At 39.5% G+C, this 121,896-nt stretch overlaps 1 protein-coding gene across 2 annotated transcripts; it reads right to left on the reverse strand.

Annotated features, from left to right (window-relative positions):
• Positions 1-50,535: 50,535 nt before the first annotated feature.
• Positions 50,536-106,067, reverse strand: TRAPPC8 (trafficking protein particle complex subunit 8). Of its 2 annotated transcripts, XM_075084947.1 has the most exons (30): positions 105,679-106,067; positions 98,926-99,120; positions 96,214-96,297; positions 93,179-93,268; positions 91,699-91,873; positions 91,158-91,311; positions 90,049-90,133; positions 88,349-88,596; positions 86,695-86,810; positions 85,188-85,338; positions 83,781-83,881; positions 82,168-82,273; positions 80,481-80,612; positions 78,205-78,429; positions 77,005-77,113; positions 76,075-76,269; positions 75,763-75,890; positions 74,632-74,706; positions 73,801-73,927; positions 72,680-72,837; positions 71,416-71,858; positions 68,163-68,310; positions 66,794-66,890; positions 65,884-65,952; positions 65,728-65,768; positions 63,817-64,002; positions 63,161-63,262; positions 55,249-55,394; positions 53,622-53,711; positions 50,536-51,577 (listed from the first exon to the last, which is right to left on the reverse strand). In XM_075084947.1, the coding sequence occupies exons 1-30, from the start codon at positions 105,833-105,835 to the stop codon at positions 51,343-51,345; spliced, it is 4,368 nt and encodes a 1,455-aa protein (XP_074941048.1). In that variant the 5' UTR covers positions 105,836-106,067; the 3' UTR covers positions 50,536-51,342. The 2 variants fall into 2 exon arrangements, with proteins under 2 accessions (XP_074941048.1, XP_074941049.1); XM_075084948.1 differs by lacking the exon at positions 96,214-96,297.
• Between the last annotated feature and the right edge of the window lie 15,829 nt (positions 106,068-121,896).

Raw genomic sequence — 121,896 nt, forward strand, 5'->3', positions numbered from 1 at the left:
AGCAAAATTTTTTCTAAATCATTGGAAAAAATGAAATCTGCTTAGCCAGTAGCAGAGCTATGGATAGATCCTGCTTATGATGCTTTTTTCTTTTCCTTCTGTTACTTTTCAGGTACTTCCAGGTAACCATTTTAGAAACCTAATGCATTCTATATTGATTTTTTTTTTTAATCAAGCTAGTGTTCTTCCTAGCAAAATCTCTACACATATCGCAGATTATGCTACTAAAGAACCAAGCCCCTATTAATGAAACAGTGCACTGAGCAAGAAATAAATACAAAGAAATAAATGTAAAAACCCTTGCAAAATTCTGACCAACTTCAACCAACATATATTTCTGTTGGAGTGTTTTCTTTTGTTTTCCACAAACATTAAAGCACTACAATGTCTGAAACAAATTCTTAGGAGAAGAAGCATATGAGCTGCTTCCTCAGACGGTTATTTCTATAGCTACAGCAGTTTACTTCAGCATATTCATTTACCTGCTTGCAGTAGGTCAGTGACAGACCTGGCCTATAAATGACTTACGCAAAGAGCATTTTGAATTGCCAGTTTAATTACTAAATTTTCATTTTATGTCGTAAGATAACTATGCCCAATTAAGAATAGAAACAATGCTGCGTGAATTATATATGTAACCAGCACAACATGGACTGCACTTCCACTGTACATTGACCAAGAAGTATCAACTGAAGAATTCTCCAAGCTAATTTCAAGTAGGCATTTTATCCAAATATCTTGTAGTCTCCTAGCAAGAAGGAGAAAAAAATATCAAGTTTTCTTTTCTAATTATTTGCACTTTGCTGTATCACAAAATGCTAAAAATTAAGGTTAAAAATATGCTGTTTATTCTACTGTTATTTCATTGGGATGCATCAAATTATGATGTTACTTGTTCATTTGAGCATTGTAATTAATGGCAGAAACCATTTTTTTGATACTGAGGCCTAAAATGATTTCTCTTGGGGACATTATTTTCTCCTGTTCCTCTTAAGAGAAAAGGCAAATTACAGTTAAATTATTAAATAAATAACGCTAAATCTTAATCATGGAGCACATGAAAACACTTTCTGTTCTAATCAAGTGGTAGTCCATTAATGGCTGATCCATTAATGTCCATTAATGACATGATCATTGAAGGAATTTTGCTTGAGGAAGAGTATTTTCCCATTTTATACACACAGTGCTTTACATCATACAAGAGGTGTACGATAACAATATATAAGGATATATGAATCTACAAGAAAAACAAAGCAATGAGCCTTTTAACAAAAGCATTCCCTCAGAGGTCTGATGGAGCTGGAAGAAGAAAGGGCATGTTTTAACTAGAAGAACAGTATATATAAAAGCTAAAACTGAAGCTGATTGAGTAATCTGTCATTTCTGGAAGTGAGATGAAACAATAGGAAAGCAAATAAAAGCTCAAGATTGTCTGGGAGTTGCTTCATTGCTACGGCTGAGACATCTGCTGACTGACACCAAATTTATTCAGCAGATAAAGGAAGATATGTAATTACAATATTAGCAGAATGTAAAACATTAGAAAAAAAACCCCAAACTTTTATAATTAATTTTTCAATTCATCAGCATTGCAATAATAGTATGGAAAATGCTAAATGCAGCTATGGCGCCAGCTCTAGTAAAAGTTAGTAGACACACTCAGACTTTTTGCTGTTGATACAAAGGGGTGCTTACGTATATCCTTGTAAAGCGATACACAGAAATAGAAACTACTATTGCACAACCAGCCAGGAAGGCTCCCCTGGAGAGCGACTGCACATACAAGGATATCAATCTGATAGTCTATGGAAAATTGGATGGAATGAAAATGTGAAGACAGCTGGAAAGCAGCCAGGTGTTGCATCATCTCTTGCACAGAGTACATGTTGAAAAGGCAGGCTTAGACTTTGGAAAGAAGAGGTCTGTCCTTCAGCTGCGCACAGTGCTCTGTGTGCACACTTCGCAAATATGCAGGGTCATACTCACAACGTACCCCCAACCCTGTCTCCCCTTCCTTCCTCCCATCTGGTCAAATGTCCATACCCAGCCAACCACGCAGCCCCAAGACAAGAAAAGTTTGGAAGTTAGGACGCAAGAGTGAAACATCACAGGAAAAACCAGTGAGGGACAACAAGGCACCTCCCCAGTGCTTTGCAGTGCCTGCCATGGCTCAGGCCCCCCAACACCAAAACTCATACGCATGACATAGATGCAGCCCTGAAATGCCTCAAAAAAATCTTCTGCAATCTGTTCGTTGTTACATTGTGTGTGTTGTTTGATCTCTGTGGACTCCTAAAGGCAAACTAATAGCACTTAGATTTGTTTTTAATTATCAACTTTTATCACATAGAAATAGTTGGGTTTATTAAAGTGATTTGAGCTCAAAGACATTTTGGTTTAGGGAGTGCTAGACATGTTATCACCCCTTCCTTGCCTGGCACCTGCCTGGGCTAGCAAGGTGAATTAATGGTTCAATGCATATTTGTCTGGCCTTCTACATAGCTTGCTTCTGTCAAAAAAACAAAACAAAACAAAACAAAACAAAACAAAACAAACAAACAAAAAAAACCAAAAAGACCAGCCTATTTAGCAGCACAACAACTTCCTTCCAGGTGGCTTTGTGTGTGAATGACTGGGAATGTAAACACACAGAGCAGTAAAATTCACTGAACTTGATCAGGGAAAGGGTAGGGGTAGGGGAAGAAAAAAAGGCCTGGTTTGGGTTTAAGAGTATAGAAGATTGGTTTCCAGCTCCCTGGCACTCCAGCAGCGTATTATGAAAAAGGTGTGGAGATGAGATGAACTGAGACTCCCCACTCTAGGGCAGACCTAGTGAAAATGCTGACACTTTGGTAAATTGTGCTTACATTTATACTTAACACAGAATCAAGTTGATAGACTTCCAGGAGATCCTCCTTACAGACAGGCATTAGGAGACCTGACACTGGCCCTCATTTCAGCTGATTGAGGGACACTCTGAAACTACAAGAAAGGCTCCATGTTACCAAAAGGTGCTTTAGGTACCTTTCTTATTTTCCTTTTGACACTTTCTAAATTTTGAAGTCCTGCACTTCCTATCATCCATATTGCGAGAGCAACTTTTTATTCAGAAAATTTCAGAAAATTAGAAAAATTTTTCAGAAAACATCAGAACAAGATCATCAAAATAACAACTATTTCATCTCTCTTCACTGTTAAGCCAGAGTCCCATTTCCTTAATTGCTGTTCCTTTCAGTAGCAAAGACAGGGTAGAGGAACAGCTGAGGAATCAGTCTCTCTTCCTCTGAAGATCCTAATTTCAAAGCTTGCGAACTGCTTTTTCTCCAGATTAGAATAATTTAGGTTGGAAAAAACCTTTGAGATCATCAAGTCCAGCCATACATTCACTTTAAAAATGAAAGTTTGAAATACTAGCTACTCAATAGAAAAAAACCCAAGGCATGGGTAGTTCATGTGTCTGAAAGCACCAGAAGTTTATTTTTCAACACATCATAATGTTTCAATCTTGTTTGTGATATACCAAACCTAATCTGTGCTCTCACTGAGTTATCAGGAAGCCTTATAGCAGTTCTCATTCAGGTGCTTCCTGTCCCACTTCTCTGGCAGCTGACTTTAATGATCAGGACATGCCAGAGTTCAAGTGCATGGTTCTCGTAACTCAGCAGGACAGTCATCTGATGACCAAGTCCCAAAGGGCAGGGGAGAGTGAAGCACCTGGATATCACCATGTGCTCAAACAAGGCACTTCATTTTGTGATAAAACATGAACAGATTTCAAATCAGGTTTCCATTTGAGTTGACCCTATCCTAAACAGTCTTTGAAACTTTATTTAAAGTTTCCAAATATACAAACCTTATTGTCATTAAAATTAAAGTTTTCTTGCAAAAATACATTCTTTGGTTCCATAGAAAATTTCCAATAATCTCTATTTTTAGAAGTTTTATTTATTGCCTGATGAAATAAACAGACTGAACAGTCTAAAACACAAGGTTACGAACACAGGGAGCTGAACATATAGAAAAATCTCAGATCCACTACAAAAAATGCAGACGTATCTATATGCAGCTATAGCTCTATTCAAAGGTCAAAACACACAAACATACCTTACTAAATTAAATACCTCTCTAACCTCTACTACTCTGAGCACCAATTTCACCATTCACATAAACCCACTAACTTCATTGATTCATTAATACTGAACTCATTAATAGGGGAAACTTTGAATCCTATCCCTACCTTTTCTCAAACGGCAGGCAGGCAGGCAGAGAGTTTATGAGGAACAAAACACAATCCCCTTCTGCTCCTCTGAAGGATAAAAATAATATTTTTTCCTCACAGCAGGGGTCTGTGTACCTATCAGAAAGGTGTCCAGCCTTCAATACGCACAGAGGACATGCACTTACAACTGTTTTTATGTTTCAGTTTGTAACTGGAATCCTAGTTTATGTTGCAGCGAAGAAAAAACTGGAACATATAGCAACCTACTCCTCTGCTCCACAATGTATTGGCTAGGAGAATAAAAACAACAGGATAGGGTTTATAGTGCAAGGGTTTACAGTACAAGCCTGTAATACATAAATTCTTACTCCAGAACTAATGAACGCTGATGTAATTATGCAGCAGTCATTAGACTAGGTAAACTCTCTTAACATGCACAGTTCAAAATAACATATTTAAACCTGCCAAGAACTATATTATTGCAGAATAATAATCTTTAGCCTAGGGGGATGCTTGCACATAGTTCTCTATTTTTCAGTTTCCTTATGAATTTTTTAAAATGAAGTAACTTAGGTCTTAAAAGTAGATTGCTCAATGAACAGAGGTTCCTATACTAGTACTTGTAGAATGTAAATAACTCATTAAGAATATTTGCTAAAGAATAAAACTAGGCACAGGGTTTCAACCAATCTGGAAGGAAAGGGAACACAACCCTGCCTTGTGGATGTCTGACTTGACTGAAGACCCTGGTTAGGAGACCTGGGTCAGCTTTGTTGAGGTCCAAGACTCCCTCTGTGAGCTGACTGCAGTTTCTGTGGTGAAGCGCTTGAGTCCGTTGCATCCAGTCCTGTCTGTGAGAAACCTGCAAGAAGTCTTTATATGCTTCAAGACAGAGAAACTGTAATTCAGTTTTAACCAAGTTGTGTTCTAGAGTTTCTATCATTTATTTTGTGAACTGATTTGTGCCATAGTCAGACTTTCCAGTTTTTGTCAGCATAGAGTTGGCAGTGCATCATGTGCATCCACAGACACACACAGACATTAGGAAATTAAGAGGGAACCATTTACAGTTTGTGCATTTAAAAAAGACTGCATAATGTGCACAATGTTTGAAAATACAAGCAAAAATTAACATTTTCATTTCCAAAGTGGTTAAGATATAGGCCTTTCTGAAGAATGCTCAGGCAACAAGAATATCGTTCAATCCTAAACCACCAAATGGCAGACATCTTGCATCAAAGAAAGAGGTAAAACTACCTAAAAGGGGGAAGGCTCCATGGGTCAGCCAGCAGTCCAAAGTTGTGATCTCATTAGGATACATTATTAAAAAATTAAAAAGGAAATACAATTGATTTAGAGGTTGGCATCAGCTTCAGAATGAATAAAAAAGATAAGCAAAGGTGCTTTGAGCAAGGGAATAGTACTTCATAAAAGACAACATATACCACCATTGTTTCATGTGAACTGGGAAAAAAAATGTTTATTTTATTTATCCCTTGAATTAAACAGAGATACTCTTTCTTTTGCCTGTTAAAGACTCTCTGGATTGAAACGCTTTTTCTCAGTGAGGAAGTCAGGAATTTCATCATGCACAAGATAGTGTTAGCTGCTACTGAATATGCTCGTCCTCTTAGTGAAACATGAAACTCAGACTCAACAGATTTTGAGGGCTGGCAAAGGAATGCTTTGCAGAAATTTGCAGGAATGCAGGCATAAATTAAATAATAGTATTAGGCCAGATTTTCAAAGTGAAAAGATTGCCTCCTTCAATTTGTAGATACTAATTGAATTAGGTCTGTCAGCTCTAAATCATTGCTTCTGTCTGAAAGAGACTCTAAAAATGATGCTTTGTGGGCCCACACTTAGAGATTAAGAGGTAAGTGACACTCTGGAATGCTATTTATATCTATATAAAATCAAAGAAAATTGAACGTAAAAACTATCATACTAGAAATCTATATCTGTTATTAAAAAGTTTTAAAGGGCTGAAAGGCTCTACAAAATGTGCAGAATCAAATTTCAAACTGGCACTTTCAGACATGACAAGAAGGGTACCATGTTCACTCTGATGGCAGTGCTGGCAGCAAACAAGATGCAAAAGGCACTGTTGGAAAGAGACTCAGGTATCCTGAGAACAACCCATCACAGCTCTGTTCATAATTTTGAATATCTCCTCAAAAAGGCATTCTTCACCTTCATTTCTCCTGCTTTGCTTTGCTTTGCCTATTAACCTTAAATAACTTTGCAGTATGGCACACAAAACATAATAAAAAGAGTTCCAATCCCAGAGAATTTACAGTAGGTCATACAGTGGAACAGTGACATCACCTAAAGCATTTACAGATTACAAGAAGAAAAAAACATTAAAAGTTTATTGCAGTCACTAAATCAGGACTTCAGAACACTTGGAAAATAATTTTGTATAGGTAACTAAATGATACAGAAAGCAAATGTGCTTATTACGAAGTTCTACAATCATTCTGCATAGCTAGAACAAGACCAAATTATTTATGATTGGGAAATAAATCCATTGCTGATCTTGAAAAGCCCTAGCAAGAACAAACTCAGCCTTGTGTTGAGCACAGACAATGCATGGTTCACTGCAGGCACATTAAAACCTAATACAGTCCAAAGACATAGCTGGTGGAAGCTGTATTACTTGCTAATAGTAGGTGCCCTTGGGACAAGGAAGGTTCCAAGTGATCACATAATTTACTGTTATTTTTTCCCTGCCACAATAACCAAAGAACTACTTGACCTAGATTCAGATAATCTAGGCACGCTATAAAGAAGCATATTACTCTATTGTTGAATAAATGAAGTAAATAACCAGCTGTGATCGTTAGTTTATCATTTGCAAGCCACCAGCAAAGTAAGCTGAATGTGCAAAAACTCAAGGTAATGTAACAACACAAAATACTGTGAATTCCTGCAGAAATTTTATTCTGCAATTACTGTTCCTCCAGGACAGCTCAAATCAAAATGAAGCAAGGGGAAATACAGTATGTACATGTTTAGAGCTGAGATGATTAAGGCACAGAAGAAGGTGGCTGACAAAGATGCCTTTTACACAGACAGCAGAAGTATCATTAGAACGTAATGTCACAGTATCTATTAACAGGTAAACAAGGAAAATATTTTCAGGGGATCTTCTGCTGACCTTTACATTTGTAACAGCAGCAAGTCCATGCTGCCTCACTGCCCATCAAAAACTCCAGTACCAGAGCAGAAAGTGTATCTTCAGAGAAAAACATCAAATAACAAAAACTAATTAGAATGTGTAACTAAAATTAAGAGGGGCACCACTCCTGAAAACTGTGATTAAAGCACTCACGACAACCAGAAGACATGATTCCTGAACTATTTCTACATCACACATCACATTACTTTTGTTTTCAATAGCAATTCTTTCAATAGCTCTAAAACCCAAAGCAATATGCAAGAACAGAGACCAGTGTGGGCCCAACAGTACAGAGCAGATCATGGCAGGCCAATACGATTGATAGCTCTCAGAACAGCTGAAGTTCTCTTGTTTTGGCTGGTTATAACTGCTACTCTTATTCACTGGCTTCATACTGTAGTTTTGCTTAAGAGGAGAGGGGAAAGGAGGTCTCCAGCAAATGAGACAGCATCTTCATTACACAGTTCTGACCTAGTTAACTGACTATTATTGCCATGGCTTCATATTTATCCAGTGTCACTGCTAGAGCATTTATAATTTTGTTCTACTTGTTTCAATGACCAAAACAGTAACAAGACTCTTTATTTTATATAAATCTCTAGATGTTCTCAAGTACCCTATTTCCCATCTCATGTGTAAGGCAGAAAAGGGCAGTCGGATTTTCTATTTTCCATTTAGTTATTTGCTACAATACCTTTGGGAAGTAGCTATTTTCCTCATTATGGTTTAAATAAGAGCCCTATTTAAGAGCCCTTATTTGCTTTTCAGAATCCTTGCCAAGACAAAACCCAGTAATGACTGACTTGAAATACACTTTACTTCCACTATGTAAATTCAACGGAACCCTACATCAAAATAAGTACCAGGTTTGTGGCCCATAGGAGAATCTGAGAGAAGGCGGTTTTCCCCTTCAATGAGAATCTAGTAATAAAGTCTGGTTTCAGGCTCAGGTGCTGCCATAGGAACCTCGTTGAGGGCCATGAAGTTCAGTGAGAGGAACTTATGTCTGAAAAGAGGACAAAATACCAGAGGTGACAATAAGAAATAGGTAGAAATAAGGTGCCTTGTTACCCTGTGGGAACCTACTGCTTTGGTTTCCTTTCTTCTTGTAGGTAGGATAAATACAGCAGAAATTTCTTATTCTCCCCCTGAGCTGCAGGCTTTCTGAAGTTATTCTGGTACTGTCACAGCACCCTCTAAGAAGCACTTTAAGAGATCTGTCAGTCTAATGGAACATCCTCATCTAAGATTTCTACAGAAATATCTCTGGTGTTTAATGTTAATTGCCAAATGAAAAAAGATACCTAGTCTGAGAACATCCTACAAGGAACCAGTTAATAACACAGATGCTGCTTTCTTCATGAAAACGTTACATCTCTTGTACTTTACATCTTACAATACCCAGTTACACCTGACTCTGATATGCACATGACCCACATACATCCTCACAGAATGTGACAAAACATTTCTTAGAAATTAAGAGCTTAAATAGATAAGGAAATCTCTTCTCTGACTTCATACTGCCAGTCTCTCATGAGGAGAAAGTTGCACCACTTCAAACCTACATCCTAGGCTGCAAAAGTGAGACAGGATGTTAGTGATCAAGCCCACCAGATCAGCTAGCTAACTAGCAAGGAGAGAGGCTAACGACTAAAGGGAAAGACCACATTGCCAAGCAGCAGTGGTGATACTGGAATGACAGGCTCTGGAATGGGCCACACTTGCCAGGTCTGAGCCAACAAGCCCCTGCCTGTGACACTGCAGTGTGAGCATCCGCTCTGATAATGCCACCACAAAGACCGCCGCCTCATGTTGACGGTCTCTTTGCAGACTGATGCTACAGGATGTTACATTTCTCCGAGGCAGTGGTGATAAACCTGATTAAGGTATTGATTACCCTGATTAAGATACATACACCCCCTTTCTGATACTGAGGGTACCTACGTAACTGCTTCAGACTAGATGCTGAAGTGTCACTTAGCTAAACCAAGGTAATATGAATTCACTCCTAATCACACAGTCTACTACTAAGACAGTTAGTATCATCCAAACCTGGCCCCATGATTTTTGTGGCCTATGAGCTTACCAACTGTGCCAGGTTTATAAACCATGGCTCCTTAGCAGTTCTTCTACAATATTTTGCTGCAGGATATGTAGATGCTCCAACAGTTTGTCCAGTTATGGCATGCCCTTTCTCAGACTGAAGACCTGCCATGGAAAATTAGCTTGTGAAAAAGGAGAGAGTGAGGAGACCAATCAACCAAATTACTACACCATGAAGACTGAGCATATTACTGAGCAATATTTCTACTCAAGACCAAGAGAAGGTAATCCGTTATGCAGTAGTGTTGCTAAAATATTTTTATAGTAGGAGTCAAAGTCAGAAGTATATGTAACTATCATTTTCTCTAAATATTAAGAGAAAAAGTAGTTGTGTGATGTGTCACTGACTTAGAAGAAAACCCTTTAAAGGGGAGCAATGGAGAAGCCTTCCCAGAGAACATGCTTTAATTACTTCTATCAGTAAAGTCATCCATAGCGAGACTCGACTCTGGTACCAGAATGCCTAAATTTTTTCATGTCACAAGAGCCCTTCCTTATCAGATTGTTCCCAAGAAGAAAAGCATGATGTAGACATAGCAGGAAATCCAAAGAGGCTGTTCAGGTGTCACCAAAATAATCCCTGCAGCTGCTGCTATCTGGCCCTTTCAGAACAGTGATTTAAGGAGCCACAGCTAGGATCTGAAGTGCTGGGGAGTGATCCATGAACACCAAGAGGCTGAACAGGCTAAGAGGACAGTGAGAACAGGCCTGGCTGTGAATTTCACCTTCTCTCCAGACGTTGGTGCCTGTCTCAAGGCTGTGTTTTGCCCACGTGGAGCTCAAAGCCCAGATGTCTCTCCTGGGTAGGCACTACAACCGACGTACTGCATATTTAAGACTCCACGGGAAAAAGGTGAAGGTGAAGGAGCCTGCCTTCTGCACACCTGCCGCACAGCTACAGGCAGGGTCACACTGCAATGTGCAGCTTAGGACCTGGGGACTTCTTGTCTTAACAGGACTCAGGTCAACATCTCCCATTTCTGAGGGAAGGACTAAAACCGCTGGGTTACAGCAAGGTAGAAGAAGGGTTACTCTGCTGAAGTTGAACCACAAGCAGGAAAGGAGAAGCTATGACCCACGGAGCAAGGAGCCTGGCTGTGTAACTAAGTGGTTGAGATATTTGCCTGAAAGAGATGAGGATGTAAGTTCAGCCTTTTTCGCACCTAATTCTTCTTCCCCTACCCTGATAACCATGCTATCTTCTTTATTTTTTCTTTCTATTTAGTTTATGTATTTCTAATTAAATTCAGTGCCACTCTGGGGTCTGTATAGATGGAAGATATTGTGTCAGACACCCTGACCCTAATAACAATCTAAATAAATATGATGAACAGAATGGATACAGCAAACACTACACGGCTCCCATATACAGAAGGGCATCACTATAAGCCCAGTATTGTTATTGCCAGTAATGATAACAGAAAGAGGTGGTTTTGCTTTTAAAAGTCCACCTCTCCTCCACCTATCTCAATATTCCCAAATCATTCTTGCTAAAGAGAACCTAAATTGCCTTCCCCTCAGGGACCAGGCATGATCTTCCAGCTGACTATAATGCCAACCAAGTTGCTGTATCACTTCTGCTATGAAAACAAGAGAAAACAGATTGTAACTTAGAATTACCTGGTCCATGGTTTCCCCCAAGCTCAACAGATTATAATAATCAGATTTCTCCAGTCCTGAGCAGTTCAAATGGAACAGGATGCAGAGGAAAAAGCCTACAGTCTTCCCACTCCATCCAGCTGAAGCAGTGGTAGACCAGACCGTGTCATGCCTCTTCCCCCCACCCACGGCACTAACATTTCCCAGAACCCTGAGCCAAGGAATAAGAAAATAAAAGGCACACAGGATCAACACCAAACAGTAACCTTAATAATATGGCTATGTATTTCATTACTAATTATGTTTCATTATTAGATTGCCATGTTTGAACCACCTGCATTTGTTCACTGTTAACTATATACTTCAGTGCCAGAAGGCTTCCTGGATATTGCTGTGCCATTTCACACACCACTGTGGCGTGCTTCATACTACACACTGTTTCCTGCTGTTATCAAAGAGTTTGCTTAAGTAAAACTGCAAAAATATTAGTAGCTTCTTGTCAAGGGCCAAGTGATGTGTGAAAAAATGACTTCTTACCACCCTGAAAGCGTAGCATCCTAGCTGCGTGTCAGGTCTTGCTGCTATGGCCCTTTACAAATATTTAGCTATTTTGTTATTAATTAATATTTATTTATTCAAATTTTTTCACATTTACGCTTAGAATAGATTTCCTTCATAAGATTTTATGTAACAGCACCTTCTGCTCCACTGTCACTTCTTTCCCATTGCACGTATATCTTTGCACTGCTTTTTCAGGAAATCTTCTGTCATACTACAGCTGAACTAGCCAGACTAACATCTCTTTTCTTGTTGCTACTATGGCTTAGGCAGAAGGTCATGTCAAGGCAATAAAAAACTACTTTACTTTCTTTTCATTTACAATATGGGAGTGGGTAACTCATCCAGTGTAGCCATTTTTCTGACTCATTGCTCTCTCTAGTCTGACACAATGCATGCCCTGGAGTTACAAAGCATCCAAGGTTTTATTTACACCTTTACATTTGATCTTTTATGCTAATTCTTTGATATCATGAATTATTTTAATATCCTGAAGGGGTTTCTTTGCATCAATATTTTCACCCTCCTACCCCGTGAATCAAGCCAGGCTTGCGTTTCTTATGGGAGTGACAAGTTTTTACTTTCCATGGGAGTTTCTAAAGTACTCTCCCAGGGCTCTGCTCCCTGTTTTCTAACAATCTTGGTCACTGAACCCAGTTACAGGGCGGAGGGGTTGGAACATTTGAATGAAACCACACTTACTCTTGAATGTAGCTTTATTATTTTTTAATTTTGTTTGAGACATTGTGTAATCCTATTCTGTTTCTCAGCAATTCAGTTTTGGAAGGTGAGGGCAGCTAAGAGTCCTTCAGATTTGCAATGCTTGACCATTATCCCAGCATATTAAGACATTAAGTAAGCTTGGCAAGTCTATACCAAACTTAGATTAAAATAATTTGTGTTCAAAGTCTGTAAAATGAACTATTTATTCAACAACATTTTCTTTCAAAAACAACTACAGTTAAACAGAATTCAAATCAACACAAACAGCCAGTTAGCATCAATTCCAGCGAGGTTTTACTGTTTATCCTCTGAAACAATACATGGATTTAGAAAAAGTACAGAGGTTTTTATCTGAAACCCTTACTCCTTTTGCCGCACTTCAGGCACTACAATAAGAATGTGGGGGAGACAGGACTTTTGTAAGGTGGATTTCAAACCTCTGTCATCAGGCTGTATAAGCCTGGATATATTAGCCTGGATTTTCAAAGATTTTGTGTTTCTTTGTCTCCAGCAGTTACTGTAATGAATTAAAAATAACAAAAAACCCCAAACCCACCCATGTCCTATTCTATGAATAAGCAAACACAGAATTTAAAGAGTATTTTATACCAATAATATTAAATATTCTTTTTTTGGACTATCCTTCTCTGAGGTGTATAATTCATGCTATCATTATGATTAATGGATTTTTGGTGATTCTGTGTGTATGAATTATTAATTTCCCTTAAGTAGAGGGTTTGATGTTCTTTTTGTAGAGCCCAGCAGTGACTACCACATTTATAAAAACTGCTGCCTATTCCTGAGCATCATCTACTGTCACATATCCTACTTCATGTTTTGTTAAACATAGAGATCTCAAGAAGGTTCCTTCCCTTCTCTTTAATGCCTTGAGAACAAAGATATAAGTAAAAGCAGAACATTTGATCTAAACCAGGAGAATCAGAGCAAGGGTTGGTCATAACTCCAGCATTGGGGAACATCTGAATCTCCCAATATCTGAAAGAGCATCTTCAAACTCAAAGGGTGAGATTCAGCCTTTTTTATCTCTTAGCAGGATAAGCCCACTTATGGGAGTAAGAGCTAAAGAGCTGGTGTTTCAGCTCCCACTACACTCAGTGGAGATCACCACTGACGTCAATCATTAGATCTCTACTGCCTGCCAGAGGAGCTTATGTACCCAGCATGCATGTAGTCAATTCATTTGTTTTCATTTGGAGCTGCATCCCAACTTTGAGCATGAGCCCTCCTCTTCTGCTAGACCTGGAGAAGAGTTAACACTCTTCAGAACTGGCAGAGAGGATCTGTTTTCATCTTGGTTTCATCCTACCACAATTTCCGTTCTTGACGCAAATCCTATAGCAGAATGTTAAATCCTGACACAGGTCAATAACTAAGTTTTATGTGCAACAAGCTGGGGAACTCCACAGACCCACAGGTTCACAAGTTCTTGCAAAGGGAATTGAGCATTTCAGCCACTGTTTAATCAGAAGACCTGAATAGGGTTTATACAAACTGTGCCTTAGATAAAAAGATGAAGCTGGTAGCCTAGTAGTAGTGTATTTGAATAGTTCTTTACAAGACACTTGGAAGAAACAAGAGCTCTCTTAGCTTTTCTACACTATTAATCTTTAAAGTTATTATTGGAGAAATGCTATTGCCATGTTTAAGTGCTCTGGGATCTCACTAGGAGTCTTTGGAACTAAAGCATAGTCCCAGTTTAAACTGATAGCAAGAGTGCTGCCAGGCCTAGAAGTATACCAGACACACAGCTTCTTTGGCTCTCCTGCATAAACACAGTGAAAGCTGGATTACACTGTCACACCTGTAAAATGACTGCTTATGAATTTCAATTATAATAAGGTGAATTCCAGTGATAATAAGGATGTGCAAATAAGCAGTATCCATTTTAGGCAAGTTGCATTACGTTTTGGCAATCTATTACGTTTTGGAAACAGAGTCCCTGCTACAGCTGAATGCTGCATGCGGATGGACGGACAAAGCTCACTAACTTTTCTGTGATCTTCTGGCTTCTCTGAGCAGGTACAGACTCAAAGCTGTAAGCAGATAATGTTAGGATAAATACAGGAATCTCTGTGCTGTATCTGTTTACCAGAGAATCCTCTTGCTCAGAAGCAACCTTTCCAGGCCGGAGATGTAGGGAAAAGCCTTGGTCCCACTGCAGTGAATATTATACTATTATACTGACATTGGCAAGTCCAGAACCTCTACCTCCTATTTAGCTGTTGGAAAACAGCACAAAGTTATTTTTCTGCTTATGACAGTCGGGGTCACAATATATAGTTGCTTGGCAAATCTCAAGTAATTATCTAAAGGTTGTATGTCTGACATGAGGCTGGATTTCTGAAGGAAAAAGAAAAGTGTAGTTTGGACTTCAAAAGTCTTGGTTATTAGCAAGAATTTGCAATTAGGATTTGCCAAAAAGCATATATGCCATGCATGAATCCTGATCGTTACCAATAAGAAGTGTTCCTGACAGCCCTAATACTTATTTACTGTATTCATATATTCAAATTGATAGGCAAAAGGCAAAGCCTGACTTTTCAGTTTCAGATAACATAGACACTACCAGTGTCATTCAGCTATAAGCAATCATAGGCAACAGAAAATCTGCCAGATTTGTTTTTGTTGTTACCCAATGGCAAGAGACACCACACACACAATATCACCACAACACGTTTATTGATGATCTCCCCCATTCATTCCAACATTCCTTTGTAAACAGCAAAAACCTTTCTGTTTGGGGAGATATATATTAAGGCTGACCAAGTAATTCCTGATGTCATATTTATCCCTGCATGTAACTCAGAAGAATTACAAGTCTAGTCATGTAATACCCTCTTATAAGCTACAATTCATTATAACGCAGAAACCCTCAGTACAGCTGTTTACATAATAGCTGGTTAGAACATTATCTTTTTACTAAAAAAAAAATCTAGTTTAAAAAGTGTTTCTTGTTTAATCAAAAGGGAACGTATCACTTTGGTCGGCTCTGACAGCAATCCTTCTTATGCAAGCCAGAAGTACCTCTCAGCTTGGAGAAGTATGTCAAGCAAAGAGACAAAAGCTCTTAGCATGAAATTTGCTCACTCTGCCACTCCCTGCCCTGCCCCCCACCCCAGTCTCTCACACCCCTTCTTAGGGTCTCACACATTCATACCACCTTGGCTTCTCTGGAGGGGAAGATGTGCTCCAGCCCTGTGCTGCAGCTGAGACTATGTGTCTCTGAACGTGTCCCCATATCAATAACTTTGTAGCTGAGATAGCAGAGTGGAAAAAACAGTTTCCTTTCCACAGTTCAGTCCTTTCAGAAAGGTGGAATGTTGCAGTTTCCCAGGTCTCGCCTGCTATTCTTCTGTGTCTCATCATCTGCCCTGCAGCCCTATTGCCAGGGCACCTAGGCTGTCTCTATTTTATCAGTGTCCCAGAGGAGGGGTGATCCAACACATCACATATTTCTTTCAAAGAGCTAACATAAAGAACCTAAGCTGGTCAGCCCAAACGAGCTTCCAGCTTGCATGCAGCAAGCCATCAGCCTGCAACCCACTCCTCCTCCTCAAAGGCTCTGCTGTGCTGCTTCTAGCACATGACACATTCACACACGCAATTAGGGGCAGGAAGAAGAGGTGGGTGAAGGATCCTAGGGAAAGAAGGTGGCCAACAGCATGCTGCTTCTGGCAGGCCAACACTTCTAAGCCATTTCCACACACACCTGTGCATGCTTGAGAGGCACTGGGGTAAGACAAGGTTGTGAAGTGAGTCACAGAATTAGGGTCAGTGGGTAGATGGATGTGAGCTGTTGTGGTGTGTCTGCTACAGACAGCCTGATTAGGAAGAAGTAGTATATAAGGCCTTCTTCAGACAACTGTAAGGAGTCTCACATTTGCAGAACCTGGTCCTCATGGAGGACTTTAACCACCCCAGTGTCTGCTGGAGGGTCAATACAGCAGGGCACATGCAATCCAGGAGGCTTCTGACAGGAATTGATTGAAACTCCCTGGCAAAGAGGATCAAGGAACCAGCAAGAAGATATAGTCTGCTAGACCGCACGCTTAAAAACAAGGAGGAACTGATCAGGGATGTGAAGGTCTGTACAACTTTGGCTTCAGTGACTGTAAGATGGTGGAGTTCAGGTTTCTGAGAGAAGGGAACAAGGCAAATAGTAAGGCAAATAGCAAGATCATAACCTTGAACTTGGATGATATACAGTGCTGGGATAGATGGGAGAGAAAAGGGGTCCAGAATCACCTCCTTCAAATTAATTTTCTGAGTAGCAGGAAATGCAGGTTGAATGTACAAGGAGCTCCTGACTAAACTAAAATGATAGGCACACAGTAGGTGGAAGCAGAGACTAGTGACCCAGGAGGAATATAGACACACTGTCTGAACATGCAGAAAAGGTGTTAGGAAAGCCAAGACCCATCTGGAGCTGAATCTGACATGGGACCTGAAAGGCAACAAGAAAGGCTTCTGCAAGTACTTCAGCAACAAAAGGAAGACCAGGGAAACTGTGGCCCCACTGCTTGGTGAGGCAGGGATCTGGTGTCATTGGACGTGGAGAAGACCAAGGTACTCAATGCCTTATTTGCTTTGGTATTTCCTAGTAAGACCTGCCTTCAGCAGTCTCAGGTCCCTGGGAGATCAGCGGAAGAGTCTGGAGCTGGGAAAACTTGCCCTCTATGGAGGAAGATCAGGTTGAGGAACATTGACACAAACTGGACATACCCAAGCCTATGGGCCTTGATCAGACACAACCATGAATGCTGAGGGAGCTGGCAGGTGTTACTGAGAGGTCACACTCTATCTTTGAAAGGTCGTGGTGGTCAGAGAAGGTTTCTGAGGACTGGAAGAAAGAGAATGTCACTCCCATCTTCAAGAAAGACAAGAAGGAGGATCTGGGGAACTGCACCTTGATCCCTAGGAAAGTTATGGAGCAAAGAATTCTGGAAACCCTTTCCAAGCATAGTAACCACAAGAAGATAATTGGGAGCAGTCAACATGAATTTATAAAGAGGAAATAATGCCTGACCGACTTGATAGTCTTTTACAATGAAATTACTAGCTTGGTGAACAAGGGGAAGGCAGGGGATATTGTTTACTTTGACTTTAGCAAGGCTTTCCACACTCTGCCATAACAACCACCTCATGGACAAACTGAGGAAGTACAGGCTGGAAAAGTGGACTGTAGAGTCGACTGAACACTGGCTGAACTAGTGGACTGAAAGGTTTGCAATCAGCAGCATGAAGGCCAGCTGGAGACCAGCCACTAACAGAGTACTCCATGGGTCAATACTGGGGCCAATACTGCTTAATTTCTGACCTGGGCGCTGGGGCAGAGTGGACCCTCAGTAAGACTGCAGAGGATGCAAAACTGAGAGAAGTTGATGCACCAGAGGGTCATGCTGCCATTTAGAGGGACCTCAGCGGGCTGGAGAAGCAAGCTGACAGGAACCTTATGAAGTTGAGCAAATGGAAATGTCAGCTCCTGCCCCGGGGATAGGGCACCAAGCTGAATGTCAGCCAGCAATATGCCCTTGTGGCAAAGAAGGCCAACAGCTTCCTGGGCTGCAACGTGGCAGAGGGTCGTCAGCAGGTCAAGGCAGGTGATTCTTCCCCTCTACTCAGCACTGCTGAGGCCACAGCTGGAGTGCTGAGTCCAGTTCTGGGCTCCCCAGTATGTGACAGACACATGCTGGAACAGGGGCAATGAAAGACCAGGAAGGTGATTAACATGTTTGAGCAGCTGGCATATAGGGGAAGGCTGAGGGACTTGGGACTGCTCAGCTTGGAGAAAAGGCGGCTCAGCGGGATCTTATCAAAGTGTATAAATACACTGGGAGGGAGATAGGCTTTTCTCAGTGAAAATGTAGGACGCCCTGTTTAAACAGAAGGAAAAAAACTTTTTATCATAAGGGTGTTCAAACACTAGCACAGGTTGCTCAGAGAGCTTACGGAGTTTCCATCATTTAAGATATTCAAAACTGGGCCAGACACAGACCTGGGGAACCTGCTTTAGGTGATCCTACTTTAGCAGCTACTTTGAACCAGCTGATCTGCAAAGGTCCCTTCCCACCTCAACCACCCTGTGATACAGTGAATTGTTTGGCGCTAGCATGCAACTCACAGCAAACCCTTTACCAGAAAGAACAGTAAAATCCCTTTCTTTGCTCATCTTCTGTATACAAATGCATAAAGGGTCCAGTACTTGGAGAAAGCTAAGGAATGTAAAAAAGCTGCAAACAGGCCTCATGCGCTCTCCAAGTACAATTGCATGGCAAGAAGGACATAAGGTATACCATCCTCACCTGCCAAAAGAAACATTTGGATCCCACTTTTGGCTCCAAACTTTAGATAAACTGGGTGCTACTAACTTAGTTATTGAATTATGGCAAACTGTTCACAGAACATAAGTCTTTTGCTCCACGCTACAAGATCTTCTACAGTAACTGAAATTCCTCATACAAATTAGGCAAAGGCCCTCTTAGGTGAACCTGACTCTCATCCACCCAGGAAACTGCCTCAAGCAAGAAGCCAAAGGCTGTGCTGGGAAGGAAGAGGAGGAATGATAATATTTTCTCTATTTCTTCCATCATTGTGAAATCCCATGCATGAAGAAATTCTCCAATTATATAAAAATAGTACAGTTTCACAAAAAAATAAATCTTGTTTAGAGGTTTTTCCAGGAAAAAAAAAAAAAAAAGAAGCAGTTTTGTTAATTTTTTCTTCAGAACTAAGTACTCTAGCTGATAAGTGGGGGAAACCAGTGTTGAATTTGTCCCTCTGTTTTTCCTTTGCTTCTTTGGTACATCTACCTCACTAAGCAGAATGTTTAGCTCAGATTTGTTTTGTTTGGGGATATCTACAACTTATAAAATTAGGCCCATAAAAATTATTCTAGCTCATTAGTTGCAGATAAGCATTAGGCACTCTCCTGTGGGAACGAAAATCAGAATACCTGTACGTGGACAAAAGTCCCACTAAAACTGGATGGTAAAAAATTGCCTTCCAGTATCAGTGCTAACATGCCAAGTTCCCAAAATTTTGCTTTTGGTATTTATATAGTCTTATGAATATACTTATTGCAATTCTTCAGCAGCAAAGAATATTTCTAGTTTTATCTGATCTTACACTTGTACCTTAAACCACACTGCACTCTTTCTATATATGAGATATGCACTAAGTTAGGCAGTATATTCCCTTGTAATTGCAACAACCTAAGACTGCAACCTAGGCAAATCTTAAGAAGTCATCAGGAGAAAGAACAGAGAATAATGTTTTATAGCTTCCAAAAAAGTTTTGTAACATTTTTTGCATAAATTAAGAAAATTTCAACTATATAGCAGGCTCTGACTTATCTTGACTAACAACCTCAGAAAGGATTAGATATATTTGGAAATTTTTTATATGTATGCTATGAGACCAGTATTTGCTCAGCCAGCTAAGTTCTTTCCCACATACTCAACTAAACCCTGTGTGTGATGCAGTGATCACTTTATTCTAGGTAGAAGATCACCACTCACCCCATTCCACATGCAAAACCTTACAGCTGGGTTTGTCTGTTTTTGTAGAAAGAGTGCTAACTTCTGTTTGTTCAGTGTGGATCTCGTGCATGGGATGACGAAGGATGACCAGCCCTAGTTTTGCCCTTTCTGCTAGATGCTTTTGTAGCCCATTTTTAAAAGTGTCTGGTAAGGGAGACTCCATGGTCTCCTGTGGCAGTGTTGGTGTCCTACCAGGCTCAGAAATATGTTACTGTTAGAAAGGTTTTTCCTAACATCTTCCTGACCTGTCCAGGATGCCTACCCAAAATAAAATTATCCTCTTCTTCTTTGCCTTGAAATAATAGCTAAAATGCTGTTATATCCCTGTCCCACCTCTGGACAGGGTTCTACCTCTGAACTAAACAACCTCTATTCCAATATTTTTCATTCCTTCATTTTAGGTGGTGTTTCCTCAAGGTCCCCTTCATTTTATTGCACCCTGGACTTTGCTGTTCAGTCAGTCTTCTCAAAGTTGTGTCCATGACATCTGCAATCCATGGGCACAGACGTGTGGCTTCTCCCTCTCTGCTCACCCAACTGGACCACTCAAGCAACCAGGACAACATACAGGGTCTCGACCTCAACAAAGAGCTTTCTGGGGCACAAACACACAAAGCTCTGGTATCAGTCACCTATCATCTCACCACAAAATACAGAATATAGTTTCCATCAATCTTCTTTATTTCTCTAACCCACCAATAATTTCAGTGCGGCAGCTTCAAGACTCCCTTTTATTGCTAAATTTATTGCATCTCTGTCACCCACCAGAATGATTTGGCATTTCAAGAAAGAAATTTGCGCAAATTGCTCTGAAAGTAATAGGATATAATTCACCTTTGAGCCATCATGATATTACATGGAGAAGTGGTGTACTAGACTCCAGGTCTTTCTTCCTGCACCACCCTCTAAGAGAGATCTTCTTTCAAGAGAAATTTCACATTGTATTTAACAGTTTGCTTACACATATGCTTGGCATAGCTGTGAAATTTCCCACTTCAAGAAGATCTTTCAATTTTCCAGGATTTCCTCAAAAACCAAGAGGTAGTGGTTATCCACAGAGCTGTTTGTGTCCTTCCTGGGAAAAAAAAATGATGAAAAGGTATCATAGGAAACACAATTAATTTTTATAGCTCTCACACCATCCGGGCATACAGAATCACACACATAGAAGAAAGAATTTCAGTCTGTAATGGAAACACTTTCAGGACATTTTTGAAAAATATCGCTGAACATGGGCAAAAGAGTGGGTTTTTACCAATTACTTTACAAACACTGGGTGGATTTCTGAAGCACGTACTCATATTCTTCCTGATCTGAACCACCAACAAAAGCAAAGTCAGAATGCAGGAAATGCTGTGCCTTCTTGTTATCATCCATTTTGAAAATAACCAGACATGCACAAAGCTTTTGAAGATGCCAGGGAGCAGGAGCTGCCATCTCTATAGGTGAAAAATTCTAGTTTTGAGTTAGTCACCTTCAGTCAGCTCTTTTCACTTTACAGTTTTCGCACTTCAGCCATTCATTTGCTTTATGCACTGTAAAATCCTTTTTATACTGGCACTGCTCCTTAACCGGGCACAAATTCAGAAAAACTTCTGCTTGCTTTTTTATACTGTTTATGATAACTGTAATCTCTCTGCAGTCACTGGTGGCTTTGGAAATGGTTAGTTTTATAGATTTTCCACTCTTTCATCAAATGTTTTTTCCCCTATGTCTAACCGAGATCATTAAAAGACACAGTGGGTTATAAATGCTAGTACCTCATGCACTGATCAAATCGCCACCCCTCGCAGCAGTTACACTGGTAACGGATAAACACGGTGCAGCGCTCAGAGAACAGGCAGAACAGGTGCCTACAGCCCCACCAAACAGGCCCATTTTCTCTGATCAGCAAGGCATTTTAAAGCATTTTTTTAAATCTGTGTCTAAACAAGCAGTTAACTCACAGGCCTTGTTAGGTTGTTTTTTCCTTCTGTATCCATCATGTTGCCAGAGTTACTCTGTGCCAATACTAATGGTGAGACAAAACTCAACTCTGCAGTTGGCAGTGTCTTCCGTTCTCTACCCAAATTAAACATAAAGGGTATGCCAACATCCAAATCACTCCGTTTACTAACTATGCACACACTACAGCTTAGCTGCCTGGGCTTACTGCTGGCCTGCCAGGGCTGGGGAAGATCCTGAAGTGCAAGAGGTGGGCAGTACCACAGGGAAACCTAACCATTCTCAGCAGGGATCTGGTACAGTCTCTGTACAATCACAAAAGGCATCATTTGAAGACGCAGAAAGCACAAATTAATTATGAAGCAAACTCAGCTCAGTGGTCCACAACCTCAAACTAGCAAATCAGTTCACAAACAACAGTTGTCTCTAGAAACTTCATTGTTCTGGCATTTTGCCCACAGAAAATAATGGTAGACGTAAAATACTGAGAAATAGAGAAGAGGCTGGGAGTGGAGTTACAATAAAGTTCCTTCTTAGTGTACAGAGTTTTTCTATACCTTTGATCTTTACTGTACCATTTCTAGTACTGCTGTGTAGTTCTGGGAGTGCGGAGACCAGAACCACAAATAATGCCAATACATTGGGGAAATGGACGGTGAAATAATGAAGTTTTCTATTTTGTTATCCAGTCTTTATCTTGTAATTCCTAAAATTCTTTTTCTTTTCATTTTGATTGCTGCTAAGCACTGAACAGTTGTTAAAGAGAACTTTGATCATTAGGACAGAACTGATGAACTAATGAACTCATCATTAGGACTACCAAACTTCTCTCTTAGCTGTGATAGCTAGCTAGGGGGCCCTTAATGCACTTGTGTAATTGCTTACTTCTTAGTTCACCCTCAAAGTTAAATCTGACTTATAGTTTACCAAGTCCCTCTGTACCATAATACCCATCCACACCTCTTCAGAGCCAGGTTTATTCTCACCATTTACCATTTCAAAATTAAATTACAAAAGGTTTATTTTGTCTGTCTCCTCTTCCAGTCCCCTCCCAGGACTAACCTATTTACAGAGGGTGTGGAAATAGCCTGTCCTCCCCAACTACCAGTCAAGCTTCCGCTCCCAGGAACCTGTCCTGTACTTCACTGGTTAGTTCAGTACCAGTATTTTATCAGAAATATCTGTCACAGTCTAAGGCTACATCTGCCTCCTTTGTATCACCACCAGAAACATATTATACAACCTCTTCCACAGAGGGAAAGATGTGGATTTATTTCCAAGAAGTGGGGTCCCAACTGCCACCCATGCACTGCCATCACCAGGCTGGTAGCAAGACCTGACATTGCTTTTTTACTTTCTGTACATTAAACTGCAAGCTAGTTTTAGGTGGTTACAATTTATTAAGACCACTGTCCACGACACGTCTCTCTAAATCAAACTTCAAAACTTACAACAAACACTCAATAGTTCAACCCCAGCAAAGCCTCTCTTTTAAAACCGTCCTTTAAAATCATCCTTTCCTACCCTGCTAAGTAATTTTTCACCAGAGAACATCTTTTTTTATCCTTGTGATTTTTCCTCATTTTGTTGGTGTTTTCTTAGAAAAGGTGTTCTTCATGCATGCTTTCACAACTGTCTTTGCTGACCAGGAAATATCCTGCCCCATCTGTAGCTGAGTCACAACTGCTCCTGTTGGAGCAGGTCCAGAGGAGGGCCACAAAAAGGATCAGAGAGATGGAGTACCTCTCCTATGAAGAAAGGCTGAGATAGGTGGGGTTGTTCAGCCTGGGGAAGAGAAGGCTTCAACCTTGTTGCAGCTCTTCAGTACTTAAAGGGGGCTTATAAGAAAGATGGGGACAAACTTTTTAGTAGGGCCTGTTGCAACAGGGCAAGGGGTAACAGTTTTAAAATAAAAGTGGGTAAACTCAGACTAGATATAAGGAAGAAATTTTTTTTATGATAGGAGTAGCGAAGCACAGGAACTGGTTGCCCAGAGAGGTGGTAGATGCCCCATCTTTGGAAACATCCAAGGCCAGGTTGGACAAGGCTCTGAGCAACCTGATCTAGTTGAAGATGTCCCTGCTCACTGCAGGGAGGTTGGACTAGATGACCTTCAAAGGTCTCTTCCAACCCAAACTATTCTATGGTTCTAAAATACATTGTTTGACACCAAAGGCTTAAGACATTCAACTCCGACAGAGCTTCCAGATCTCCATGGCATCAGGCTTAGAGGCATTTGCTGCCTGAAGACTCCTTACTATATGGAGACTAATTCTCTGTGACTTAAGGGAGCATTTCTTATGTCTGATATGATATTTTTGTTAGTCCTGAGGTCTTTCAGGATGCTGGGAAAGCTACTTCAAGGTTTTTCTCATAAGTGACAGTTTCTGGAGCTCTAAGAGGTTCTTGAGGCTTCAGTGATTCCAGGCACAGTGCCCTAGGGAAACACTACAGGGCACTAAAGGGAACCACATAATACTTTTTCAGCAAAACTAATCCCATTTGCATTATATATCCTCCCAGGTGTTTCTGTATCTATTCTTGAAGAATTATTTACTCAGTTTTGAGGGCGGAGGATGATGGTGAGGCAAAGGAGAGAATACCCTAACATTGGTTTTTGTCTCCTCAACAGATGTCCTCAGCCATCTCAGCCAATTCTCCTTTACAGAGTGGTTGCCTTCCATACTCTGTCTAACAAGCAGGTTCTGTGCCAAAATGTATCACTTGCAATTCCCAATCCTAAAAGAAAAAACTGCTCGCAGAACATCCTTGTTGCATCCAAGCCTGGCTGAGGCCATGCGCACCCTACATGGGGCACACAAAGTCTTTGAATCCCACCGCCTGGTAGTTACACACCTTTTCAGAGCTCTCATAAAATCTGCCCAAATGTGCAAGTAGTTGTGAACAACTGCCACATTTCTCATTCTCACCCAACAGATCTTGCTTTTCTGCATAGAAAAAGGTTAGTACATACTGCTCTGAAAAGGGACATTATACCTTAACCATACGACACATTGAAGCAAAAACCAAGGGAGACACAATTGCCAGCACCCACACTTTGCTGGTCTTTGTCTTTATCAGATAGTATAAAATATATGCATTACTGGCCCATACAGATCTTGCCTTGTTCCAAGGGTATAAACACTGTGACAACACCAACCTTAGTGAACTAAAAATGGTTGGATTTGCCATATTCCCACAGCATCTCATAACTTCTGGAAAATATGGGAATCAAACTAGCTCAGAATTACTTAGCAGCATCACTGTTAAACAGTCTTGGTATACAGTGCACGTCCAAATCCTTCTGGTTGTTCACAGGGCAGCAACCACTTGTTCCAAAGCAAAGATAACAGAGATGCCTCCATAAGCCACTAGTACTGGCAAAGGCTGTATCTCGCAGTGCTACAGTGTCCATATTCAAAGAAGTATGTATTTCCTGACTACCAGTGAAAAAGTGAAGCTGGACTGCACAAAAATATCAAAACCAATTAGCTATTACTGTATGAGAGTAAAACTACTCTCCCTGGTGTTTAACTTCATCAGAACTCGTCTGAACTGAAGTTAGATTTGTCATTCACAAAAAGCAAGTTGGAAACTTACAGCTGAGATGTGTTTGATAGCTAAGAAACACTTTTTGTTCCAGGACAAAGTCTAACCAGTTTATGAGGTGGTGAAGAAATGAGGAGCAAATTCATCTCTTGCACCTTCACTAATCAAATCTCAACTTTGCTAACAAATATTCAGAGACTCAAAGAAACAATCTTCTAAGCGGTCAGAAGCAGCAATACATTTAAAAATAAATATATTCAAAGCCACTGCAAAAACAATAAATTAAATAGGCCCTTCTACCAATCTCAGGAGCTCTAAACTCATGCAGTTTAGCCCTCAAGAATCATTTAAATTTTATATATCATGGGATTTTAAGAGAGTAAATTCTAGGTTTTCATTCTTTGCCTAATGTTTTGAGAGATTAAGAAATAATGCATTCAAGCTTTTGGCATTAGCTCAATGGACAGTAGCCTACGTAAATTCAATCTGCAGTTTTCCTGTAATTCCCTGAATGCCAGAACTGACATTCCGATCACAGCAATTCGGCAACACAGAACAAACAATTTACGAACGGGGAAGATATGTAACATGAGTATCTGTCCAAAAGCTCCACAGCTCCCATATCTACACCACAGATATAATGCATCTTGTGATGGAGCAGTGAACGTCTCCTGACACCTCTACAGCAGGAGCACCTGTAGAGCTGCCACCAGGCAGGTGACAGTGGACGGAGAGCCAGTGCGGTGAGTAAGAGTGCTCTGGGCCAGGGACACCCCCGCAGCTTGGGGCTCCTCTCCTCCACTCCCATTGCCTGTATACACTTGATAAGTGCTGTGACAGCCACAGCCCTGTCCCAAAGTATTCCGCATTTGGACATCCCACCCCTCCACAAAGCCAATTAGCAGATGCGCTGCTTGAGCTGAGGAGCTGGCCGTTCATTCACAGGTTTGCGGGGCATTAATAGGACAGGAGGAGAAGGGGAGGGAGGTACTCAGGGAGAGCCGGTCCCCACACCGTAGAGCCCCTCACAAGCACCTGATCCCTGTGAATGCTGGTGCCCAAGGCAAGTTCCCCTCCCGGCCCCTGCTCCCCACGCTGGGGAGCCGTGCAGACCCCACCGAGGCACCCCGCCGCCGCCTCCCGCCCTGTGGCCGCCGAGCAGCAACGCATGCTTCCCCAGCCCCACGGCTGCCCACGGGTCCCCTCTTTTCCCCCCATGCACCCTCTGACCTCAGCAAGGTGAGGCCCGGCTGCAGCGCTACCGCCAAGTGAGGCGGCACACACAGTCCTCTGAACTGCTGTGGGAGAGGGAGAAAGCAACATCCAGCAGCAGCAGCTCCAGCAAGAGCTGACCAATTACAGCTGCCTGAGGTCCCAGCTTATCCCAAACTGCCCCGACATCCACATGATGTGACACACGCAGCAGAGAGCTACAGCTGTTCCTGTCTCACTGGGAAAAATCTCGACCCTGGACTCCACAGCACTGGGGCAAAACAAAACAAAACCAAACCTTTTTTTCTTCACCATAAAAATTGGTGTGTTCTCAGTACTTCTTAAAAGCCCATCCCTCAAAATCTTTTGCATGAAGAGGCAGCCTATCTGATTATAACAACCAAGGCATAGGAGGATCAAATCAAAGGCTTCTCTCCCTTCTCTATTTTCCCTCCATTGAGATACGCATTTATATTAATTTATTCTGGTTCCTACAAAACAAGAAGTCACTTAGACTGTTGATGTTATGAGCATAATTATGGGGTGGTATAAAATTCCCAGACAAAAGCACATCTCCCAGAAAAGTTAAGTATTTTTTTCAAAGCTAATACACACCTGAAAACTTGTCCAGCTCTATCAACTGGCTTCCAAAAAATCATCACCCTCTGAATTTCACCTTGCAGATATCCAAGCACTCTTTAGCAGCTGATCACAAAATACTACCACGCTAAACAGTTCATTTCTATACCTCCACACTAGTTGTTACCAGAGCCTTTCCAGATTGCCTGATCTCCAAGACTGTCTCCTTATCTTAGTAACCCTTAGTACTTGCTACTACCACAGAGAGCCATGTAGCTTCATCCTCAACCTCTGCAGCTGCAGGAGTCACTACTTGCCTCTCCATACCTGCCTTCAGTAAGCAGAAGGTGAAACCTGGCTGCTCAAGCTGTATTTGAATAGCTGTTCATCATCCCTTCATGAAATGAAAGAGGACTGGTTGGAAATAACTGTGCGGCAATAGTCCATCTTTGCTACCATAATGAGTTTACCCATGGTTACTTAACACTGGTCTGTGAGGCATTAGGAGGAGGCAATGAAGAACATGATCCCGTGGGTGTCTTTCTCAGCATTAGGATCCACATCAGTTTAAAGCTGATGCAAAGCAGTGCAGCTGCAGTGCTGCTCCATCTCTCTGGGCAGCAAGCTGATTCAGAGAATGCCAGCCACTGAAAAACCTGAAAAAGCAACTAGATCATGTCCCTGAAACAGCTCACTGAGAGCAGTACCACAGCAACCTTGACTCTCCTTGGGCTGCTGTGCAACCACACCCTTTCTAGTGAAACTGATTCAGGTGTTCCTGCTCATTGCACAACAGGAAAAGGCACAGTCCTTTTAATCGTGCTTAATCAATGCTCTGTTTTATCACACAGATCCCCAAAAGTTATATTGCACAACTTTAAAAAGAAGCCAAAGGCAGGAGTGTGTAGCCAGCTTTGCTAGCATCCAAGGCATCAGGCACAGGGTAGGCACCTCCTCCCTTCACACTCCTCCAAGAGCCATGCAGAGCACTCTCAAAATAAACCCTTGGCAGTGCACACCTCAGTTTTGCACCTTCAAGCATGGAGAAATGCTGTTTCACAAACAGAGACTGATGCTGTATCCATTCACGTATGTAGACCATAAGGTCTACCATTGGCTTCATTAAATGCAGAATTAGGAAGTTACTGCACTCCAGTTTCTATCAGGAGTAATTCAACTGAAGACAATGGCATTTTATGTGAATAGAACAGATGCAAGACTCAAATCAAGCACATAGCATTCAAACATTGTTTGCTATTTATTAGTCATCTTTGCAGAGTATTACTTCTTGAAATGCAATTTAGAGGGCCACATAAATTGTCTGAATATGGTTTAAGTAATTTCCTTGAAAGTAAAATATCTAAAACTAGTCACTGTAAGAACAAGTCTTTATAGTGTAATGTTGCTGGAGCCAACACCCTGAACTTCTGGGACAGTAATCTAGAGAAAAAGGAGTTAGATACCATTTTTTAAAGCCCTTTGGGAGATGAAAGAAACTATAACTTCTTAGTAAGTTTTACCCAGTTAACAAACCACTGCTATTTAAACATAAAACATAATGTACAACCCAGTGCACTGCTTTGAGAAATGTAAAATGTATATTCTACTTACAGACTTTGTAATAGAATTATCATATTATTTCTACTTTGCCGACCATGAATTTATCAGAGATCCAGCATTATTAACCATCCAGGAGTTTTATGTCTGGCAGTTTCATTAAACTGAGTGTAACTTTGGCCTCATATTTATCAGTCCATTTCTATATACCAATTTATCTTTCCCCTTTTTAATTAAGATTTGTTAGCTTTTTCTGTGGGAAGATATCCACCTGCAAAGCCATTTTTTACCTCCGTGGGTGCTCCTCTTTTGGCCTTTAAAATCCATGAGAGTGAAGATCATTTTATTCACTGGTGTTGTAGATGCCATTCTAGGTCAAGTACGCCAACACAAACTATTTGAGATATTTTACAGTCAAATCAGATTAACTTTTATTCTATTAATGCTTATGAAATAGCAATGCTCTCTGCTATTTTTAAAATGTGGGAAGTGAAAACATGCAGGTTCTGTAGCCTCAAGAGGTCTAAATCATTAACTTTTAGGTGTTTTATGTGCTTTAAAATCTTAGAGAGTTTGGGCCAGCACCTGCCCAAAGGATGCCTCTGGTAAAATGGGAATAAATTCAGACCCCCTCCTAGCATTTTATCCATGCACTTGACCATTTTCTCCAGGGCATTTTCACCAGCTCTAGTTCCTCTTCCAAGGAACCAAAACCATCCCTAAACTGTAGTTCTGTAAGTGTGGCCCATGAAGAGCAGACAGCACAGAGGCCACTCCAACCTCGGGTGCAGATGCTCTGTGAACTGTGTGTGCAGCCAGGGCAGGACCAGGAGTTATTGTGCTGCTGCTGCTGCTGCCACCGATGGCAGTGGACAAGCTAATTAGTGTTGAGGGATGTCTGCTCTGCACCTGACCAGAATTGGCCCAAGGGCAGAAGTTACTATGAGCTTCAGACAGTTGAGAATAAAGTGTTCTGTGGTGTGCAGCTCTGGCTTGGAGACCAGCCCCTTCTGTTGCTATAATCAGCTTATTTAATCTGCTGCCTCCTTTCCTCCATCCATAAGATAGGGTCACTTGTGCTCACAATGTGTTAAAAATTTCAGTAGGATGTACATCATGACCAAGGCCCAGCATGAGATGGCTGGCTTGCCAGTGGCCTGCAAGTCCTCAAAGTTATCAGGCAGTTGTGTTTGTCTTAGGTTTTCAATTTGGGGTAAGTATCTGTAGTGCCTGGAACAAGTTGTCTAGAGTCTTTATATGATCTGCCAAGTCATCTGATCTTCACCGGACAGAAACCAGCACTAGGCAGCATTGGCTGTTGTGTGATATTCAGATCCTCACATTAAATCTCCTCTGGATCTTAAATAATTTCAGAAATATTTAGTTGGAAGTTCTGTATCTACATTTTAGGAAAGGCCGTACAGCTGGAGAGCTATTTTCTGCCATAAGAGAAAACTGAAAAATTGTGACGTGCTCCAAAGAATCATGCCATGAACCCACACCAGATCACTCAGAGCAGTCTGTCTCACAGGACAACTACATTATAACCTAATGGACAGAAGCTGGGTATGTTTGATGGATGGAAGAACAAGATTGTATTTATTGCTTGTCCTTAGGTAACACAGGACCAAAAATGCAGCAGGCATATCTGGCAGGAGCAAAGGACTAACCCTGTTTTCCAGTTAGCCATGGATAACCTTGGTTCCTTGTAAAATATATGGTAAAATATATTTCTTCCTCTGTTTGTAGACAATTACTTATATAACTGACTTTCCCATTGGCATAACTCAAGGTTCCATTTTCTTATAGACTTCCACTTCACTCATACAGTGCTAATAGGATCAAAGTCTCCTACCCATGTATTCTGCAGTATTCAAGAATGAAACAGTATATGTCATGGAAGATTTTTATGGTTTACAGTCTTGTGTGATGCCTCTCATTTGACACATTTACATTTTTCAAATTTTAAATCAAGCTTTTAAAAAAACAAAACAACAAAACACCACCAAAATCCACAAACCACAAACATCAAACCAGAAACAGAAACCAAAAGAATGCCATATATCCACATTGTTTCTACTGTTAAAATGTGTTAATGTAACCACAATTTTAGTCTCATTGTCCACCTCTGTCACATGCCTTGACATTGCACGAGGACATTACTGGGACAGTCTTTCATTTACCCGAATTATTTTACCATAGTTCTCACCAGCTGAGGATCTGTCTCTACCAAATGCAGCAAATGAGGAGACATCCTTCACCTGAAGTGATGGTTTTGGGATGTGAATAAGTAGACTATAATAAATGATGACCCATTACTCAAGATAAAGCAAAAAAGATACTGTATACTCTTCCCTTTGAGGCATCTCAGTGATCCTAAAGCCAGGGATCTGAATTATCACTTCTAGACTTCCCTCCTGTGCCCCAACCACACACATAAAGTGAAAGACAGCAATGTCAAGCAATGATTGGCAGATTTCCCTGGGGAATATAGGGTAAAAATATTGCTCAGTGTTTTAGCAACTACTTGGGTAAATATTTTGAATTATTTAGGTGGCCAAATAAAAGTAGATGAGACGTAAGCAAACAAAAGCCTGCATAGAGAAATCCTTGTGCAGATAGGTATAGTAAAAGCACTTTTCCAGAATAACTGCCAAATTCTGTCTATAAAGTTCTGGAATAAAAATAAGTTGCTGGACTACTCTCTCAGTAAATATAAGTCTGTGGGGGTTTTTTTGCTTTATTGTGTGGATAAAATGAAAGCATTCTCTTGATCCCGTGCATTAGGTTTCTAATTCTTTCTTTAGCAAACTCAAATGGCTAAAACAGGAGCCTGAATATACACATTTCCCAGCTCTGAGAATCACAGGATTCTTTTAAACTTATTGGGTTTGAAAGCTCAAACTTAAGGTACCACCCCCTCTCAGGATACAATTCTGGGGTTACTGAATTATATAATATATATTCAATATTATTAATTATACAATACATACAATATACAATTATAAGGTGGCACTAGCTCAATACCATTGAGCATTTAAATATTCAGTGCTCTTAATGTCATTCTTCAACTAAAGATTTTATTGGACTTGCACACATGAACACAATGTGAAATGAGACCTACTGGTTCCTTGGACATCAAGGCTTACATACATCCATATGCGTTCTCCACAAGAACCCAGAAGGAGGGTTGGTATCATCACAGGCATTCATGCAGAATGCCTTAATTCTAAGTTCAATATTTATTCGGATATAGAGATGTTATTGTTAAAAGACTGCGGTACAACATTGTTCAGAGGGGAATGGAAGGACCTGTAGATACTTACTCATCCACTGAGTACTAAATCTCTTTCCCAGTGGAACAAAATGCTCTTCTCATCACAGAAGAGGGTTGTGTTTTACAACAAATTCTGCAGGGAATCATTTGGTGTGGATCTTTCAACAGTGTTCAGAATTTTTTTCTTGACTGGAATAATGTGAAAAGCTGCTGAAACATGTAGTTGAGAAACTGAAGATTTTGGGGTACTAAAATAAATTTAGAAAACTAGAGCTTCAAAGCACTGTTTAGGTATCTAAAGATGAAGAGAGGGCCCTGATAGATTCAAAAAACAAACCAACAAACAAACCCACCAAAAATGGCTGAAAAGATAAAGCACTAGATGTACATTGGAAGAAATAGAATATGTGTGCCTACAAAAGGTATTTTTAAAAACTGTTCTTCTCTGCCCATATGTACCAACACAGTTTGCAAATACGACCACATTCAGCAATAACTTTTAAATAGCATAATCTAGAAGGGTATTAGTGACAAAATTTTGCTGATATGAAATATTGCAATAAAACTTCTTTAGGCACTTCAATAAAAATTGCCCCGTTTCGCTGATTCTAAAAATCTCCCAATTATAAGTGAAATATTTGTGCAAGATAGCACTAGTATCATAAAAGACATCAGGTATATAATCAGGTTAATTATATAATATAATTAAGTAAAGTATAAGAAATAAGAGACACCAATAATGAATTTTTTCATGCAAAAGATGTTAGGTAAGAAGATGAAAGGAATCTATGTTTGTAAATCTAAACTTACTCTTTATTAGGAAAATTATTTACCATAAGGTAAACTAGAGCTACAACTATGGCTAACCTGCAGCCATATGCACAAAAAAGTGTAACCTCTTCACTCAGTTTTCATGAAGACTCCAACATCTTTTAACAATTTGTTAAAACAATTTAACAATCATGTGCACTCTTACTTGAAATTTAATTTCCTGCATATAAAATAGCAATGATTTAATAAAAAAAAGGCTCATCATGCACCATTTTGATCATTAAAATGTAATTTTAAAAATCCAAATAACCTAAGTACTGATGAAAAAATAATACTGTGGGCCTAAATGCATCTATGAATCTAGGCTGCTATTCCAATTGAATTCAGCTTTGGGCAGCCAGGTTAAACAGAGCTCATCTTCCTGGAGAGCAAAAGATTCATCAGCTTTAGTGTAAATACTGCCCTAATCAGGCTGGTTTCATAATTACCAGGTACCACCAATGAACATTCCTGTAAAAACTATGAAGAAGCTTTAATCCAAAACAAAATTGAAGTTGCTCATCGAAGCCAAGTTTATCGTCACAGTCCTCCTATGATGTTAACTCCTCCATCATGGGACTTTGGCTCCACTGATGCTTGTGCTGCTGAATATGAGATGTTTTGGTGTAGCTAATAGCAGCAGGACTTTGATCTGTTCACACAAGGCTAGTGGCCTCTGATCCAAGGCACAGTTCTGATCTTGCAGCACAATTTTCGTTTTAATGGGGTGTTCTTCCAAGAGCTCTTGCTCTATCCCTCCCTTCAGCAGGGGGGTGGTATCTAATAGAAAGCAGAGCCTTAGACACAGCTGTTTCTGCACAGGATAGTTTTGACCTCCAAAACCATCACTGTCCTTGAATGGTTTTAAAGGAATAGAACAACACTGCTGAGGGAACCTGATTCTGTCAGCCTTTGACATCAGTATTCTGGCTGCCTTTATTGCTGACTGTCTTCCCACTGCTTTTTTGGATCCCATTAAGAAATACCATTGCACAGTTTCCTCTCAAGTGCTGAACCATACGATGCAGTGTAATACAGTTCACTACTATTGTTTAAATCAGGGGCTACCACTTTTTTCCCATTTTCCCATTTCCTGACCACTCTTCTCAGTAAGACCTTTAAGTTTACCATATATATCGTATGATCCTTTTTTCCATCAAAAAAATTTCTGTTATCCTGTGATTACTTGCGCCCAGCCTTCCTGCCCAACAAGCAGGTGATATCCCTTTTCTGCTCCTAACAACAAGCCTTGTTTCTTTAAATACATATAACCAATAGCCCAAGTTTACTCCTGGTGTCAGAAATTTCTCAGTGCACATAGCTGGGATTTCCAGTTGAATATCACTGTTTATGATGACTGTGGGGATTGCCCTGCAAATAGCTCAACTACCCAAGTGAAAATGAATTGGTCAGTCTTCTAAAAGCATTAACTGAAAAAATACCAGTTGAATGGCTGACAGCTGTCACCTGCAGCGTGCATCTCTAGGCTAGGCTAATCACATCATTCATCTTAATTGTAACTTCTAATATCCCCACCCAATACAGGGTAGCTTTTTGTCTTCTTGAGGTGGCTGTAGTACTGAAACATCGATTGGCTGCTTCACATATCTTTTGTATTATTGCTTGTGGATTGGATAGTTTTGCTTCTAGCTTTCAAATTGCTTCCAAGTTTGTGTATATATATACAAACAAGTGCCACTCCATAATGACTTGGTGGTCATACTGGCTGTGCTCTGAGTTTTTGGGTTCCTTCAGGTTGAATCCACATATCTGTCCTGTATTAGTGAATGCTATTACTTTGAGCCAGTATCTGAACATCAGCAGCCTTTCATTTGGAAGTGCTTCTCCGGTGTCAGATCTGTTGCTGTCACCAGCATGTCATCTAGGATCCTAAGTCCCACAAGCAATACTGTCTTTAGTGGGGAACATTATGCCCATATTTGTAGATGGGTATCAGATCTCAGCTTAATCATATATTTCTTTTGTGGGCTTTTTTGGTCAATCAAGTCTCATCCTACAGCCGTAGTACAAATCAAAGCCTAGCATTCAACCTTTACACTAGCATTTAGGATATTAATTCTGGTAATAATATTTCATTTCTCAAGTATTTTCTTTCTCTTCTAATAAACCTTGACTTTCCTTCTCTTACCTTTATTTCCCATGGACAATTCTGTTCACACAAGAATAGTTTTTGCTTGCATCCTTGTGCACCTTCCCAGAGATTGAGGATGCATTCTTCATATACATCTGTTCTTCATTATCTACACCTTTGCCTATTACTGCACTCACCCTGCTAGGTAGGAATCCTGTCAGCACAAGTGCTGCACCGTGTTTCATTTACTGCATATTCTGGATCGTATGTGAGAGGATACCGCAAAACAACATCAGCTTATTATTAAAAGAATAACTTAGTTTTATCTGCTTCTGATACTGCGTCTTCTCCTTTTATGTCCTTCCTTCCAAGACCTCTGCAACTGGCTGAAATCTCCACAGAAGGATTCAACAAAGTAACAGTTCTTGGCAAAGTAACAATATATACCTGAAACATCCTCTTCCCTCCCAAAAATAGCGCCTTCAAAGAGAACTGGGTTCCCTAGGAAACTATATAACCTTGTTGTCACTTTTGACCTGAACAATTAGCATTCAGGGAATTTGGATTGATTTGCACTGATGATAAAAGTGAAGTAAAACTTTAATGGAATGCTAGTGGTTCACCAGGAAAAAAAAATAAAAAGAAATAAAAATCAGGGAGACCTTTCCTCCCCCTCTGTGTGTAGTAAAGAGGGAATACCACGAACCCAGAAAGTCACTGCCTCCCCTGGTTCTCAGTGTGCCCCTTCACCCTTTGAAGTTCTGCCCAAAACCTGACTGCCTCAGATGCCTGTCTGGGCCACAATACAAATACTTCTCCTTCAGTAAGTTTTAGATTTGTTTTGTCAGCTTTGTTTTGCTTTATAGAAGACAGTCATCATGAGTGGCAATTTTTAAGAGTTCTGTGATCATCCATCAACCATTGTTGGAAGCCATCTAATCTCCAGCCTAATATCCTTTAAAGCAGCATAAAGGATAATATGGATTTAGCCTCCAAAACAACTGAAATGCTAAGGCTCTCTATAATAGGACACAAGTCAAACATATACAAGTAGATTAGCTCCTGAAAAGGTCTGTCAGCATTTTCCTTGGATTTTGCCAGAAATGTCCACCACAGCCTGTCAGTCACCATTGTTCTTTCCCAATACTTCTACAGGAATCAGAGGGAGCCCAAGGCTTTTATGCTCATCTTTTCCCATCCAAGGTGAGGAATGATGGTTATATCTTTGTTTCTTCCATCCCTATAACGAAGTGGGAATAGGTGATTTCTAATAGTACATCTATGCTACTTTTCAGATACCATTTTCCACCCTTTTCTGTTCCCTAAGACCCCAGATGCAACCACTGCTTAGAGTAATCATTGTCTTATCACTTCCTCTTACATCCAGTACCAGGACATTAATGTTTCCAAAGAAAACACAGAATAAATTTAGTTGGGATTAGGTATTTGTTTCCCCCCCAAGACCCTTTTTATAGTTGCTTAGAGACAGCTTGCCTTATCTCAAGAACAAACACACTAAAACTGGAATTTCAGGAGTAGTTTGAAGAGGTTTATAATCACTGAACTATTTATGCCATACAAGAAACAAAGAAAAATTACTCTGAATTAAAAATATACTGTATTTTATCTAAAACTTATCACAGTACCATGCCTTTGCAAAAATTAACACCAAGTATAAACAACTATAATCAAATATGAAATAAGAATTGGCAGAAGCCAGTTCTGTTTCAGGAAACGTATGTTGTTAGTGGTACATCTGCATATTCTTAGTAATATAATATTTAATAAAATACAGCAAAAAGTAAAAATGTGTTTTCTTCTAAAAAGGAAAAAGACAATTTGGGATAAAAATTACAGTTTGATATAACAATAGATTTGTCCATTTTATAATTTATGCTCAGAATATGTTCTTTTTTGTGTTGTGTTATACTCCTGCACAGTCAAGAATTTTCCTATAAAAAAACTTGGTTGCAACAACAACCCACATTTCCTCAAAAATCTTACAAATACTATGGCTGATCTTTTCATAGAGCCTCTCCTGTTTGTAAAGTTGCATCCCCATAAAACATGAAGAAAAGCAGCATAAACTAATGAAAGATTAAAAATACTTTACTATAATGGCATTGGTTTTAATCTCAGTCTCCTTCTTGTACATTGACTAAAACAAGTGTTAGTATTATTTTACCACTTAAGGCATGGATTGGAACCATGAAAAAAATAAAAATTATATCAAAAATGAAGATTTTTGAGCACAAAAAAAATTTAAGATATTAAGGAAAGAGAAGGAAAATTGCTGGAGGGAGCGGAATGATCATGTCTGCTGACTAGTCCAAAACCTAAAGGTTTTATTCCATTTTTATTCAGACAAATCTCTCCTTGACTTTGACAAAATTTGAACCAAAAAGGACTTGGGGATTTTTGTCCTTGCCGCTTAAAGAAATATGGTAAACTTCATCTCATGTCGTAGACACAGGCGCTCTTAATCAGTAGTATTCAATGCCAAACCACAGTAGTGTGTCAAACAGTTGGTTTTGTACTTCTGAGGCATAAAAGCAGCATTTTGAAATGAAGATACTGACTTTTTTTCTCCTCAGCCAGGAGCCAGGTCCCACTGCGGTACTGTCAATGTTGGATCTGTTTCTCATTTCAGCGTCTTTGGAAACACTACACTGGTCAGCGTATCCATCATCCAGCTACTGTATAAGTAACGATGTGCTGAAATTGCATTATCATTCTTAAGCAGCTATACCTGACTAAACACCCTCGATGAGAATAATTAACTGTTTAACAAACTTAACTGCCTACAGCAGCGTATAGGATTTTTACAAAGACAGTCGATGCAGGGCATGCATAATGAGCAGGACCATATATACTTGCAGGAGACCTATCTGGCAAACTACTCTAAGAATATGGAGAGCACCATTTTACCACCAGACAGCAAAGGAACATAGCTGTTTTAGCAAGCAGGGGTCTCTGGACTTCTGTCCCATCCACTCCTGAGGATGCTAAAAGCTGGTGTGTTGGTCCCACGGCTGGTCCTGGAATTGTTTCATGTGAGTGTCAAAAGAGCAGCTACTTGAGCTCTTCTTCCAGAGCTCTTCTTCCAGAGCTGCCTGGTGCTGCAGGGCTTCTGCAAGCCTGGCACCTCCCTGTCCTCGGTGTCTTCACACCAAGATACAGAGCACTGAGAGCTCAGGCAGAGCATCAACATAAAGGCTGTTAGTTTCAAACCTATACACTTAAGTTTATAAGTTTTCATTGTAAAGATTCTGTTCAAGACCAAAAAAAAAAACCAAAAACAAAACATCAAATATGCAATGAAGCTGCTCTTTCACAACTGCGCCGCATTTCCACCAAAGTGAGGAAGTGAGGAAGATGGCAGCACAGTGAAGGTTTCCATGATGTACCTGCCTTTCTGCTGTCACCCTAATGCACACATTCTCATGTGTCTTATATCAGAAGCATATCACTGTGCAAAGCCCTTCACTGAAAGGGGTTTAATCATCCCATTTTTTAATGTGAATTTCTCAGTGTTACAAAAATGAATATTTTCATGGCAATCTTCATCAATGTCAAGTTTCACACCCTCAAAAAGGATATTGGAAGATGCTAAAAAACCCTACCAAGTTTCAGAAAAATTCTAGCCAGTAGCCAGCTTCCTGACTTACTGAACAAAACTATAGTATTGCCTTGGACAGAAGAAAACTCTTCTGAGGAGTATGTTCAGCACCCACTCATATTCTCTGCACTCTGGCTTGCAGAGAAAAAAAAAAACCTTACCTGGTAGGAAAAAATGTAGTGATAAGCAACCATAGAATACTCCCTATCTCCTCCTAATCTTTTACGGCTGTTATTGAAAAAAGTTCTACATATTACTCTGAAAAATACGTGTATTTCTAAATGGCATTTCAATAAGTTAAAGAAACATTCTGCTCATATTTGCATCCTATTAAAGAATAATTAAATTTAACAGTGTTTTTTGGTGTAGCTGAGGATACAATTCATCCAGAATGCTTAGGGCTCATTTGACCTACAGATGAAGAGAGTGGATTTGAAAAGCAGCCAGAAACAGAACATGAACCTCTAAGGCAGTGACATCTCCGGTCTGTGGTCTGGAGAATAAAAACTGTGATCCTTAAGGACAGATGTTAAGATGAAAAGTGGTATTAGCTGTGATTCCTGAGCCTTGTCCCCTTAAGTCGACTGATGTGTTCAATCAGTTCTCTCATAGCAGGAAAACTTTCCCAGGACCAGGCCTCTCACTGTTCCAAGCAGAAACAGAAGTGGTCTGAGCTGCCAGTGCCCTTCCCTTTCTCTAGCAGCTCCGTTCAGTTTCCCGTGGCATTGCAACAGGGAGGGATTTTAAAATTTTATTTCATTTTAAAACCTGTCTTGTGGCTGCAGAGCTTTTGGTACATCAGATCATGTTTTCAAGTGTCTCCCTGACATCATGCGAGCTAGCAGTTCATATTACAAAAAGCTGACAGTCTCAAAGTATCTTCTGGGTCCAAGAGCTCAGGCTTTAGCTGCAACAGCAAACATTAATATCGCCCTGGGTGTCAGCAACACCAGGAAGTGGAGCCCATGTCCCAGGCACATTCTTGCCTCTCCCTCTGTCCTGCCCCCAACAGTAGCATCTGCAGGGAGAGGGGGGAAAGCTGGGCATATCGCCTGATGGTTTCTTCACAGGATAGGAAGAAAGAAATATTTTGCCTGTGAATTTCAAGAAGTACTTATTTTCTTGGTCAGAAGTGGCTGTACTTCCTCTGCAACCTCTTCCACATACAGAAATACCTCCTTCATCCCAGGGCTTCAAAAGACCTAGAGATCATGAGGCACATGTTTAAAGCCTATCACTAAGTTATTTCCTTCAGTAAGAAGAAAATCTACAGTTACAGACTTTTTTCTGAGCAGAATTTTCAAGGTTCTGGAGGAAACAGAGTAAGGAACTATGCCACAGTTTTCAGGAGGAGAACACCACATCCATTCTAACTTAAAAAAAAGGAAAACCCAAAGGAATAACATTTGCAAGCATCAGCTGAATTGATGTATACACTGCTATAGTCTATAACATGGTTTTAAAAAAGTTGCTTAATTTTTCACTTTTTCAGCTACCACTAAAGCAATTAGCAGAACTCATTAGCCAAGTGACATTTTACAAATTAATGATTTACTTCTGTAAACTGATAAAAATGCATACTAAATAAATCTTGATTTAGATGGGATCAGGAAATCACTCAGTCCTGGAGTATGTTTAATCAGCACTCATGGTTTTAAAAGCAGAAGTGTTGAGAAAAATATTGTCTTCTGTTCCAGTCTAGTTTTTACTTTACAGAAGTAACCTTGTCCATGAAATTATTCAAGGGTAATTTTGAAAAGAGAGCAAACATTAAGATTTCAAGTGACTGAAATAATGGCAAAGTGCACATGAAGAAGGAACATCAGCCTTTCAGTAGATTTCCATTACTGCAGACATCCTTTATGTTTTAGTATACTCAGAAATAATCCCTTATCTCACTGAAGTAAGAGTAGAATAAGTGAAAAACATCTAGGAGTCTCTACTGTATCCACTGCAATCCAGAGACCTGACTTTTGATACCTGGGCTAGATGACACTTCAGTGCAGACAGTTCTATATCACGGTAGATACTGAATTAGACAGTAAGCTTTAAAATTAAATCTTGTGAGTAAAGTTGGGAGCCTGCCCTTATATTTCATTACTATCTTTGGGAACAAAATTAAAGAAAAATTCTGTCCACGTTAATCTGAGCGTGGCTGTGATTGTACCACACACTATTCCATTCTCCTCCAAGCACTCTCACTGGCAGGGTGACTGTTTTCAGAAAGGCAGCCATACTTGCATTTTACCACTGAAGAACAATAGAAATATTGATTTTTGTGGTTTACTCTGTGGAGGGAAAACTTATTTTAGACCAGTGAGAAAGCTTTTGTATATCACTGAGTTTCCTCACAATATGCAGCTATTGTGACCTCAGGATTAAATAATGAAAGCCATCAAAAAATCCTTTTTTCTCATTTTCATCATACTGTTGATACACAAACCTCCTCCCCAAGGCACAGGTATTTTCCATGCACTCTAGCACTTTAACAGAATGTTTCTCACAACCTAAACCAAATAATTTTATTTATCTTCTCTTACCTAACGTGCTTTGCATATATGGCTCTGTGTTACACATGGAAAGAGTATCTATTTGAGAACAGCTCAAAATACAACCTATGCAGTGGGACCCACACAGCCCACAGGTATTGAGTGTAATTTCTACTGAACAGGAACTCTGCCAACAAATCTAAACACTAAAAGTGAAAATTCTTCTCTTGTTATATCGCACCTTATTTGTTTCTTCCGGAGAAACACACAATGTAACTGGCAAAGAACAGTTACTTTGAACCTCTGTATTCTGCTGCTGAATCTAGTGAATCCCTATTTCAGAACTCAAATCAAAGTGCAGAGTAATACATATTTCAAGAAACAGTGTCACTTCCTAATACTAAGAACTTTTCCCAAACAAAAAAAAATTGCACTCAGAGACATAGTTTAGGGAATCTTCTGATATATTTTGTCCTGCAGGAAGACCAATAATCCCAGGAGGACTCCCAGGCTACTTAGTAAACAAAGCTAAGACTGAAGTTTTTAAAAACATATTAACCAAGGAACACAAAATCCTCATTACAGAAAAGTCAATGTTTCGAGGGACAGGTCACTAGAGAACTCGTGTCTGAGCAAAACCTAGTCATAGTCAAAACTGAAAGTGAATCAATGTTCATTTCTTTTGTTAGCTTTAAGTTTTGAATGCTGACAACCAGTAATATTTATTTATGACATGAAGGATACTAATACTATTTGGCTTTCTACAAAAGGACTCAGTGGGAGAGAAATAGATCTTCAACACTTCTATTGATGAGTTTCTAATTATAGAACTGATTGCTCTACACTCTACACTCCCCCACCCCTCCCTTCCCCCCCCCCCCCTTTACCTGAAGTTTTGAATGATACTGAAATGCTGTTAGGCATTGCTGAATCTGTCCTGGTAGAGGCAAGGCTACTGCAGCTCCATGTTCTCAGCTTCAGCCAGTAGTGAGGCTGGGCATGTTTTCCCCACAGGCAGCGCACGGATATAATGCGTATCACACACGACCAGCCCCACAGATCAAAACAGAAAGAAAACACAGCAGTCACACAAACACAAATGGCTGGTCAGGATGAAGGTCTGCTAGTGGGAAACACATACAGTGTGGACCCCTCCAGCAGCTGGCCTGCCTCGCATACTCAGGCTGTCTAGCAGCCAGCCCCTGGATCCCAGGTCTCCCCAGTTGCTGACACATGAACAATACAAGCCCCGAGGGCCACAGCCCCACTCTGCTTGCTGATGCAGACCCCCTTACTCCCAACACCCGCACGGATAAACAGAGGGACTCTGTGGATACCCCAGCAAGTACCTTTAAACACTTAGTTTCTCAGTAGCTGGCCCCCTGAATCCTTGATCTCCCCCAGCTGCAGGCATCCAGGCAGGAATCACCCAATGCCCAGAGCCCTACTCCAGTTGGTGGTACAAAGGAGCCCTCTTGCACACTCCAGCACATACGTACACACACGCTGCAGATCCCTCCAGTAACTGGCCTTAGACACTCAGTCGACACAGCTGACCCTCACTGTGTACTTGCTTTGTGTACAGAGACAGACAGATGGGTCTCTTGGTCAACTTCCAGACCCCAGGGTCTCCACAGTAGTAGGCCTGGAACTCCTGGTCCCTGTAGTACCTAACTCCTCCAGTTGTCTCAGATACAGAGATTAATTGAGAGACTCTTAGATCCCAGAGTCTCTCATGTAGCTAGTTTGGACCTCCTGGAACCTCCAGCATCCAGCTCTGAGAAGAAAAAAAAGCGATGTCCACCTACCGATGAGAGAGAACAGATACCTAGAAGCAGAAAGCACTAGATGGCAGCAGTGCTCAACTAATTTAATTCGGGTACAAAAGTAGAGCAGTCACCTATATTCAGCAATGCAATTTCTATGTATTTCCTGTGGCACCTGAGACAGGAATTCAATACAAAGACAACACAGATAAATCTCTCAAAGCTGTTGATAAAATGCGCAGTGAATACAGTAGGCAACAGCAGAATCAAGCAATCTTCCAAGTTCCCACTGACATAAGAAAAGACATGAAGAGTAGCAATGTGACAGAATGACTAAATGTATTTCTCAGTATCAGAGAGAAAAATATTGTATAACTGAGGAGGTATAGAATGCTCCTGTAAAATCTCCTACCTCCCATTTCCAAGGACTGGGCAATGCCACCCCTTTCCCCTCCATCTGTTGCAGTGCTGCCCTGGTGCTACTGAAGGGAGATACACCCTGCCAAGGACAGCCAATACCTTCTGTGCAATTAATAGCAATAGATAGCGGTTAGTTTGGACAAGGCTTAAGCTTCAGATGGTTGAAAGAGAACTGGTAACATCATCAGACCCAGTAAAAAAGTCTAGTTGTGGACCATTGCCCTCCTCCCTCAATAATTAGGATAAAAGCACTATCTAGACATGTAGGTCTCTAACCTGTATTGGTTCCCTTGAGCTAACTGAACACTAGACGTGACCAAAAGGCACCGCCTGGTGATGCATCATGCTGCTACCCTCTGGGCACCCACAAATATGAGGGACATACCCCAGGTCATCTTGTGAGGCACAGGACGCAGACCCCCAGCACCCACAGTTAGCAGCTGTCCTGCAATGGGATAGCAACGGCTGCAGTCAGATCTAAGCTTGGGTCGCATATTTATGCAGATTTAATTTCACATCAAAAAAACCTGCCAACCACCAGCCAGAAATGAAGTTATAGACTGCAGCTACAGTAACTTCCTTGTGCTCAGGCAATGACAGAAGGTCCATGAGAAAACCCATCTGCTGAAGGCCCCTTTGAAGGCAGCTCGTCTTCATTTTAAAATTCCTCCCCTCATGTCCCCACCCCAGGCATTGCACCCAGCCCCTCGGCAGTACCCAGGGCAGTTCCCATCACTCCCTCTACCTTTTCCCTCTGCAACCGTTAGCAGAAAAGCCCCTCAGCCAGGGGGCGAGTGGGCTAACCACCATGTAGCCTCACCAGGGGAAGCCCTAGCCCTGCCCCAGCTGCCACTGCTGGTCCTCAGCCACCAGGGACATGGCAACTCAGCCCGGCGGGGTGCTGGTGGCCCAGCTGTATCTATGGCTCTGCCTGTGGGCCATGGGGGCAGCTTGGGTTGCAGCCACGCACATCTGGCATACTCATTTTGGCCATGACATGAAGCCAGCAAGAGGCACCCATGTGAGCTACAGTGGCGTGGTCCTGCAGCACCCCTGCAATGGGCATGGCCCCAGTGGGGCCTGGGGAAGGACATTTTCATCAGCCTGGATGCTTTTGAGAGCAGCCTCTCCCTGCTCACTGTCCCAGAAAAGCTTGAGGCCAAGGAAGCCATTGTCAGCACCCTCACCTTTGTGCACAAGGACAGGGTCTAAATGGTGGTCAACAGATAGGCCTGTGTGTATCTCAAGACCCTCAACAGGTGGGTCCCATCAGCAGGAGTCACATCACCATGTCCAAACTCTCAAACACCCATTGCTGCTACACAGGAGCAGACCCCCTCGGTGCAAGGAGCTCAGCTGGAACCTTTTTGCTTTGACACCACTGACTGCACCCGTTGCAGTGGCCTGCCCCCCTACAATGCACACCAGAACTGTAAAAAGTGTCACAGCATGTGACAAACGCCCCATTCAGGAAACAGCACTGAGAAATTATTTCAATTATACAATCAGCCATAACATATAGAACCACACTTTCTTGCCAGAAAACATATACAGCTGGGCAATCTGCAGGTCAAATATAACTTTATGGTTCTGGGATGTCCTCTGCTGGTATGTTATAGAAATCCTTGGGCGTCAATTTTTGAGTTATGGGAAAAAACAGATTTCAGGAGTATGTCCCTGCTGAATGTTCTGTTTGAAATAAATGGAATGCGTAACTGATTCTCTTTTGACTGCACATGATGCCAACATTAAAAATTGGACTTCTTTGCTACAGAAACAGGAGTCTCCAGATCCAAATACCGCATGGACCAGAATAAACTATATGAGCAGTACGGATGGGAATGGATCTGAACTAAATTGGCCCTTGGTCAAGTACCAGGTTCTGGATGGAGATAAAAATTAGATCATTTTCCCTCTATATCATGGTCTACATACCTTCAAAGCCAGTGTAGTGGATACATTTTACAGTTACTGTGATTTATCTGTAACCTCCTTAGTATAATCTTTATGGTGCTTTTCCCACGAACCAGCTACATTTTTGGGTATCACTGACAGTCTTTCTGATTCTACTTTTGATCTTTTTTACAAGATAGGGGGTATCTCATCAGTCTAAAACATGAGGTGCAAAAGTGTAAGTATTTTGAGAGGAATTTCTGAAGTCTCTGGGAAATCCAACTAGAAGTTCCTCTTTATTTAGGAAAGCTTGCTGTTGTTTTGAAAATGTGATTGAGAAACTAGGAAACTAGCTCAATGCCCTTTTTCTAATTAGAAAGATAAAGTTTTATTATTTTGAAATTGAAAAAGGAGATAATTTTACTTCCCCCTCCCCTCCCATCTTTCATTCTACATTTTTTCATTGACCCTGTGTAGCTAGCCCTATTTCTTTCACTGTAGAGATAGTTTAAAAGTCTTTCCAGTACAAGTGCATGATTTCAAAAACATGGCAGCATTTAAATTTAAAAGCTGTTTCCTAAAATTAATTATGTGGACAGATTTCTTACTTATGAGTAATCCAGGCTGTTTGACAAAGACCAATTATCTCCAAACTTCCAAATCTGAAGTTGTAACCAACTCCTACAGAGAGCATAGCTTTTCACTGAAGCTGAGTATCAGGAGAATATTATCTGTCTTAACTGTACTGTGAGAGCCCAGCATTCTGTAGAATTTCTCATTTCATTTTATGGATGGACTTTTTATGTATTTAAAGTAATTTGGTAGACTTTTTCTAGTAAGACAGTAATAGTCATTAAACCAACCACAATAGTAAGGAAATGGCCATTTTCTCTACGAGTTCGGCAACAATTAATACTGCTTTTGCCATGAACGATTTCAGACAACTATTTTAGAATCCTGTGAATCTGCAATATATATGACTTTTAGGTATTTATTGCTCGTTAAAGCCTTATTCCATTACACAGAATGTTTAAACAAGATTTAAATAATGTAGTTTAAGATAGCCGTTAAAGATGAGTTTCCGTCATAAGTAATTTGCACTTTAAATTAAAGCTAAAGTTATTTTTCCTGCTTTGATGCATAGAAGAGTTTAGTTTAAAAGTTAAGATGAGGCAACAAGTTCTGAAAACTCCAAAGCTATATCAACATAATAGTTCTTTTAAAATGTTCTGAGTTAAGTACACAATTCAAGGGAATACTACATTTAGCATGATTTCTACCATTTTTGAGAAGGTAGACAGGGATTGATGCTTGAGACCACAAAAGGCACAAGACCTCTCTACAACATCATAGTCATCTCCTGTAACAGTAAGAGGAATCAAAGAAATCTCCTTTCAGGTAAATATTATAGCTGAAGCACAAAACAGAGCCTCTTTGTGAAGCTTATTAGGAGATTCTGGGCATTCCTTCCACCACACTAGCAGCCAGTCTAATTATACACGAGTCATTAAAAGTAGTCTTTGTTTGCCCACAAAATAATTCAAGGTTTCATCTCTTTCAGTAACCACCAACTATATTTACTCCAGAATTTGTGATTGACAACCTGAAAAACAAATCACATGGAGCTTCAGGATACATGCACACTTTTACGCATTTTTTGCACACAGGTATTGCCTGGTGCCTCCCAGGGCCTGCCCTTGTGCTGCTCTGCTGAGTTTCTTCCTTTTTGTCTGGTTTCAAACGATGAGATCCCATCCCTCTCCTTTCCACAGTTTCTCTAAACCTGCCCCTTTTCAATACTTCTGCCAAGCTTACATGCTTTCGCTAGGTTTCCCCAAATGACAGCAATCACCTTTTTAAAAGCCAAATTTTGGTCCTCTTGGTTCAAAAAAGCTGCAGTTGAGTTCATTCCCTCGGTAATCACTCTGCCTACAGGCACCATGTGGACATCATGCTTATTTTTCATTACAGCGAGGTCCCTCTGTTTCCACTTGGAAAGCGCTGCCCAACTCCGGTTCTCTCTCCCTCCTCCCCCTCCCAGTGGCTGAGTTTCCTACCGCCCTTTCACGAGACATACTCTGCCTGTTCCCTTTGCGCATTTTCTACATCGCCTCTTCAACACTGCGTGGCACGCAGCTTCCTCAGCACCCTTGTCACAAAACTCTGAAAGCAACCTAAGCTGAATTTTTGTACCATTCAGCCACCTATTCGCTTCTATTACCTCCAGGAGGCATTCTTACCTAATATTCTTAAGAAGCTTTAATTAGAAGTACTTTGGAGATGTAACAGTTCATACAAGCAGAACACCACTAAGTACTGCCCTAAGTCACACATACTAATGAATGTATACAAGGGCTGTAAGCAAACTACACATATATGGAATATTAGTCATCCTACTTCAATTTGCACGTGAAAATTAAACAAGGAAGATTATTTTTGCCGCCTTATAGGAGAGAGTTAGAAACAGAACAAGCTGGATGAAATCTTACAGACAGTAAATAAACTGATTAGCTGCCACACTATGGATATCAATTATTCATACGCACAAGGGATTCAAATATTTGGATTTACTCTCAAGCTTAAGTGATATATAGTGTAAAAGTCATCAGCTGTGTAGATTTATGTTCTCTCCATTCTTAAACTATGCCTTCATAAATGTTGCATGCTTTCCGTATCACATTCACAGCCTACTGAAGACACTATAAAATCTTATTACTCCAGATTTGCATTGCAGAAAATAGTAATTTGCCAATGCAGCATTTCACCAATTTTTGGTAAAGCAACCTAAACCCACCCACAGCGCAGAATGGAGTAGTGCCTGCCCTTAAGTATGAAACTATTCATACTCATTTCAGGAGGTAAATTCAAGTTCATTGGAGACACAGCTCAAATAAAAAGCCTGGGTTTTTTTTCTTCAAGTCTACTAATGTATGGAACTAGTTTTGTTTTATGTAATACAAGACTACATTATTCCCAAATTCCCCACCATATCAAGAATGAAACCGGGCATTGTACTTTTCACCAACCCCCCCCCCGCTTGGCAAGTTTCATGATTTTATGTTACAGAAGTAAAGATAATGAAAATTACATTCCTGAAAACAACAAAGATGCCCTGGATCTCGTAATTTTTGAGGGCTTTTTCTAGCCATCTCAAAGTAAGATGCAATATTTTGATCTACTCTGAGCTGTTACATTGCTGTGACAGATGCATTTGGATTCTCTTGTGCCTTACAGCAGGTTCATGGGATTCTTCTGAAGGAGTATTTTTCTGCAAGTAGTAGAGCTTCAGCCTTTGCAGGGATACTTATTTGCTCAACAGCAAGACCAGACAATTTTCATTTCAGTACAGCTGTTTTTGTCATCTGTATGTCCACACGTGGGGAGAGTTTCCCATGTGAGAATTCATTAAGGAGCCAGGCTTAGCTCTATCTCCATGCTAGCTCCTCATCTAAGCAATCACATAGGGAACTTCTGTTCTGACACACCAATGACTACATTTCGAACTCTATTTTGAACAGCTCAATCCTTTTTATGCAGCATAATGTGCACGATCAGCAATGCACCATGAAGGAACAAATGCCAATTCAGAAATAATGCATTTAAATAGTTACAAAATAGAGCCTTTCCTTGGACACAGCATGACAGCAGCCTTCTGTAACACTTTGCTACGCTTTACAAGTTAGAATCACAGATACTGCTTTTCAGTAGATGGTCTTCAAATATGACAAGCTAAAACCTTCAGTATTTTTGTAATCACCACATAGGGAAGGAGAATAAAGGGGAGATTTCACTTCAGTGTGAAGAGAAAGCAAAAGTTTGGTTTGTTTGGGGTGGATTTTTAGCTACATGATATTGTTTCTACAGCAAAAAACAATCAAAGTCTGGCTTATTTATAGAGTTGGCAGCCTACCCTGCTAAGCTTTGCATTTTCAAGATCTCTTTGTGAATACTCGGTATACATATTAAAAAATCATGTCTAGTACACAAAACAGAAAAGCATCTCAAAACTGCGTATTGAAGAGGCTGCTAGTTTTACCTATGTTGAAATAAAGCACTACTCCAGCTTTTAGCTCCTTTCCACATCATTAGCCCACCATGACCCTATAAACATTCTCAGAAGCATGAAGAAGGGACAATCCTGACACGGTGTTTCCTTCAATCCAAGCTACGTAATGTGTCTTACCAGTTTTTACCTAGATTAGCACTAATGGAAGTGGCAAGTGTCAGTTTACCTAACCCAGAAGTAGGATCACTGACAAGTCACACACCAGCCACCAGGACAGCACAGCCTGGTAGTTTCTGTACCATTAGTCAAACTTGCTCTTTACAAGGGTGCAACATCCAATCACAGGAGATGCCATTTCTTACCAGTTTGTTCTGACAGGCTGAAAAAAGAAAAAAAAAAGGCAGTTAAACTTCTGACCCATATCTCACAACACTCTTGTGGAAACATCCTCTATCAGAATAATGTGACTTGTGCCACTCAAGTACTTGAAGAGGTCTTAAAAATACACCAACTGTGACTTGGAACATTGTGGCCTACAGCTGGATAGCTGAGTGGCATCAGTAGCGACTTCTCTTTCCCTAGGAGAGTGCCAAGATGGAAAAAGGACTGATAACATACCGTAAGGCTATTCTTTCTAAATGATTCTTGGCATTGTAGTCTTTCAATATGCCCAACAGCAGGAGGAAAAAAAACACATCACCCCCAGAAGCACTATACTTATTGTTAGATAACGTTCAAATATTCTGTTGATAAATCAACATGACCCAGTTATAAGAAGCGTTCCTACAAAAGGTCATGTGCTGTGAACAGGTTCTAAGACTTCTCAGGAAGTTTTAAGACCTGGAGACATTCACACAGCTGTACTGCACGCAAGCAGAATTGGAAACCTTGTCAAAAAAGAAAATACGCATCTGAAGGCAGAGGTACTGTTTCATAAGTCAGTGTTGCTCTGTGAAGGAATTGCCTTCAGCCACAAGATACAGCAAACTGTCAGAAGTCTTAGGTGCTCAATTTCCCTTGTACTCAGCTAACCCACCATAAACTAACTCCTAACTCTTAGCTGGTTTTGCTGCACTTGATTGCTTCACACAGCCTTCCCTATGTTCAGCAGTATTATTCAAATTAAAAATCCCCAGCACACAGCAAGTAACTGACATCTCCCAGACAGCTGAATTCTGGGGGTTGTACCTGGGAACACTGCAGAAGAACTAAAAAGGCAAATACAGCAGCTACTGCAAGTTCCAGCGTAGGCCAACCCTACACATGGCACCAGGACAGGAACTTCATGCGAGCAAAGAGGGCACAGAATATAAATACACTATCAGCACCCACAGACTGCTACAGCTGTATGAAAAGGAAGAATAAAGGTCCACAAGTCCATACAGTGAATATGGCGTATGTTTTATTCTATTTACAGTACATTTGTTATAAATATAATACATTTCTGAAAATCTTGAGTAGATTTTTTTAAAACAGATCAATTGTTATAGTTACATCATAAAGCGAGTGACAATTTAAATGACAATCTCATGGCTGGGAGTTAGTGCATTCTGTGCTGAGATGAATGAGAAAATACTCAAATTCTTTGAGGAATTTTTTAAACACCTTAGGTGGGACTTTTATGTAAACCTTGGAAAGTCACTGGTTTCCATAAACATGAAAATCAAAACAAAATTTTGAACTAAAAAACTAAGAAACAGAAACAGCTTTCAGATACCTTATTGAACCTGACAGTAAGGTTGGGATTTATCATGAGTAATGGCTTCAGACAGGAAAAAGCCAATGAGGGTTTCTTCCTGAACCATATCCTAATACAGCCACAAATATTAAACACACCATGCTGGAAGTTGTAACAGCAGTCAAGCTGCATTTTTGACAGGGCATAGGACATACAAATATGTTCAGATTTGGAGTCAGAGTATTTTGTGTTATGAATATCTTAATTACCAGAGAAGAAATACATTATAAAAGGATAAACGTATTTTCAGTCCAACGTGCGTTGCATTGAGAAACAAGTTGACAAGTAGTCTGAATATTTTGCTATTTTCTTTCCTACACAATCTTTAGTAACAAGTTAGATGTTTGAGGTGCTATTTCCAAAAACTGCAGCAAAATGTCAACCAGCAATATAAGAAAAGAATCCCATTTATTTTGTCTTTTAGTGTGATTTATTTTTTCAGGGAGTGGTCAGATATTATTAATAATAATCAGTGCAGGCATGGAGTTCTGCTGACTCGTTTCAAACAAAGTAACTTGGTCCACTAGCTTGGCAAATACTCTGGGGGTTCCAAGATTATAGACACCTGTATGAACGAAGCAAGCTTTCAGCTGCAAGCTATAGACCTCTTGGCTTTTAAGTTGAAGCTTGTACTGTGTTTGCCCAAGCCACGTAAAAGATCCATGAATTTCTAGTGCTTCTGGGCTGGAAAAGAAGGTAACAAAATTATTTCTCTGTATTTGAAGCATGCGTACATACTAGCTTACATGATTACCTCAACTACAAGTTTTCCCCAAGATTTCAGAACGCGCTGTGTCCCCGTCACTGGCCCTGTACAAAGAGATGCTTGTTTGTGCTCGCTGAAAGCTTCTTTTCAAAAGCCAGGAACTGGAAACTTAAGTTACTATTCCGGCAGTCTTTGGATGTGATAGCGCCCACTGTCAGTCATCTTTGATGGCTTGGAAGTTGCTGAGTCTTTTTGACTGCCTGCCTACAGTAATTTCCCTTAATTCACTGCCTTCCCCAAACACATCATGCTTTGTTTGTTTCCCCATCACACACACACACCTCCCACTCTTTACCTTTAAGGGATTAAGGTTTTTCTAGCAGGACAAAGCAAGTTGCAATCCTAGGTATAGACACACCTGCACGTAACATTTTATCAAGATGTTAATTGCAGCTTTGAAGAAAAATCATGTAGTAGGAAACAGGGTGTATAGACATCTGCATCCACGCACACATCAACACACGCAGAGCCCCACAAGCATACATGCACTCTGAGACAGAGTACCTAAAGATACCCAAGGGTATCTTTGTGGATCCCTATTTCCACCCCATCAGTTCAGTTCAACTCCAGGCCCTTGCTTCTGGACAAATACTTTTTAGTGTTTTGACTCACACTTAACGCACTCCTTTAGGGTCTGTTTGCCTTGGCTCAGATGAATCAGTACAAATCTTTAAAACATTTCTTTAGCTCCCAATATAATACACTACATACAGAACATTATACATATGTGTAATGATGAATTCCAGTTTATTCCCAGCTTTTTATGTAACTGACAAGTTGGATCTTGTTATTTAAGGTATTCTTGGGCCCATACCATGAACTAGAGTTACTCAGAGTGCATGTCACACAGAAATAGTCAACTCATATACACTGCTTCACAGACATTGTGTTAATATGTTGGTTTGGGGGTAGGAGGCATGTTTGGTTTTAGGAAGTTTCAAGGCACATGAATACACTGTCCTTTCAAAGCCATGTCTTTCACGTTGTGAAAACACACCAGATCTGTGAGTAGCTTCCTAATCGCAATTGATAAATAAAAACAGACTTAGGTCTTCTGTCCTCTATTTCTGAACCTATGTATTACACTCCAGACTTCCAATTTCTTACTTGCCTGGACAAACTGTTGGCAAGAATCAAATGTTCCCCATTACTAAGCCTACTTCAGTGTCCTTCACAATCTGCCTTCCCCCCACCAAGAACATTCAGTCAGGGATCCCACAAAGCCTATTTTGTGGTAAGCAGACCAAGCAGCATTATGTCTACTGTGAGGGGTGTGGAAGAGAGGTGGTGTCACCCAAATTGTGAGTTAATTACCTTGTTTTAACAGAAGTGGAAGAATTAAGAATGGTTATATCATGGTACTGAATTCTCCCTTCCACAGAATTCTTAGTAAAACTTTTAGAAACAATTTACAAAACGTTTCCTCCGTGCTAGTATTTTTGCACGTATATGACAGTTCTAAGCAAAATGCCAGTCATAAGAATCAGCTGATCAACCTGGGTAGGTCTTACAAATACCTAAGGTTCTATGACATTTTATACTAAGTCAAGTTGCAGGATGAAGTACTTCTTTAAACTTCAAAAGTTGTTTTCTACAAATTACTTGATATTTTAAAAATGAAAACCCAACATCGTATGCTTACTAAAGTAAGGTCACTGAAGCTCATATTTCACTAGTTCAAAAGCATTTCCACTTCCCTAGAAAAGATCTGCCGAGTTTAACTATTCAAGAGTCACAGTTCAAGGTCCTGTCTTAGCAATAGTCAGAAGCAAAATAAAATTGAGCACTGACTGAAGACTCCCATTTGACTGTATGAAGCTTTCACCACCTTCCATTCTTTCAAAGAAACCACTGTTGAAAAAATCCTACTCTAGATATTCACCACAGTTAAAACATTACAAGAGTCCCCAAGACTAGGAAACACTCCCAGAAAATATTGTTTTATTAATGTTCACATATTACCTTGTTGTTTTATGCCGCAAATCAATCATTACATCTACAACTGCCTGGGAACAATTGGAAAGTAGGAGAGTGACAGGTACCAGACAGAGGCTGTGAAGAGAAATAGTTCCATAGTAAAGGAAGAGAGTCTTATTCTGCATAGTCTTAATTATACTCTAACAGTTAAAATACATTTCAACTAATATAAAATTAACATGTAGTTGTCTATTATGCAGTCAGTGTACATAGCAATAAAATGATTTACACTGACTAGAGTTTCCTATAATAAAAGCTATTGAGGCAAACAGCATTGGCTCAGCTGAGCGAAATGAAGTTACATTTCTTCGTCCAGCTGACAGACTAGCAAAAGCATAAATAATACCTTAAGTTTACAGGAAATCTGCTGTTATGACAATAGACATTTCAGAACAGGATAACGTGGTCTACTATGCTACTCTCTGAACCACTGTTTAGCACATTTTGCCGGGGTACTTTTCTTCTGCACTGTCTCCTATAGAGGAATTGCTGACATCTGGCCTAAAGTTTTCACCAGAGCAGTATCCAAACAGAACAGACAGCACATACACATTTCGTGTCAATTTAAGCCTTTACCCTCAATAAAACTATTAGTTAGTTGATATTCTGTTGTTCACAAGTAGTATGATTGTTTTCATAAATAATGCTGCAGCAAGAAAGACTGCAAGATATTCAACAGGCAGATACACAACTATTGCATCTTAAACAGCTCTGCATACGCAACAAGTGATTTGTGTCACTGGAATTCCTTGCCATTGCTTAACAGTTTAAGTATCACAAACTTCATTAACAAGAAAAGAACAATTAGCAACCATAACAAATAAGACTTGTTACTGGAAAAATGCACACTGTAACTGTTATTGAAATATGCCACACCCCGTAAGATGTCTAAATGCTAGATTTTTATAAAGAAATACCTTTCCTTAGGCAGCTTACTTATATTAACTGAAATTTTAGAAAGTGTAACACAGTAGACTTCTCAGATAAAACAGCTCAAACCTAAATAGGTATCTTTGTTTCAAGTACACCTCATTTCATACCTGGAAATTGATACAGAGGTCTTTGTTCAGGTAATTTTAATTTTGAAAGACTCAAGGATTTCACAGGCTCCAACCAATTCACTCTAGCAGTCTGCTTTGACAGAGGTTAATTCTGGTACTCTTCCAGGAGACAAGCCCCAGTGAGCTAAACCGTTACCACCTTTCCTTCTGACATAAATCAGAACCATGTGCAGCTAATCTCGGCAAGTCAGATGTTGGAAACAGCAGTTCTTTTGACTTTAGAAGTACCACTTTCTCTCTAGCTCCTCAAAGTAGCCACACTGCTTACTCTGACACCAAGAATAAACACAAAGGCAGCATTCTTCCAGTACATTTGATATTACACTTCACTGTTTTAATGTTAACTAGTGAAGTGTAATATTACAGCCTGTTTCTCTACATGAAACTTTCATTTTACCTATACAGTTCTGAAGCGGTGAGTTTAAAGAACTGAGCAAGATTTCACCCTTGCATGCCAGATTTCTCTTTTGTATCATGACCCACATATCCCTCAACAGGATTTATGTCAAATGAACTATTTCAAAAATTTCTAAAGAAAACATTGCACAAACCTTTTTTGATGGAAAGAATGATTGAAAGACTCTGGATAATGAAGACTTGTCTTGATAAGATTGGAAAGCTGCTCTGGTGTTGGTCTTGCAGGTACTGGTGTGTTTTCTGGTCGAAAAAACTTTAAGAGAACTGTTTCTGGTAATTCCTGGAACACAAATTCAGAATGACATTTAAAATATTGACATATGGTATTGTGCAACACAACACAAGCAATCCACTCACAGAAGCTACAATTTTCCATTATGAACTATAACTCCAGGGAAATATGTCTAGAGCATCATGAAGCTTACAGTTTTTTCCAATGTGCTTTATATTTAAGCATGCTAGAGGAGGAACTGATATGATTTCTCTATTACTCTCCTTTGAGACAGATTTCACAGCTTCTTATGGAAACACTATCTGTGCAAGTTTCAGAAAAGCATATTACTCTTGCAGCAGTTTGTTAGTGTTTGGTTTTGTTTCTAAGAAAAAGGGACAGTATTTACTCATTCCCCATTCAGCACCTGTAGCTAAAAAAAATCTCCATCACCTGCCCTGGGAAGCTCACAACAGGAAAGCCAACAGCCAAGTTTCCCAACACAAATCCAAAGTAAAGCAAATACAAGTTTATAGGAACACGCTAACAATTGAAGAAGCATTTAATAATGCAGAGTATCTTAAGGCTTGTATAGCAAGCTCTTGCAGATTTGAAAGTTACCTTTGTCCCCAGCTGAAAGCCCAAGTCAAGCACTGACACACTACTTGGGATTCGTGCTAACCCTTGGGCAGAATTCCCAAGTATTTTTTTAATACCCTACAGGAGACAAATATGAAGATTCTTGTCTACAAACAGTCAAGAACACCATGAAATGCCGCAGGAACATTTACTGGTGAAAGTGCAGAGTGCCATTAATATTTCAAACCTTTAGTTCTAATATTATACCTCTACTGAAGGACTGGTTAGTAAGACCATTTACCAGAGAGCTAACCCTGAATTCCAGCCAGCCTCTGGGTGTCAGACTCAGAAGAGATGTCTGTGTCTTCAAGTTCAGCTGCTCAAAAGTCTAGTTTTTTTGTAACTGTGTACCTAGGACAAAGGCTAAGACACAACATGTAGTACATGATTCTCTTACCTAATGCTTCAGGAGAGCATTAAGCACTTCCAAATGGTAAGCAAGAAGATGTGCATACAGATCAGGGAGCTAACCTAGAGACAGCTAACAAGAAATACTAGGTTTAAGGATGCGTGAACTCCTGCCCTACTCCAGAGGATGGGAGTACCAACCAACCAAAATTAAATGGATGGTATTTTGTTGCTGAACTCCTGGGGTACCAGCCCAAATGGACTACTGCCTTTTCAAAGGCAAAAGCAAGAGTTCTGACACCTAAAGTCTGCTTGTTGACCCATTATGGTTCCTTGCAAAGCCTCCAGAAGTGCCAAGGGCTCCAGTAGATAGCAAGAACCATATATTGCATAAAAGAAGGCCAAAACAATGGTTAAGATACTCCCTTTAAAAGATGTTAAGGTGTAATTTGAAGGTCTCATCCATACATACTAGAAGAGGTACAGAAAAGCTTGACTGGAAGAGACTTCATCATAAGAGGTTGGGGGGGAGGGGTGTGTTTGTTATTGTTTGAAGTTTTATAGCTGCATTTTTAAGCTTTTTGGGTTTTGAATAGAAACACACAAGAGGCAGTAGCACCAGAACCACACTGCTCCCACAGTTGCCTTCCAAGAGCTACAAGCTGTGTAACTGGTGCTAAGGAAGTTGTTCCTTTTTTTTTTAGGAAGTTTTTTACTGCCCAAAGCCACCTACAAAGTCCAGCTTCAAACAGATATACTTAAAACTAGACTCAAGCTTGCTGTTCCAAGTAGAAAAATCAATATCTTTACTTACTCAGTAGTTGCAAAAAAGCTAGGACCTTTAGAGTGGGATGTTTTGTTACTTTGAAACAAAATTAGATATTATCCCTACTTATACTTCTGAAATTGCATGTTAGTCATTCATACTTAGATGTTACATCTTAGGTCTGAAGATATCTCCTGCAGCTGTACTATGTTAAAAGTTGTAAAAGTCAAAATTTACACCATTCAAAGCATCCTTTGCATTATCTCATAGATGTAAAGACAAGTCTGCCCATAATACATTCCTGAATCTCTTCGAATCCACTTCTGAATTGAAAAGTTCTTCCCATCCATGAGATGGATGGAAGTGATAGTATCTTCACATGCAATCATTGAAAAGGATTTTTCTATGTAATATTAGACAACTTAAGGTTCTCAATTTCAAAAACAGTCTTCTCAATGACTGGTTCAATGTCCTCTCAACCACACCAGAGGTTAAACACCACAACTTGATTTCCAAGTTGTATGGAAATTGAGCGTATTTGCCCCATAAATCAAGTCACACATAGCCAAAAGGATTATTAACATGTTCAGTCAAGTATGAGGGAGAAATACGCACAGCACAAAACCTAAACAGAGAACCCTTGAACTACGTTAAGCATAACTAAAAGCAGAATATATGAAAACAACAGAAAAAGAGTGAAACAAAGGAAGATCTGAAGTGATGTATCCTTCTCCCTTTCCTATTTTAGATAAGAGAACTCCCATTTTAAAAACATCAGTGTTAACTTGGTTTCCTTCACCATGTGACTCATCTATATTCATTCTAGTGCCTCATTATGGAAGTGACAACTCCAGGAACAGTATTCTACTAAGACACCAGTAATAATGCATTTGAAAACACAAATATTATCATCAGCTCTGCAGCTGATCAATGGGTAAAGCAGCAGATAAAATTTTTTCAGCTGTTTGGAGTATTTCATTCATGACAACAACATAAGCCAGTCACCCCAAATTGGTACAGTTGTTGGTACATTAGTTGATATAACAGAGTGATAAATGTACTCTCCAGCTCTTGGTGTTTATTTACCCTTAATAACTTTGGTTTCCCTCCATCAATCTGGTTTAAAGGAAGTCTTAGATCCATTCCAACAGTCTGTGTTTGACTCAAGTATCCCTTCCCATGTATTCTGTAAAAAATAAAACTCTGAACTAGCACAAGATGACACTTCCAGTAATCCACTGTTTGGAAAAATAGTTACTCAAAGCCTCCCCTCTCCTATCTTTCAAAAATTTCTACTTCCAACCAAACTGCTGCTGCCTCAATAACGTTGCACCTATAATTAGAAGCAGTACTACTAAAACTTACCGCCTCCGAAGCAAAACACTGCCAAGAAGCCTGCATCCACGCTGTATGCATTTTATAGATTTTACTTTGGGCTAGGACTGGTATAATCCACAGGACTGAATGAGCAGCCCGAAAGCACATCACATGCAGTCCTGGAGCACATCTGGATTAATTCTGCCTGGAAGGTATCCGCTTTGTGCATTACAAAACCACTTCGCAATGAAGAGAGGGCTGTAAATGGGTACAGTATCTTAAAAAATGTCACCTGATCTCATACATACTCATAAGACACTATCTCATCGAGATTTCAGTCAAACCTAAGTTTACACTTAGATGCTAGTGTGTTTGAGAAGTATGGATGCACTACTCCCAACATGCTGACATGCCCAAGTGACAAGCCTCACCGTCCATCAGTGTGCAGTCATTGACAATTAGAAGCGAGGCAAGTGCCCCAGCCCTACACTGCTACTACCATTCCACCATATTACACTGTGCTTTTCCTTTGGAATCTTTTGGACTGAATTCACCAGTTCACCAGATTAGAAAAATATGGGAGACAGCCATAAGAAAGAGTATTGATCAAACAGCCCTGACTGTGAATGGATGTTTAAAAAGCATTAAGTTTTTACGCTTTTACTAAGTTAACACAGAGAGGTCAAGAACAAGAGTCAAATTACTGTGTCTGAAGTACAGCTAAAGTCGACCTTCAGTTAAAATAAACTGATTCTTGAAAGCAAGTTTAGAAAAGAAACAGAACCCACAGCAGTATCACTGTCAAAAAAAGAACAGCCATTGGTTACCAATAACCCAGATATTTTTATTAGTGAGGCTTTTACTACTTGGGCTCAGACAGCTACTGCTAACACATCTGTTCAGACCTATTCACTTCATTAACACCTTATGTGATTTATTCTTCACATATTCTTGTTGGTGCCTATAACATATCTCTGTGGCACCTTTTGTGTTTTAGCATTTTTCCCCTACCTTTAGCAAAAGGCCATTTTTTTCAAAAATACAAGTGAAATAAAGGGTAGGAAGATATAAGTTTTACACATTATTCTGAAACCTTTCTATATGAAACACAGAAATGCTTTAACAGAGTCAATATTCCTTGTCGTCCTTCAGCATATTATGTGTTAAGATTCCAAACTTCTAGAACATAAAATCTAAGTATTTCATCACATCACCTGATAAGTCTGTGTCTAGTAATCTATGCCCAAAAGCAGTGCTATTTAGTTAAACAAATAGAAAAATCCCGTAACCAACAAAAAAATCTGTATGCAATGTCAGAAGACCAGTAAACTTCAAAGTCATAGATATAATTGTCTTGGTTAGAATGAAAAAGTTTAGAATTCATAATTCTATTTTGAACAGACATAAGAAAAGCAAGTGCATGCATCCAAACATCCAAGTAAAATTTGTGTAGAATTTTACTATTGTATTCTTTCTTTCTGTGTGAGTACAGACAGAAGTTTTACCCAGAAAAAGATTTTACACCTCCCCCATGCCAAAATACCTTGTTTTTTATACAAACCAGAGGCTTTATCTTGGTTTTATCAAATGCTATGGCAAGTTATGCTACCGCAACAGAGGAATAATTGCATCCTGCTGTCTGTTCCACATCCTTTTGTATATATTGTGTGTTCCACAATGAACCAAGCAGAAGTAACCACCTATCGTTACATCCCAGTCAGCACCCTAACATCTTAGCTTAGGCATATGATAGATGACTTCACATCAGTGCACTCAACTACCAATATACCAGCAACTACTAGAATTTGAGAAACATAACAGTCCCAGTGAATACAAATCTACCGCTCTTCTACTACAGTCCTTTTCTGCGTTTTTGTTTCCCTTCACAGTTCTAGAAGCTTCTATAAACAAAAACTAAATCCTTAAAAGCTAGCAAAGAATTAGTCTGAGGTATACCATAATTGGCAAAGCAGCAGAAGCCAACCAGTACACAGAGTTTAACCAAAATACACAGCAAGCTATCATGATTTGGTCAACACAGTTTGATGAATTCAGCTAAAATTTGAGTCATTTCTCGGGGCGGGGGGGGAAGGGGGTACAGAGAGAAATCTTGGTTGTTCTTTTCTCCATGTCTATTGTGAGACTGTTCTTGATTGGGGATGGCTGTACTGCCAGACAGACGCAAAAATTTCTTTGCCGGCTGTAACAGTATGAAGCAGAAGTGGTTCAAGTCAAGAAGAAAGTGCTGAAGACCAGCAACAACTAGGACACAGCAAGAAACGCAGGGAGCAGACTCTCATGTCCTAGGTGACACCTTGTGCAGAATCTGCAAGTAAATTTATTTTTTCAGATCTCAGCAGCCCTTTATCATTTTAGAACTGGTAACCAACATGCATCAAAAGCATGCATCTCCATCTCCCTCTGCTGTCTAGACCACAGAAAACAACTTCTATCCTGTCAGCACAAAAGCATTCCAGAACAGTTTAGAGTTTCCAACCCTGTTTATGGCTTGAGAGAATAAATCCAGATTTCCAAGACAAACTACTTGAAAGTTACATTGTAAGTCTCAAAACTAACTTAACATAACTACAAATGTTAAGTCAGAAGTATGTTTGGCTTTGGGATTTTCTCTCCCCCTGCTCGTGTAACTCTAATGCAAGAGCAAGATCATTCAAAGACAACATGCAATCCTTAAGTATATTATTTTTTTCTATCTAGCCTAATTTAATCCTGTTTTGGGATTCTTTCAATTCTTAAATGTAGATTGAACAAAGTAAACTGCCGCACAGTCAAACCACTTAATTTGTTACACCTTGCCTCCCATCTCAGAGGTGTTTATCTACTTTCCTCACAGTATGAGGTGCTAATTAACAAAAAAGTAGTACACAAGCATATGAAATTTCTCAATCCTTAACAGTCCTGAGGTTACAGGTGCTTAAAATCCAAGATAAATCTGAGCTTTGGTTATCATGACAACACAGAATTTACCCATTTATTAAAAACAACCACCATTACTCTTATACCAGATTTCAATTGCATCACAACACAGATGCATTTTGGCTTCCAACTAAGGTACAGAACGCTTCAAAGGAAGTATGTTCCTTATGCTGAAGAAAGTGAATACAATAACCAACATAGCATCTATTTGAATGTAGATGTAATAATAACTGATAGAAAACAGATTACAGACAGAATGCTAATACAGTACCATGTATACCTCAAAACAAATTGAGGGTACATCTGGATCCTCCTTGCTCCTGGTAGCAGGATTCATTTGTTTTAGTCTGAAACTAAATTTCATGCAGTGCCAGTGCAGCCAACAAGAAATGTAAATTTCTATCCCTAGCATGTTCAGTCATTTGTTTTATTTAAGGATGCAGGTGTGATTCACTCCAACTTCCTCTCTTCCCATCCATTTGCTAGAAACCAGAACTCAATGAGATCAGAAGTAGAAGTCCACAGTCTTTTCTCTCCTAACTTTAGGCGTCTACAGTGTGATCTACTGTTCTACAAACACCTTTAGGCAGGTAAGATAATTCCAGAGTGGGCAGTTTAGACTAATACAGCCTAGTACTGCTCAGCATAGCTCAAGCCCACATGTACAAAGGCTTTTTTGGGGGTGGGGTGATAAGTGAAAAAAAAATCATCTGCAGACATTAGAACTTAAATTTTCCTGTTTTCAGTACCAATGAATACCAGCCAGTTGAGCTCGAACTACATGCCCATTTCAATCTATTCCCATCTATTCCCATCCCATCTATAATCTATTCCCATCCCATTCACAGCACAAAGAACTAAATGGAAAAATCATCTTAATGACATTAAAATACTTAAAGGCTTATAAACCAAAGCCAAATGCACAGCTCAGAATTATTGAATACTTATGTTATAGCATGATATTTATAGAAGTACACATTGGTCCAATATTGTTTTCTTGACAAAATCATGTCTACTTGCTGCAGCTGAGTAAGACCTCACTAAAAGATAGGTACAATGTTTGCAACATTGGTAAAACCATGAGAATGGCACCAAAGAAGGAACAGCAATGACTGCTCAGCAGAAGACTAAACAAGTATATGACTTGGGTTTTTTTTATTTTGTACATTAGTCTTCACTCATGTAAATTGCATCTAGCATAGTTTTTACAGAAATTTATCTATAGCTTCCATAGTTATTACCGATTCATGTACCAGGAGACATCCACCGGTTTCCTTCAGATACTATTTTTTTGAACAATCAAAAAGGCTATAAAACTTCAAAGTGAAGCAACATGCTATTAATTAATCAATTCCAATGGAGCTTTCAATATCTTTAACTGCTCCAGTGTTTCTGCTGTTCTAACATTTAGAAAGGTCTTCACTTAAAAAGTTGTACATAGTAGAATTTCTGAGACTGATTTTGTAAAACTCGAAATAAAAATAATTCCACCATTTTACTAGTAACTATTAAGTGATCGTTAACTTTGATTTAATACCATTAATAAGCTCCTAGTTCTACCCTGAAATACCACAGAACAGTTTACTCCAACAACTGCGTAGCAGTATACTTACCTGTATATTGCTTTTCTCATCTTTAAACTAAGCCTAACTATTTCAGTATAGATGACTAATCAAAGCTGAAGTAAAGCTGAATTATTTAGCAATAACACAGATCTGATGTTAGACTCTACAAAAGCACCCAAAGTGATTCCACTTGTTTATAAGAAAACATATGAAGTCTATTTTGGGAAAGATGCAATTGTAAAGGAAAACTTCACACAGATTACCTGCTTCTGAGGAAACGAAGAAGCCTCCTTCCCAACTGTATTAAGGGCAACATGATGCTGGCCCTCCAAAATAAGCTGCTTGTTGTCTTCCACAACATATGCCTACAGAATATAATACAAAGACATTAGCAAACCAGAAACTATCATAAGCTTCATAATACAGAACTGCTTACTTTCCCCTAACTTAAGCAGAAGATGTTGTACTGTTCAAAAACTTAAGGCTAGCATGACAACTCTTATGTGTATGGTTTTCATTTTGCAAGCACAGACAACTGCTGAAGTTTAGACTGCCAATTTCCACTACTTAATATTTGCATTCTGGTAAAAGAGATGGTCTTTGTCAAAGCAGACTGGGTCATTCTTACAGTTCTATAATAAAAGCAAGCAGTAACAGATATCTTGATTTAAGATTTCAGAATATTCTCTGTGTGCATTCAGAGTAATGTAAAACCACTTAAGCATCCTTATTACAGTAACAGGTATTAAGACTGTCTTTGCTTCTTGACACCATTTTAGTTCATTTGCCTGTTTTCAGAAAAAAAATTAATCCATAAATCTGTATGAGTACCCTTAAAAGTTCAGGATGCCATATCAAACTATTTTTTAACTATCATATTTCATGGCCAGATTACCACAAAGGCCACAACCATACATACCTTCCACAGTACAACAATGTTCAAGTCAACTTCACTGCATCTTTGTATCAATCTGACTGTCTCATCAAATGATTGTTTCACAGCCCTTTGAGATGCATGAGTATGAGACTGCACATGTGTTCTTTTAAATTCAGAGGATAAGCTTTGGAAAAAAAAGTCTGCACAAGGACTAGCTGAACTTATTATCTGCAAGGGAAAAAAAGCAAGAAAGAGTGCTCTCAGAACAGGATGCAAGCTGACACACATTACTCTAACAGAGCTCACCATTGTAGTATTTCAGTTCTTTTATCTTGCTTTGCTTCCCTTTGCAAACCAACAGGATGCCACACATCTTGGTTTCTATGCTTGCCCTGTTAGAGGTATGCCCTACCTAATGAGCTGTCTAAGGTAACATAGGCAAAGAGAGCTATAGATTATTTGCCTAAAACTACAAGTGCCAAGCCTGGAAATAAGGGCCTTAATTACTACCACCAGACAGCCTACTGTAGATATATCAAGTACAGTGTAGAGAGCTGAAGTGTCCAAGTAACTCAAACTCACTCACATGCAAGTCATTGCTTATTAATGTTTTCCTTAGGTCAGCTAGAATTATTTATCGAAGTTAGGAACATACATTTTGCTAGCAATAGCAAAGATAACAGATTGCACAGCATATTCCCCATGTATAAGTGGCACAGCCAGAAGTACTGTGCTGTTTGTCAAGTTCGTCATCATTTGTGCTGAGCTTTTCCAACACCAAAAGCTTGATAAGGAAGCAGTTGTTTTAAGACCAACCGCAGTGGTACTTGGAGACAGCAGGGTAAGTAGGGAACTTCAGCTTCCTAGCCCCTCCCTTTCAAAAACATTAGCCTTCCCAGAATATGCTGTTACAGTGCTGCTAATTGTTGCATTAGCAGAATACTTACACCAAGGGAAACAATGTGCTTTTGGAGTAACTATCTAGAAGGGAAGGCCCCCTCCCCACGCCCCCCATTAGATAACATTTTCTGACAAGAAAGCTGAAGTTCATGCAGCTCATTTAACTTTAAAAACAGAGGGATCATCTACCTCATATTCAGTCCTAACTTCAATTTATATGACTATAAAATGAAATCGCAGTGAGTAGGTTTTCTTTGGCTTTGAAAAGCTGGATACATATGGAAAATGTATACTCAGCATAAAATAAGCAATCTAACATCCAGCTACCTAAATCCACTATGCTAATGTAGATTTCTGATCTGACTCAAACGGCCTATTTTCCTCAGGTTTTGGAAAAGTAGTTGCTGTACCAAGAAAATTTGCTAAAAGCATTCTTCTTCAGACAATACCTGTGTGCTCAAAAAGATTGAAAGAGCACGGTAGTCTAGAATCTTAAACTTTAAGAAAAATCAAAGAAACAGACTCCTTGAACTGACTGAAACCTACATTAGTAGTTTTGAAATTCTGGTACCTACAGCCATTAGAGGTTTCTGGTTTACATAATAAGCTGTAATTAGAATATTTAACTTCTATTAGTAAAAATATAATTAAGAAAGAAAACCCCAGTAGAACAAGGATCTGACATCCATGAATCTACTAGAAAACTAGAGGACTGGGAAATATTCAGAAAAGCTGCTCTGAAGAGTTGGAAAGGAATGGAAAATGTTTGCAAAGAAGTTAGCATCACAGTGCGCTCCCAAAGTAGGCCAGCTGTGGAGTTGGGAACTTAAAATTCCAGACTACCCACTAGCCTATGCTACCTTACCTCCTCTTTGTAAAAAAGGAGAGCTGACCTAGAAGGCATATAGTTTTTGATGTGTAAAACAACTTCCCAACTATGAAAGCACTGTTCCCATTTTTAAATTTTTTAAAAAAAGGCCTTCCCTGGGATACCTGCACATGACAGGGACACCTTGCACAAGACAAAATATGCAGTTGCACCAATTCACCTACCTGTTCATTTCCAAAGACAATGTCTGCAAATGTGTAATTTTCTATGGGATAAAGAGAGAAGGCATTGTTTCAGCATCGTGAGAAGTCACAGCTTCAGCATACAGCATCCAAATAGCATTTTCTTCCAAAAGTTACCACGTTCAGGAAAGAACCTACCTTCTGAGTTTTTGCATCTTACTGCTTTAAAGCATAACTTCGCTCTCTCTCTGCTAGCAAGTTTAGTATCTGAAAGAAAAAGGTTGCAAGATTTTTGTCCCCTCAACATAATCAGAGTCCCTACCTCCTCATTAGCCAAAAGTCAGCCTTTAAACTTCACAAATAAACACTGGTGATACTCAAGAAGCGTAACTAATCAAGCAGAGCAACTGCATGACAGTAAAGAAAAATTTTCTGTGACTACACAGTAGTAAAGATGAACCTTCTGCTGACCCCTTCTATCCACTTCTGGAGCAGGAAGTGAGCCATAATACATAAAGGAGACACAAAAAAAGACAGAAGGAACAAGACAAAGATTCAGTTTGTCTGACTGGTTGACCCTCAATATTAATGCAAGCGGAATACATGTCTAGACTAATTTTTAAGTACAGAAAATGTCAGCATACAAGTAAAGATAACATTAGATACAGTAACAGCACTTTCGTCTGGAATAGTTAGCCTTTTAAAAAATTAGCAGCTTATATTAGACAAGGCAGGATACAGCACTAGCAATTCCGATACATTTCTAATAACTGGATAGAGCACTTATCAAATATTCTGTTGGTCAGTTAACACTGAGATAAATAACTAAATGTAAAGGAACAGTGAAACATATTTCTTGTCAGGCAATTTATCAGCCAACCCAGATGTGAATTTCTGTAAATCACAACTTACAGGTAAGTTAAGCCCATTTTTAAATTAATGAAGTCAGAAAGTTATCTGTCAATATACTTTGACTATATGTTTGGAAGGGACAAAGTTTTTAGAAACTAATTATTCTGAAAGCCAAATTCAGCTCTTGTAAGATTCTTAACTGTTCTTGTCAGGCAGAAGCTAGACTTGCCACCCTTTGGGTGATAAAGGTACACACCTTTGTCTTCAGAGATGTTAACAGATTTTTGAAGCTTCCAGTGCTTGCTATTACTTGAAACTTGCACTATATGAAATTCTTTAACACCAGTCTCACTCTAAGGAAGAAACAAAAATTATGTCAAATAAGACCAATCACAATTGTGATGTTCTACATCACATAGTAAGTGTTCATTACAAGGTGGCACTGCTAGAATCTTAATTTAACTCGTTCACACCACCCATAATACAGTACTAAGGAGAGACAAGAAGGGAATTAAGACCCACTGTAACATAAAACAGTCCCAGCTCACAGCAACTTCCAATTCCAGTAAACAAAGCCACACAAAGAGGAAACAAAGACACACACCCCAAAAAAAAACTACCTGCAAGGCAGTATTTTAGATTAAGATGACTATAATAAAACAGCCTTTTAACTGCAATGCAGAACACTGTCTGCAAGGACACTTAAGTAATCTTAGAAACTCTCACTAGATCTTAAATCTCAGAAATTCAAGAAGTTTTTTTTAAAACATATATACACAATGCAAAGTAGCTTTTAGGCTTGGTTTCCTTTCTTGGAAAGAGTGAGGTGGTAGTGGAAAATTAAGTCTCACACAACGTTATCTGTTAACTAAGTAAGTACTTATAAAACATTCCTTCCTCCTCAAAGGAATGGACAATATTCACTTCAGTAGCTGAAGATAAAAGAGTGTAGACACCTTTAGAACAAAATGACAAATCAGTTCAGTGATTCCACTACCAGCTGAGTAACTAGGAATTCTATAAACAAGAGGATTCAATTACTTTGTTTTGTGGCTGAAAAAATGGGAGCAACTTTACCAAAAACGAGTAAATTTAAATTAGTATAAGAAAAACTGAAATATTTTCATCTGCTTGCTAAGTCAACAGATCACAACAGACAAATTTGTACTTGGATTATATTTGCAAAAATGTCTTTTAGAATTTGGTATTAAATGTAAACACAGAAGCTTCCTTCAAGTCAGAGCTTAAATTTTGAACTTGCATTACCACTAATTCTACCAGTGTTTTCACTGAAAGTTTGCAGGGGGCACAAGTTGTCTCATTCAGAACTATCTTGAAAGTTGCTATCATCAAGAACACTCAAGAATTTGGAATAAATCTTCCTCAAAGAAAAAGAATTCCAAACCACAGTTCTGGAATTTGCTTAGGATAGAGATAGCAGAATTCCAGAGAGTTGAGATATACCTTTATGTGAGTACTCTTTCAAACAGTAACTGGAATGATTAAATATGCAAGGTTTACTTAGGGTTTGCAAAGTAGAAAAAACCTACTTAAGTCTTGGTTCTACTGGTGTCACATACCTGCTGAGCTTTAGAACAGTATTATTACTAAAAATAAGAACTTACAGTATTGATATTTTCAACATCCACGAACACCAACATATTGTCCCCTCTGCCTTCTTCATCTTCAAGTGCATTACTTCTGCAGACAGTAGCTCGAATATGTAGAGATCGGCTAGTACAAATAACTGCTGTATGCCTTAATACTCTATGACTAGGAAGGAGGAGGAGAAAAAAAAAGAAAAAGGACATTCTGAACATCCAGGACTGCTGTCCAGAACCTGTCATCAAGAAGTTTAGCTTTTGTTTGCCATAAATACTAAGGCCATTAGACAATTTATTCCTTTCAACCACCAAAAAGACACTTATCTTTAGCTTCCTATCAAAACTATATTATTTTTAACAATCATGCTGCATGGGTAGGTGCCGTTCAAACATGCAGTCTCTTAGCCAGTTTGAAATACTGGAGGAAAAGGTTCATATGTTACCATGACAAAAAATAAATCAGAAATATTTCTGATTAAGACAACCAGTACAGTGAAAGCAAACAGGCACAAAATGGCACAGGGATGTCATTAAGCTATTTAATGCCACCCCATGCTTTGGGAAATAGTTTGAGTAAATAAACCAAAGCCCACTAGTCACACCTCCTGCATAAACATTTACTGAAAAGCACTTAAGGGTACCACTGCATTCAGCAAATTCCCCTGAACTGAGAATCTTGGAAGTTTACTTCCAGAACCATCACTACTCTCCTTTTTTAGGCATGCTGAACCTCCAGGCCAGCAAGCCCTTTGTAAAAGTTATCTTCCTGTTTTTCTAAGGATGGAGTAAACTTCCATTGTTGGACAACATCAAAACACGTGAGATTCTTCCCACGTGGAAGCTTTAAGTTACCATAACTTCCACTTGCAAACATGAGAGGCACGTAAAAATTTGATATGCATTACCTACTAAATATGGTGAAATTCTATGATTCTAAATATCATGCAATACTTGCTTTGGGAGGGGAGATCAGTGGTTTTCTAAACTCTACTTAATGTCACCATCTACAGAATAAACTTAAGTTTTGCAGTTAATCTTCAGATATATAGATGTCTCTATATCTTTCAAGTGGCACAGATTATTTATTTTTTTCAAAGTTTAAAAGCTATGCTCAATCTACAAAGAGGACTGTTAAACAAGATCCCATTGCTTAAGTTCCCCTGGAAACTTCAATACAGTAGGGAACAAGTATATTCCCCAACCAACCATCTCCCATCTCTAAAACCCCTCACTTCCTGAATATTATAACTCAGAGGAGAAATAATTTCCCCTTAGAAAAAAAAGGAAGAAAAATAACTAGAGTGTAAGGGGACAAATTCCCTATTCCTGCAGACTAGCTTGAAACCAAATGAAAAATTAACTTTGGCATTTCAGAAGCTACAGAAAAGTCTCAACAAAGGGTGCACTGGCATGACTTTCAGTTTGATTTCAAGAATATACCACTGGTCCACTCTCTTGATCATCTTCAACTTACTTGGCTTTGCTTTACATTACAGAGCAGTCTCACAAAACAAGAACTTTGTTTTCCAGGCTAGTTCTGAGAAAGAAACTACCTCCAGCCACAAGCAGACATTCAGTCTTTGTGACTAGAGCTCACCTGAAGTAGCCCTGCTCCCCACCATCATCCTGATGATGAGACACCTGGTGCAGAGATCAGAGGTGCTGGTTTTGGCTAGGGTAGAGTTAATTTTCTCCACAGTAGCTAGTATGGGGCTATGGTTTGGATTTGTGCTGAAAACATCATTGCTAATGCACAGATGCTTTTGTTATTGCTGAGCAGTGCTTACACAGTTAAGCTCTTTTCAGCTTCTCACCCCACCAGCGAGTGGGCTGGGGGTGCCCAAGGAGTTGGAAGGGGACACAGCTGGGACAGCTGACCCCAACTGACCAAAGGGATATTCCATAGTATATGATGTCATGCTCAGCACATAAAGCTGGGGAAGAACACAACAAGGAGGGGGACATTCATGGTGACAGCGTATTATCTTCCCAAGTAACTGTTGCACATGATGGAGCCCTGCTTTCTTGGAGATGGCTGAACACCTGCCTGCCCATGGGAAGCGGTGAATGAATTCCTTGTTTTGCTTTGCTGCGTGCATGAGTTTTGCCTTACCTATTAAACTGTCCCTATCTCAACCCATGAGTTCTCTCACTTTTACCCTTCTGATTCTCTTCCACATCCCACCATGGGGGTAATGGGCAAGCAGCTCTGTGGTCCTGAGTTGCCAGCTGGGGTTAAACCACAACACAAGGTTCACCGCCCTGATGACAGATCCACTCCTCCTAGTCTGCTTCTTAAGGTGCGCAGACACATTCTCCAAACAAATCCAGTACACACAGCTCCATAATAAATTTATCTCCCAGAAAATTACGTAGTAGCATTTTTTAAGTCTGTGGCCAGTACTCTTAGTGGGCTAAAACTCAAATCTAGACAAAGCCTGTTGTAATTTTATCTCAGCTCTCGTTATGAGCTCTAACAGCTATAAGGTAGCAACATAAGAACAGTATTTGCAGAAGAGTGAAAGAGGGTGGTAGAGAGACAGTCTTCAATTCTGATTTTGGCTGTTTGCTAGATTGCTACACTAAGGCTTCCTGAAGGCTGATCTCTTCACTTTCTAAGGAAAGGCCTATTCACCCCAGAATCTCTGAAGAACAGGTTTTTCAAAAAAGTTCTCCTGAGCTGCCTTAGCCTCACACATGGGTGGGACTTGGGAATAAGTGACTTAAGTCAACTTGCTACCTTTCAATTAAGGTTCAAAGAAAGCACTATTTGCTAGCTTGCGGTGCCCACTGTCTCAAGATAGTCCAAAAAGGAACTATAAAATAGCATGCAAGTCAAACTTGGTATTTAACCCCTCAGAAGAGAGTAAGTTTCATCACAATACAATTAGTGACCATATTTTAACTAAGAACAAAGTCTTTTGCTTGAAGTAGACAAGATTTTGTTTTGTAACCTGCAGGAAAAACTAAATAATGATTTTTCCCTTATGCCTCAGAAAGATGTGGTTCTAGAGAAACTAAATATGAACAGAGATTGCAGTAACAGCATTCCATTAACCTTCCTTCTATTAAATTATTTTAATAATCACCACTTTCATGGAAGCAGTGTAAGGCTATATAATTTCATATGGAAGTTAGGTCACAGTAGAAAATTATTGCTTAGAATAGCAGATAACAGGCCACTTTTACATCAGAGCCATTGAGAGAAATTCAGTAAGATTTACATTTATGCTTACAATGTTTATATGACAAAAAAAGTAGATTAGAAACTTACCACATTTTTGAGTGTCTCTTAATACTTTCATAGTAAAATAAAAAGTTAATTTCATGAACACCTTCTTCATCTGGTCCCCGTAACCACATTGGCAGCTGCACTGAAGCTCCAGGAAGAAGAACAGCATCAGGAAGTGGGACATGTATTACTTCAGGCTGACCTCCTGTGCCAACCCCAAAGTCTACAGAAGAAGCTGAAGATAGCAGTGCTGTACGCACAGAGGTAGGATCTGTCACTACAGTCTTGTAAGCACTACAGTTTTCAGAAGCTGAAGGACTTAGTGGTGTTAGAACAGCAGTATTTCCACCAAAAGTAAAAAATTCTGGATGCTTGGACACAACCTTCAGTGTGGTAAGAGGACACTTGCTTACGTTCACAAATTCTACATACGCTTTTCTGATTTCGCCACAGAGAAGCCCTGTAGGAAAATTTATAAAGAACACCTGTATGGGAGAGAACAGGAGAAAAGGAAAACCTGAACATTGACCCAAGTTACAAATACACATTAAAACAGCAATCAACATATTTAAACTATATTGCTCTCTACAGCCTCCTGAGGAGGGGAAGTGGAGAGGAGGCACTGTTCTCTTCTCCCTGGGATCCAGCGATAGGGCACATGAGAACGGTTTCAGGCTGTGCCAGGGGAGGTTTAGACTGGACATCAGGAAGCATTTCTTTACCGAGAGGGTGGTCAAACACTGGAACAGGCTTCCCAGAGAGGTGGTCAATGCCCCAAACCGTCAGTGTTTAAGAAGCGTTTGGACAATACCCCTAACATGCTTTAACTTTTGGTCAGCACTGAATTGGTCAGGCAGTTGGGCTAGATGATTGTTGTGGGTCCCTTCCAACTGAACTATTATATTCTGTCATAGAGAGTGTTGTCATTAACCAGTTAGACCGTTTTAATAACCCTAGTAAGGAAAACCACTGTGTTTTAATTAACCAACTTGAAGAAATATTCTAGATGAATGGCAAGCAAACAGAAAAAAGCTTCTATGCCTGCTTCCCCCTCACCCTGAAGTTTAGCTACAAAAGCTTTGCCAGCTAGATTTCTGAAGGAAATAATGTCCTAAAATTGTTTTAATTTGAAGGCTCCAAGCTTCACTTGATAAAAGAAAACCCCACAGAAGTTGGGCACTGAGATCAGAGATGAACTGGGAAGATTTAGGCCTTATAAGTTTAAGTCTTCATTGTTAGAAACACAATTTATAAGCCCTGGATTCAGCCATTTGCTCAAAACTGCCAACAGAAAGTAGCTACATACCTCCAACAAAGGCATTTCTTCTGTAATAATGGGATCTAAACGTCGATCAGGTCCATATTTGATAGATGTTTTTTCCTCTTTTGTGTTATTAAGTCGAGGCCCTTGGATTTCTAAATCTTGTCGTCCTCGTACAGATAACCCATTGGAGACAAACTTTCCTGAAACAATGTTTTAAAAGTTTGATTTTTTTTTTTAAAAAGTAATTCCTAACTTTTTTCTGAGAAGTGATCCAAAGCTCCCTACCCAATCTCAAAACCATTTTGATTTTTCTGTTATTGGGCACATGCAGTGCTCTGATTAAGCACCATCACTGATAAAGAATTATTCAAAGCTTACATCACACGTAACACATTGCTACCGCAAGTTCAGACAGCTAGTTAGTCATTGTTGTGGACTTACTCTGCCCTTTAGTAGTTTGGCTTCAATTGTGGGGGTGGGGGGCCTGGACTGTGGAACATGAAGGTGATTATTTCTTTTCTTAATTTCTGCCAAGCTGGAGAAGTCACCCAAAACATTTTTATTTCCTTCAAAGATAGGCTACCACTCTCCAAATGTTTGTGGGTTTTTTTTTTGCCCCGCAAAGGTTTCCAGTTTGTAGATAGCTAAAAAAGCTTCATTTTTTTTAGACACTTTCAAACGTGTGCTTTAATCCCCACTTCCTCAAACAACTACATTTTTCATTATGAAACTATCACATGAATGACTCAGCAAAACAGAGTAACTTGCAAAGAACTGCAGTGCAACATTTAAACAAAAGCTGAAAACTAAACAAAGCTAAAAGACACAGAAGAGAATGGCTAAAGAGTCAGTGAATGTTGTTATAGAATCAAGAAGCATAGACAGAATATTTAAATGTTTATTTTTTTAATAGTTTCAGAATTTCCAAAGACTTAAGGGACAGTAAGTGTGGGTTTGGCATATGCTACTTCCTTTCTCATGGGACTCCTACAGATGCCAATTCATTCTTTTCCTGTTCCAATTATTTCCCTTGTTTCTATGTCCTTACCTGAAGGAAGGCCTTGCATCATGATAGTCAAACATTGAACACTAGCATTTAGCTCTATTCTGAAGAAGCCACGTCTCCCCCTTCCAGAGACACAGAACTTAAATAATACACTTACCTGTCTGTAATCCAACAGAAGGATCTATCCCATCTAATGTCACAGCACCCTGAACAGTGCCAAGATTATAAACGACTCCCAGAATATGTAGCTCCCCTGTTTGATGGGGAAAGAGCTTTAGTCTTGCCTGTGGAGATACGTTAAATTTTTGTTGTTGTTGCTACTAGAAAAAAGTATTATTACATTTAAATGTCCAATTGCTAAAGACAGATACATTTACTTTATAGTTGTATCAGATGTAACTGCATACAGTAACTACTGGTCATTTACTGGATTCAGAATTCCACACACACAGAATTTATGAAACCAGTCCACAGCTGAGAGGTGCTCATTACATCAGGAAAGAATTCTAAATTTAATGAAAATCAACTTTGAGGCAGAATCACAGAATAATTGAAGTTGGAAAGGACTTCTGGAGGTTATCTTGTCCAACTCGCCTGATCAAGCACAGCCATCCAGAGCCAGCTGCCCAGGATCATGCCCAAATGGCTTTTAGTATCTCCAAGGGTGGAGACTCCACAGTCTCTCTGGGCAGCCTGTGTCCAGAGCTGTTACCATCCCACTTAAAAAAAAATAAATTTTAGAAAAGAGGTGTTTCATGATGTTAAGATGGAGCCTCCTGTGTTTCAGTTTGTGCCCACTGCCTCTTCTCCTGTCACATCCTCCCTTCAGATATTTATACACATTGATGAGATTCAGAAGTTCCAGTATTTCATAGATCAGTAATGTCTTCTGTAAGTTTAGCATTAAGTTCAGATCATAACAAGTCTGAACTCCACCCTGAAGTTCAACACTGAAAAGACTATTTTTAAAACAAAGTACAGTACTTACCACTTTTGTCTCCTCGCTATTAATTAAAAATTCTGCTATTGCTTCAGTTCCTATCATATCATTATCGCATGTTCCCTGAAAAGAAGAAACAGCTTTTCAGAAACTATTACTCCTAGGCAGGAAAAGTGCCATAAATATTACTTCCCACACCTTTTCTAAAGTGTTCAAGGAAAGAAAAAAGCATACAAATTTCAAACTGCAGATAGTTTGAACCAGCAGGTGCTGTATGCCCCGCTCCTCAGGCTTTCCTGAATTAAAGAAGCCAGTAGAGAACTCAGTAAACATTTGAGAGAAATTTAAGATTACTATAAATTGGAACTATTCCCAAACAATTTCACTGATACCCACAGAAGTACTTATCATATCATCAAAGCAGCACTTCAGATCAGAACAGAAGGCAACATGTACAGTAATCCTTGAAACTTAAATGAAGCCATGTTTATAACTCTGGCAAACGCTTACAGCGCCTTTAGAGATCACTATGTTCCAAATGCTTTTGGCCAGGAAACCAAATTATTAAGCAATTTACTGTAATATTCAGTATTAGAACATATTAAAGCCTTAAATATGAATGTGAAAACAGTCCTTCAAAGGGGAGTTTTGGCAGTATTAGCTGAAGTGTTAAATTAAACAGTAGTAGTTCATCTAAACTATTCAAACATTTGTTTTTAATAAAATAAATTTTCATTTTTTAATCCATGTACCAAGATGCTCATATGGCATACCAGCACAGTTTTTCAGAACACACATTCCGCTACATACAGTAGCTCAAGTAAGAAAAAGTTATATAACAACACACCTATTAACATTGCAAGTCATTTCTGCTACACAAGGCTAGTATGACTCAAAATAGATGTACTACACACACAATGAAATATTGGAAGCATTTTGCTTTGCATTAAGCTTTACAATAGTCATTACAGTGTGTTTGTTAACTTAGCTGCTTTCTGCCCTACAGATCCAGGAAAACCTAAACAATGCATAATGAAATTCAGTTGCTGCTTTTTTTTTTACCTTTTTTAATTTATACTTAAACCAGCTGTTTTCATATTACAGAAAACTTCAGTGAATATATATGCCGTAACTGTAGCTGTTTGGTTTTAGTTAAAAAAAGCATGAAGCTTTCCTTACCAGCTCTGTTTCTCCATCATGCTTTGCATTGAAATCTTTAGGTTGAAACTTCCACAGTAATGAAAGGTCAGTCAATAGAAGTGGAACTTTCAGAGGGTTTCGGAAAGACACTTCTACAGTTATTGGTTCTATTGAAAAAGTGCAAGAAAATAATGACAAGAGGCTACCCCCACCACAATCTGACAGTTCACCTAACTCAAAGCATTCTTGTGCAAATAACTTGCACAGGAACGCTGGTTTAAATCTACAGTAACACAAGAACAGATCTACCTAACTCACTGTATTTCTGAAGTGTATAAATCTTAAGTTTACCTTCTATCACCGCAAGTGGAAATCTGGAGTTATCCGAGTAGCGATTTAAACAGAACTGTGTTGGCTGAAAGTTTGAAGGTATTATTCCTTTATTTATAACAGATACGACCTGCTCCTCAAGTTCCTTCCACTGTTGTGATGACTCCGAGTCATACTCCTGATCGAGACTTACATGCGTAGCTGCCTGCTTTTCACCTAGTATGAGTAAGGCAATCTTAGAAGATAACAGTGGCATGTCACAGTTGCAGAGGGCTGCACTGGCAATCTGGTAAGCATTGTTAAAACATTTTAAGTTCTCAGTCACTGTCATTTTTATGTAACAGTTTATATAAGTCAGTGAATTGCAAGACATTTTGAAATACACACGTGGAAGACAACACTGAGGATAATTTGAGTATATTTCTATTTGCAAATTGTGGAATTCCAAGATTTTAGCATGCTACATGGCATACTCCGCTTACAGATTATTTTTACTTCACAACAAGACTACAGACAAGAGTACAGCCCTGGTTTATATAAGAATTTCCACTCAGCTTACTTTACATTCAGGAATCGCAGTGTTTCAAAAATTCATCCAATAGAAAGTTAACTGTAAAGCTAATTTCTAGCACTAGCACTAGCATCTAGCATTTGCTAAAGCATTAATAATCCCTTTCACAAAGTTCGTTACAGATGGGCATTGAAGCTTTCCAGCTATGAAAAATAGTGGAACTCAGCACATCCACATACTCAGATGTCATATTTACAGAGGAAACCTGAAAACATCTAGCAAGCAGATACTAAGCTTAAGCTTTTCTCTTGAAATCTTATTTAAGAAGTTATCTTGTGGCATTAGTTTTACATAACAATAGATTTTTTTAAATATCACCCTGCATGTGTTTTGGTTCCATAAATAAGTAACTTCAATCTGTTCACATAAAGTTTTCTAACCTTCTGCTGGTCTTCGATCATGCCCAAAGAAGACACGGGTTGCTGAGCTGTTAATATATGGTAAAGGAAGCTGTGGTAAGGGACCATCAGGTGATAGCTGGGTTACGTTCTGGAGCAAAGGAGGAAAACAGTGTGTCATGCCATTATGCAAATACATGATGTTCATGCTATACTTTACCAATGTTTGAATGATAAGGAAGCAAAGTTATAGGCACTCAATGTTTGAACAGGTAGTATTTTTAAGATGGAATCAATCATTTCAATTAACTGTTTTGATAGTTCCTTCTGCTTTGACAGACTGAAGTACTATTTTTTCTTCAATAACAGTATAAAGCTCATGACATCTTTATGGAAAAAGGAGAATAGTTATTTTAATCCAGCACTTTAATCACTGTTGTGGCTGCATGGCTGTTAAAAGCTCTATTTGATGCAAAGCTTGACTCTCTTAGAATTTGATAAACTACATTCACTACACCACCATTACACAAGATTCTCACCACAGCTGAGCTGTAGACTCATACCCTAGTCTCAAGTAATGTCTACTATAACTTAGCAAACACCACAGAACTGCTGTTTACAAGCTTTAAAAGACAGTAAATAACTACATGGCTGCAAGTTGTGCGGTGATATAGGCACTAAACACCCCATAATGTATATGGTACACTACAATCCAGAATCACTCACAAACTTAGGAAGTAATTCAGTGAGTCACCTGATGTATCAAAAATATGTATTAAAGAATAAAATTCACTACAACATGGATGGGGAATACTTTATAGTACCAGAAAAGGTGACAGAGCTACTTAGTCTTTATTAAAGATTTATTACCAAAAGCCTCAAAAATCATCATAAATTGATCAAAAAAACCCCAGACCCACTTCTCCCAGAAAAAACTGAACTGAACTATCACCAGCTGCAATTCAACCATGGCCCTCAAAAGGAAGAACGTCACTTTACTGTAATAAAAACACAGAGTGTCCCACTAATACCCACCAGTGGAAGTACACTTGATACATACATGAGATGCAGCATATTTGGTTTTTTGAAACCTGAAGTAAAAAGTGAACGCATCAACTAGATAAAACCACAAGCCTGGATCAAAGCAGATGTGACAGAAAATCATTTAATGACTTAATAGAAAATTACTGGTAATGAAATTACTTGTTACTCAAGGAATAAAGACACCAAAAAGTCATTTACCTTATAAACATAAAGATATTCTCTTAAAAAAGCTCCTTGCTGAGCTGGAGATTGTTTACTATCATTGATCAAAATATGCCTGAAGGCAGACACAGCATTGTCAAGCTGACAAAGCGTAAAGGACTGGCGACCAATAGTGAAGTTAATATGGTCTTCTGCAAGAGACCAGCCTTTCCCTTTGTAAACCTGCATGGCTTGACAGTAGCAACGTAAAGCGTGTTTTTTCTGCAAGAAAAAAAACCAAAGAAGTTAATTTCTCAAATAATCCCATTAACCACTCATTGTAATGTTAGGACGGTTGAAGAGTAAATCAGAAAAGTTACTGAAGTTTACACTACCCCCGTCCCCATCCTAAGTGTAATGTTTGCAGAACTGTACCTCAGAGCATCTGTTCAACATTAATCTAAGCGCAGAAGTGTTGGGTCCTACAGTACAGAGCCTAGGCTGCTGATTGAGTTCATGTTTTCAAAGACTAGTGTAACAGGCAGTAAGTTAAAAAAGAAAACAAGAGAAGACTACTTTTAAGAGCGTACTGTGCTGCTTTAGGACTGACTGCTACAGTCTACATAACTCTACTGCCAGGCCTCAGGACATAAGCTATGTTCAAAACATTTCATTTCATTTCTGTAACCGGACTTTCAGTGTGACAGTTCCAGTCAGTTGTTCAGTGGACACACTTGGGACAAAATCCATGCCAAGCAAACCAATAAAACACAGCCCTACAGTACATACAAGACAAAATTACCAATCGCATCAGCCATTGGGAGATAGGTGCTCTGCTCCCAATCAGCTCCAGAGTTCCTTTCCTGTACATACATCAAGACCTGGGCATTCAATCCCAAGTCTAGGTATTGGACATCTGCATATGCATTCACTGTACAGGCAAGTCTCAGCTTCTAAAAAAGGGGAAGAGCATTCCCTTATTTAGAGCAGTAATGGAAAAATCTAAGATATGTTCAGATTGGTATGGTGATGACAGCACAGGATAAGCAGTAAATCCTTAACATCAGCAGGTATTACTGACACTTTAAAATATGGTATTACAGTATGCAGCTGCGCAGCCTGACTTCTCTTCAGTAGCATTTAATATTTTGGTGCCTCTAAGGATATGGAAAAAACCCAACACCTACATTTACTGTAACACTGAAAAAGCATTCTTTGGAAACCAGAACCCCTACAAGAATTAGATACAAACAAAGAGACCTGTTACCTGAAGAAAAAGTCAAAGCTTTATAAAATGCATGCACTTTCCCAGGCAAAAGAGTGAGATATAGAGGAATAAATAAAAAAACCCTCTGATCAATAGTTCCCTATCAGTACTGTATTGTCATAACAAAAGATAGGGAAACTACTGCATGAAGAAAACCGAGGGGGGAAAATACTACTATTCTTCACATCTGTGATTTTAAATGCAGAAACCAAGAATACAATAACACCACCCCCCAGGACCACAGGGCTTTGTTTCAAACATAATTCTGATGCCTCGGTTCTCCTGTACTATTGATTTGCAATAGAAATAAATTTGTATCAGAGGTTTGCAGCTTATCAGCAAACTGAAACTGACCGTATTCAAGGAAAGCCCCATAACTGAACTCCGGTGGCTGACCTCAGCAGGAATCAAGCACAAGCTATCTTTAGAGATTCTATCCCAGAACTGAGGCAGAAATAAAGCACACAAGTTATGTCCAACAAACTTCGAATTTATTTACCACAGCTAGAGTGGCCTACACAGGAACATGAATGGAAGTAAAACCAATCTAATTTGTATTGGTTTAATTGCTACTTAAGTTTAAGCAGCCATAAAGAGATGCTTTTGTTTATCTTGTAGTAACTGCTCACACACCTGCACCTCCACTAAAAAGCATGTTGTCAAGGCACCGGGAAAAACATATCTAAACTTTACTATTTTTCTAATAAAGTAAGAGTTTAACAAATCTCTAACTCCTGTAGCTCACTCTTATCTCAAGAGTAAAAATAATCCTTTACCCAAATAAAAAGCCTTGTATATCACTGTGGGCAAAACAGACTCAGAAATGAAAAAAACACACATCACTTGAAACTTAAGACAGTGATCTTCAGCATTACTTCCAATCAGAAGTAAAAGACTATGCTGATCGATGCAGAAGTCATTTTCAGAAGATGAGAGCTAAATAATTCTGACTTACACAAAAGCGTCAGAAGCCAAGCATCTTCCAGACTAATGACACATTTAACATGTTTTTCAGAGTGAGTATCAAATACCAGGCATATTTTCCATGCAGAAAGATAATACTTACCTGGCCTGCTTTACTAAACCCATGACCAGCCAATATCATATGAAATGCAAACTTCCTAACCATGGGACTTTTCATGTTTATAAAGCAATGGGCTGCCTGCTCCAACAGAAGTGCACTGCGAAGATCTGAATCCTATTTTAAAAGTAAAAATGAGAATTAGCTTCAAAGTTAAATAAAAACAAAGATAACAGTGACCTTGTTTAAATGCTAACAGACATTAAGCTGTAATAGTGCTGTGACGTTCAAGATTCTGTTATATCCAACATTGTATTGATATGCTTGCATATAAAAAATAAGACTAAAAGTATTTTTCACTTTCTTATATGTATAGTGTTCAATACCAAACTCACTGGTATTTTTTTCCAGTGGAGAGATTTATGTATCAACCTGTTTCAGTTTGAGTGACAAAATAACTAATTTCTGTTTTTTCAGTTACTCAAGGCTACCGTTTCTAACATTTACCTCTGAAGCACTCTGCTACTTTTTCCTCTCCCTCCCCCTGCATATATTAAGGCTAGAAACAAACTCAGAGCTTTAACAGGATGAAAGAAAAACAGAGGGAGCAATGGAACTTAGAGAATATCACAAGAACTAGGATGATTTCTTAATAATGTACAATTTCTTAGTATTACCCCCTTCTCATGCCAAGACACTGCTATATTACTTTAACCAGTCAGAACAGAATCTACTTGATTTTACCACAACTGAACACCCTGCTATCAGCGATGTCCAAGTATGCTGTCTGGACTACAAATATACTATATAGGGCTACATAGTATCCTATGAAGATTTTCCCTGCAACTCCAGAAGGCATCACAAGTGTACTACATACGATTTTAAGTTGAAAATGACTATGCAGAGCCAACAGTATTTAAATTCCTTGCTTAAATAACTTGTACTGCTTGCATAAATTTTCGTAGCACGCTTAAGTTGAAAGGGCAAGGATGAAGCTACAAAGACACTTGAGAAACTTACAGAATGAAGCAAATTTATTCCACACTTAATCTGTCCCAGGAAAAGTCTCAGAAGCATCACATTTGGTGCAGCTGGCCACAAAGCCAGAACTAACTGCCAGTTAGACCTTCCTCCAAGCTACATAGGGGATGCTACACTATTACTGTATTACATTTGTTTCACTCCTTTTCAAGCAAGACACTTTCTGGGCTGTTAGAAGGTAATTCCATGCTTAATTTCCACCAATTAATATTACAGAAGTGTTCAGACTAGCTTTCACTTACACAGTAAGATTCTAATGATTCATAACAGCTGAGCTACAGTAACGCCTTAGTTAAACTACAGAGAACTTCCGATTATATGTGGGATAGTATCCATTATGGCTCTGGCAAGCCATGCTAATACCTTTAAACCATAAGTTCTTAAACTGAAAGTATACCATACAAGAGCTAAGTAAACGTCAAAGAGAATTTGTTATAAAGCCAAAGAAAACAAATGCACATTTAGCACGTTTAAAGAAGTCAAGCAAGTCACTTGACTGGGAAAATAACGCTATTAGTTTCTTCACTTGCTGTATAAACAGTTTTCTTCACTTCATGCTTTATACTGGCTCACTTGCTACCTTTGGCTAGAAAACGTCACAGAACAAGAACCGGAATGTAACCTAGAAGTGCTTGGGTAAGTAAATGAGTCAGGGGAGGGCAAGAATGGAAAAAGCCACTATGTGTTTTACCTCACTAGTTAAACGAATCAGAAGAGCGGCTGCCTCCGAATATTTGCTTTGACTTTTTAAGATTTCAGCACTAAGCAGCACACAGCGTTCAGCCAGAACCATGTTCCTAAAGCAAAAACATAAATGTATTAATATTTATCAAAATAGACCATGGAAAACTTTTCACCTCAAATCTGACAAATTTTCTCCATATTGCATCAGACTGGTATTCTGCCATTTATCCTTCCTAAAGTAAAATATATGAAAGTTCATCCCCTGCAAGACACCGCGAACAAGCACAGTAAGTGTCATGTCCTACTACAACAGCAGCTTTCCAAAAGTCAAAGCTAGACAGCATTTTTGAGGACAGTATTGTATTTATAAAATTACCAACTAAAATGATTCAACCAATTAAACAACCTGATAAATGAGAAGTCCAACTGCCAGAAACAAGTTGTGCTGGGTTGACCATCATAGGTACCAGGTGCCCTTCAAGCTACTCTAGCACACCCCCTCCTCAGCAAGACATGGGGAGAAAGTCAGATTGAAAAGCTCATATGCTAAGGTAAGAACAGGGAGATCACTCACCAGTTAGTCACAGGCAAAACACACATGGTTTGGGGAAGACTAAAGTAATTTGTGCCAATTAATAGCAGACCAGGATAGTGATAAACACAAAACACCTTCCCAACTCCTCCTTCTTCCCAGACTCAACTTCACTCCCAACTTTTCTACCTCCTCCTCCCCCAAGGGAAGGCACGGGGACAGGGAAAGGAGTTGTGGTCAGTTCATAACATTTAATCTCTGCTGCTCCTTCCTCCTCATACTCTTCCGGTGCTCTGGCATGGGGGCCCTCCCACAGATACAGTTCAAGAATTGCTCCAGCATGGGTCATTTCCAGAGGGTACAGCCCTCCAGGAACAAACTGTTCCAGTGTGGGCTCCTCAGAGGTCACAGCTCCTGCCAGGAACCTGCTCGGGTGTTAGCTCCCCACAGGCTGCAGTTTCCTTCAGGGCACATCCACCTGCTCTGGCACTGAGTCCTCCACAGGCTGCAAAGTGGATCCCTGCTCCACTGTGGTCTTCAATGGGCTGCAGCAGGGATGACATGCTTCACCATGGTCTTCTCTGCTGGCTGCAGGGAAGCATCTCCTCCCCCCCTCCTTTCTCACTGACCTTGGTGTTTGCAGGGCTGTTTCTCTCATTTTCTCATTCACTTCACAGCTGCTGTGCAGCAATGCTTACCCTTTAAGCATGTTATCACAGAGACATCACCAGCATTACTGACAGGCTCATATTTGGGCAGCAGCAGGTTCATTTCAGAGCCAGGTGAGAACTGGCTCTGTCCAACACAGGGGGCAGCTCCTGCTGTCTTCTCACAGAAGCCATCCCTGCAGCCACCCAACCACCAAAATCTTACCAGGTAAATCTAACGCACAAGTTTAATATGCACTCCTAAAAGCAGCACAGATCCCCTTCCATGTTATCCTAGATTAATTAGCATATCTTACTCTCTGAAAGTTTATCATAATTCTGTGATCTTTTAGTCATCTGGCACTATCACTGTGCAGGGGAAGAAAAGTTAAGCCACCAGGTATTTCAACTCCCATTGGATCAGTAATAAAGTAAACATACTTGCAGATATCTCGATAGGTCTGAATTGCTGTTTCCATATAATGAGCAGGATACGGTCTAGGAGCTCCAGGCTGAAGAAAAGCTGATACTGCTGCCATTTCCTGCAAAACAAATTCAGTACTGTCACTGTAGTTTTTTCAAATTGTAAGCCTCAAAATCCTGGAAGATGTTTCAACAGCTACTAGCTCAAGATGTTCATCTAATCAGTTACTGGCATATAAAAGAGTACCCAACTCACCATAACTGATAAAAGGTTCAATACAGCCTATTTATGGCTCTGCTTGTAATTAACCAGACAGCAAGAGAGTTATACACACTCAACACAAATGTTTTCAGTTGATGGTAGACCCAACACTATGCAGAAGCATTGACTCAGTACTGCTTTACAAGTCCAAGAGATAATTTCCTATTGCAGGAACAATCTTTCCAATGAAGTAGCACTACCATCTATTTTAAGATGAGGACTGTTTTCCGACTTTTGCTTAAATGAAGTAACATTCTCAGCTTCCAAGGAGACTCTAGTAAACATGCACTCTGAAATTTTACTTCTTTCCTTATAGGGTGAAGGTAAGACAGCAAAGTTTTTCTACAGTAAAGACAGACTTGTAGGTTGCAAAAATTCATAATTAAGACCTCTACAAACCATTCATTAAGAAATTAAGATAACCTTTCAGATTATCCAAATGCAGAGCAACTGTCTGTACTGCAAAAATACAGATTTAATGGTTTTACATCAAGATGGGACAGCGTACAAGAATGCTTCCATAGCTCTAAAGTAAAATTTCAAATTTTATCAAGTTAACCAGACTAAAGTCTACAAAACATAGCTCCTAAAAATTGTTAAAACAAGCTTATTTTTCTCCAGTGTTCTCGTTTATCTTGTTGAATATTATTTTAGTCACATAAACCTTCAATCTCTAGAAAAATTAATGAGTATTGTTTAGAGTGAAGTTCAGAGACATACTCAAACTATATCCCTTCCAGATTCTTAAAAAAAAATTATATAATACCATATTCATAGTGACATAGTCTTGACCTCCTGGAAAATAAGTATTTTGCCACAATCTAGAAGAGTTTGAGTTATCAGACTCAAAAACACCTGTTTGAGTTATCAGACTACAAGTTTAATGATGCATTTTGCTGGAGGCTGCATTCTAGGTATTCTCCTTTCCATATTTCACATTTTAAGAATTAACTCTTCAGTTTTCAGTAACAGCTTTATTCCCTTCATAAAACAGCAGCCAATAGCTTTGAGAACACTTTCAGATTTTCTAAAAGATATGCACCAAATTTGGCAAGACCCTTATGAATCTGGTAGTGTAGGGAAGAGATTACAGTGTTACCTTCAGACAATTAGAGATTATTAGGAAAAGTTCACAGAGTATTTATGTTATGTGAAGTACCAACCAGTGCTCCAGCTGCATAAAGCATTGCCTGATCATTTAAGAAGTCTTTCTTTGCTGTATGGTAACAGCTATATGCAAGTTCATAGTGTTGCACCAAAAAGCACAAGTCTGCCATTTTCCGGATTTGAAGCTCTGGTGCTTCTGGTGGATACCTATAAATACAAATATTTAAATTCAAAGTCATAATTTTAATAAATAGAGCAAGACATGCTCTATAAAGTTGTCCCCTCGTCTTAATTTCAATTCACAAAGTAGGAATAAAAACTGTATTGCTTCAGCCTTAACCAAAATCAGCGAAGTGAAGCTGCTTCCTTTCTGCCACATGTAACTTAGTTTCACACCCTACTTTTCAATTAACAAGATCCACTGTTCCATTAACATTCAAAGTAAGCATTCCTCTTAGCCAAGAAATACTGAGAAGTATGCAGCTATCACTGAAACTGCTCAGTAAGATTAATTATTAGAGCTAAACAGAGCTGTATGAGAAGGAAAAAGAGAGCAAGTGTTCACCTAGCTGTAGTTGCTATTTCTCCTCATTCCTCTAGAGAGGAAAAAATCCACTAAAAAATTATGCCTTATGCCAAAACACTGGGCAAGTTCCTGTCCTCTGCAAGCATCAGTCTAACTTTTGCTTAGTCAAATATATATGAATCACTTCAGTGAACATCAAATACATTTTCAAACACTTGTTAGTCAAATTTGTAGGAAGGAAGCCACACTTACAAGTTCAAATAATACAGAAAGCTGAAATTAACAGCATTTTGATTATAAATTCAAAGACACACAACATACAAATTTAGAGCTGTATGTGTCGGGAACATTAACTTTGGCAAGGTAATGTCCAAGAACTATTTACAACTCTGCGGTTCAGATAAGACAGTTGGAGAGTGCTTTTCATTATACATCCTCATTTATAGAGGGAAATGACAAAGCATACAGAATGAATATTCTGTTAAAATTTAAAACCTGGTTTTAGCGTAAAATACAGGCGCAAAAAAGTAAGAAACTCCCCTTAATTTAGCTCTCAAAGGCACTTGCAACAGCAATATACTTAATACTCAACTGCAGTAAGTTACATATTTAGGAAAACAAAGACACCCATACACGACATTTGGCTCAAATAAGAAAAAGCTGTACTATATTTTTTTTAAATCCCTTACAGCAGACCATAGCTTCTTTTTGTTACTACTATTCTTAAAAACGTACATTCTTTGTAACTTAGAAAGCTTCACTGTCAATATAGCAGGAAAATGGGCCTGTAAACAGTTTCTTATACCCCCTTTTTCTTTAAGTTCTGCTACTCCTTTACTGCACACATTTAGGCATAGTACTTTTCATGACTTCTCCAATTAAAGTCTTTTACAACACTGGTATTTAGTTCACTTTGCAGAACACCAAACAAATAAATACAGGCTTCCCCTTCCCACGCCCCCACCCCCACCCCAGCCCCCCCCCAAAAAAGGTGCATTTTCAGTTTAGATCTAAAGGTAAGGACTGAAATTACTTACAGCAAACCAGAAGTATTCTTCAATTCATTTATACTTTTCTCTGGAACCTTGCTGCCACTAAACCATTTTTTAGTAGCGGAAAACAGCGATCGACTCAAGCCTTTCCTGGATATTAACTGCAAAAAGACACTAAATTAGAGTACTACATTAACTTATACTAATACGTCTCTTGTAAACTAATATAAAAATCCACACTTCATTAAGGGTTCCTAAATTGTTTTTTTCCATAAAACAAAGAAACAAAAACAATAACCAAGAGCACACTCCTTTAGAATTAATCACTGACACTGAGATACAATAAATATATTAATTGCAACTTCTATTTCAGACAGCTGAGGTTCACTATGGATGCTGTGAACTACAGACATATCAATCCTAAGAACTGAAACATTTGATGTATCTGAAATTTAACAGACTATCTAATCCCTGGTATTAGTCCAACCTAAAAATCTAGACTAAAATACAAACCTCAAGAGAGAGCATTCTCCCTGTCATGATCCACCTAAAGGACTACCACACTAGTATCAAGGGGACTAGTCATACCTGCAAGCAAGGTTACACAACTTTATTCTTTTAGATCATTTCTACTAATGAGGAGACTTCCACAGGGAATTACCATTCCCAAGATCTAAGGCAAATTACATCTCTTTTTAAAGATAATTTTTAAAATTGTAACATCATGCTTTTTTTACCGCTACTAGCAATGCAGTAATACATTCCCAATGGTAAGGCAGCTTGCTACACTTTAGGTATGCACTTTTTTTTTTCTGTTTCTTCACAAAACTTTCCAAGCGTAAACATGGTCACCATATACAAATTCCTGAAAGTCAATTGAGGGAGAGTGTTTCTTACAGCATATGATACTCTGTATTAAAGCCCCTTGTACTTAAAACTATAACCTGAATAGACAATTCTAAATACAGAGTTCAGGTAACAGATTGATATTTGAGTCCAAGTCTAATGCTGAATACAGTAATTTGATTGTACCACCGTAAAACAGTCCATCTCTCCAGCTGTTTAAGACATATAAAAGTGAAACACTTAGAAATGCAATGGAAACAACTTTAATGTATTCCCTTGACTTAACATAGGCATGATATTAATGATCACACTTCAAAAAAATCCTAGTTTAGAGAAGAACATTCAGTTGCAAAAACTGCTGAGATCAAAACAGAACTGCATGATTTAGGGTGTCCATGTGTTTCTCCCCTGTCAACAAGTAGCAACTGAAGTATGCAGCTTTTTTGCAGACAATTATTGATGAAAATACATTTCTTAACTTTAGTTGTGCCTTCTAATATTGCAACACAAAAAGTACATTTTGTTCTCCAGGCCAGAACTGTCCAGAAGCACAAAATATTAAGATTTTAGGAGCAAGGACAGATATCCCTGAAAATAGTTGAGACAGGCTTTCACCAAGAAGCCGCCTTGCACTTAAGTTCTGTTGATACAAGTTGGGTTTTGTTTTTTTAAGTAAACAAATTGAGCAAAAATGGTAACTGCAGCTATTTCTCTTTAATTTACTTAGTTATCAATGAGATCATTGAATCATTAGATACAGAAGGAAGTAATAATTTCAAAACAGATTTTTTTGATAACTGGATTTATACCCCAACGTTTTTTTCTTATTATGTGTTTTTAAGAGTAAACTGACCTGATCATTAAGTTGCCGAATTGTCTTCTCTATATGTGGCAAAAGTCCCCTAAACGTGAATTCCTGTATGAACTGTCTAATTCGATCGTGATCTGTGAGTGTTAAACAAGCACCATGAGGCGTTCCAGAATTTGGTTTCTTTGACTCTTGCAATGATGCAGTAGCCTTCATGTAATCAGTGCTAGCCAAACTGCCGCTGGGATGATCCAGTTGAAGGGGGTGAGTCTTAAAGTTATTTGACAGGCCATCTATTGAAAGATTGAAACAAAAAATTCAAGTATAAAGTTAATTAAGCGTTTTGGTTTTCAAGTGTAATTTTTATTAACCTACTTTAAGGTTTTCCTTACTCCAAACTGTTACACAAAGCTATTCACCAATTATTCTGCACTACAGATCAGTGCAGAGCAGACAGCAGCAGAGCACTACCCAAGTGTTACATCACTCTTGCAAATCTTCAGGAAGCTCAGGGAATCGCAGGAACTACAACACATACGGATTTTGTTCTCAATTGCAGTGCAAAGAATCCAAAAGTATGCTGACTAGTATCAGCCACTTTGAAGGAAAACTATGAAAACATTAAAATCAAATATTCGCAAGAAGCTGGAAACGTAGCAATTACTACAATGGCTCCATTGAATCTGTTCACCTCTTTTCTGCTTATGTTTTAAGGTAACAACCAAACTTCTTTTTTCCATGCCCTTCAAGCAATCATGATGTAAAAACAACTTCCTCCGAAGTCCTCTTAGTTCAGTGAGAAAGGCTGCTGACCACTACTGCATCTAGCTATACAAACTAGACCAAGACACTGTTTCACTCTAAGAAATAGTTCTCTTATTTATTATTTCCTTTCTATGTAAGAGAATCACCTTGATTCATCTGGCCCTAGCTAGCACTGAGCAAAGCTGAGCTGTGAAAGCAAATCCTTAATGGACTTTACTCATTAAATGTAAAGCTGGGTACGTAAAGTTCAAACAGCAGCTTGCATGCTATATCCTGGTTGTAAGGCCCTAGAAAGCTACTTTTTTAGGCAACTGCAGGCTCTCCTACATGGACTAGATCTCTCTGTGCCTTTCAAGTCAGGTATGAGGGATGTGGGCCGAGTCAGGCCATATAGTTTGGGGTACCTCCACTTCCCTATTTGCTGATGCTTCTCATCTGAATCCTACACAGCTGCCTTAAAAAAAAAATGTAAAGGGCCATGTATTAATTTGAATTCAATTTACTGTCCTCTGCCATCCAGGAGCTCAGGTGTGAGGCAAGTTTTTCCAGCTGACTTACAAAGTCACTACTTTGTTATTTCCAGATTTAAAACCAAAAACAAGTAGAAAAAAGCTACACATGTCAGCTTCCAAGCTACATCAGAGCACACTAACCAGAACTTTTATCATGACGTAAATTAACCATTTAATCCTATGTTACTTTCTATTAATTGTCAGAGTTTACAGACAATATGCTTAATCTTATAAAGGATGAACCCAGTACACCCATAGCCATCTCATTAAAGATACAACTACCAATCCAGTAAATCAGCACCACAGCATTTTTCTTCTTTGTGGACACCATGTTAACATTATCTTTGAGCATTTAGAAAAGTTATTACTTTGAATTCCCTAACAAATCACTGAAGTGATTACTGTCCAAGACACAAGACAACTATATAAACGCTATCACATCAATGTTTTGACAGAAGTTAAAAATACCTTTAATTTCACCGTCTAAGCCATCTGATATCAAGTGATCAGTATTCTTGTTTGAAATCACAGTATAAGAATCTTCATAGCAATCCTTCCAGGGGGAAAAAAAAAAAGTCAGAATTTTAAGACTACTAGTGCACAGAGGAAAGTCAGTCAACAGTAGTTAAGTTTAATAACAGTTAACTGAATTATTAAGAAAGCATGTTTGTTTGTATACATTCATTTCTTAAGTTGTTTGTGAGGCTTTAAGAACCCATCCTATTGTAAAGATGAGAGTTATATTCACCAAATGAAGCAAGTATCTTCTGGCTTGCTCAAATAGCTTCACTGTCAACTAAAGTAAGCAACTCCAACTCTTTACACAGCAATGCCTCCAGCAGTGAAAATATGCTCCCTAAAGCAATTCCTGAACAACCTTATACAAAAAGAAAAATCATCTATATTGGACAGCTGACATGAGACAAAAAAGCTGTAGTTAGTTTACAGTAGAACATTACTTACTGGTCCTCTTTGCTTACAGAATACGTGATGTTTTGACTTTCCAGCACCAACTAGATTTGGTAAAGAACTACAATTCCAAGAACAAACCTTTTAATCAGATGCAGTTAACACTGCAGGTCCGTCTAAAGCAAACACACACTATCATTTGCCATCTTAGCAGATGATAGACCCGACTGGATTGCAAGAAGTTACCAGAAAAACCACACATACCCCACAAAACACACCCACACTGTTTAGTAAAATATAGAAAAATTGTTGGGTTTTTTTCAGTTCTTAAGAGTGAAGGAAATCAATCAAAATTAAGGTATAAAGTTACTATGAATAGGACACTTTTGAGGTTACTTGCTCTTGTCAGTGCATAAAGCACAAGTCTATTATTTCAGTGCTCCTGTCAGTCTATTTCAGACAACCTAGTATTTCAGGTGGTCCTTACTGTCATTTTAAGTAGCACAGAGGACAGTTCTTTGAAAGAGGACTCATGTCCTCAAAGAGTCATAGCTATTGACTGCCTATTAGCCCATTCTGTAGAAACCCATACGTAATACCAAGGCAAAATTTAACAGAAATGGGCTTTCATATGCACCTTATAAATGGTTTTCAGAATACTATAATACCTGGTTCTGGATAGTGTTTTTCTGAAGGTACTGACTCCAAGGATCTGGTATCTGTTCATCTGTTCCTCTATTAGACACCCGAGAATTTATTTTCAGCAAATAGCAACCCTGAGTTCCATACCTCTGCTTCATCTCTTCATAAATGGAGTCAGCTCTGAAAAAAAACAAAACAACATTTACCCTGTCTTGGTATCAAACCGATTCTATTTTAAGTGTGTACTGCAATAAGCTATTTGATACTATTAGCCATAAGGGTTAAAAGGAGAACTGTCTTTAAAAAAAAAAAGCAGTCCTTTATGCAAGAGTAAATCTTTGAGAATTAGTTCAGCAAGCTAGCAAAGGCATCTACCTTAAGAAGCTAGGACTGATTCTTTTCATTTTATATGAACACAAGAAGCAGATCTAAATACTTAAAGAAGTCTGTGTTGATAATAGTCAGCATACTAGTTAAAGGATCCTGTGGTATGTTTAATCACAGAATTTATAACCACAATCATTTCAAAGAGTTCATCTGTAAGTTCACCAAAGGTAGAAGACCCACCTTTGTTCTTCTCCTGTGCTTACATCGTGCAGTAACACATAGTATTTGAGTGTGTTTGGGATAAACCACTTGGGATATAAGTATTCACTACTATGCTGAATTCGATGTTGCTCTTGAGACAGCTTCAGAAATTGCTCCACAGGCTCTGGTTCACTAGAAGAAACTACAAGCATACCTAAATTCATGTTAAGGACATTTACCAAAAGAACCCAGGAACAGCCACCAATCATATAATAAAATAGGAAGTGTATAAATGAAATAGATAAGTACAATATTTAAGCCTGTAAAACACACTACCACAAAAGTACATGCAGTTAGAATTAGGCCTTGATCTCAGTAAAAAAACCATCCAAACCACTCAAACAGTCAATTAACTAACATCTGTAACGTGAGATGAAACAGGAGTTTGCTCCTGAATCCAAGTGTAAGTCACTATATAATAGCTAATAGTTCAATTTAAGATTTTAGATACAGACCAACTGTTCACATATGAAACACGTAACTGCAATTCACCCCCAGTGTACTTTAGTTTTCAGCTTCCAAGGAGAGTTGGGACTTTAAGGTATCACCTGAGCCAGTATTCTTAAACACAGCAACACCTTCTGAGTAAAAAGCAAAACTGCTCAGACTTACCTCAATGCAACTACACAATCATTAATAAGGAACATCCTGCTCTGCTATATCTATTTGCCATATCAAAGACATTAATTCAGAGAAGCCAGAAAGCAAGTTGTACTGTAAATATTACTAAAACTCAGAAGTCAAAGGCCAGAATGAATATTTTGCCAAGCTAAATCTGCACAAATAGTTCTCTCTAATGGCTACTAACATACGTGTTCCACCATACTGAAATGATCAAGTACAGTAAAGAGTTAGGAACAGAGTAGGTGTTATGAAACCTGCAGCATTATAATTATTATAAAGCTAAACACCAACTACATCATGAAACAGTGCATATTTTTATTTTCCCTGTAGACAAGCAAACTGGCCTAAGATTTAGTTAAAAAAAGTGAAAGCATTCAGGCATCTTTCCAGACTTTTTTGTCCAAAACAGCTCAAAGCTCACTGATTTTCCAAAACACCCTCCCCCAGCCTCCCCCCTCCATCTGCTTGAAAAAGCTATAAAAAGCAGCAGGTGCATCCCAAACACAAGCCTCTGTTGCACATAAGGGACAGTCAGATACCTAGAGAACTACAGCAGAAAGTGTTTTAGGATGAGGAAGTTTAATTTACAGGTATAAGCTTAGAGTTCAGTTTAACACAAAAAACACTGTGGCTTAAAGAACCCATACACTAACAACAAAGAAAACCCTGACCCCTTAGGAAACTAGTTTGTATAGTAGGACATATTGAAAAAATATATTTTTCAAATCATAATGGCAAAAAGAATTATTGCAAAATTTCAAAGTCTCCTACATTACATTTCTGCAACCAGCTGTAACAGCCTTCACTAGAGAGGTTTGTAACACTCAAAGGATACATGCAACATAGTGGTTTAAGAATTCGTGATCTGATGCAGGCATGGACTGAAGAAAGCATTCTCTGTAAGACTCAAACCAAGGCGTAGTAGCTGGAATACACAATAAGAGAGGATGAACTAGAATATTCAGCAAAACTTCTGTTTACTCATTTATGAAAAGGAAATATGAAAGACTACACCTAAAAGTAAAGCTTGCAAACTATGACAAAGTTTGCATGGCAGGGCAAAGAAGGGGGAACAGTCTAAGGAGAAAGCATCTAAAATACACAGGTGGGAAAAACAGTAACACTGTGAATCAGCTATTGTGAAACTGTATAGTAGCTTAAGCATCAACTTGCTCTATATTGTAGGCTCACATGTATTCAGTCCTTGTTAAAGTAACTATTCCTTACCATCCCTTTAAATGCACACATTTGGGAAGGAAAACACAAAAATATTCCTCGAAGTCATGAATTTGCCTCAGCTAGGGATGTAAGAATTGACCAAGAAGCAAAATTAATTTTTGAGTATGTAGAGTAACTAAGGATTACCAAAACCCTACCCTGCCAGTTCGTATAAAGCTTTTTGGAAGTGTTGTGACTTAGCTTGACAGTAGTCCCCTTCCTCTGCCCTGCTAAAATAAACAGTTCATCTGTCAGCCAGCAAAGCAGAGATCCAAAAAGCTAAAAGCTCAGATTTGAGTTGTACCATTAATCCTTTACAACATTAACCTGCCACATTCAAATGCCCTTTACAACAGGGATTTCATCTTTCTAAAAGTAACACATCAAGGGAAACTTAGTAAGTCTGGGACATCAAAAGAACATGTGAACTTAAATCTTGTCTGTTTCTTTCCACTCCAACTATCAGTTGAGCAATGAAGTGTTACTTCTTCTTTAAAGTCTGTTTTATACTATCTCAATTTTGTAACTCCTTCCCTTAAGTGGAAAAAAGACCCCAGAGCAAAAATCAGTCCACTTCCAATAACCTGATTTCACACTGAAGTTAACTGGAATCCAACATAAACTCACCTGCAAACTAGAAAACAATAACTAGTATAGAAAAAAATGCATTAATAAGAAATCCTGAAGGTATTTTTTATATGGCCCCAAGAAAACATTCCCTGATTTACAAAGCATGAGAAATTCTTATGTGAGTTAAACCACCCCTGCTCTGCCCTACCACCACCACCCCCCAAATAAAAACCCTACCACCTTGATTTCTTAGCTGACTTAGTAAATTGAGTTTCATTTTTGTTGGAATTATGTTCTAGTGCATAAAATTAATGCATTTTGTTTAATCCAACATTTTCAGGCCATCTTACATCATCTTCGTCCACACAGAAGTCACACTTCCTAACTGAACTCAGTCTAGCAGTCAGTACATCTCACATAAAGGACCAACAGGAGGCAAACTTCTGGCTTTTGATTATAGCCTTTCTAGAAACTGCTCTCCGAGCACTCATCTAGGATATAAAAAGCTTTTGGCTTTAGTAAGTCCTGCATTTAAATATGCCAACTATCTAAATTAAGGAAAACACAGCTTGTTATTAAAAACAAACCTTGAGAAAGTGACTCTCATGCATATTTTTCCCAAGTATAACAAAGCCTCCTAGTAACTCAGGTTCAAACCAGACTACACTAAACTGAAGGCAGAAATTTCAACCGCATTTTAGTTTCAAGCTCTGTTTTCAGTTTTCTATTTCTGTTTTACAGCTGAACCACGGCAGAAAAAAAAAAGTATTTTAAAATCTGACACAGCTACAAACAGGGAAATACTACTTCGTTTTGTGGGGTTCTTTTTTCTCTCCCCTACCCTTTCTCATTCAGCCTATTAAGAATCTTGGAAGTGGCTGCATGGGCAACTGGATTCCTTCTACACAACTACAACACCCATTAACAGTATTCACTCAAGAGCATTTACAGGGCTGTAATCATTTATAGTAGATACTTAGAATAAAACATGCACCATATTCAAAACAAAAACAGTATTTGAAAAAGTTCTCACAGATGTAACATTTCATAACACATTATAGCAGTGCACAGCAACGCTGTGTCATTTAGGGAGGCAGGCCCCCTACGTTTTGCATTTTTCTAGTAATACATTTCCAGTATACTAAACAAGCAGAACTGAAGTTTAGGCAAATTTAATGTGTTCAGAAACTGGTAAGAAAAAACTCATAAGTAACACTCATACAAAACAGCTTGAGAAGTCTATTTCATGAGGTTTTATACTTTTTAGCTACCTGACTGACCAATATGAATTTCAGAGACCAGTACTCCAGCACTTTCAGAAAGTAAGGCATTTAGCAGTATCTGAACAGACACTGTTGAAAGGATAACTATTACTAACTGAAGGCATAAACTTTTTTAATGTCTAAAACTGAAAACCGTCAAAATCTGGCTCTTACAGACCACAACACAGAGCTTCGCTGTAAGTTAAGAAGTCAATAACCAATCTGTTTTGGTAGCAATAAACCTTGTAAACTAGGTGAAAATTCATTAGAAAGCTTTGTCTTTTTGTTTTGGGGGGAGTTTTTTTACTTGTTTTGTTTGGGGTTTGTGGTGTTTGGTTTTTTTTTTTTGAAGAGTCATCCTCCAGAAAGAATGTCAATATAGCAGAGGCATATGTTCTGTAAGTACAGTCAGCACTTCAGTTCCGATTTGAAAAGCACTACTATCTCCTGAGAAAGAAGTTCTATAGAGAAGCAGAAAGTATTTACATTTTAAATACAGAATAGTGACAGTATACATTTCCATAGGATCCAACAAGACAGTGCTTTTACAGCATCAGGTCATTTCCCACCACCACTTCGCACTTATTGACTATATGGAAAGACCAGATGATTTAGATTAACAGGAGTAGAAAAGTGATGAAAAGAAAAATTAAACAACCATCACCAAAAATTTTTCATTTAGGGGAAAAAATGGAGGAACACACATCTACGCCAAGAGAAGTGCTAAACAGTTGTAGCAGATGGTAAGGAAAGGTGGATGGGGCACACGGAAAAGGAATAAAGGGCAATTTGGCAAATTGGCGCCAACCACAAAAAATACCTGAATAAAACGTGGATGTGTTCAGTTCCATCAGTGTCTCTTTCCAATTACTGTACCAAGGAACACTAGCTTTAACTGAGCGATCTGATAGAAAAAACATGGTGTTATTACACTAAAAAGGGTCAGGTGCAAACACACTATTGGCTTTTACACTCTGGTAGCACAAAGTAGAAGGTCTATGCCATGCAGACCCATCAGGGACTGAAAACATTTGATTCCAGCTAACATTAATAATGAAAATTACAGGCTTCTCAACATTTGACACTGTACTTTAATACATATTAATTTTTGGTTCAGCCCAAATTCTGGGTTTGAATAAAAAACAGAAATCTATAAAGTAGTAAAGAATTAAGTTATATTTAGATATTATTTCTATTTTTCTAGTTGGAAGATACTACAAATGTAAGACACTAATTTCTGAGATTTCTCAGGGTGTAGCACTACAGTTAAAGTAACTGAAGATGTTCACTGCTGAAAGTGGTTGCCCAAATTTTCCCTTATCTCCATCATATTCCTGCATCACTGCATGCCAGCATTAGCAACATGCAGCCCTGAATAAACAGAGCCAAGGAAGTGATCCAGCTGAGAACTTATTTGAGAGAAGGGGGGGAAAAAAAAAAATTTAAGGCTTTAGTGGGATCATTTTTCCTCACTCTCCACATGCAGCAGTACATGGGAGAAGCAGGGACAGCTCAATGTAAGGAACCTTTCAGCAATCAACCCAGGTCTCTCAGTACCAGAGATTATGGAACTATGAGACTATTAAATAACAAGTGTAACAAAGTAGGATTACAAACAATTAACCAAATTCACCACAGCACTTCCAAAACTTTTCTAAAGAGCAGAATCATGATGACCCCAGTACCAGAAACACTCATATGCGAGCATCTTAATGTTTGCGTCTTCCTTCAAAATAGACTGCACTTGATCATCATTAAAAGATTAAGGAAATATGTTTTAATATGGATATCCTAGAAAACTAATTCACCAAAAGAGCAAATTAAAGAACAGATTAGAATATTACACATTTCCATGCTAAAAGATTATGGTTTGTTGCCAGGAATGAGTGCTTCTACTGGTTTTCAGTAAAATGCTCTAACAAAGTTGAAAAACTGTTTCTTAGTAAATATTCTTAGCTTTCTAAGTGGAAAAGGAACTCTACCTGACAAGCTAGGGACTTCCTCACATCCTCCTACAGTGTAATGGGATCCAAGTTTCACCATCCAGAACACTGTGTCAGTGTTTTGTGCTATGGCCCTAAAACAGGGCTACAAAACTACCACATTGTTACATGATATGACCTTCTGTATGATATAAAACAGCTTATACAACTATCCTTCTCTCAAATAAGCATGTTGCCAGTCTGAACGGAAATAAAAACCTAACCGCTAAGAGACAGAAGACAGTCAAGTATGATAATTTGTATATCTGAGGCTCCAGCAGCAAATATGGAAAACAAAAGGAGAGTTATTTGCTTCTACAACTACAAAGCATGGCTTGATATACCCACTATTTTTCTTCCAACACCTCTAAATTGAGATTAGAAATGTTATGGAGAGGCTCTTCACTGAAACCATTCTGCTTTCTTAGGGTCTCCCAATGTCTAGAATTGAAGCAGACTTTCCCTCCAAAAAAAAATTTCACAAAAAAAAAAAACCACACTCCACCACTTTCACAGATAAACAAGGACACAAACTGAAAAAGGGTACAGTTTCCAACAGCTCCAAAAAATTAGAAATCCCAGGCTCAAGACTTTTCCTTTACTATCAATGTTTCACATCAAGTTGGGGATGTGGCTTGTAAATTAGGTATCAAAGATGTAGAATTATGCAATTTTTAATTGTCAACAAAAAAGTCACCATACTACAACACTATTGGTTACTAATCCTCATGAAGCTTCAATCTTTTGCTATAGCAGAGCTAAATATCTCACTGCACATTGAACTTTAAGTGTAATAAATTACTCATGTTTAAATAGGGCAATGCACACATGCTTTGAATTAAGTACGTACTCAAAGGCTTTAACTGATTAGGGTCTTAACTGGGAAGAGTTTAATCTTCTCAGCTCTCAAGATCAGGTCTCATTTTAGTATTTTTCACAATGCCTTATCCCTTGGAGATCTAAAACCCAAAACTTTTTCAGAACATTTGAGCCACGTTCACAGTGAACTATGAAGCACCGAGTTTCATGGCAAAAAAAACAAGACATGGAATTACACACCTTTCCTCAAAACCCTTTTTCCTTAAACTTTATGACAACTTTATAAACTCTATGCATTAAGCAATAAGTAAAAACAGGAGAAGCCAAGAGGACTAGCTTCAACATAGAGCTGTCCACTAGTACCAACATAATTAATAAGTTCTGATATTTATTCAATGAAGTGTATCAGTTTTGGAACAAGAAAACCTCTCACCAACTGACAAGCTATTAATAGAACCAAATCATGAGTATTTCCTACACTGAAATAATATCATGATTTAATACAAGTTCAGAGGAATTACAACATCAGGAAACATTAAATTAAGAATTATATTAATAAAGTTCAACCACTCTTTTAGCACTATATAAAACCAAAACTATTTGATATATCTGAAGTTTCAGTAAAAACAATGACTCAAAACTGAGTAATACACATCATGAAGTTGAAATCAAGGTTAGAAACCTTACAGTAAATTCCAGCTTAAGTTACAAAAAAATACAATATTACATACCACTAATGTTGAGATCATAATCTCCAGCTGTGATCACATTAGCTACTAGTCCTTCGGCAGGCTGACTGACAGACACAACATCATTCAGAAGTTTTCGAATGGCACCAGGCTGAGGCGGGTGAGTAATAATGTTGTTGACAGCAATCTTCAAATTTTTAATTATGTGAAGCTGATTATTAGGATCTCTCATGTGAACTAAAAAAGAATAAAAAATAGGCTTTGTTGAGAAATATAACAGAGTTAAAATAGTCACCATAAATCAGTACTTCTCCAACAGATTTTTGCTTTTCCTTTAAAGATTACTTTCTACAATAAACCTCTCCATCATCAATTTCAGATCCCAGTCCATAGAACTTGAGTACCAAAAATGGAGTGAGGGGAAGGCAAGAATGAAAAATTACTTCCTGTTCAACTTTAGGCTCACCTAGGCAGACTGAAAGGGTACCATAGGATCTTCGCTTATAAGAATAGTGGCTTAAAGTACTCAAAATCCATGCCCTACACTGCTGCACCCCCTCCCCTTGTGGAATGTACGCAACTTGCACAGAAAGCCTACAGTAACCACATATGGATTTCACATGATATCTCACATTCCAAGGAGTCACCAGTTCCCAAGAAAACCTCAGTACACAATAATAGCTTTCAAGAAACTTGACAGGGATAACATAGTATTAGTTCACACAAAATGAACATATCCTTTCATTTTTTTACTACAGTGTGATAATTTTAAGTTTGGTTTGGATTTTTTTAAAGAAATAATCTTAGAACTCCCCTGTTCTCCAAACGGCATCACACAACTGATTTATCTTAAAAAGAATGTCGAAGTTACATTTCTTCAGTGACAAACTTTTGGTTAAAATTCATCAATTAAAATATAAAGTCAATGTTAGTAACACCAGCATTCCTGATTCACTTTTAAATGCTTGTTTAAAAAACAAAGTCTTATGAGTATTAAATACTGATTTCAGGATTACTCATTAGCTTTTTGCCTGACAAATAGTGGATTATTGCATGCAGCCTCAAAAAAGATCCCAACAAAGCAGTGGAAGTGTCCATGGACCCAGTGTTTACGATGGAACTACAAACAGCTGGCAAGCATGTAAGTTTTTGGTGTGGAGAGGTTGCTTATGGGTAAAGGGTGAAGTAGATTATTACCAGTGAAAATATTCCAAAAAAGGAACAGATTCATTATCAAAATGGGCCTTTAAAAGGGTGATACCAGCCTTGTGTTATTACAACTCAATAACTTACACTGTTTTGACTTCATGTTACTTATCCAAAAAGTATTTTCCTCCCATCAAGGCCAACTTCTCCAAGAAAGCCATCAGACAGAAAAGACCAAAGAAAGGGTCCCAAACCCATGCAAAGGGGTTAATACCAAGCCTAAAGGACAAGGCAGCAGCAAATTCCAGCAAGATGATTAACAAATAACAGTATTTAACTGAAAGTTGAAGTTATATATAACTGTAGCAGCTATATGTAGGGTGTCTTTATTTTCTATATGTTTAAAAACTATAATCACAGGCAAATCTCACTTTTTGTTTAGTGATATGATTGCTTTTCCCTGCTTTTATTTTGCTTTGGTGGTTTCATTGTTTTTCAAAAAATAAAAAAGCGCCACTCTCCTGAAAAGCCCAAAATGATTCATCACAAGAAAACTAAATTTGTGTTACACTTGTGTACTGGCACACCTTTCTACTCTAAGGTCTAGCTCTGATCTTTTCACTAAAATTTGATTGGGCTGCTACCTCTTTTGTATTGCCATAAGCAATAATTTGAGCTTCACATGACACGTAAATGCAGAGCTCCCTTTGTAGAATCATTGTCAATCTTGCTCTCTTGCTCCCTTCAAGCCATCTGTCAAGTTTTTGGTTGGGTTTTTTTTTGTTTTAAAAAATGCTATTCATTACATTTCCAGACATTACAATTCTGAGTGTGCTCTGATTTTTCATGTCATTTTCCCCATCTCAAACCACAAGCACCACCAAGCAAACCAGGCTGTAAGTGCAGGCAGGACTCATTGAGTATGGCAACCTAAGACATCTGGTGCTACCACGTGCCCCCTCAACTCCTTTGCATTTTATTTTCACAAATCACTGTATAGCGTATAAAGGGCAGCACAGAGAAGAATTCTTGTTCTTCTTGTCTTGCAACTAACCACAAAATTCACACTGTGAGGTCTGAAACTGAGTCTTCAGTCCCCTCTAGCCTGAGGAGAACTCAACACCTTTCCCACAAGCCTTTTCATAAGTAAGAACTACACAGCCCAAGCCAGACCACACTAGATGTGTTTGCAGTCCATCTTAGCTGTTAAAGGAGATTTCTATTGCAGTTCAGATCTGGACTAGCATAGTTCTACCCTCCTAAGTCACACGATCACTCCCAACCTTTAGTCACCACTGAAGCTCATGGGAGAGCAGAGTGAAGCAGTTTAGAGAACTGATCCTGCCCAAAACAACCTAAAAATCTGTAGGTTTTTTCAGCTGTAAGCTTCAGATTGAACTGGTTCATCATACGGCTGTATCAACACAGAGGAGGGCAATTGTGCTGGCTAAACTTAATTCATCCAGTCCAGCATTTCTATCAGAAAGCTGAAGGGGGTATACTTTTTTCTACTCCCCCATCTCATCATACAGGTAAATTATCAACCCTCCTGCTACATGATTACTGAATGTAAAGGAAGTGGGAGAGACAACTAAGAAACCAGTTTGTCTTTACCAGTGCAGCTGTAACACTTAAACTCATCCTTGGTGTCTCTCCTAAAACGTAACAGCCATAATAATGAAGAGCAAACACACTTCCACACAGGACATAGATGACATTTTTGGCACATGTGCAATGCTAAGGATTGACATAAAGGACCTACTCAGAACCCCACAAAGCTCTTGCCTTAATCCCTAATACAAAATTTCTAGTGTTATATATTTCCTTCAAGTGTTCATAAGATCATTTCAGAAAGTATTTTGCCAAAAATGGGAGTAGTAACATATCTCGGAACAGGATATTTCTCACCAGAAGTTGAAAATATTCAGATGTTGACTAAAATACTCCTGAACAAGGAATTCCTAATATCAAACTAAGCTCATAAAATAAATGCAGTGTTCCCATTATATCTCCTTACTTCCAGCAAGTATTTAAGGCTTAGAATCAGACAGTTATCAGAAGCTTCCCTCCCCCCCCTTTTTTTAAGGCATAGAACACTTTGGTTTAAAAGTAACCAAGGCTACCTTAAAGTCACACTTGCTAGTTAAAGCGTACACTCTTAATTCTTCCTCCCACCAAGACAGCATTAGTTCAGATAGTATTTTTAAAGATTCTTAAAAACTGGATGCTATCTTAAAGATCATCTACGTACACAATATATACTTTTGTTAAATTAGGCATCAATTGTTACTAACAAACACAGTAGGTAAGAAAGACTAACACTTTGTGAATAAATGTGAAGGTATAGAATCCACAATATACTTCTGTTTTTCTTCAAAGAAACATCTGAGTTTGGGAGGGTTTTGGTTGTTTTCTTCTGAAGTCAAGACTTACTGGGACAGTAAAGTTGTTCTCTCACGTTTTTTTAACCATTTCTCCTTCAACAACAAAAAGTTAATTATTTATGAAAGTCAAGCAGCTAAAAATTACAGTACAGAGCACTTCCAACCTGTGCTTAGGATTTCCTACCATCACAATTTGCTATATTGCAAAGGTATTTTTGGCTACACCAACACGAGCAAGGTGCTGATAGGCAGAAGTTGATGAGTAGGTTAATACTGATTAGTGCAGGCCCCCCCCATCTACATTATGTATGTTCGTGGGGTTCTACTTGAAATTAGATATAATCTTACCCCTTGGACTGAGGAACTGCAAGAAGGATGTGGTTTAACACTACCTGAAGATCAAGCAGCAGTCTGGACCTTCATATCTCTGTTAACATGTGAAGGACGATCAATACATGCACAGTAGAAAGCTCAGCTTAGTTTCTGTGTATGAAAACTGTTTTTCTCATAGATCAGGAGATTCATTTCATAACTGTGCTAGTTCTCTAAGCAAGAATGCTGGTGAATACACAGCCTTCAGCAGGCTCATGAACTATATAAATCCTAAACTTCAAAGAAAAATCTATATTGAAACAGGACTCAAAGTACAGTAGAAAACCAGTAACTGAGCTCTTCAAATTATGGAAGAGTTCAGGAAGTAACACGTGTACTTTTAAGTTTTGCACAAGAACAAGGGACAGCTTATTTCTAACGAGATGAAATACTATCAACCCAATCTTACATTACAAATTCAATGAAAGGCAGGAGTATTAATACAAAGAGGGCAGGATTTCATGCTCTCTTAAGAAAAACTGTGCTTAGAAGTAACAACATCAAAACAATTATAAGCAGTGAATCACACAGTTGCAGAGGCACGTGCATGTACACACATTCTGCCATAGCATGATCAGATCATTAATCATGCCTCTCTTCCTCTTAATTGGACATGAAAAGCACCATGGAATAATTTTACTGCTAAGTCTGGTCTACCTATAAAGTAGAGCAATTTAAGAACTTATCCTATGTTTCCAGGCCTTGTGCACAGGATACGGATACAGTTAAGACTGCCACTATGCAACAGTGTTTGTGTAGACTCCAACAAACGTGTTTCACTGTCACAGAGCTCCACAGGTTCTGGAGCTGTAGAAATTGCTTACTGGTATACAAACTCATGAGAAATTTTACTGCACTGAACTACCCTTCTGCCTGAAAAAGATGCCTAGTACTGCTTTCCCTACCCTCACACATGCTGGCTTTCACCACAAGAAGTTACATATAGCACGCAGCAATGTTCTTTTCCATGAAGCTAGAAGAGGAAGTCACACTTGAAGTGAAGAACTGCTACCAGGCTTGCAGCCTGCTGAAGCAGAATACACAGAGTGCAGTGCAGCAACAAAACCCACTGCACCAAGCTTCAGTTTTCTGGTTCTCTGACCCTTGGTTAGGTTTTGAACAGGATGGTTCAGACTGTCAAAGTCAGGCAGCCTACACAGAACAGCAAGGATGCCCATTCCCGAAGATTTGTCACAATGGCCACAGCTGCAAAGTTAGGAAATTAAAACTGTTTCACAGGAATTTAAGATGCAGTTCATAAGTGTTCATTTATGCTATTACATGACAGAGCTTGCAGAATACCAATTACAGAATCATCACCAATTACTAGAGAATTATTAATATCAGACGATGGAGATTTCCTTCACAAGTTTTTAGAAGGATGTAAAAATCGAGTCAGTATAAGTCTCCCAAGTAATAAGCAAAAAGTCTTACATTATAACAAGAGAGGGAGCCTAATCTTTAGCCATAACTAACTCCTTTATTAAAAGAGAGTGAAGACTAGGTTGGTTTATAATCATCAATGTACTACTGAGGTCTGCATTTACACAGGGAACACTGAGGATGATTCAGGTTTTCAAGTTCCTTAACTGTTACAACAGCTCGAACAAAAAATAGTTACAACTAAGCAACAACAGAATTAAGTATTATTCAAAGTGCTTCATTTGAAATGGACTGCTTAGTTTTGTTTGCTAGATGTGTTTTGAAAGCCTTTCATCAGAGAACCAAGAGAGATATTTAAGTAGCTTCAGAACTCCAAGGATGTGAGCTTCTGCATTTATTATTTTTGTCTCTGCTGCATTCTCACATAGCTCATGAGTGCTGCTAAACAAAGGGAAAAATATTTATAAACTACTCATGGTTAATAAGTTAAGGCTTGCCACTGAATTAAGGCAGATTTTAACACATACGAGCTTTTAAGCCGATGCCATTTTTTTAAATAGCAATGCAAAAATCTAACTCGAGTGACAGTACAAGCTTCATTTTCTTGCACCCTTTCCACACAAGACATGGAGAGACTGAAGTCTGAGCTAAGTATCTGTCAGAAACCAAATTTGACAAATATCACTGCATTGCTATTCTGACAAGCAGTTCTATTCAATTGCTGTCCTGCACACTATGCTGATGAGCAGTGGCTTGAAAAGCATCGCTTAGTTAAGTTTAAAAAAGAAAAATCCAGACAGTAAGTTAAAACACCACAGTAAAAGAATCCTATTTTTCCCTTAAGCGACCAATTTCCAGTTTTGCTGCTACTTTACATGGTCATTTCACCTATGCCACATAATCAGCTCAACTCCCACCTTCTCTTTGCACAGGTCTTGCTCACAGGTGCATCAACAAAAAAGTACATAGGATAAAACTACAAGTGAGAGAAAGCAAAGACTTGCAACCAAAATTAGAATTAATGTTTCTGAAAGACTGGCCATACTTTCAACGACTGGGTACTTTACTAACAGCCTTACCACAAGTGTGAAAAACAAGACGACCTACAATGGTCAGTCACAAGTATTAGCCAAGTAAGAGTAAAGTCGTTTTGAATAAAAAAAAAAAAAAAGAAAAAGATTTACAGACGCCTTTCTCTTTAGCCGAGTGCTCTGCGATGCCTCCAGAAGTCTGACTTCCAAGGTTCCACAGAGAAGAACAGATGGAATAAAAGTATTAACAGACCTAACAGCCACCCGGCGCGACCCCGGCAAAGCGAGCCCCGGCGAAGCCCGTCACGGCCCCGAGTGTCACCGGACCGACGGCCCGGGGAAAGGCCCTCGCCCCCCGCTCCGGCAGGCCACGCGGGATCCCCCCTCGCCCCCCGGGGCCGGCGGGCGGAAGGGAGCGGCGCCGCCTTCCCCGGTCCCTGTCAACAACCCGCGCACCCCGCGCTGCTGCCACCACCGACCTTCCGAGGTGAGGCGGCAGAAGGGCTTCACCAGCTCGGCGAAGCTCAGGCTGTTCTTGCGGGTGAGCCTCTCCGCCTCCTCGCTGCACAGCGCGGCCACCAAGGGCACGAACGAGTCCTGGATGAACTCCTGCACCGACTGCACGCACTGGGCCATCGCCGCCGCCCCCGCCGCCGCCGCCCGGGGGCCCCAGCCGGCCCCGCCACCTTCCTCGGCTCTTCTCCGCCGGCTTGGTTCGGCTTCCCTCCCTGCGCGTGCTGCCCGCCGCCGCCCCGCGGCTCCCGCCCGCCCCGCCGCAGCCACCGACGGCTCAGCAGCCGGCCCGCGCCGCCATGTCGCGCCTCCGCCGAGCCCCTCGGTACGGGGAGCGCCCGCTCCCGGCGGCCCCCGCGCCGGCTCATGTGATTGGCCATGGGGGCGGGGCCGGGGCGGGGCGCATGAGCGGCCGGGAAGGGCGAAGCGACGGTGGCCGGGCGGCGGGGCTGGGGGAAGTTGTCTGCCACCCCCTCTGCCGGCCGTTGGTGCCTTCCGAGGGGCTGGTCGCGGGAAGCCACGGCCAACGGCCACAACCGCCAGCAACGGCCACCAACGGCCTCGCCGGGGCCGGCTTCTCGTCCGGCGGAGGCCCTGCTTGTTAAACGAGGCGCAGGGTGAAGCTGGATCAGCCAGGGCTCTGCAGAGCTTCGCTGGGCGGTGAGAGCTCGGGTAGTGGGGTTAATGCAGAACTGTTAGCTCACCCACCCAGCCCCTCGGAAAAACAGCTGTGGAGTTTTTATTTTTAAAAAAGAGCCAGAATGGTTAAAAAGTCACGAGCTGTTTGGGGTTTCCCTGGCGGACCTGTCACTGCTCAGTCGTATGTGTGAAATTGTGAAATGAAAGCGGTGCAAAACACCTTAATTTTTGAGATTTGCAGATCAAAGCGTGACATTATTGAAAGTCCCACTTTTACGTTTGTAACCTGAGTAAGGAAGTGACGTGTAAGGAAGACAACAGTGATGATCAGTGAAAATTAAGAATGAGTAGTTTGAATATGTTCTTTATAAATATGTAAAGTACTGTAGTAGGGTTGGGTTTTAACATGCTGTTAGGGACAGCCCTTAGGACAGGACTTGTAAACATCACAAAAAGCCCCTCTGTCTTTGGAAATCACAGCTTAACAAGACTATAATAGAGTCTGATTTCAACAGTAAGGTTTGGAAATTATTAGCCAATTTCTAAGTATTTTTCTGGCCTGTCAGAAACAGGAAGTTTTTATGAGTTACTGAAGTGAGCCAGGTAAGTCCAGGAGAGAGCTTAGACTGAGGGAAGACTTAAAACGTGAGATGACTCCTTCCTAAATATAAATGTCAGAAGCAGAGATGGTATTATTGCTTAGATTCAATGAAAGAGTACATATTATTTTTCAGAAGCATGATTTACAAAGGCATAAGAAGCCAAGCCTCATTATTTCTCCCACTACCAGAAGTACCCTTTATGTGCAACTAATTTCCATTGTAAGTGTTCATGTATGAGAACCTTTAACAAAAAAAAAAGAGGAAACCAAAAAGAAGATGAGGTTATTTTTATGGTTGATATTACAGAATTAATACATCCTAATTGAAAACCAAATAAAACTCAAAAAAAATATTTAATTGTCTTCCCTAACAAATTCAGTAATCTGGAAATCAGTGTTAAGTCATTCATCTACATCAGTTAGGTCAGCAACTTCCTCTGTGAATGAAAAATTAGTTATTAATTCAATGTCGGCTGTAAGAAAAAAAAACCTAATAGGCCATAAATCTTGCTATTTTTCAGGATTGAGTCCTGGGAATGTTATCCAAAAGCTACTAAATACTGCAGAAAAAAAATATTTTGGCTTTGATAGATTTGTAGAACAAGGTGAAGGCCAACATTCTGCAAATATTTATGGCTTATCCACATTTGGAAATTTCCCAGAGCTATTCCAAAATAATGTTTTCATAGATAGTTTAATGTATGACCTCCACATGGGTACTTTAGAAGAACAGCTCTTCTCCCATATTCCTCTGAATCCATTACTTCAGAACAGTACACAAATTACATGTGGTAGATTGAAGTGGGTCAGAAGAAGTCCCAATCCTGGGATCCTTGACATTAAAAATTCTTTTTAAATTCTGACCATCGTTATGTCTTTCTGGCAGGGATTCAATTTTGATTCAAATTTCTAGCAGAAATTCAAATTTCATGTGGCTATTAGCATTCTTCGGTAGCCATTACAGTGTAAGAAATAGTTCCTTTTTATTGTAAATGTGTTGGGTTTTTGTTTTTAATTGGAGCAGCTCTGCATTCTAAACCTACGTTCGTGTGCTCAAAATTTATTCTCTGTGTATGACAACATGTTGTACACATTTTCTTTTTACCCAGCATTAGGGATTTGGTCCTTAGAATTTCCCTTTCTCCTGATGTTCTCCCCCAGTCCAAAGGACCAGGTCACACTAGGCTCACACAGCCCTGCTGCCTGCAGGTCCTGGTGTCCTCAGGCAAGGTAGTGTTCTCCATGACTGAGAACCTTCCATGCAGCCTCTGACTTGCTTGCCCTACTAAGGAGGCATAAACAACCCCATCATCAATCAACACAGTAGCTCAGGGTGTTATATCTCAGATCTGTTGCTAAAAATGGTGTAATCAAAGAGGATTCAAATAATACTGTCTTTATTTACAAGGCAGAAGGCAGATTAGAAGGGATATTGTGTATCACCGCTAATTACTTGTATCACTCCCAAGCCTGGAGATGTGTACACAAAATTGTGCTTTAAAGTCTGACAGTGTACAAATAGATAGGGCCAATTGTGAAGGGAAGTACGAAGGGATAACACAAAGTCACAAATCCATGCTTTAACCATCTGAATTATTTAACTGAAAATACTGTTTTTTACTGAGGAAGAGATAGATCAAAGGAAACAGCAGGTGAACAGAAGTGAGATTGTGTGGGATGGGGTGGGATGGGGGAGGCCTAGTCCGAAAGAACAAATAGTAAGGAAGTGTCTTGAATAGAACAGAACGAAAAGATCACCAAGACAGAAAAATATGTTCACTGTTTCAGTTGTAAAATAACAGGACTATAAAATTTGGACTTGAAAGTGCTTAGCCTCTACCCCTCTGCTGCTTCCTTGCTCCTGCCAGGAGTGCTTTTTCATTCCCCTGGGCTGGAAGCTTCCTGAACTTAGAAGTCTGTGATTGCTTTATGCAGATCACTGAGCCAGAGAGCAGGAGATTTCTGCTGAACTGAGGTGGTGCTGAGGAAGTTTATGTGAAAGGGTTTTTCCACCTGTTAATAAAATAATATTTGTATTATTGTTTAGGTTTGAGACAGAGGAAAAAGAATATAGAATGGCAAATGCTTCAGTCTGAAGTTGAATCCAATGCTTTCATTTGCAGTTGTTCAAATATGAACATATCTGTTTCCCTGTAAGTCAGTTGCCGGATAAATATATCCTTGAAAGTTTACTTCATGGACTCCCAGCTCCCTGCAAACTTGAAGGGCACGTTTGAGTCTTTGCTCAGTTCAAGCTTCTGCAGGGTTACAGAAGTGATGTTTTGCGCAGCAATTCAGTCCAGCACAGCTTGAAGTGACATTTTAAGATTTAGCTAAAATCACGCAAGAAGCAAGATACGGGAGGCAGGAAGGGATCGGTTGTTTGAGTTTTTTTTAATAAACCACCCTGATACACAAACAAATCATAGCAAGTTAGGTGCCAGTGTAGATTTACAGCCAGTTAGTTGTCATGTGGTAACTCCTCAAGGTTAATCCGGCAACCTGCTTCTGAAGCAGAAGGTCAGATCTGAAGCTGCAAGGGTTAAACAGTAAGGTTTGCCCAGCCTGTCTCAGTGTGGGTCACAAAGCAGAGCAGGTGATAGCACATGGTCAGCCTCCAGCTCTTCTGGATCCTGCCAGCTCAGGGATCCCAATGCCTTTGATGGGCATGGGATGGGAACACATGGTCATGTGATTCTCCTTCCATAATACAGCTCCTCCTGTGACCAACTCCTGGCACCGAGAGAGAGCTAGGAGGAGCTCTTGGTGATCCTGCTCAGGTAGGAATTGCAAGGTAATAGTTCTCTAGACCCTCTCTTTTGCTCCCCACAGAAGCAGCCGTCTACCGCTGCCCTGACTCAGCCTAGGATTAACAGCAATCTTTCATTCCTTGCTGGTATTCTTTTCCCCAAGGCTTTTAAGTTAACAGCCTCTTTTTATTAACAGATGTAAACCTAGAAAGACTCGGTAAGAATCAATGTAAGTTTTTCGTAGAAATATGGGGCCTGCACATAACAAAAGAGAGAGAGAAGTAGAAGAAAAGAAGAAAGGAAGGCAGGCAAGTGGTCCAAGCTCAGCACCAGGGACCTTGCCTCCACTCACCACACAACTTAGGAACAGGTATCATTCTTCTCACTTTCCTCAAAAAAGTGAAGCTCGCTTGCTCACTTCTCACACACATGCTCTCTCCTGCTCTCTTTTCGTAATGATCTCAGAGACTTCTGCCTTAAATCAGTCATCCTTGCTGTCTGTTTCTTTAAACTGCAGTTAAATAATCTTCCAGATTTTGGGGAGCCCTTTGTCAGAGGAATTCGTGGGGATGTTGCCCCTGCTTGATGAAACTGAGTCACTAAATTAACTAAGGAGTGACTAACGAACTGATTCTTCATGTGTAGGCACCATTTGAACTAATTTCCTCAAACCAGTTTCATTTTGCACATGCAAATGTGCTACACGTAATGTGGCCCTATATCGACATGTACACTGGGGTATATGACTTAGTGTACGGGCAGTGCGCAGCTTCAGCCTGAAGGCAGTCAAAAGCAAATTAGTACACATCATGTGGATGCCAGGCAAGGCATGGTTACAGTATACATACACAGAAGTGTAGACGAATAAGTGAAAATATGAATTAAAACCAGTTCCTTAGATTCCACTTTGATTTCACTGAGCATAGCTGTCAGAGTGATGTTAAATTTAGGCAGTCTAAAGAAAAAGAGAAAAAAAATCACTGGGACAATAATTAGAGAAAAATGTGGAGACAGCTGGGGATGTGAAAATGCATCATCAAGTGCATTTGTGATTTCAGAACTTTTCATGATATATTCACAACAGTGCTACCATCTCTTCACCTGAGATAAATTTACACGAAAATCCTCTGAAATTAAAGAAGAAAATGCTTTTCCTTGCTATGCCATGAAAATAAACTTTATTTTCTGTCTAGCATAAAGTTCCCTTTTTTATACTATGCTATATAGCGAAAGGCTGAATATATCTGAAGTCACCTTCTTAGTTTAGTTTAGTTTGCAAAAAATTTACAGTAAATTAGACCGTACCATGGCATGTATGAAAACCAAACTTCCTGTAAGTCATTGCAAGGCAATCTGTGAGCACATGCGGTCACCAGCTCGGCACTGGGGTGGGAGCGGGGGCTCATGCCGAGGCGAGCCTGTTGCCAGTGGAGGCCACGGAGGTCTGGGGGACCAATGCCGCCCACCACCCAGAGCCGTTGTGGCCACTGCTGGTGGGGCTGTTGCCTGCTGGCACAGACGGCAGCAGAGCAGGATTGAGAAGCTTAAGTTACTTTTAATGTAGTTAGGTTGGATTGTGCTTTAAGACCAGATGCAATACTTCTACCATATGGCTTTTTGTTATGTCCACAGAGAAGCTACACATTTTCACATGACCTGGATAAGCTGCGTTGTTGAAAGGTCTGAGATACCAACTTTACAAATTGCTGCTATTCAAGTTACATTTTAATATTTTGAGTCAAAAGGCAATGTGCTTAACGCAGAGGAACTTACAAAGACATCTTAATACTAAATTTTTCTCATCTTTTTCCTTAAAAGGGAATGGTGGCACATTATTGTTGTATTCCACTGGATTTTCTCTCCTGCTTTTCAACATATTTAAGTAATTAGTCTTGGAGACAAAAGAAGATGAAAATGAGCCAAACAGTAGATTCTCCCTTAGCAATCAGTATTTCCCTTGTTCACAAAGAGTATTTTTCCCAGGTTTTTAGTTACATTAATAAAGTTCTATGTAACGCAAAATCATACAATAATAATAAAATGCCTCGGGATGAGAACATCAGTATTCTCCATTGTTCACCAGATATTACTCCAGGGGATAAAACCAGTTTGAGATTTCCTGTCTTTCGGTTTATTAGAATCGCCTCTCTGTCTTTGCACAAACAGATTTCTTTTACCACATTTAAGAGGCCAAACAAAGCAAAAAGACTAAATAAACTTCTCATCACTTAAAGGAATTCAGCGCAGATTTTCACTGCAAAATGCATTTTGATGAATTAGAAACAACTAAGTACCTATAGAAAAGCTGTCTCAAGCTTGCTAAAATTTAACAGTTACAATAGCCAAGTAGATGCAATTCATCTATCGCACCACAGGATGATAGAGGAAAGTTTTTAAACTGCCTTTATTTTATGCAAAAAGGTGTGAGAAATAATATTTCCAAACCAACATTCTGTTATTTGGGTTCTGATTAATAGAATTTGCAGCATGCCTAGAAAGTACCCTGTTTAGACCCTCCTGACTCTAAATTATCACAGTTGGCAGAAAAAAACCTGAAGAGCAGGAGAAAAGTGAGAGAGAAACACTACTCAAGAGATTTTTTTTACTAACAGCATGACCAAAAATTCTGTTGGAAAAGGTTTCTTCAAGTTACATGTTCCTTTCATTCTGTGGGTCTGGAGAGTTTAGGGAAAGATGAAACAGTCCAAATAGCATGTAACATCTATGAGTTTTACTCAGTTTAATAATTCTTTCAACCTTAGTGCTCACTCAGTACAATCAGCAATAAACATAGCTACTGGGTGTTTCTATTTATCTTAGGAGCCATCATGTGGATGTCTACTTACGGAATAGTTTCACAAGTAAATAAGCCACACATGCTGGCAAAAGAAAAAGCAGTTCCACCCTCCCCAGTTGCTCTCCACTTTGTACCTCCTTAAGTCTTTCTCAAGTGGGCACATAATCACGTGGAGCAATGAACTAATGCATCTGAAAATTAACCCTGTTTTTAAGTGGTCCAGCTTACCACTTGGCCAAAGCTGTATGAACAGGAGAAAGGGCCCATGGCTCCGGGCTGGCAATGGGGCCAGCCCTTTAACAGGACGCCTGGGCTGTAAGCCGCATCAGCCACCTGCAGAATCACCCTGGAGTTGACAAAATGTTCCTTAGATGGCACAAACTGGACCTGGCAGAGGCAATATGCAGGATATGACTTTGGCACTCTTTTGGTTTGGATGAGAAGCATGCTTGCTCACTGCACTTTGGGTTCATATGAAGAAACGGTTTTAGATGTAACTGAACTAGAAAATGCTTTCTATGGGCACAGGTACTGCAGTCAAACTACTCGTGGGACTACAAAGTCCACTCCTCTTAGAACGCACTACTTGCTAATAGTCGTGGTTCAGCCCCAGTCGGCAACTAAAGACCATGCAGCCGCTCGCTCACACCCCCCACCCTGTGGGATGGGGGAGAGAATCGGAAGAGCAAAAGCAAAACAAAAAGACTTGTGGATTGAGATAAGAACAGTTTAACAATAAAAATAAAATAATAATTATAATAATGACTATGATAATAATAATAATGATAATATAATAATAATGATAATATAATAGAAAGGAAAAGGGAAAAAGAAAAAAAACCACAAATGATACAACTGCTCACCACCCACCAACCGATGCTGCCAGTCCCCCAGCCAGCTCCTCCCAGTTAACCTACTGGGCATGGTGTTACATGATATGGAATATCCCTTTGGCCAGTTTGAATCTGCTCTCTTGGCTGTGCCCCCTCCCCTCCCGGCTTCTTGTGCACCTGGCAGAGCATGGGAAGCTGGAAAAGTCCTTGAGTAGTACAAGCACTGCCCAGCAACAACCAAAACATCAGTGTGTAATCAACATTGTTTTCATACTAAGTCCAAAGCACAGCACTATGCCAGCTGCAGTGAAGAACATTAACTCTATCCCAGCTAAAACCATGACAATAATGCAGACATACCCACATATCACCTCTCAGCTCCATTTTGGGGGCAACTTCAATTCTCTACTATTGCCTGCACTGAAAGCACCGGAGCTGCTTCCCTGGTAATGGCAAGGCAAAGGGCTGACATCAGGGAAACAACACGTAATTTTTTTTACCAAGATTTATTATTCTGCTTTAAGTCTTCCTGCTGAATGTAAGAAATACTATTTTTATTCTCCAGTATTATTCAACTCCTCAATTGCTGCATTATCATTTGAAGCATAAAGGACTTAATTGTGATCTGAATTATACCAGGAGTCACTGAATTTAGTGTACAAAACGTCATTGTTCCTCTAGTGTTTGTAGGGGTATAATCCTCAGCTTGGGAAGAGACGTGGGGCAAAGGGGAGACAGCATCTGAGCACTCCACTCCAGCAGCTTCCAGACAGCACAATGCCAACACGAGAGAAAACTGTTCTCCCTGCTGGGAACTAGAATCAAAAGGATAATTATATTTTTGCTGTTTGGGAAAGAAAGGAAACGGAGGAAGGAAAAGAATTGTGTTAAATTGAGTCTGACAGTGCTGGCTCCCAGATTGGAAAGCCGTGACCACAGGATATAATATCTTTTTCTTCCACATCTTGTGTCCTGTACCGGCCATGGCAAGTCCAAACTTTCCAACCACTTCCAAACAGCCTGCTTAAATTTTTACATTTAGTAATCCCATTTAATTCAGAAAGGTATTTCACATTACAGCATAAATTTCACAACAAAAGCATGATGTTGCCAAGTCAAAACAGACACTTTTTTAAAAGTAAACATGCCAGCTGACTTCAAGCAAAACTTCTCCCCAAAATGCCAGCTGGTAGGAGATTTTAAAATTTCAACTTTTGTTCCAGTTTAAGGTGAAAAAAATTAATGAGGTCATTTCTTGAGGAACAAAATTACCTGTCAGATCTACACCTACTATACTTCACCAAAGCCACCATATACTCCTCAGCTGACACTGGCAAAGAGGTGTAGTGCCCCTAATCTAAGTGTGGTCCATGCGGCTACACCCTTTGCGATAGCTCGCTTTTGCTTTCCCTCTTGCTCATCCTACCCCTGGGGCCTCTTTTTGCTTTGGTTCACATACCAAAAGCCCACCCTGATGGAGCAAGCGGTCCAGATCCCTCAGCTAGCCATCAACTTCAAGGGAAGTTTTCTTCAGGGGAAAATGCAGTGTAGGTACACAGAAAATTGAACGTTCACACAAGCATGCATTCTCACAGGGGAAAAAAATACTTATTTACTCATTACAAATAATTTCTGCTTCAAATTGATCAGGAGAGAAGTGAGTGCTACTGGTCAGGCAATACTGCATGAAAAAGCAATAGGAAAATCTAGGAAGCTAATCCAGCAGGCATGGGTTACTAGCTTGTGAACAAACACTGGGGAAAAGCACACCGGGGTTCAGACCTGGACCTGGAAGGGCAACACTGCAAGGAAAAAGCATTGGACCCAAATCTCAGATGAAGAAGACAGAGCAATAGTCTGAGGGTGAGTGAAGGGTAGGCCCTTGTGACTGCTGTGGGATGGTTGGCAAATCAGATAGGATCAGAGCTGGAGGTGAATATGAGGAACAGGGAAATCGAAATACCAAAGGAAGTTTTTTTAAGTTACTTGGCTTTAAGTAGATTATTTTCTGTATGTCAATAACAAAAAAATAAATTTCGGGGAGTTGTTTTTCTCATTGCCACTTTTCAATGAAAGAAGCTTGGAAGCTAAGTAATTTCCTAAACCTCTTAAAATGCTAACCATTAAAAATATCTGTGCTTATATGGCTTATCTTTTTGGCTGAATTTACATGGGTTTTCCCTGGGGGAACTCTGTAGTTCCTCAAGGTACAAGCAGAAGTTAAGAGATTAGACCATGATTTTATAAAGCCAGCTTCATGGCAACACATGACTCACTCTGACAAAGGTTAAGACATTACAGTTTTAGAAAGCTATATCAAATAATATGATTGTCAGAGATTACTGTCTCATTCATTAAAATCAGGTAAATAGATGAAGGGTCAGCATGTAAATTGAAATTCACATTTCAAGGCAACAGCACTGCTGCCTGACACACGTGGGTGCTCTAGTGTCCTCCTTTTGGGAGTGGGAAATACTTGCCTCTTTTTGACTTGCATAAATGACAGGAAACTCATACGAGGAAATTCTCTACGATCTTAGCATTTTTAATTAGGGCAAGAGAACACGGAGGAAAGGCAGCTCAGTGTGCTTTTTTTAGGCCAGTCAACAAACATCTGGTTTTGTGCTTCATCATGTATTTTCTATTGTAAAACTGTGGCTTATGCGTGGGTGGGAGAAAGCTCTGTGGTTCAGCAGCAGTGTTTATTATATGCATGCTCAGGTTACACCAGGGGGAATATATACCAGAGCTTCTGCTCAGGAACCGTCGCCCTGTGTCTCATCCCCTTTGATTATCCTCACCTCCTTAATGCAATTTTGTGCAGGTTATCTGTGGGCACACATTGTCTGAAGCATGCTATGCCTTGATTGAAGGGATGGTGAAGTCACATTAAGGGCCCAAGAGGAAAAACTGGCTTGTGTTTTATCACATCACAATGTTCCCAGCCCTTCTCTCTCAAGATTATGCTTGTATCCCTTCAACAGAGACTGTGTTCTGTAAATATCAAGGCTTTGGTAGCCCCTGCTGTTGTCAGCAGGGCTAATAAAACCAGCTAGCAGGCCGAGCTCAGCCTCTTCAAGCTACTGCCTGCTATAGCCTTCTCATATGATATTTCTCTCTTTTTCCTTGGGCCTGTCCCAACAACCAGCCCACAGACTCCCTCCCTGTGGGGAGTACTGGGTGAGGACATCTGGTCCCCAAGACCCTGGGGTTGCCTTGCAGAGGGTGCTGGGGAGGCTGTGCACTGGTGTTTGGGGCAGCTACAGCAGCTCAGTGGTCACAGGTGGGGCTGGGACCATTCTGGATGAGGTACGGGGGAAGGCTCAAGACACGACAGAGCAGCTCTGTCATCAGGTGGAGGCTCTAGCCAGGGCAGGCACCGCCAGGCAGATTTATATATACACGCAGGAGATGATGATATTATTTAACCTCTTTGGGGAATCAGTCTGAAAACTCATGAATGAGCATCACTGTCACTCCAGAGCTAACAAGCCCCTTATAGCTTTGTGACTCTCCACAATACTTAGCTTAACCATGCTCAAAGCCCTCGGAAACAGAAAATAAAGAACTGACAAATATTGAAATTTTATGGCTGAATACCAAAACCTGTCTGATATGAAACAATAAATGCCCCTTTGCCCTACTTGAACAGTGGTGTACTGCAGCTATTTCTTTCAAACTTGTGTAAAAAGCACACAGCACTCAGATAAACAACAACTAAGCTGAAGAGTGTAATTCTATCCCTTGATTAAGAAAAAAACAATTAGGGTGAAACTTTTTTGTGAGTTGCACTAAACAAGAGTTTCCTTCACTTGTTCTGTACTTAGAGCAGTGAATCTAATGCAATAAATATCCTCATTTTCAACTTTTATTGTCATTATCCCCATCAGAAGTCATCGCCTTCATCGATAGCAGTGCTACCAGGGAAGCACACGCTGCTTCTCCACCCTGCTGCTAGGTTGTGTTCAGTCACTAGTTACTCTTCTAGAAGTACAGTACAATTTCTCTTTTCCCTAGATATATGAACTTACACTTGACTTTTTAGGATCCACTTTCTTCAAATGGGCCCAATTTATCCTGGAATCCAGATCACACCATGTGATATCCATAACTGTCATGATTTATCACTTCATCTGTGCTTTTGGCATCTGCAAATACAGTTTGTTTCCAGATTATTCATAGGAATATTATCTAAGACCAGGTATGTATGTTTTTGATGCTACTTTGTAAGAACTGTCATATAGCATTTCTTATTTCCCGTGTACCTTATTCATATTATATAATGCTAATTTACTTTAGTTTGAAGTCCAGGAAAGACTAAGTTAAATATTCTACAGATGTGTATTACATCAGCACAGTTACCAAAACCAATTATATTTGTAACTTCATCAGAGAACAACTTGAGTTCAGCTTGCCAAGTCCTATTTCTAAAACCATGTTAGTGAGCATCAATATACTTTTATTGACTGAACTTCAAATTTTACATTTTATAACTGATGAGGTCAACCATGTCGTTTGAGTCCAGCATTGGAGGACTTCCATTGTATGCTCAGAATTATTAACAATGATTAACAGCAAGACAGAAAACTCCTCAGCCAACTCATCTAGGATTATTGAGTGAAAGTTCTCTCTCCCTTCCTTTTAGAATATTTATTCCTAACTAATGCAGATTAATACTTACTTTGTCATTATGGGCTGGCAAGTTATCCAATAGCCTGATCAGACATAAACACAACCTTCTGCTCCTTACCAAATACTGTAGCTAACTGTTGAACACTTTGCACCGTTAGCACTCTATCTAGTACCGAGCCCTAGCTACTGTTCTACCTTCGTTTATACTTAAGACTTCCTTCTATTGTCCCTAGTTTTCCTAGGCTCGAACTTTCATTGGCTTCATTTGGTAATTTTTATTGACAGATTTGTGATTGCTATCTCCTTCTAACCAATGTCTTTCCTTCCTTTTCCAGAAAGGGTTTTTAATAAAATTGTTCAATTTAATATTTAAAATATTGTGGAACACTTCCTATCCAATAAAGCCTTCTGATACACACCCTGATTTTCATTAATATTCTTAAGTTTCTTCCCTAACGTTCTCAGATTTTCTAATTTATTTTTTCTTTCCTAGGAAACTAATCATGCAGGTGTAGAAAATTTATCTGTATGTGTGTATCTAAGTACATACACATCTGTAAATGCCTACTCAGCCATAAACACGTGCACATGTAACAGATCTTGGCTGAGCCTGTACTCTGTCCGCCCTTATTTGATGTAATTGGTTGTGAGCACTGATCTTCACGCCACCACAAGCTTCCAGCCTTGTGAGCATTCCAGCCCTTCCCACCACGGTCAAGTCTCTGTGTGTGCCACCTACCTGGTACCGGAAAATTACCATAAGTAATTCCTGAAATCTCTAATGCAGTTTTACTGCTGTCTTCTTGAGACTTCCATTCATACGTCAATGATGACAATGCTGTTTTTATTTCCACATATTACTGACAGGCACTTAAGGGTTTATTTGGGTTTTTTTAAGGCTTTTTATGAAAAGTATTTTGCTTTTTTCCCTCATGATTTAATGTTTTTCATACACTATTCATACTTACATCAAGTCAGATTGTAAACGAGCATGTGATTTACCAGAAAAAAACCTACAGTTTTAGCCCCTGATTGATTTTCTTTTATAACCTTTGCACTTAATTATCTTATAGTGGCTAATAGCATTTTATCACATTATATTATTAATGCAATGATATGAAAAGAAATTAAATTTGGGTATAACTGAGATCTAAATCTTAACCAAGTGACACCAAACATAACACAGCAATAGACAAAATTAGAGTTCAGCCAGTGGTGTGGTATTACCATTTTCTTCGTGATTTATTTGATACTAAAGAAAAACAGTAACTGACAGAGCAAATACACTGACTTGATTCTGACTGACAAGATTTCACATATGCTGGAACACACTTTGTTGCAGTTTCCATAACAATGCACTCTTCTGTCCTGATCTTTGTAGTTTTTACCTAAGATGAGATAGATATAATTTTTCTTAGATCTGCTTTTGTGATTTATCAGTGGGGCGGCATATGAGTAAATAGTAAGCACCGGAAACATTGCTGTCCTTCTGTTGTCATTACATATTTGATTTGGCAAGATAACAACATGACTGTAAAAGCTGTTTATATGAGATAACCATCACTGCAGGGTTTGGGCCCAGAAAATGGTGACATCTTCCTCCAAAACCAAATCTGTGATGGAAATTTCCAAGGAAATAATTTTGAAAGGAGATTACTAGTTTTAGTGCAGGCCAGATGCAAACTGAAAGATACCAAACTTGCTGACGCTTTCATCCTGGACTTGCCAAATCTACTGCATTTCCCTTTTTATTTCCTACTCAAAAGTAGGTCATACTTGACTTTGCTTCTGTAAAAATAATAAGCTACAGAAAATACATTGGATACTGGAAAACATATACCTATATTGAGACATGCACGGATACTCATTTATCTGTTTCTATATTCAAATTTCCTCAATATTAAAGAAAAAAGTAATAATCTGTCATAATAAAAAATACACTGCCCAAAAGACATTGAAACCTATTCCAACTGTACCTAATAGAACAAATACAACTATTAGCCAAGTGAGAAAAATACAGACAGATCCCAATTCACATATGTGCATTATTAAATGGATCATAAATTTTCCAGTACTTGCAGAAATAAGTGGGAATTCTACCTTTGTTCTGTGGGTGTTCACACCTGGGACACCGAGAAGGAATCTGCGTTTATTTTAATTCATCACAGGCAAAAATAACCCAACAGTTGCTCTGGTAGGTTGCTTTATCAGCTGCATTAAGGCCACCATGCGATGTTTGCATGTGTTCAGCTTCTTCCAGGATTCCCCCTTGGCTCTTTCACATTCCTCCAGCAGACATTTCTACCGTGGGCAGAAAAGCTCCATGGACGGGGATGCATGACGTGAGAGAACACATCAAGAAAAATCATAGCTTTGTTTCCACAGCTCAGCAGCCCTTGGGCACCTTAACTTCCACTAAAATTAACCTACGTTTTTCTCCATAGCCAACACAAAGACATACCTCATGTCTTCCATCGCCCCATGTTGTTGTTTGCCGCAGACATCCCCATCCCAGTTATCATCAGAGTAATGGGTGAAGAAGAGGCTGAAAACAGGTAAAACAGAGAATCAAGGTCCTTCATAACCTTTACAAGTAGAGAGTGCGCCAAATATCTATTGTCATTGTTTATAATTTTTAGCCATCGCATCTTTCCCTATTTTCTTTGACAGTGGCAGTAGACAGTCCATTGTGCTGGCACAATGAATGTGGGCCATTGCTGTCCACATCTGAGAAAATGCCATCTCCAGTGCAAATGGAAATAATTTTAAAAAGTAATCATTGGCTGAATTACCAGCTTCAAGACAACCTGCCACTGCCCGTCACATTTTAAGTGCCCTGTCAGTTGCATCTGTGCTCAATAGTTACCAGCCTTGGTAGTTAAAACCACATCACTGCCAGCTTTCTAACTTCTCTTAAAAATATTAGTATTTGTAAGTATGCATCACAGGGAGTCACAACAAACATGCTGTTATTATTTGATTTTTGACACTTTTTAGGCTTTAAAAAATTCAAGGTCATGCCTACCTCCTGAATACTTCAAGACCTCAACCCCCTCCCCATCCACAGCACCCCTACGCTCAGGGATGTAAAATTCGGGGTGGGGGGAAAGGGAGGGTGTCCCTCTGCCACTTTCCCAGCACGGGGGAGATTTAGAATCATAGAATGGTTTGGGTTGGAAGGGACCTTTAGAGGTCATCTAGTCCAACACCCCTGCAGTGAGCAGGGACATCTTCAGCTAGATCAGGTTGCTCAGAGCCTTGTCCAACCTGGCCTTGAATGTTTCCAGGGATGGGGCATCCACAACCTCTCTGGGCAACCTGTTCCAGGGTTTCACCACCCTCATTGTAAAAATTTTTTTCCTTATATCCAGTCTAAATCTACCCTCCTTTAGTTTAAAACCACTGCCCCTTGACTTGTCACAACAGGCCTTGCTAAAGAGGTTGCCCTCATCTTTCCCATAGTACCCCTTCAAGTACTGAAAGGCTGCAGTAGGGTCTCCCTGCAGCCTTCTCTTCTCCAGGCTGAACAACCCCAACTCTCTCAGCCTGTCCTCACAGGAGAGGTGCTCCAGCCCTCGCATCATTTTTGTGGCCCTGCTCTGGACCTGCTCCAACAGGTCCATGTCCTTCCTCTGCTGGGGTCTCCAAAGCTGGACACAGCACTCCAGGTGGGGTCTCACCAGAGCGGAGTAAAGGGGCAGAATCACCTCCCTCGACCTGCTGCCCGCACTGCTTTTGGTGCAGCCCAGGATACGGTCGGCCTTCTGGGCTGCAAGTGCACATTGCAGGCTCATGTCCAGCTTTTCATCCACCAGCACCCTCAAGTCCTTCTCCACAGGGCTGCCCTCTATCCCTTCAATACCCCAGCCTGTATTGATACCGAGGGTTGCCCCGACTCCGGTGCACGACCTTGCACTTGGACTTGTTGAACC

This window comes from Phalacrocorax aristotelis, chromosome 2 (assembly GCF_949628215.1).
Source record: "Phalacrocorax aristotelis chromosome 2, bGulAri2.1, whole genome shotgun sequence".
Taxonomy (NCBI): Eukaryota; Metazoa; Chordata; class Aves; order Suliformes; family Phalacrocoracidae; genus Phalacrocorax; species Phalacrocorax aristotelis.

What these genes read in the sequence shown, in the direction of transcription:
- TRAPPC8 (XM_075084947.1), bottom strand. Translation starts at nt 105,835, where the DNA reads ATGGCCCAGTGCGTGCAGTCGGTGCAGGAGTTCATCCAGGACTCGTTC. An exon ending in CTTAGACGGTGAAATTAAAG is followed by an intron (nt 88,597 to 90,048) that starts GTATTTTTAACT and finishes ATCTTTCAATAG; the next exon opens with ATGGCCTGTCAAATAACTTT. An exon ending in CTTCGTTTCCTCAGAAGCAG is followed by an intron (nt 55,395 to 63,160) that starts GTAATCTGTGTG and finishes TTTGTGTTCCAG; the next exon opens with GAATTACCAGAAACAGTTCT.